General features: G+C 41.1%; 5 protein-coding genes and 1 non-coding gene across 8 annotated transcripts in view; 3 read left to right on the forward strand and 3 right to left on the reverse strand.

The window, feature by feature from the left end:
• Positions 1 to 20,759: 20,759 nt before the first annotated feature.
• ccdc88c (coiled-coil and HOOK domain protein 88C) lies at positions 20,760 to 72,250 on the reverse strand. The gene is made up of 33 exons (XM_078289355.1): positions 71,641 to 72,250; positions 69,899 to 70,011; positions 65,833 to 65,941; positions 56,570 to 56,639; positions 54,413 to 54,471; positions 53,282 to 53,365; positions 52,341 to 52,484; positions 51,976 to 52,208; positions 50,440 to 50,521; positions 48,908 to 49,066; positions 47,939 to 48,085; positions 47,076 to 47,220; positions 46,783 to 46,964; positions 46,240 to 46,377; positions 45,654 to 45,938; positions 43,853 to 44,650; positions 43,582 to 43,709; positions 43,178 to 43,319; positions 42,325 to 42,468; positions 40,931 to 41,092; positions 39,784 to 40,061; positions 36,911 to 37,054; positions 36,545 to 36,731; positions 34,597 to 34,742; positions 34,204 to 34,293; positions 33,606 to 33,913; positions 29,904 to 30,103; positions 28,105 to 28,108; positions 27,930 to 28,019; positions 26,454 to 26,564; positions 26,211 to 26,348; positions 25,679 to 25,917; positions 20,760 to 22,044 (listed from the first exon to the last, which is right to left on the reverse strand). Exons 1-33 carry the CDS (start codon positions 71,698 to 71,700, stop codon positions 21,238 to 21,240), a joined length of 6,126 nt encoding a protein of 2,041 aa, XP_078145481.1. The 5' UTR covers positions 71,701 to 72,250; the 3' UTR covers positions 20,760 to 21,237.
• Positions 72,251 to 76,087: 3,837 nt separating this feature from the next.
• On the forward strand, positions 76,088 to 76,169 carry trnas-gcu (transfer RNA serine (anticodon GCU)). The gene has a single exon. It is a non-coding gene; the product is annotated as a tRNA-Ser (tRNA).
• Positions 76,170 to 77,012: 843 nt separating this feature from the next.
• Positions 77,013 to 95,896, reverse strand: pals1a (protein associated with LIN7 1, MAGUK p55 family member a). Of its 2 annotated transcripts, XM_071914284.2 has the most exons (17): positions 95,758 to 95,896; positions 86,848 to 87,135; positions 86,061 to 86,238; positions 85,408 to 85,508; positions 84,613 to 84,720; positions 83,438 to 83,515; positions 83,164 to 83,304; positions 82,667 to 82,828; positions 82,377 to 82,454; positions 81,279 to 81,462; positions 81,004 to 81,075; positions 80,800 to 80,871; positions 80,161 to 80,328; positions 79,964 to 80,053; positions 79,689 to 79,801; positions 79,230 to 79,340; positions 77,013 to 79,116 (listed from the first exon to the last, which is right to left on the reverse strand). In XM_071914284.2, exons 2-17 carry the CDS (start codon positions 87,028 to 87,030, stop codon positions 78,940 to 78,942), a joined length of 2,016 nt encoding a protein of 671 aa, XP_071770385.1. In that variant the 5' UTR covers positions 87,031 to 87,135; positions 95,758 to 95,896; the 3' UTR covers positions 77,013 to 78,939. The 2 variants fall into 2 exon arrangements, with proteins under 2 accessions (XP_071770385.1, XP_078145716.1); XM_078289590.1 differs by lacking the exon at positions 83,438 to 83,515.
• Positions 95,897 to 102,179: 6,283 nt separating this feature from the next.
• gphna (gephyrin a) lies at positions 102,180 to 129,221 on the reverse strand. Of its 2 annotated transcripts, none has more exons than XM_071914277.2 (24): positions 129,148 to 129,221; positions 125,407 to 125,485; positions 125,252 to 125,309; positions 121,712 to 121,804; positions 120,702 to 120,796; positions 120,424 to 120,490; positions 119,453 to 119,749; positions 117,884 to 117,985; positions 117,226 to 117,363; positions 115,684 to 115,726; positions 115,325 to 115,462; positions 115,006 to 115,098; positions 114,654 to 114,709; positions 113,608 to 113,727; positions 113,399 to 113,457; positions 112,296 to 112,449; positions 112,025 to 112,146; positions 111,454 to 111,541; positions 110,931 to 111,004; positions 110,406 to 110,470; positions 104,454 to 104,557; positions 104,184 to 104,280; positions 103,973 to 104,111; positions 102,180 to 103,017 (listed from the first exon to the last, which is right to left on the reverse strand). In XM_071914277.2, exons 1-23 carry the CDS (start codon positions 129,209 to 129,211, stop codon positions 103,978 to 103,980), a joined length of 2,340 nt encoding a protein of 779 aa, XP_071770378.1. In that variant the 5' UTR covers positions 129,212 to 129,221; the 3' UTR covers positions 102,180 to 103,017; positions 103,973 to 103,977. The 2 variants fall into 2 exon arrangements, with proteins under 2 accessions (XP_071770378.1, XP_078145499.1); XM_078289373.1 differs by having other exon boundaries at positions 115,006 to 115,131.
• A 5,069-nt stretch (positions 129,222 to 134,290) lies between these two features.
• Positions 134,291 to 137,820, forward strand: dnal1 (dynein, axonemal, light chain 1). The gene is made up of 7 exons (XM_071914268.2): positions 134,291 to 134,324; positions 134,810 to 134,919; positions 135,551 to 135,606; positions 135,716 to 135,771; positions 136,131 to 136,257; positions 137,012 to 137,152; positions 137,280 to 137,820. Exons 2-7 carry the CDS (start codon positions 134,885 to 134,887, stop codon positions 137,327 to 137,329), a joined length of 465 nt encoding a protein of 154 aa, XP_071770369.1. The 5' UTR covers positions 134,291 to 134,324; positions 134,810 to 134,884; the 3' UTR covers positions 137,330 to 137,820.
• A 1,558-nt stretch (positions 137,821 to 139,378) lies between these two features.
• The window catches only part of tedc1 (tubulin epsilon and delta complex 1), a 12,318-nt gene continuing 7,517 nt past the window's right edge, over positions 139,379 to 144,179 (forward strand). The window contains exon 1 of the mRNA XM_071914290.2: positions 139,379 to 139,679. Within this exon, the coding sequence (XP_071770391.1) occupies positions 139,536 to 139,679 (144 nt within the window). The 5' untranslated portion in view covers positions 139,379 to 139,535. The remainder of the gene's footprint in view (positions 139,680 to 144,179) is intronic.

The following is a 144,179-nucleotide window of genomic DNA, read 5'->3' on the forward strand; positions in this document are numbered from 1 at the left end:
GCCCCCACCCCTCCTCCTAACTGCTATAGCATGGTTGCATAGTGCATGGTTGCATGGTGGCCAATAATAGAAGACTGTGATGATAGCGGGGAGGCGTGACTGTGACTTGTTGAATGTGAAGCAGGGCATTTCTAGAAATCAGCCTACATGTTCTGGGAAAATAAATGTAAATATTCACTGCAGTGCACAGCATCATTATAGGTAGTCTATAATATAGCCTGCAGCTTCCACAAATGATATGACATTCTGTATGCAGCTATGGTAGGCATTGTAACAGAAAAACAGATGAGAAATCAGCTCTGTTTTGGCCAGCCTGAAAATAAAGGGTGTTCATAAACATGCACTGCATCTTAAACATCTGTGTTTTGACTGAGTAAGCTTTGTGCGGCATGATATGAACAGTGATTGAGGTCAGAACCCAGACACCAGACACCCCTCTATATGATCCATATCTTTAGCTATGGTTAGATGATACAGCAGCAGCAGGAGGCTGATGTTCAACCTCAAGAGATCCAGAGCTGATGGTTGCATTGCTGGCTAAAAATGGCAATTTTCCTACATTAGTATTACAGTGGTAGCCATGGTAACAGCCCCCCATCCTGCATCTATCCTACATTAGTACTACAGCCATGGTAACAGCCCCCCATCCTGCATCACTACTACAGTGGTAGCCATAGTAACAGCCCCCCATCATGCGTCACTACTACAGTGGTAGCCATGGTAAAAATCCCCCATCCTGCATCAGTACTACAGTGGTAGCCATGGTAACAGCCCCCCATCATGCGTCACTACTACAGTGGTAGCCATGGTAAAAATCCCCCATCCTGCATCAGTACTACAGTGGTAGCCATGGTAACAGCCCCCCATCATGCGTCAGCACTACAGTGGTAGCCATGGTAACAGCCCCCCATCCTGCGTCAGTACTACAGTGGTAGCCATGGTAATAGACCCCCATCATGCGTCAGTAATGCAGTGGTAGCCATGGTAACAGCCCCCCATCCTGCATATCAGTACTACAGTGGTAGCCATGGTAACAGCCCCCCATCATGCATCAGCATTACAGTGATAGCCATGGTAACAGCCCCTCATCATGCATCAGCACTACAGTGATAGCCATGGTAACAGCCCCCCATCATGCATCAGCACTACAGTGATAGCCATGGTAACAGCCCCCCATCCTGCTTCTATTATCTTTTTCCATGTGGATCACAACATCATGGTTTTATTCTATGAGGCTTTTTTGAGAGTATAGTGCACTGGTATGGCAATGCCAAGGTAACACCTAAAAACAGACTCGGAAAGACAGTCAAAATCATAGGTAAACAAGAGGAGGCTCACTTATACTTGACTAAACTGACCAAAAAGGCAGACAAGATGGCCACTGACTCCTCCCATCCTCTAAACCAGGAGTCTGACGTGATGTTGTCGGAGGTTCAGGTTCAGATGCACTCAGACTAAAACAGAGAGGGCTGAGAACTCATTTATTTCTTCACTAAACAGGCTGTGGCCACAGGAGGGACCATGTGCACAATCTCTGTCCTTTTTAAAACACCTTATGAGAGTTATCACATATGCAATGCAGTTTATTGATATTACACAATAGCATTTTATTGTACTAAGTATACTTTGTTTTGTGTGGTCATTTTGGAGTGATTGACTGTGAATCTTTACTGTTGATTGTAAATGTGTGTGTTGTTTATGCTGCCCAATAAATTGCCTCATCAAGGACATTAAAGTTTCCTACCATAATCTTAGTACTACAGTGGTAGCCATGGTAACAGTCCTCTAGCCATCTAATCTGCATTAGTACTACAAAACTTCTGCATTAGTACTGCAAAAAATAACAAAGAAGAGAAACAATAAATGTGTATTGGGAGAGAAACTAAATTCAATTTCTTTCCAAGTATTCATATCTTGGCTGAGAATTACTTATATAACCATAAGATGTCTCTCTTACATATGGATCATAAATGCAACAGCACAATAACGTCATATCATATCACCACAGGGTCAAATGTGGCCAACACAAGCTATACTAACTCTCTGTATTCTGTTCTATTCTATCCTATTATACTACTTTTTAGTGTTGGTGTTTGTCATTGTTTTTGTGTGAAACTACTTTACTTGGCTCTTAATTCCACATGGTCATGTGCTGATTTAAGTTGAGGTACAAAATTAACTACAACAAACTACCTACAGACATGAAACTATATCTAGACTACAGCCAGTCAGCAACTATCCTTCCATACTATTAGAGGCTACAGACACCATCTACATTATTGCCAGCCAATAGTAATAATGTAGTAATTAGTAATAATAATGAAGCACATAGTGCACAGACAAATAGCTTTTTGTCTGTGCACTATGTGCTCCATTATTACTAAATGGCTGGCCCATGATGTATATGTGCATGCAAACGTGTGCACGTTTATTTTTAGGCATTTCCTGAAGTGCATTCAAGTTCAAATGGTAGAATAAGTCAACACCCATATATCACCATCATCCATTATAGCCTAATAACTCGGACTATGCCCTGTTTGTGTTCTTACATTTATTTTAGCTGGAATGTAGTTCAGAGCACACAGACTATAGCTTATATCTATAGCCTATCTATAGCCTGTATCTATTTCTGGTCACCCAGTCCTTTGTGTCCTCTCTCTGTTTTATACAAGCAACAGAAAACTACAGTTTTTCAGTCAGTGGCAAAACTGTTGCAGCATTTGTGTGAAATTAGTTCTTTTTGAATTCCTGAAATTGACATTTTTGGTCAAAAGATAAATACGTGGCAAAAGTCTGACTTTTGCCACCGTCTGAATGTAAGACTCTTACGCCATATGAATGTATAAATCTTTGTTTTGAATTACTTCCACTGATGCTGATAATGGTCAGTGTGTGAATGCTAGCAGATCAGATGAAAAGGTTCACTAGAGCTAGGAGCTTCTGAGTAGCACCTGAACGCAGCATCGGTTCCCCTAAGTGAACTTCAGCTCTAATGCAAGACAGAGTCCACAGACAGCAAAGCCTCTGTGTATAGCCTATATTTCTTTCCTTTGGCATCCCAGTATCTTTAGAATGGCTCCATAATAACATGCTGTAAGAACCATTTAGAGCCACTGTAACACAACACACATAAACCACTGGCACTACACTGACACCTCTCTCTCTCTCTGTCTCTCTCTCTCTGTCTCTCTCTCTCTCTCTCTCTTTCTCTCTCTCTACTTTCTAAGTATTCTGTCAGTTTGGCCATTTCCATTTCTGTCTTCTCTCTGCTTCTGAATGCCTGTCTGTCTCTCTCTCTGTCTGTTTCCCTCTCTGTATGTCTCTCTCGCTCTCTCTTTTTAAATCATCCCAAATAAACAGTCAGATCGAGGCACAGCTGGATATACATTCCCTCTGAGTCGGGCTGGCTCAGAATAACCCGCGCTGTTTAACCCTTAATCAGCTAGGTGACTTGAAAAGATTTGGATTTTTTTTTTTAAAGGAATACAGACCCAGATTAAAAGAAATCCAGCCCTAGCAGAGACATATCAGGCATTTTCAGGCCAAACATACAGCGATGTGGTCTCATAAAACCACAACTTTAGAATCAGATCTCAAAGATCAAATTTGTCTTTCCCTCACCAAAATGCAGATTGTCGTGCACCTCACTTCCTCCTGTAATATTTACGTCCTTTAAAATTGGCAGTAAACACCTCGTCTCACTTTTTTCCCCATCAACCAGTATCCTGACAATCCATTTTTGATCTGAGCTGCCCGTCACCTGTTTGATTTATGTACGCTTTCTTGCTGGACGTGCTTGCGCTGACATTTATTTCCATGTACATAGTTGAAATATGTGGATTGGAGATGCATTTCATTTGATTTTAATTAAACTGGTAATGTGGCAAAATGTGTCGCTTGCCACCTTCAGATCTTCAGTGTTTCTTAGCTACCTCCATGTACAGACTATACAATCGTTGGGCCTACAGTGGTCCATCACAGGGTTCGGACTATGGTTTGGCTTTCAGGGCGGGTCTCTAAAAATAGAAGTTGGAGAGGTAGGGGTCTCGACATTCACAGGCACGCTGAGAATAAAATATGTGCAATGCAATACACACAAAAATTAAATACAGACTACAAATGCATGAAACAAGTAGGCCTTGTACTACAGAACTGCTGCCTGTCTAAATTAAGGCCTAGGTTGCCTTGCATGTTACTGTATATCATCATTGTCATTGTATGTCCCCACCAGCTGAGTCAATAGTCAACACATGCACACACTGACACATCTCTCTCTCTCTCTCTATCACACACACACACACGCACGCACAGTGTGCATCTGATCAGAAAGCAATTAAGTCAATGTCAACAATAATCAGTATAAAACTATGCAGCAATATGGCAGTAACACCTCAACCAAATCACACACGCAACCCTGTATTGGACTGGTTGACCTCATCTCGCCATCAACTGGATGCCAATAATACATTTAATCTAGTTTCAGTGATCACAGAATACAAATTATATTAGCAAATATTTAAGATGATGGAAATGTATACTTTTATTGCTTTCAGGGTTTTTGAACCATGTCAGTGTTGGCCCGACATTGTCGCTAACGTTAACCCGACGGACAAAATGATGTTGGCCCAAAGAAACTGCTTATGTTGAACCAACATTTAGCAACCAACGGCTTTCTACCTGGGATGTTTCCAATGATACCAAACTACAGGAGACAGAAACTCTCAAACAGCAATTCTCTGACACTGGAAATACACTCAGACGCCTAAACAGTAATTTGTGTATTACCATATCCAACCTGATTCCAGACAGTGGAAAGTTTACAAGACTACGGAATCTTAACTCCTGGCTCTATTTCTGGTGCGCTGCAGCATGGGTTTAAATTTGTGGATAACAAATACAATTGTGCTTTTTGGAGAAAGCCTTGGTTGTTATAAAGCTAGGGATGGCATTCATCGTAACTTTAATGGTGCCCAGTTGATATCTTAGATAATAAAACATTTATACTGCTCATGCTGCTCCCAGCAAAGTGATTCTTTGAGTGGTTTGGACGCTGAATGGCCTGTTGTTGTAAACCCCCAGCATATCCATACAGACTGTAACAGAGGCAAGGGTTTTCACTCTGGTTTTGGGAGATACGGATTTAATAGAGCATTTAATTCACTTTTGGGACAATTGGAGACAAGCAAAATTCTGTGTGTGTGTGTGTGTGTGTGTGTGTGTGTGTGTGTGTGTGTGTGTGTGTGTGTGTGTGTGTGTGTGTTCAGGCACAAACAAAAGAAAAAAGCTATGCATCCATATCATGGCTTTAAAAATCCCTGAAAGTTTGTACATGCAAATTTGGCAAAGAAAATTCAAAATACGGATGGAAGATGAATTGAATTCCCTAGAAGAGACTGATTACATGTCGAAATATGTGGAGTAATCATAAATATTGTACATTATAAGCAAACGGATGCCTGTTGACAACAGAATAACATTGCTGGTGTTTTGGATATTATTCACACTCACACTGCTCATGTCTGCACACTACACCTCTTGTCAGCCTGAGGAACCATACTCCATAATGCTTATAACCAGTGATGTAGTGGTAAACAAAAATGTGGGTGAAATATGACCTCGTCATAAGGAAAACAACCACCAATATGACAAAAAAAAAATGATAAAAGCATTCATTTTTGTATTTTTTCCCCTTCCCCAAAAAATATCCTTTCTTCTTATAACATGCGTCAGTTTGATGCTATTTATCATGATTCTTATGAATTGATGTCATTAAGATTCATATATCCTAATAGTGGTTAACTCTATTGTGCAAGTAAAAAGCCTCTACTACATCCTTGTTTTCAACATATTTTTTATGCATTTCATACTGTGTGAATGCACATAGTGATTGCATGTCTATAGTGTGTGTTGCACAGTCCCCTCGCTCCCTGTCCGGAGGTGTTGTTAGCCCAGCAGACAAATCAACAGCCTCCGAGATTAATAACCCGCAACTTAATCAATCCTCCAAGCACCCGGATCAATAACTTAACTAATAACCCTGCGATCGATACCTTAACTCCTGTACCTAAGGCTGTTGGAATGCCATTGCTGGCCAATGATCAGTGGACTGGCAGCGGTAACCGTAGCAACAGCAGCAAGTTAAAAATCAGGCACCAAAGAGGGTCCTGTCACCGCTGTGAAAATGGCTACAGGCAACATGCTGCTTCCTCACCCTTTACTCTAACTCTGTTATGCTAGTGGAATAATCTTCATCATCATCATCCTCCTCATCATTATCATAATCACCACCATCACCCTAATCATTACCATCATCATAGTTATGACCATCAATATCATCATCACCATCACCCTAATTATTGTTATCCTCATCCCCATTATAATCGCCATCATTAAAACTGATGTTTCTGATCCTCATTTCTGGTTGGCTGAGACATGTTTGAAGACGCTGTAAAATATCTGATAAACACATGTGACCACATAACAGTTCATTTAAACATTAATGATATAATATAAAATATAAACACACCCCTGTGACCGTATAACAATTAACTTTAATGGTAATGCTATAGAATTATAATCTAAAAACACACCTGTGACCACATAGCAGTTCATTTAAATATTAATGCTAAAATATTAATACAAAAGTCACCACTCATACCACTAAGTATGTCATACAGCAGCCATGTTGTACAATTACTGTTCAAGAACTATATTACTTGGCCAAAGATAACCATTTTATTATTATGTAATTACTATCGATATTAATAAAAAAAAAACAAGCCTGTTTTCTCTTGTATGGAGAACATTAAGCCAAACTCCATTCAAAAATCTGCCAATTTAAAGTTGTTTTGCTTATAGACAAACATACACACCTCATAGAAGATGACTTAAGACATTTTACATATTCTTAGTATCCACTCTTCAATTCGGCATACATTTAATACACCAAGCAGCCCTTATTTCAATAAAGTCTCAACTTTTAGAATTAGTTCACCTCTTATTCTCGCAATCCTCTTCCACCCAAAATACACCTAAAAAGTTGAGATGTTATTAAAATAGCATGCTGCTTGGTGGATCGTTTGTACGCCGAACTTACCAGAAGACCATAAACATTCGTATGAGTTCTTAAATCACGAAAATGACCCCTTGTTGTTGCACCACTGCTGAGGAAAAGAGGTGCAAGCAATTGCTCTCTAACAAGGATGACTCATTGTCCACGCATGCAGGAGTGCAGCTTTAGGACGTCTTGTATTACTTTTCATCAGCTTGCGTCAAAGATTTGTCAGGAGCAAGGCATGTAGTACAGCAATGTAACACGTGTCGTGTGATGTCTGTGTCTGCTATGCTGGTCAGTCTGATTACACTCACAGATATGTGTGAAAATGTTCCTTGTTAAAAGTTTACCTAGTGGAATCATCATCATCACCACTGAAAATGACACTCTCACCATCATTACTGCCAACATCTTCATCATGGACTTAAGCCACTTGTCTTGAAATGTATTCTAGAAAACACTCTGCTTTACCATTAACACCATTATCCGTCTGAAATCATCATCGTCATCATCATCATCATCATCATCATCATCATCATCATCATCATCATCATCATCACCCTAGTCAGCTTTGGACAACTGATTACCTTATAATGTTCCTTTAATAACAGGAACACCTTCTTACCAGGAATAATTTTCATCTTCTTTTCTGTAATTTATCAAAAGGTTAAACTCATTTCTGCCATTATCCGAGTGTAATAATGAATACCAGACAATAATAGATGATAATGATAGATATAGTCAGGAACAGGATAAAGTTTTATAAATCAGGTCCCAGGTGTGTCCATGCCAGCTGAACTTGGAGAAACTACCAGATTTTCTTGTGTCTGTGTGATCTCGTGACATGAAGGTCAGGCAACAATCAATACAGTAATCCAGATTCCTTCTTTCCTATATGACATGAAGATAAATCAACTGAAGTCATTGTGTTTCCTCCTGTCAGCTCCGCAACATTAAAGCCAGCACAGATATCAGAACTACAAAATTACATAGAGACAAAATGTCACATTGAATAACGTCATCATTTCGCTCAACTGCCCTCTACAATACAGACGAGGCTCTAAATCAATGTTAAGAGTTCATGGTGTTTTATGAAGTAACACCAGATTTAGTGCAACGATCAAACTGGGATGGAATCCAGGATGAAAATAGGGATGGCTGCTCTTATTATTATTTTTAGCTTTATTACAGTTATTATTATTATACGTTTCTAGTCATTTGTGTTCAACTGATATGGGTTGTTGAAGGCTGACACATTTTTATTTTTTTTTGACTGAAGCTGCTAAAAGACGATATTTTGAGCCAATATTCTTTAAATTTGGTCATTTTCATGCCAAATAAATATTCAGTGTTTACCCCAGAATTGTGTTCTTGTCAGGGTGGAAAAGCCTCTGAAACAGCATTTAGACCATGGGACACTATTTTCAAGATGTGTGGTCACATTTGAAGATATTGAAGATATTGATACAAAATATTGTCTATTTGTTCCATCCAAAAGTATCAGTCAAACCCGAATATGAACCATGATGATATCAAGACCTATGACACACACAGCTGTCACCACAGCCTAAACTTGAATTGACTCACTCTTCAATGAAATACCTCCTCTTTGTTATTTGGATTGGCCCAAAAACATCAATACATAGTCAACTTTTGCAGTGCTGGAGAGTAGTTAGCTGTGGATAAGGCGTGTGTGCAAATTGCCTGCCAGTAACCAGTGAGTGGTATTGTGGGAAATCCAATTTTTTGTTGTTTTTAAAATTTTGTCTCCATCTTTGGTGCTAAGCGCTCATTGCTGTGGTGTTTTTTTTTATTTTGATTATCTTTGTTTTGATTATCTTTGTTTGGGAAGTTTGAGTTTTCTTTCTATCACTGCTCATGCTAACTCTTCTTCTTCCGTTTATTCCAAACAAATGTAAAAAAAAAAAAAAAGCATGATTTTTTCCTGGCAAAGACCTACCAGACACCGAGTGTTTAGAACAGCAAACAGAAAAACTTGTATCATGAACTGGATATAGGTTGAATCGCTATTGTGTTATAGCAATCGGTCATAGAAAGTAGCAAAACTGACATATATGGATTATTTGTAATAATATACATGCATATACATTAATACACCGAACATTCTGGATAATACTATGGATAATGAGCTCATATAGACTGCGAAAACCAACAGTAAATGAGATAGAGTGTACACATGCCTCAGTATCCCCGCTCATATCTCTACATCCCAGGTATCTTATCTCTGGCGTTCTCATGATCAGGATGAAGGCTTATCCAGCTTATTGTAAATAAGATATGAGGTTTACATGAACCTGCTAAAAACCAGAATACTTTAGTCGCCTGAGTGATAGAAAAATGAAAGAATAATTGAAATATTACCAAGATACGTCACAGTCGGCTCTACTCCTAGTCCTGCTGGACCCAAAACACCTTCTACCTCTACACACACACACATGCACGGAATATCAATGAAGGCATTCTCAAACCTTTTTAGCCAGAGACCCAAATTAATTAAATTCAGTTTCTCACTCCGGGACCATAAACAATAACTTTACCAGACAGAGAGTCAGAGACGGAAAGGGAGAAAAAGGAGATAAAGAAATTATCCAGAGTAGCTCAAGGTCCAATTTGAACGCTCTCATGACCCAGCATTTAGTCCAGGCCCATTGTGGAAGTGGAAGGCCTGGTCTATATAGTAACGCTTCCCACATGTTTTCATGTCACGGACCCCCATTACATTCTGGTGAAATGAAAGTATTCCTTGTGTTTCTGCATGACAATCCCCTCTGGGACCCCTTCAAGGACCGCTGGGAGTCCCCGGACCCCACTTTAAGAACCGCCGCCTTAGTCGTATAGCGTATCTACTAGGGCTGCCTCCGACCAAAGATTTTCCTAGTCGACTAGTAGTCGTTAGTTCAAGCCATTAGTCAACTAGTCGTCGCACGTTTATGATATTAATTTAATTATTTACATTTTTTATTTTTTTTAAAAACACACCCAAGTCGCGGCTACTCGCAGTCAGAAACACTGGTGAAATACACTGTGGTTCACCCAAAAAAAACACACAATAGGCGTAGGCTATTAGTCGCTTGCTTTGAGCCCCGCTGCTGCACAGAGCGCTGTTCGCTTGTTTATTCAAAGTATATTAATATTGAACGTGTCGTGTGTCCAAATTGCACCGACACTGCACGTCCTTGGGTCCCCAGCAATACACCCACCAAGTGCAACCCTGGTCTAATAGCTTTTTAACAACAAGGCGCAGCTCCCGAATGGAGTTTGAGGGGTTGTTTTTTTTGGGGGGGTTTTTCCCTGCGACTAACTGACCAATGAAAACTTGGTCGACCAAGACTCTTCTCATCGACTAACGTTTGGTCGACTATTAGGAGGCAGCCCTAGTATCTACAGAGCCAGTGACATTATGGACAGCGGTCCGCCTTTCTACTAACGTCTGCGGAGCGCTGAGAGAGCCTTTTCATGGATGAATGGGGTCAGCGTACACAAAGAGTCCAACTGGTCCACAGTGTCTGGGCCTGGACCCAACGATAGGCTGTAAGAACATAAACTTAACCGTTAGCTATCCTTTTCACATGATTCGTACTATACTGTCACATAATTCTTTCATGGTGGAGGAGCGGAATCTTCACATAATTTGTCACAATGTGTAATCTGCTTTTCAGAGTTTGCGCTCATTTGACAAAATTTTGCCCTATCTTCATAGAACTTACATTAGTTTGATGCCATACTTACTATGAAGTATATTGAATTTATGCCACAGAGAGTCTAATAAGGTGAGTTAACTGGTTTTAGGTGGGTTTATTGTCCGTTACATCCTTAGTTAGTATGTAGGGTAATAAACCATTGTAGACTAGTAGGTTAGTAGTCAATATATGATGATGATGAACTGCTATTAACTAGTAGATCAACAGTTTAAAGTAATAAACCACTAGGACAGTAGGTTAGTAGCCGTGTGTCATGTTAGTGGTCTGTGTATGATGCCGGAAAGTTTCTCAGCATGCATCAAACTCAGAAATATTAGTTGATTTATTTAATTTATGTCTGATTTAAACGTTTTTATTGTCTAATTCTGTTGTCTACGTACAGTCTGATTTCTTCAGTTTGTACCACATCAAGTCTTGCACTCACTGCGTTTTCTTTTATTATACTTGCTGTGATTTATGATGTACCTCTATGATAAATGTTGAGTACTAATTGCTTTGCGGTGTGCTGAAATGCTTTGGCATTATTGACGCTCTTCCATTCATGCCAATAAAGCTTACTTCAATTGAATCGAATGCAAGGCAATGGTAGGTATTCTGATGAGAATCTTGTATACTGATGGATGAGCGGCCTAAGAACAGGGTCAATTAAAAGAGCTGCTGTGCTGATCCACTGTTTTTGTGGGCAGGGAGTCAAAGTTGGGTTATGGGAAAATTAGAATGAATCCCAAACATTCAGGAAGAGGAGAAATTAAAGCCTTATTGACTATAGGCCAATGTTGCGTTGTTCTAACCTTAAGTCCCTGCAATCAAGGTGTATGTAATGAGACAAACCTCCCTGATCTATCATTTCACCAAATCATATTCCACTCAAATCTTTTGCTTTATGAGAAGTTGGTTGATAAATAATTTGTTATCCATCCAGTCATTCATTCATTCATCCATTCAGTCACTGTGCTTAACAGTGCTCTAGTCTACTGGGAGTCCAACAAACATCTATCTATCTTTCGGTCCAGCCACAACTCCTGTCAGTCAGTCAGTCAGTCAGTCAGTCAGTCAGTAAATCAGACAGTACTGTAGGCTGAGGTTAACCAGCAGTCATCTCTAGCCTGTGGTCAGGACACATGTGGCCGCAGCTCAGTGATGCTCATTAAAAGCAGCACACCAGCAAACCTAAAAATCACCATAATATTTCTATAGTGACTTAGTGTGTCCTTGGTACTCAATAGTGAGTTTATAGTGACCTTATAGTACTTTATGGTATCCTTTTATCTCCTATTGTATCACTATAATAATCCTATAATATTCGCATAAGGTGGCTGTGGTCAATGGTGAGTTTATAGTGTAGTAATATTTCTATAATATTCCCATAGTGACTTATAGTATGTCTTTGGTGCTCAATAAGTTTATAGTGACCTTATCATACTTTATGGTATTTGTTTTTATCTCCTGTAGTATCATTATAAGATTCCTATGATATTTCTATCATATTACCATAAGAACTTATGTGGCTGTGGTCAATGGTGAGTTTATAGTGTAGTAATGTTCCTATAATATTCCTATAGTGAATTATAGTGTGTCTTTGATGCTCAGTAGTAAGTTAGTGACATTATCATACCTTATAGTATTTGTTTTCATCTGCTATAGTATCATTATAAGATTACAATGATATTCCTATAATATTACCATAGGAATTTATAGTGTTATATTCCTATAGGGTGGTATATATAGTTGATAGTTTAGTTTTGCTGTGTATTTTGTATAGTTTCCCTTATTACATGATTACTATAGAGAGAGTAAGACCAGATGAAAATGAGCTTCTTAAGAAACATACAGTAGGCTGTCTTAGAGAAGTCTGGATTCGACACACTAATATCAGTCAATGCGTCTACACACAGCACAGGCGTATGGTAACACAACATGAATAATACATGCAGTCCAGTATTTACAAGGGAACATAATACTTGTCATTTGAATTCACTGAAGTCCTGTTGCAGCTTCTCCTCTGCATCTCTCAGCCACAGCAAACACAAAACTGAAACCCAACGCGTCTGGTGGAAAATGAGTCTGTTTCAGTGTCACTGACTGCCACACGCTGCCTCGTGTCCCCTTCATCATAACCTGACAGGGCTTTATAGTTATAGTAAATAATTAATAACTCTAGACTTACGACCCTATACTGGCACATCTCAGCTTTTCCGTTCGCTTTAAAACCCCAACAACACCAAATCTGTCTTCCCGCACCAACGCTGTAAAATAAAAATCTCTCATATCTTCATTTAACACAACTTTCATTCCGCGAGGAATCCGCTGATATCTGTCACTTCAACTAAGGGAATTAGAAAAAAATCACCAACGGTCGAGACTAAATTGATATAACTAATAACTGTAAGTGGTCTTATTAATTAAAAGTGATACTAACACAGGGAAAACTACACACAGAAGCCCTAGTGTAGGACACGGAAGTTCAATTAATAGGTGATTAGATATTTTAATGAGAAAAGTCGGTTAATTCTTACCGAGTCTCTCCTGTCTGAAGCTTTGCGCGAATCTGGACGGCAGGTCTCTCTCTATCTGTCTATCTCCGCGGTAGACACACACGCACGCGCGCGCGCGCGCGCGCACGCACGCACGCACGCACGCACGCTCTCTCCCTACAAACACACCATGCTGCATGTCATATACTGTATATCATATACTGATACATTTTGAAACTACACATGTAGCTTTTGCAGTATGGGACAGACACTTTCTGAGGGGAAGAGCTTTGTATTAACTTTGGCAGATGATAGGTAGGATGGATGGAAAGAGATGTGTGTGTGTGTGTGGGGGGGGAATCTCATTGATCACATTGATTCAAACAGATTCATTTCCTGTTTGCATCAGCTTTTCCCCACAGCAGTGTGAGTGGTGCGAATCTAAACTTTCTTCATCCACCTGATCTGACACCCTGCCTTCATTGTTTATCTCTCCCACTCTGTTGTGTGTATTCATGCGTTTAATGTCACACTCTCCGCTGGTTGAATATTCCACCAAGCCTGTGTAATGTGTGTGTGTGTGTGTGTGTGTCTATATGTTAACATTTACATCTGAGCAAAGTACACTAAGAGCAAATCAGTGCAAGTCAACATTCCTGGATCACCATCTTTACCAGCCTGGTCATCAGGATAGTAAAATGTGAGCTACTAGTCAGTGCTGATGCTGCCTTCAGGTGCTCTGGGAAAACTCTGAATTACAAGTTCAGCAACAGCAACACCGAATTACTGAGATGTGATGTTTAGGGTGCAGAGGGTATGGAAAGTTATGTGAATAAATGATGAAAATTAATGATGTTCCATAACAGACTTTGACCTTTTTCACATTTGTGTAACTTGTTGCTGATTGGCCTAAACGGTTATTGCATCATTTGCGGGGGACGACAAGTTTACAGTTGCCTTCTTATTACATGCTATTGTTTGGCATTCTATGGTTACATGCAGGCGTAGTATTGATGGATATTTCTAATTTCACTCTTTGTTTGACTTTTAGTTTTTGCAAACATACACAACTTTTGGGTAACAATGAAAACATCAATAATATGCCTGATGCACACTTTCTCTTTTTCATTCTGTCACTGCAGCACAAAGTATCTTTGTGTCGCTTAGGGCTGCCCCCGACCAAAGATTTTCCTAGTCGACTAGTAGTCGTTAGTTCAAGCCATTAGTCGACTAGTCGTCGCACGTTTATGATATTAATTGAATTATTTAAATTTTTTAAATAACCCTTTTTTTTTTAAAAACACACCCAAGTCGCGGCTACTCGCGGTCAGAAACACCGGTGAAATACACTCTGGTTCACGGGAAAAAACACACCTAAGTCGCGGCTTCTAGCGGTCAGAAACACCGGTGAAATACACTGTGGTTCACCCAAAAAAAACACACAATAGGCGTAGGCTATTAGTCGCTTGCTTTGAGCCCCGCTGCTGCACAGAGCGCTGTTCGCTTGTTTATTCAAAGTTTATTACAGCTTTTCTCAGTCGCTTTGGTACATTTCTCGAATCATCCTTAACATTTGCAAAACAGTAAGTGCATTTATCGAAACAATTCGTACAAACAGCACCACACAATGGATTACCTGCAAAAGCCTGTAACTTGCTCAAAATCCTTAGTCTATCTCTCAAAAGTAAATATTTATGTCAATGAACATGTCAGTGCCATCAGAATGACAAGTCCTTGTGTCATTGTTTACAAACAAGATAGTCAAAATGCTTAGCCATGTTGTCAATATAACAGTGTACTCTGTAAGTATTTTCTGATGTAAACTATGGCTAAGGTTTTGATGACAATGATTGAAAATGCACAAGGCTGCACTTTTTCTGTATGGCATATTTCAATTTCAACAGTACAAAGTTACACATTACTGTATGTGGGAGATTGATTGCAAGAGATTGGACAGGATTCACATTTACGCTTTTACTGTTTGTACTGTAATTTGTTGACAGACCATGTCATTGCAATACAGAAAAGAAAAAGACAAGACTGTTTTACAGCACTGCATAGCACAAAGGAAAAAAATACAAAATTAGAAATGTAAACATAGGAAACACCCCTTAGGCAGAACTGTACATGCAGCGCTGTATGGGGAGTTACAGTACAGTCTTTCTACACCTCCTGACGTTCCTGTCTTGTAAAACTGTGTTGTGTTGTGCTCTGTCTATATATGCTTGCCAATTGAAGGTTCATGAGATGCACCTCTGAGCTATTTTAGAGAACTGGTTGATCATTGGTTGATCTAACGCTTCACACATTCCCCTTCATTAGTGAAAGTCAAGATTCACCTGAGAGCAATTCATCAATTCAGGACACATTTACAAAAAAAGTCTAATAGAAATATGCTTGACAGATTATGACAACTGGTTCAACCATTTTGCATGTAATGACTTATGCAATGAACTAATGCCTAGATGTTTTGGGGGGTAAGACTATTCAACAGAGAACCAGTATAATACATTTTGATCAACATGACATAAGCAATTGATAATGTAGGAAACAGCAGACAATTGTACATAATCATTTGCATGAATGTGCCAAAGCATTTGCAATTTGTTCAAAATTGCTTTTATGATGTGCACAAGTGACTAGATGATGTGGAGGTTGAACAAGTAGTTTTGAGAATTTCAATTCTGATCTGAGAAATGTACCAAAGCGACTGAGAAAAACTGTAATATTGAACGTGTGGTGTGTCCAAATTGCACCAAATCCGACACCGCACGTCCTTGGGTCCCCAGCAATACACCCGCCAAGTGCAACCCTGGTCTAATAACTTTTTAACGACAAGGCGCAGCTCCCGAATGGAGTTTGAGGGGTTGTTTTTTTGGGGGGGTTTTTTCCCTGCGACTAACTGACCAATGAAAACTTGGTCGACCAAGACTCTTCTCATCGACTAACGTTTGGTCGACTATTAGGAGGCAGCCCTAGTGTCGCTTGATGTCTAAAATAACACAACCGCCACCATAATAATATTTTTGTTACAGGGTCCATTTTGTTAGAATTGTATTAGAATTACAACTTTGGAACGTGGAAGCAGGAGCTTACGAGGAGCACCTGAAGGCAACATAAGTGAAGAAAAGTAAAGAGAAATACTACTTTCTGTGTGTGTGTGTGTGTGTATGTGATTCTCAGTTAAAACAGCAGCTGACAGTGAACGGGCATCAGTTCAAATTTATAAAACTTTATTAACAAAAAAGGTTTTGGTCGTAACAACATCAGTCGTTTCTACTGAGTCAGACTAGGAACCATTTTAACCATAAGCAGTAGTCAGATCACAGCATACCAGTCAGCAATAGTAATAAAGTGTACTAGCGGTTATTCCAGTAATAAATCCCAATGATCCCAGAACCAGTCCACCTTCTGCTTTCACTCTCTCTCATCTGTGGCTGCATTTGGCTGCAGCCATTTTGCATCCCTTCTAGTTAACTTTTTTTTTTTTTCAATGAAGACAGTAAGGCAGGTGGACAGACAGACAGTAAACAGGTAGACAGGCAGGTAAGCAGGTAGTCAGCAAGGCAGGTAGACAGACATGCAACTAGTCAGACAGACAGACAGAACCAGCCTAATAGAGTTGATCAACTTGAGGGCGCTTTAAGACACACACACACACACACACACACACACGCTTGTTGGAATGCCAATAACGTAATAATATTGCAACACACACACACTGTGAAAGTGTGTGTGATGTCAATAAAAAAAACAGATATTACTTCTAGAGATCCAATACATTTTCTTTCCATTTAACATAAGCAAACTGAAGGTTGCACAGCAAAAACCTCAGCATCTCTTTCTCCCTCTCTCTCTCTCTCACACACACACACACACACACAGAGTGATGTCTTCTCCCTCTCTCTTGCTTCTAATAAAGCAGAGATGCCTCAAAAGTAATATTAAAAAACAAAAAAAAAAGTTTTCTCAACGACAGCAAGTCCTGAGCTAAGTGCAGAGTAAAAAAAAAAACAGGACAACACAAACAAACCCAAAGGTAAACACATAGCTAAACACACAGACAGGTAGAAGAGATCTTGGTTAGTTGATCCAAAATGTAGAGATGCTAACAGCATTATTGACAATATTAACCTTCTGTGTTTCACATCATGTCAGCTCATTAGTTGACACAACCTCACTACTAGGATTTTTAAAGTTTAAAAAATCTACAAACATTGGAATTTTACAACGGAATCACAGGTTTGTTCCAGTTTATGGGAAAGTTTATCTTCATTTTTTTTTGGTATCAACATACATTTTGAAGGTAACGTCTCAAAAAGCTTTATAATGTTAAGATTTTACAAAAAGTATCCCAAGTTTTCTACAATTTTACCAGCACTTTTACTGAAATACCGTTTATAAAATCTACTGGCATGTACAAATGTTACACGTAAAATAATTTAGCTCGTTGCATATTGAAATGTGCTTTTGTTCCACGTGGACAGGCAATGGAGAAGATTTCACGACAGCCAAATCTTCATCATCAGCACAGCTAACTCCAGTGTTAACCATCCTCTTCCTCGTCATCATTCTAGTGCTTTTAGGAACGAGTGTTTTTGCAGTCAGTCAGTTCTAAACAAGGTAATGCGGGAAGGACAGATTTCTATTTACAGACAGCAGTACAGACAAAAGGTCAGTCAATCATCGTCATTATCATCGCAAGATTCATCTTCATCGTTAACATGATCATCAGTCCCCGAGGATTACTTTAACTCCCCTCGCTCGAAATTATGAGTATCCAGTCATTTCTCCCTCTTCATCCTCCTCTTCCTCCTCTCTCTCAATTCAAATGGGCTTAAAGGAATGCACAACGTTTTTGGGAGATTGTCCCATTGGTCAATTTAACTGTTAGGTGATGAGAACATGGACACCAAAATCATTCATGTGTCCCTGGTAGATCATTGGCTCCAGTGCTCCATGCTAACACTTTAGCATACACTATGTTGAGTGATAGTAGGTTCCAATGCTAACACTTTAGCATACATGATGTTGAGTGATAGTAGGCAACTAGAATCTCAAAAGTGAGAAAATGAGAACTTGTTGCAGCTCTAAGGCTAAATGTTAAGTAATCTTAAATGATACACAGGTAAGACTGGCAATTGTGTGTAAATTGGTGAACTTTACTTGAAATATGACATAAAAGTAACATACTGTTTTGAACTAGCAGGTACTGCTTCCCATGTTTCCACAAGAAGTGAATGTAGTGGGTGATGGTGGACTGTGTACATCTAAATATCACTGCACAGTGGATGAATATGTAGCTGCTCACTTAAAATAGTTCCAAAAATATACCACAGTTACACCGGCTATATTAAGTTTGTGATGTTTCATTATTAAACACTAACAACTTTTTATTACTAAAAGGTCAGTCTTCTTACTTTGAATAATGCTAGTTGCCTACTATCACTTAACATACTGTATACTAAAGTGTTAGCATGGAGCCTACTATCACCCAACATAGTGTATGCTAAAGTGTTAGCATGGCGCCTACTATCACCCAACATAGTGTATGCTAAAGTGTTAGCATGGAGCCTAGTATCACCCAACATAGTGTATGCTAAAGTGTTAGCATGGAGCCTACTATCACCCAACATAGTGTATGCTAAAGTGTTAGCATGGAGCCTATCACCCAACATAGTGTATGCTAAAGTGTTAGCATGGAGCCTATCACCCAACATAGTGTATGCTAAAGTGTTAGCATGGAGCCTACTATCACTCAACATAGTGTATGCTAAAGTGTTAGCATGGAGCACTGGAGCCAAAGATCTACCAGGGACACATGGATGATTTTGGTGTCTATGTTCTCATCACTTAACAGCTGAGATGACCAACGGGACAATCTCCCAAAAACGTGGTGTATTCCTTTATCGATAAATACAAATACCAAGGTAACTATTGCCAAAACAAATTCATTGCATGTAGACTATAACTATTCTAATCACAATGGATTTAGCCTGAATCTCTCCCTCTCTCTCTCTCTCGCTCTCTCTCCGTTGTGCACAGTGCCTATAACTGTCCAGTGCTGTCTGGCTAACTTAGCGTGCAGCGATACACCCTAACAAAACACAGTGGTTTACCCAGCAGTGTGTGAGTATGTGTGTGTGAGAATTTAGTCCAGCTCAATGGTTAGCCCAGCCACATCCAACCCCCCAGGACAATGCTTGTGTGTGTGTACATATATATGATTATGTGTGTGTGTGTTTGTGAGACTAGTGTTGGCTAGGGCCAGGCAACATTTCCAGTAAAGTGTCAGAGTGTTGCATGCTGGGATAGGATCTAAAGATGGAGGGAGAAAGACTGTAATTAAACTGGGAGGAGTCCCTCCATCTCTCTGTCCTGTTTATCTATCCATCCTTCCATCTCTATATCTGTCCCTCTATCTGTCGCTCCTTTTCCTTCATTCTCTCCATCCCAGCATCCCTCTATCCATCCTCTTGCTCCCTCTCTCATCCCTACATCCATTGCTCCCTCGATCTCTCTATCCACGAATACCACTGTTTCTCCCTCTCCTCCTCTCATCTCGTCATTTCCAGTGTTTGTTCTAGATAGAGGAGCAGAGGAGGGGAGGAGGAAAGAAAAAAAAAAGGAGAGAGGAGGTTTGTGAAGAAATCTGATACATTCAGTCGCTCTGGTGCTTCTGGTCTCCTTCACTTCAGTACAAACCCCTTAACAGCCCCACCCTCCTGCCTCGTTCCGACGCTCAAAACCCAGCAACCTCAGTGCTGATGGGGCTGGGTGAGGTCTAATTCCTGGGTTACAGTCTTTGTGGATTGGTAGCGTCCAGTTGAGCATTTGCAAGGCCACAGAGTGTGTTGGTCAGCAATCAAAGCCATTAAGTTCCAGTTGTTAAACCAAACCATCTTTAGTGTTATGGTCCACATCCACAACTATGCATTTTTTTTTCAATGCAAGTGTTTTTGTTTCACTTGTCCTCTATGGAAGATATATGAGCTGAGGGCTTCAAGTGTTGTGGATTCTTCACTTTCAGATGTCTCAGCTCCCATCTGCGGCAATTTTGTACATGAGAAAACGTTTACCATTATAACCAATAGCTTTAAAATCAACACGGGAGTCAAATGGGTGCAATTGGTTCAAACATCCCATAGTTAAGGGGTCAGAAATAGCCAGTGTGTCAGTTTCCTTTAGTCTCATAGCAACACTCAGTTAACCAAACCAAAAAAAACCTTTGGTGGCTCCATTGCCCCATAGCAATCCCATCCAGTGGGATCAGACAGTTTGCTGGATCACAGGAAAACATCAGAAGACAGTAGGTTCCAGCACTTAGACAGAGTCCATCGATAGTGTTGTGGTGTTCAAGTCTAAACCCCATAAAGGCCATCTAGTTTTTAGGTCAATCCTCAGCTTCTTACATTGCCGCTGGCCTACCAATCAAAAATTTACTCTGCAGCCATTTTGCATCCCCCCTAGAAAAGATTCAGCTTGGGATGCAAAATAATGAGTGGAATCAATCCATAGGATCCAGAGCCCTGTGCGACTGAAATCGCTGGCAGCACCTAAGCTTCAAAATGCTTCCTGACAGAAGGTTTAATCAGCTGTATTGGCAGGCGGCAGATATAACTCAAGTTTGGTTGTTTTTCAGCTACAAAATTTAGTTCCAGGAAACAGAAACTGAATTAACGGCTCCTTTACGCCGAGATGTTTTTAGATGTGGCTTTGCTTTCCAGGATTTAGACAGAGACCAGACCATAGAGTTCCAGTGGTTGATCCTGTATTTAGACAAAGCTTAACCATAGAGTTCCAGCAGTTATAATATTTATCCACAATACAAAGAGCTTAGGCCACAGACTTTGATTACTTTTTTTGAGGGTTTGGACTTTTCCCAGCCCATATGCTTCCAGTACTCAGTGGCCTGTAGACTTAAGGATTTGGTTCCCGTCTTTAGACATAGCCACACCCACAGACTTCCATGAGTTTGTTGCAGTATTTAGACACAGCCGTACTCATACCAGACGGTCTGAGGGTCGTTGTTGGGGTCGGGGGAAGCCGGAGTGCTTTTAGGGCGTTCGACAGAGCCACACCGTGCTCTCTCGCTTCCTCTCTCGCCTTCCTTCTTTAAGTGGGAGGAGTCAGTCGAGCGGCCGTCTCTTAGCCCCTCCCCCTGCTCCGAAGAGTCATCCAACCGCAGCGCCGGCACCGCCCTGACGGGGGTTACCATGGCAACCTCGGCGCGGTGATGATAGGAGGAGGAAGAGGAAGGGCCGTTCCGAGAGACGGGAGTCCTCGCTCTTTCTCTCTCCCTTTCTCTCTCTCTCTCCCCGTATCTCTCCGTTTGCAGATTGAGGGAGGAGGAATGGTGGATGGGCGGGTTTAAGAAGCTTGCATCTCCGTGCTGATTGGTTGGACCGGCCAGCCGTGCAGAAAGTGGCCGTTCTCTGCCATTAGCTCCTCCCCCCTGCCTCCGAACCACCACATCCGATTGGCCGGGAGACCCTTCATTTCCACGGTAACTGTCTGGTCCATTGGAGCGCAGCAAATCAGCTGAAGCCAGGCTGAACGCCCTGCTCAGCGATTGGCCGGTTCTCTGGGCGAGGGGCTGGCCCGAGGCCGGCGACTGGCCGACAGGCTGGCGGGGAGAGGGCTTGACGCTCTGCCCTGGCCTCTGGTTGGCTGGCTGGACGGTGGGCGTGACGTAGCTGGTGGGAGTGGCTTGGTCTCGGCCAGTGGGAGTGGAGGGGGCGGGGCTTCTGGTGAAATAGTCGGTCATTAAATCCTCCCTGCTTCCTGTGGAGACCTAGACACAAAAATAAAAAATGATGGATAAATAGAAAGCATATAACGGAGAAATACTAATTGATTTAAATCTTGCCCAGTTTGTGTTGTTTCTTAGGTCTTTTATCTAATTTCGTTTAATGTATTTATTTTTCTTTTAACGTGTTGTTTCCTATTTTATCTGCCCCTTTTATATTTTACTATTCTTAAATTTTAGGCCTTCCTGTAAAGCACTTTGTAAACTCTTCTTTTAAATATGTACTATATAAATTAAGTTGATTAATAATGGTAATGGTGTACCTCTCTGCTGTTTAGCATTTTAAATCGAAGCTCAGGTATCACATTCAAATGGTTTTAATTCAACAGAGAACGTAGCATAAGGGTGGGAAACTGTATTTATTACATTCATTAATTTAATTGATTTAAACTTATCTTTATCAATGTCTAGTCTAAGTAAGAAGGGTGCGTCAAGACCAAGACTTTCCAAGAATTTCATATCTTCATGGGTATTTTTATTGGTGTGTGTGCGTTCTTAAGAGGTAACTATGAAAGCCTCTCCCTCTCCGTGGGATTGTGAGTATGAAGAATTGTGGGTGTAATATTTCAGTAAGACAGGATAATTGTTTGGATTGAACAGACAGGCGATGAGCAAAATGTTAACTGCCTTCATGTAATATTCTCATGCTGATTTCTCGCGCCTGGCCCAGTCAATAAGTGTATGGACAACAGCCTGAAGTAGAGCAACAGATTTATGTGCAGGACTTGGCCACACAACAGCTTGGATCAAAGAAATAAGATTAGAGGTGATAACGAATACATTCATAAAATCACATTCCAAGCACTCTTCCCAGCAAACGATACACCAGTCCCATTAACTTTCTGTTAGAAAGATCAGGCTGTAATTTTTCAAGGGCCCATGGGCTATGACTACTAAACAGGTGGTTACAGCAAATACAGTATTCAGACCGATGATGCATGTGTGAGTGTGAATGAGAATGTGAATGAGAATCAGCATGACGCTGCATGATATCGGCGCCTACAGTCTACTTAAATGAGGCATACAGATGCATAGGTGTTGTACATTTATTCTTTGAACCCTATATGTGTTGCCAGAGTTCAACATTTTGAAACATTTAAGAGTGAGAATCACTGAGAAGAAATTAAATTGACTGAACTGACTGAAATTAAAGCATTCAAGAATTCTTCCATTGTGTAGTCAATATGTTTTCCCACTAGATCTTATACACTACCAGTCAAAAGTTTGGACCCACCTGATTGAATGTACTGTTGTACTGAAAATGTTTTTCATTCTCTTAAAGCCATTTTGATCTAAAGGCTTATGCTTAAATGCTTGAAATTTGTTTCTTAGACAAATATAAATAGTGAAGTTGATGCCTATGTATGAATTTCTTTCCAAAGCCTTTGCCTTTCCATCAAGGCACAGGCGGCTACTTTAAAGAATCTAAAATATAAGATAGTTTAACACTTTTTTGGTCACTGCATAATTCCATTTCTGTTATTTCATAGTTTTAATGTCTTTACTATTATAGTAAAATGTGAAAAATAATAAAAATAAAGAAAAATGTGTCCAAACTCTTGACTGGTAGTGTAGTTGTCCCCCATATAGTCTCAAGCTGTCATCTTGTATAAAAATGTAAACTCTGTTTTCTCTGTTATTATCCATATTGTGGTAAAATTGTCTAAAAAAAGGTCTCCGCTGCCAATATGGACCCTTTAGGCAGAAATATAATATCTAGATAGAGAAAGGTTTTATTATTTCTTATTATTTCTTTGGGTTTTTAATACTACTCCAGATTCTGCTGAAACAGAAACAACCAGAGCTCCAGGCAGAAAAATGAAACACTTTATTGCTTCTTTTCTTTAGTCTGACATTGGTCAAATAAAGAACATATGGATAGAGAAAAATGGACAGATCGTATTTCTCTCTCTTTCTCTCTATCCATCCATCTGCTCGTCGTAAAATGAAGGATAGTCAATCATCACTTCCTCTTTGCTGTCTGACTTGAGATTAATTGTATCATTATATTATCATTTAAATGGTATATTCTATTATTACTAGGGATGGAACGATTCGATACACCCACGATACGATGTAATAAATAAAAGTTAAATGAAAACAAAGTGTGACTGTGCAGAATTATGTTTATTTCTGAGCCACAAATCTTTCTAGCGATGGCATTGGCTTGCTATAATGTAAACAACAAATAATTTAATTTCAATGGTGATTACTATCTAGCAATCACTCATTTGTGATTACTACAGCAGAATAAAACGGAGCTAATATCGTGATTCATTTTTATGTTCCACGATACGTATTGTCAAATTTTTGTATCGCGATATATTGAATTACGATATATCGTCCCATCCCTAATTATTACTACTTTTGTATAATTACCATTAACTCACAACAGTCTTTGTGCTACCTGTATGGACATACAGAAAGCTGATTTCTTTATTTCTTCCTGTTCTCACTCTCTCTCTTCTCTGTATCAGTCTTCTTCATTTGTTTTTAGTGAACGCCCTGCTGCTGCTCAGAGCCAAACTTCAGCAGAGTTCTCCGGTGCTTGAAGCTCCGACGATTAGCAACGATGAATGTAAATTAGCAAGCTTGAATGCACAACAATCTCTACGGCTGCTACTTTCAGGGAACAGGCCAAACGATCACTCAAGAAGGTCCCAAACCTTCTAATTGTTACTCGACCGGTGAGAGATGCACTGCAGTCAGCAAAATGATAAACACCAGCTGGCAAGCAAGAGAAACACCGTTGCCAGTATACTCTCTCCTCAGTTGCCAAAGCACTGCGGCCATTTTAAGATGGACCTGAATGCATTAGTCATAAATTGGGTCTTACTAACTGGTGATCATACATAATTTTTTAGTAAGTGCTCCATAATCGCTCCCTTAGCTTCAGGGAGGAAGTTCAAATCTGACAAATACTGATGTATGGAGTGTGACAGCAGTGGTTTCAAATCTAGTTAACTCATATCTAGCTGCCCACTAAGCTTTTATCTGCGAGAAAATCAATGTATTTTCAAATTTTTCTTCACATCATTTATTTAATGAGTCCTAATCGCAGAGTTCCCACAATGGCCGGGATGCAAAATTCCATGACTTTTCTACGACTTTCCAAAACTAAGAGGGAACGCTTCCATGACCTAAAAATGCTTTTCCTTCCTGGTTTGTTAATGTTGTTTTTCAGTCGGTTTCCACTCCAGTTGGGCTGAAAACCAGTGAACGTGCGATCCAAGTTGGAAAATACATTCTACTATATTCCCGGAAAGTGACCCATTTGTTAAATTCCCTGATATTCCCTGACTTGCCCAGAGAATTTATCAAATCCCTTAAGTTTCCCTGTCTGGAATACACCTCCCTAAATTCCATGATATCCCAGATAATCCCTTGATAGTATCTTTTCCTTTGTTAGGGCCAAATATAAATGTTTTTTGCTTAAGGTGATAGTGCAAGTCTTGTGTGTGTGTGTGTGTGTGTGTGTGTATATCATAGGTGGTACCTGCATGTTGTTTTATTGCGTATATGTGCACTCAGTATTCACTTTATTAGTTACACCTTCAGTATATTACCAGAGGAGGTGACTAGTTTTTATTATCTATATGTTTATGTATATATTTATTACCATAGGAGGTGACTTTATGTTGCTCTCTTGCAGAAACTGTTCCAGTGTCACCATCTCACTTCCTGGGGACGATGGGCGGGTCTTGGTCCTGACCCCGCCCCCGCGCTGCGGTTGGGCCCTCTGCGGCGCGTGGTCGTACGGGAGGGTGGAGCTACGCGGCAGAGAGTGCTGTGATTGGCCGAGACCCGTGACATCATCGCTGGAGAGGCTGGCCGAGCGAGCCTGCCGATCAGATGAGTCTAGAGAGAGGGACATGTGTTAGTATTGTTTGAGTTTCTTTTTTCTTCATCTGTTCAGCCATGGTGGCTATCGCTGCTCATGCTAACTAGCCAGTTCTTCTTCTCTTATTCCAAACAAACCAGAAACGTAAAATGCATCACTTCCTGTGCGCCAGAGGATTTCTCCTGGGAAAGCGTTACCATAGAACACTAAATCACTATTGTGTTATAACAATCAGTGATAGAGAGTAGCAAAATGGACATTTATTTGCATGAATGTGTCACTTAATCAAGAAAAGTGTGTGTGTGTGTACCTCTACAGTTGACAGGTGAATTGGAGCTGGAGGTGTTGTGGCTGAGGTCAGCTGACCCTGGGCGACCTCCTGTGTTACCATGGTGACCAAACACGAAGTCAGAGGTGTTGAGGCGAGAGTCTTCATCAAACACCAGACCTGAAAAATTCATAAGTAAATTCATACATATGCATTATTAATGAACATTCATTGACTCTGAATAAGGGCTGAGGAGAATCCCGGTGTGAGAGTGTGCCGTGTTACCTCTGGGCCTGCGGCCGGGGCCTTGTCCCAGTCTGGGGCCGGAGCTGTTGGCCGGGCCCAGCGACGACGCCTGCTGACTCGGAGTGGAGCTGAGAGCCTTAGGGGTCTGACCTGGGAGCAGAAAACAAACTGGTAGGAAGAGAAAACTTGCAACAGCAGCACCATTAAATCACCATCGTAAATCGATTCACTGTTAGCTACCGTGACGTTTGATAGCACCAGAAATCTTCTTTGTCTCTCCTTTCATTCTGAACTTTAAAGGGTTAGTTAAAAGTGTTAGGTCTAGCAGTTTGTGTTTCTCAAAACCCACATACCCTGTTGCTTCCTGCTGCAAACAGGATGTTGCTACTTGTCCCTGGTGTCACTCTGTGTTTTGAAGACAGATACCACCTGATAACAGCCTCGATCAGTAATCTCACTAAAACCGCCTTTTATCACCTTAGAAATATTGCTAAAGTGCAACCATTTCTCTCCCAAGCAGATACTGAGAGACTTATGCATGCTTTTATCACTAGCAGGCTTGATTACTGTAATGCTCTCCTTTCCGGTCTACCTAAGAAAGCTATAAATAAGCTACAGATCATTCAGAATGCAGCAGCATGTGTACTGACCAAGACCAGGACAGCACACATCTCACCTGTCCTAAAGTCCCTTCATTGGTTGCCTGTCAGTTCTAGAATAGATTTTAAGATCCTTTTATTGGTGTTCAAATCACTCAATGGACTAGCGCCTGAATATTTGTCAGACATGCTTTTAATGTATGCTCCCTCTAGATCACTCAGGTCCTCTGGCACTGGCCTTTTAGTTGTTCCCAGGGTGAGGACAAAGAACTACGGGGAGGCAGCATTTAGTGTCTATGGTCCTCGCCTCTGGAACAGCCTGCCAGAGGAGCTGAGGGCATCACAATCTGTAAACGCCTTTAAAACAAATCTTAAGACATACCTTTTTAGCTTAGCATTCTCTTAATCCATTTTATTTTAATCTACCCTTTTACTCTGCTACACTGGTCTCTCTGTTCTACCATGTCTCTTATTTCCTATACTATCATTTCCTTATATTACCGTTTATTTCCGCTGTATTGTTGTATTTTCATTGTATTGTTGTATTTTCATTGTATAGTTAAGCACCTTGTATTGCAATTTTGCACGAAAGGCGCTATATAAATAAAGTCTGATTTGATTTGATAACAGCTAATATGTATTCAGACCAGATGAGCTGACATCAAGTTGAAACTATGCAGTTAGAACAGTGGAACCAGAATAAAGGCATGTATTATTGCAATACAGCTCCTGTTCCAGCTCCAGCAGATTTCCCACCAAATCTGACCCAATGGCACACAATATAAAGTGCAGTAGAGGCCAGTAGAGGCTGACTCGGCCTCTACTGGCTGAGTCAGTAACTGTATAATTACTGGTGTTTCCAGTAATTATACAGTACCAATGACTCAGCTTAATTAACCTTTAAAGTGTTAATTACCTTGTCCATGTCCCTCCTCTCCGTTTACACTCTCATTGCTGCCTCCTGGAGTACTGCTGCGATACAGGCCGCGCCCCCTGTCTGTCAAACCTGCGGACCAGAATGTGGTTAGGAGCTGTTTTGGACCACTGCCATAGCGTGACCATCAAACACACAAACCACAGGAAGCACTGACAGCGCTGCGAGAGTGCTAGAGGGTTAAAACACAGGGACGGGGGCGTGTTTGTTTGTGTGTGGTTAGTCAGTAACTGTAAGAAAGCCAAGCAGAACATTAAGAATTTATTTATTTATTCAGACAGACAGACAAGCAGGCAGGGAGCTAAACACCATTTTCTGATCTTATTCTGTATCATATTAATTTTAACTGGTACAAATCTACCCCAACTAATTGATATGATGGATATGATGCAGTTTGTTTGATTACATATTTGTTGTGGAATTGATCGATACTACTGCTTAACCTGAATTGATTCCAATTTCGACATTTTGATCAGACTCCACACAAGTATGCAGGAATATGAATATGTTTTTAGATGTCTGCCCAGAGAAACCATTCCAGTGTGCTGTGGAGGATTTTACTCAACAGTCTGTAAAACCTGCAGTGAAACCTGCCTCACCCTGCCTTTCGGAGCTGCTAACCCAACAAAAAGAATTTCACTCGTCTGGGTTTCCATGGAGACACTTAGTGTCAAGTGATGGTCTAAGTGCTTTTCCAGCGGCCAAGAATAAAATTCCAGGGAAAAACACTGAATCCTTGTAATTTTTGCATGAATTTTGAGGACTTCGTTACCCAGAAATCTTGTCAACTCAGTAAAATAAAGGTCTTCTTCTTAGTGTGTGGTGGGGTTTGAGGTGGTGAAGAGGTTCAGCCATCGTTGGCGAGTCCAGCTTTCTCTGGACGGAGCGCTCGCTCACTGCTGTTTAGCAGATACTTGTATTTTGTTCTTAAGTTTCGATCCGTCACTTCCTGTATGGAGATGATTTCCCCATTAGTGACCAAACCCAGCACCCAAATAATAATTTGGGTAAATCGGTTGAAAGTTTTGATTAGACTCTTCTCTGTTGCAGCCACACTTTGTGATTTAGGCTGATAAGACGGGTGGAATTTTACATAAACATATTGCCTATTGCAGGTTTAAAGATACTAAATATCGGCTAGTGGCGAATCCACAATGATCGGTATCGGCCTTCAGAAACCCATATCAGTCAAACCCTAATTCCTGGTACTAGTAAATGCAGTTGTGCCAAATTAGGTGATGCTGATGCTGACAACACAACAGATGGATGGATGGATACATATGGCAGACAGGCACATAAGCAGACAGGTCGACAGAGAGGAAGGTAGATGACAATTTTACAGCAGTGTGGTTGCTGTGGTGACCCGCCACTGCTGGATGAATAAAGAGAAAACTCTGCAGCAGCGCCTTAGAAAGCAAACCAGTGCATCTGCAACAAGCTCTGTCCCATCCGTCTATAGGCTGTTAATATAGCCATCACTGACACACACTTACCAGATTACAACATATTAAAAAGGCACACACACACACTCGGATATTATTTACACCCATATCAAATCACGCACACAGACACTTCACAGACACACTGTGTGCATCCATCCTCGCACACACACACACACACACACACACACACACACACAACTTACTGTAAGGATCTCTAATGATGGCTGGCTCACAACTGCAACATGCACATTGTGCGTGTCTGTGTGTGTGTTTTGTATATTTGTGTCTGTATGCTTGTTTGCCTGCATCAGCATGCTTGTGAAGTGCATGTGTGTGTAAATATGTTAATATGTGCGTGTGGAATATACGTGTGTGTGCGTCACGTACGTCACAGCAACAAGTGTTATTGAAAAGACGGGGGTGAGGTGTGACAATGACGAAGATGGTGATTAAGATGTGTATGGTTGATGCGATGATGGCGATGATGAGGAAGAGGAGGATGATATTAGAACACTCCGTTGGTTGCGAGTGGCTGGCTAGCGATGGTGTCAGCTGTGATGTCAGTGGACGACCAGAATCGCAGTCGTCTGCGGAGAGAGAGGGAGGGCCGGACGGAGGGATGGGAGGAGGAGGAGGAGGAAGAGGAGGAGGAGGGGAGGAGCTTGTCTTGACTTTTACTGCGGAGAAAACAAAAGCGTTTCGGAGCGGGAGGAGCTGAGAGAGAGAGAGAGAGAGAGGGGTGGGAGGGCAACATGAGGAGAAATATAAAGAGATGGAGAAATGTAGAGAGAAGGATGGAGACTATGAGTAAATGAAAGAACACGAGTGGTTATGAAGTTACTAAGTTATCAAGCATGTGATTACCAGAATATAAAAGTAATAGATACCATGCAATAGAACCAAGTAGTTAGAATAGAACTAGAAATAGAATGACACTAGTAAAATCATCAAGTAAAATCATGCATTAGAATCAGGACTGGACTCAATTCACTCTGAATTCAATCATTGCATAGTTTAAAGCTGCACTCGGAAAGATTTTTAGGTAAAAAACCAGCCTAAATCTCTTCACCACCTCCACCACAGAAGAAGACATTTAGTTTACTGATGTAACCTTACAGGATTCAGTCAATTTCAATCTTCAACTCAATCTCTTGAATAGGCCGAATGTGACAACCGTCTCCTGCCGAATGATATGAATATGTATATGAATTTTGAAAAGAAATGCCTCTTCCTTAGTTGATAGTGAATTGAACCCAGCCCTTTGTAAGAGTAGAACCATGTAATAGAAACCCAACAGAAAACAGTAAAACCATGCATTAGAACCAATTTCTATCATTAGGATAGATAGAACTTTGAAAGTCATGCATTAGACAGCCATAGTACAGCTGATATAGATGCACAGAGGTGGAAGCTCAGCGGGGAAAAAACAAAACAAATCAGACCCCTTTAGATGTTGTTTTGACCCCTGCAGATTTCAGTTATTATGCTGGCTCTGCAGTCCCGCATTATGGCTGTTGCAAAGTAACTGGTGTTAGAAGCGTTAACACGTTGGCTGTGTCACCATGATGAAGCTACACAGGACGGAGTTCCACATTTAGTTACGATGCTTTTTGCCACCAAAATTTCCAAAACCCACTTATATAAATAGATTATATTTGTATAGACTATATGCTATATTGTAAGTGGAGCAATGACTGATGACTGACAAGATATTATTTAGTCAATGTGATAGAAATTATTAGACGTAGCTCACCAAACTATCGGCTTAGAGGAAACATTGATCCTGAATGTGATCCCTGATGTGATTTTTTTTTAAAGATATGGCTTCCAAATACATGTTGGGGTATTTTTGCTTCATCTTTACTTCAAGCAAAACTACCAGCTCAAAGTTGGACTCACTTCGGCAAACATATGTCAAGGGCCTTATGTTACCACACCCAATGGACAGAACATTGCCCATCGCATATGAATTCGAGAGGCACTCTCATGCTCTTTGCAGCTTTACAGACTACAAAAGAAAAGAGTGGTTTTAGATGACCGGTGCATCTAAACAAAACATTTTGTAATGTTTTCGTCGTCAGTGCGTCTGACGTGTTGACGCGAGCATATTTGGCCGTTGCCGCTGAGCACCGACTGCAATTTGGCAGGAATGCCTCTTGTCATTTCAGATCGCTCACAGCCCGTTATAAAAGCCTGGTAGCATTCCTCGCCCCACTAGCTGTCCCGGATGACTGATTGTCCCGTATGCGGCGATGACCACTAAGAGGGCTTGTGATGATTTCCCAAACATACTGACAGGCCAACAAAAGCCCCACATTGATTTTTTGCTACGGTTCGCCAACAGTCTAAATGTTGACATCGTTTTAAGGGTTTCTATGAGTGTGAAAGTGTACCCCTTTGTTTTGTTTTTTTCATTTTTCCTGCTTAGCCCCTCCGTGTGTCACATCATGAGTTTGAGGATGTGACAGGATCTCATACAGCTGATAGGCCATAAGGAGCAAAAGCCATTTCTGGTTAAATAGCAGCGAGCCATACTGGCGCTACTCAGCTCCATCATAAGACTCATAGGACTCAAGAAATACCTGACATCACTCTCCACCCACTGAATGATTTTCCCTCTCTGCTCTCTCTCTTAAAAAACAATCTTCCATCTCTCGTCTTAGCTCTTGTTCGGCTTCTTTTCCTAGCACTTCACTCTTACATGGTCACTCAATGGTCACAGGAGTATTGGTTGCCTATTACGATGGTGACGCAGGAATTGAACTAAAACGATTTGTCTACTTGCAAAACTAACTAAAATAAAATGAAAATATTGGTGAAAATGAATTTTGTTCTGAGAATTCTTGGCTATTTTTACTGAACATTAATTGAATACGTAATTTAAAAAAAAAAGAATTTATGATTTCATGTTTGCATTACACAATGCCTGTGGCAAATAGATACAAAATACCTGTTCTGAATTTCTATCATTATACCTATAAAAAATACCAACCCTACCATAAACACTAAAACAATAAATAAATAAAAACTAAACTAAAAGATTTCTAAAAAATAAAATCTACACTAAAACTACCAAACCCACACTGAAAACGTGAAACTAAACTGAAATAAATATTGAATACTATATAAAAATTAAACCTTATAAAAAAAATCTCAAACTAATATTTCTAAAGATCCTGAAAATTCTGTAATTAGATCAGGATGGATGGTGGATGTAATGTTGACTGTGGCTCCCTATGGTTCCAACATGCATTAGAAACCATTTCTACTGTAAAAGGAGCAGACCCTGGCTACTGTACAGCAGAAACACAGTAGAGGACAGGACAGATGCAGTGGATGATTAGGGATGTGAGAAACAAGGGTGGAAATCTGCTGCCAGTCAGTCAGTCAGTCAGTCAGACAGTCAGTCAGTAAGTCAGTTAGTCAGTCATTCAGTGGTCTACAGCGCCCTCCAGTGGAGCAGACGGGAGGTGCAGCTGATCCAAAGTCAGCCCATCCTTCAACTTTTTATGATTTTTGATGTTTTTGGAACCAAAACATGCAATATAAATGTATCTGCTACACGCTGTATGCATTTGTAATACAATTTAGGTAACACTTTACTAACAAGGGCCTTATTCCAGTGTATTAACCTGTGTATTAGCCTATGGAAAAGTCTTGTAAGGACACAATATTACTGTAGGTACTTGATGAAAATCTCCCTAATACATACTGACAACGGTGTGGTGACAACCACACCATTCGAATGGCTTCATTAAAACAGTGTTGTTACACTGCTGTAAGTACATTATGCTCCAGTAATGAACACATTACCCCACCTTCCCCTGTAAAACTAATCCAATCTGAATAGGGATAAAGTTAACTCAGAATACAGCAGGTAATTCTAGCTGGAATTGTTACTGGGGTAGATGGAGAAAATCACTGAAACTCCTGTCTAATACTAATGCTGTCTGGAAATGGTTCTTGTCATTTTTTTTAATTGACTGGCATGAAAATGGTCAAATGTGAAAAATATTGGCACGGCATATCAGCTATCAACGGCCTCAAAATATCAGCTTTCAAACACCCATATCGGTTGAACCCTGGTTCAAAATGAATAGCTCCTTTGATCCAGTGTTTCAAACATGTACCATTGGGCTGGTAAGCCCTGCTGTAAAAATGCAGATTGTGTGTTTGCATGTGTGTGTGTGTGTGTGTGCATCACTTGTGTGTTTACCTCGGCTGATGGGCGTAAGCGCTGGAGACTGGGGTCCGAGGCTGGGGCTGGCAGCGGTGGCACTGGTGTGGTTGCTACGGGCGTGGCCGCTGTCCGACGTGTCACTGCCTGTCCGCGGGGGGAGCGGGGGCGGGGCATCGGGGGGGAGGAGGGGGGGCGGGGCAGGGAGCGGGAGGTCGGGGGCGCTCTTGGCTCTCTCTCGCTCTTTGCCCCCCTCCTTGTCCCGGTCGCCCCCTCTCTCCCTGCTGCTCTCCTTCCGCGGTTTGATCAGCTTGACCAGAGCCTTGGCTCCGGACCACTGACTCCTCCTGTTGTTACAGAAAAACATTCATATCCGTCATATCTATCATATATCAAATAATCATGTATATCGGTTATGTAATAAACTACGGTTACATCGATATATTGGGCCGATATTGGCCGCTTATTAAAAGTCAGATCTGGTACAGTCAGTGTCGTCCACCTCTGATATGATGGATATGATTTGATTGATTACATATTTAAACAATGTAACAACATTTTTCAGATCACTGGTTCCTGCTGTATTATACAGCTATTTTATGCAAATACATAGATGAGTCGATGGTAAGATAGTTACTTTTTAGGTGCAGGGTCATAGAACTTGTACTGGTCCATGATCTTCTCTTCTAGTTTCTCTTTCTGCCGTCGCAGAGCATTCAGCTTATCACTGGAGAGAGAGAGAGAGAGAGAGAGAGAGAGAGAGAGAGAGAGAGAGAGAGAGAGAGAGAGAGAGAGAGAGAGAGAGAGAGAGAGAGAGAATTTTGATCTCTTTCTGAACTTTATACAACATTAACTGTCTCAACATGTATGTATCTATCTAACCATCCTTCTCACAGTTGTTAGAAGTTTCTGTACAGTTGTACAGTTTCTGTTCTTGGTGATATATACTGTATAGTAACATGTATAGTTTATTTTCCTGGTGGTATATACTATGTAGTTACACGTATAGTGGTATATACTATGTAGTTACATGTATAGTTTCTGTTCCTGGTGGTAGAGCTCTTTGCTCTCCATGCTCCTCTCCAGCAGAGTGTGGTTCTGCTGACTCAGCAGGTTGATCTGACTCAGGAGGTGGTGGTTTTCCTCTTCCAGGTTCCCCTTAAGTCGACTCAGCAGCTACACACACACACACACACACACACAGGGAGTCCAAAAAGTATTGGGACAGTAGGTTAGTCTTCCTTGTGCTGTTGACATACTGTTGATTATAATTTACATAAAGATGAATAGAAGGAAAATGTACAGACTTTTTGTTTATGAGTCTGTTTTGACTTCCATATTAAACACTGTTGAGACAGTTATACCAGCAAAACACAAACCACTTTTAAATGTAACAAAGGTATTTCAGCTGATTGGGATGCAAGGAATATCTGAATATCTTCAGCATCCAAATGCTGATAGGGATGGGATGAGTTGAGTTTGATTGGCATTCAAACACTCCGAGCAGAGTTTCCGTTATATACATTTTGCCACTGCAAATTATTGCCGCTGCTGCTTCAGAATTTTATGAAATGTCATGAAGTCGCAATTACACGACTCTGCAGAGGGCTTTTAATTTGAAACGACGGATACAGGAAGTGGCGACACCCGGCCGAGGCGAGAGGGAGAGAGAAAGAAGAGAAAAAGAAAGAGAAGAGAGAGAAAGGTAGATTAAGGCTGCATTCACACATAGCGATTTTTGATGTGGAAAAAGCGCTGCCTGGAGTGCTTTTTGTGAGGAGAAATAAAAAGCGGATCACGGCAACGTCACCTGACGTTAGCTGAGCAGCTGCTAGCTCACTAACCAGCTGGTTAGCACTTACAGCAGACAAAACTGTGTTGTGCAACAAGCAAAGGCTTACCAAATATTTCCAATACATGTCCAGTATAATCCATACTGCCTTTAAGATCGCTGTTGCGGTAACGGAAATTCACTTATTACAACGTCCGATTTCTCCACCGGCACTTTCACTTTCTCAATATTTGTTGTTGCTATGGGAAACGGCCAGCGTCTCTGTCATCGCGATTGGTCGGCTGGGAAAAAGCGGTTCATGTCACCCGGTGCTTTTCTGAAAAGTTGAACATTTCTCAACTTTTGAAAGCACTCCGCTCTGACGAAAAAAATGCCGGCTGCAGCGCTTTTCGGGAGCGGCCGCCTTTTGTGCGCCTTGCGGCCGCTTCCCGTTGCTTTTAATGAGAAAAGGGCGCTGGCAGTTGGGGAAAAAACACTATGTGTGAACGCAGCCTTACTTCAATAAACGTCGGTAAAATAATTGCCAACGATGTTTATATAAGCTATGTATTAAAATATTCCTGATTGCATTTTCAGATTAATTTGTTAAAATATTTCTCCAAGAAGAGAAAGATGTCTGATGTCGATGAGGAAGATAGTCAGGTAACGTTACTTTAGCTAGGGAGGGACTCAAGGTTCTTAGCTATGCCCCGAAGTTTTGAAGGGAAATAAATACCTTCTGGTTCTAAAATATGTAACGTTAGTGGTGGCTACTACAATATTTTAATGTTCCACTAGTTGCATGATCAAATATTTGTGATGTCAGAGAATTATCTAATGTTACTCATTCTCAAATGTAACCTTATTAGACAAGTAGACAGGCAGGAGTAGTGGAGGCGAGTGGAGCAGGAGAGCAGAGTGAAGCAGGAAAGAGGGCAGAAAGTGAGGAGAGTGGAGTATGTTCTAAAGTTTGTTTTGCAGTCAAGTGTCACTTTATTTCATATTTTTTAATTACCTATTGATATTCACTTCGACCGCCGGCGTACTACGCGCGCGCACCACCCAGGTACAACAAAACCCTTTCCCCCGCTGCTACAAAAAATCCTAGAGGAAACACTGACTCCTATGCTAAAAGCAATCTTAAAACAATGACGGTTGATGTAGTTGCTCCCCTCTGTCCCGCAGGAAACTACAAAGCACCATTTACCTCACAGTGGTTGTCCAGTTTGGTCATAGATAGATCCAAGCCCTGGTGTTGCTCCAGTAGCGTGTCATATTGCGCCATCCAGCGACTCACTTCCAGCTGGGAGGAGCTTAATGAGCTCTTCATTTCATTGGTCCGCTGCTGGAGCCCCTCCCACTGCTCCGACAGTTGCGATTGGCTCTCTGTCAGCCTGGGGGAGGAAATGGGAGAAGTCAGGAGGACAACCTTGATAATAACGATACTGAATACTGATACTGACCTAATATTCCTTTTCCATACTGGTCTAACAAGGGCTAATAAGGGCAATTTCAACTAACTGTATTTTTTATGTCGATGTCTGACAGTGTGTGAGTGTGTGTGTGTGCGTACCGGTCCACTTCTGTCTTCAGCTGCAGATTCTCCTGCTGCAGGAGCCGATTCTTCTGGGCTTCCTGGTTTAGCTCCTCCCTCTCCTTCTGACCACGCCCCTCCTGCTCCTCCCATTTCTCCTTCTGCTGCAGCAAGGTGCAATACCTGTAGAGAGAGCGAGAGAGAAAGAGAGAGACATGATAAGAGAGAGTGATAATACACCGGAAAGAAATGACAATCCCAGTGCTGTCCGCCATGTTTTCTTGTTGACATCAAAATATGATGTCACACTGTGTAAGTCTGACTTTCCATTTTCTCGTGTATTTGTTTTCTAATGTTGGTACTTTCACACTCAGTAAGCTTATTTATTCACTTCTCCCTACCTGAGTGAAAGCAACTAAGCAACTGATTCACATTTGATTTTTTGCACGCTAGTTTTTGCATGCAGTGTGAGCGTGCTAGTTAAACATCAGTGATTGGGGAAGAGTCAATATAGACTAAGCCAGCCAGAGCAGGCTCACAGTGAGCAACACAGTGTCCATTTCTTCAGCTAGTTAAACATTAGTAGTCACATTTCCGCTGCAGGGCCAAGTGGGACTAACCAGGGTCAGGGTCAACATGTAAACAGATAGTGTTGGGTAATAGGTAATAAGTAATAGTATTACATATTACTTACTGACTTATTAGTGGGAGTAGTAATTTATTACATTTATTACTTGTTATATTATATTACTTTTCTGTTACACCTTTTACTGGAGAAAATCAAAGCAGTGGGAATAATTCCACCCAGATAAAGCGAACTTTTCTAACATTTCTCATCTAAAACTAGCTGACTGTATGAGAGGACGATGACCAATTATGAAGAAAACTAATCTAGCACGTAAGATAGCACCCAACACTGTTCACAAAACAGGATCTAAAACACTATAGGGAGGTACAGCAGAAAGCCATATCTGGTAAAATGGCATTAACCATGCTAGCAATGACCCTGATAGACAGCGGACATCACAAATAATCAAGATTCAAAACCACCCAGCTCGTACCTTGTAAGTCCCTTTCAAAACCTTCGGAAAAACATTAGCGGCATGGTAACTTCTCTCTATAAACTCTGACTTCAGCTCCATATTGTCTACTTTGGCACTGCTGCCCTTCTGAAAAATAAACTCCACAATATGCCAGAAATAATCACAGGAATGTTTTGGGAGTTAAATTGAGTTACACAGATAATGGTTGGCCCCTGGTAGTATGGTGGTGTTGTATTGATTGATGTTGCTGTCAGTCAGTCACTCATCAATATTATTGTGACCTACAGCCACTGGTGCTGATATCAATACGGTACAGGCATGGGACGTCAATAATCACCATCAAACTAATACTGGGAAAACAGTGTGTGTGTGTGTGTGTGTGTGTGTGTGTGTGTGTGCACCTCATGTGACTGTGTACATCCAGAGAGCCTGAGGGGAGCTATGTTCTGTAGTGCAGAGCTATAATAAACTACATCAGTTTACGATGTAGATCTACAGCTATTAGATTGGTCCCACATAGCCATAACCTGAATATAGATCTACAGCTACTAGTCATAAGCCACCCCCTAGTCTGGTCCTAATAGAGCATGGGTGTCAACTGGGAATGGGTCAAGCAAAGATCAAGCAAATTCTCCAGATACTTATTTGGAAGTAATATCTATTTTTTTTTTTAAATTAAAACAAAATCACATCAAGGGAGCATTTAGGACCAATGTTCCCCTCTAAGCTGATAGTTTGGTGAGGTACATCTGATATTTTTTCACACTGACCAAATAATATCATCAGTCATCAATACTGCCTCACATTCTTCAGCAATCTTAATGATCTCCATCCCTACACACACTAGCACATAAAACAGCAGCTTGGTTGCCTGTAGTACAGCACCTTCTGCAACAGAGGGCTCAACTTCTTTGGGTTTCTCCTCCTAAAAGCTCTTGAAACACACAACATGTGATTCATCACTGTTCATTTGCCATTTGACTCAACACGCTCAATCACCACCATAATCACACATGAGTGAAATTATTCACACGCTATAAATAACAACTATTAGAACAGGCTATATGTCTATGCTATGCGCCTCCAGGGCTTTTCTTGGAGTTTTCTTACTTCTTTTCCCACATAGAAATATAACAGAAATCCAACCTAAATCAGAATTCCCAAGGTATTTGTAAGAGTGGAGTCTTAAGGGAATAGTTTATCCCCAAATTAAAATTCAGAGCAATTTAGCCCCCGTAGTTCCATCTCAGCCTTCTCCCAAACTACTTAAATTAACAGGGCCATCTTTATACAGCTTAAAAAAAACCACACATAAAATGTCCACACACCTCATGCAGTATAATCCAGGTGTTGTGTAACCAAATAATTGCACTGTGGGTCCAAAAGTCCACTATTTACCTCACTATCTCCTATATTTTCCCCACTGACAATACTCTGGTCATGCACACAATACGGTGCACTGGCAGAAGACTGCTTGCTACTGTAGGGTTTGCGTGTGACCAGAGCATTGCATTATATGCTATGTAGAAGCTAGATAATGAACACACTAGTCAACTTGATAACAAAACTTTACCGTTGTTGTCACAATCGACCAGCAGACTGTACACTTAATCAAAATAATGGCATTTATAGTCCATTTCCGGGCTAAGGTTGTTAAATACTCAGAATTCTTCTTACATTTATGTTAGCCATTCCTCTTGCCTTGTATTTTCTAGGACCGACTGAATGAGTGAACCACACAGAATCCACATTAAATATGTATGCTGCAAATGAACAAACAAAATAATCCCTGAACCTTGGTGACATTAGGATCATCACAGGACCTTTAGCTTTATAGTTAGGGTTTATGCGCGTGTGTTATGGACTTACTTGCTGTGCAGCGTCCTGTGCTCGCTCTCTAGCGCCCTCTGCTTGCCTTTCAGCGTGGCGTGTTGACTGATCAGCTGCTCGTACTCATGCGCCTGCCTCTCATGCACGCTGAGCAGGCGCTCATGGTCGTTGAGCACGCTTTCTCGGCCTCGCTTCGCCTCCTCGCGCTGCCGCTGCCACGACTCCGCCTCCGTCTCCAAGGCAGCCACCTGGCCCTGCAGCACGGCATTCTGGGCCATGAGAGAGGCACTCTGGGAAGAGAGCGTGGAGTGCTCCACCTAAAAGACAGGACTCAATAGTTAAAATATATCAGCAGAAAGGGGAATATATTACAAATGTTGTTTTATTCCTACTGATTAGTCCAGTTTTTCAGTATTTATTGCAGCCAAAAACACTTTACTTTACCCAATTTTGTCTGTATGGCACAGAGTTTCCGTTATATACATTTTGCAGTGGCGGCCCGCCGCTGCAAAATTATTGCTGCCGCTGCTTCAGAATTTTATGAAATGTCATGAAGTCGCAATTACACAACTCTGCAGAGGGCTTTTAATTTGAAACAACGGATACAGGAGTGGCGACACCCGGCCAAGGCGAGAGGGAGAGAGAGAAAAAGAAAGAGAAGAGAGAGAAAGGTAGATTTAACTAGCTAACGTTAAGTTAGATAGATTTTACATTCGCAATGTATTCTCTATTGATGTTCATGGCCAACTAATTATTATGAATATTAATAATATATCGTGAAATAATGTTCCAGCTAACGTTAGCTAGGTAACGTTAACGTTAATGTTAGCGGACTCAGTGAATCATAATACCGGTAACGTTACTTCAAAAGAAAAATTAAAGAAAAATTAAGTGCTCTCAGCCAGGCTGCAAACTTTGCCACTGAGGCTAATATACAGTGCCCTCTGTAAGTAGTGGGTCAAAGAGGCATTATGTATGAATAAATATGTTGTTGTAAATATGTCAATAAATATGTTCTAAAGTTTGTTTTGCAGTCAAGTGTCACTTTATTTCACATTTTTTAATTACCTATTGATATTCACTCCGACAGCCGGCGTACTACGCGCGCGCACCACCCAGGTACAACAAAACCATTTCCCCCCGCTGCTAAAAAAAATCCTAGAGGAAACACTGCTGTATGGTATACCTGTAGTTTTGCCGTTTGTGTGTGTAAGGCTGTATTCTGTTCCTGCAGGGTGGTAGTGTGTCGTTGCAGCGCCACCATCTGGTTGTTAAGGGAACCGTTCTGGTTCTCCAGTTGTTTTAGCTGCTCCTTCAATAAACTGCTCTCTGTCTGCAGGGAGGCATTCTGGGTAAAAAAACATGAAAACAAAGATTAAAAAAAACAAAGATTAAAAAAAACAAAGATCAATCACTCAACATTGAGAGGGAATACCAACCTATCAATCCTATAATAGAGGTGCTCCAATGACAGTGGATAAGATGAAACATTAATTATTAACATGAATTATCACTGACTGCGTTTACATGGACTTGAGTATCCCGGTTATGAGGCTTATCCCGGTTTTGATCATATTCGGGATATGGCGTTTACATGGAACACAGAGAAATCTGGTTATTCATATCCCCGTATACATGATAAATACTAGTATCCCGGTTACTGACTACTGCATGCTATTTGCGCAGGCGCCTGTGACGTTTACAACACAAACCGGCAATTTTGAAATCTTTAAACTGATACCCCTCTGTAACGGTTAACCTTAAATTAATTTGACTGTTTTGTTTTGATGTTTGGCCACGTAGTAATGTTTCTTTAGTATTTTCCACCGTGAGCTGACTTGCTCCACTGTACGTGTTGGGAAACCGGCGTACTGTAGTCTGTATACTACAGACTTGAATAGGTCAGCATTTCGATGCTTTCTCCCATCTAAACTGCCAAGTATATTTAATTCTTTCATCACCGAAAGACAAAGCTCCATCTCCTCATCGCTCCAGAAGTGAGACGCTCTCATTGCCGCCATTGTTTGTGTTTTCTGTCACTTGGCTGAAGCCGCGCCTGCGCAGGTAGTCGGCAGCGGTCAGAAACCGGGATAAGATGTATACATGCAACAGTATCCCGGTTTCTTTCGGAGTACTCCAGCTAGCATAATCGGGTTTCTCAAAACCGGGATAAGGGCTTATCCAGGTTTCTGATGATGTTTACATGCGCAAACACAAAAACGGGATACTTCAAAAACCCTTTCAATAACCATTCAATAACCGGGATACTCAAGTCCATGTAAACGCAGTCAATATGATACAGTAAAGTAAAATAGAATATAAATGAGAATAGAGCAAATAGGGGGTATTTAACATTAACCCATCAATTTAAACACTAGAACAAATTAAGTATATAAGTATAGTAAGTATGAAAATATATGAATTACATGTAGGCAGGGTGTGCAAAAATAGCAGCAGTAGAACATACTGAGAGAATGGTTGAATATACTGTATGTACTACTTAAATCTAAAGATATATCCAATATATAATAAATCAGAAATTTTGAGAAATATGAGAAATGCACTGTCGGAAAATCTTACATTCTTCTCCACATCAATGAGATGATCTTTGAGTTGTAGTAACTCAGTGGTGGCTGACCCTTGACCCCGGTCTCGCCTTGAGGGCTGCTGGGAGTTCTCTTCCACCTCCTGTTGCTGACGCAGGGCAGACACCTTCTGACGAGCCTGTAGCAGAAGAACAAACTCATTACAACACACTTAGCAATACAACAACACAATATTAATATGATGTGATGGCACGTTTAAATAATCAACAATATGTAAAAACAATTTAATCACACAAATTTTTAGCTTCTGTACAATGTTTTTTAACCTGTAGATACAGATTAAAAAACATTGTACAGAAGCTAAAGATTTGTGTGTGCCTGTCTGTGTTAAAGGTCACCGTAAAAATCTAAATTACAAAACACTAGGATTGGAGCTGTTTCGAGAAATTCAGTCTTTTTCTGCCCTTTTTGGAACTCTAACAACCAGACCCCATTCACTTCTACTGTTTGTAAGAAGGCCAAGATGCAACAGTGGCCGCTAACTCGCTGTGTGTTTGGTGCTCGTACAAACTTCAATGGAGTTTCCACTGCCATGGGCTGAGTAGAAAATTAATCTTCATTTTTAGGGCGAACTGTTCCTCACATTCCATCACATTAGCCAGTTTGTGTGATAACATTGTGTTTTAGTTTTTTTCCCCCAGATTGATGTTGATTGATTTGATGAGTCCAAATCTCCACGATAACAGAAAATCCAGTAAAGTGGGGAAAATTCGTTTTCAGGACATTCGTTTTCAGGACAGGAAAAGCGTTCATTTCAGGGTGAGGGGTGTGGATTGTGTGTGTGTGTGTGTGTGTGTGTGTGTCTATGTGTATGTGTGTCTCCTTACAGTGGTTAACTCTGTGCGTAGTGTAGCGTTGAGTGTGCTGCTCTCCTCTAGTTTCTGCTCCAGACTGGAGATTTTCTCCTCTTTAATCTTCATAGTCTGTTGGACCGTTTCCTCCAGCCGAGACTCCAACAGCCTGTACCTACTGACACACACACAAAATAAATCAACAATAAATAAATTAATAATACTCAATCAGTAAGTCAATAAATTATCCATTCATCCACTGTTTGATTAACAACCTCAAAATGATTTTAATTTGATCAACAGCCTTAAAATGTGTCTAATATATCAATATGTGGTGTCAGTGTTAGGCCCAATATCATAATATGAATATAATTGACAAATACATGCTAATATATTTTCTGTAGGCTCTGTGTGTGTGTGTGTGTGTGTGTGTGTGTTACCTGTCCTCCAGTGTGTGTTCTTGCTGCAGCAGTCTCTCTCTGTTCAGTCCGACCTTCTCCAGTTCTTCATTCAGTCTCTCCAACTCAACACTGTGCTGCTGGACACTGAGCTTCTCTGACACCAACTCCTGCACACACAAAGCTCCGTGTTACACAACTGGGAATGGGTCTTATAGTCATTCATTATCATTATGGTAACTCTGACCAAATTCTGAATCCCTGGGTCATCTGCATTTCCACACAGCTGAACAGTCCAACCGTTTCTCCTTACCTCTCTCAGAGTAGCCAATGCCCTCTTGTCAATAGTCGCCTGCTTCTGAAGCTCCTTGTTCTCCCTCTCCAACTCCTTGCCTTTGACGGCCACTTCCTTCAGCCTATCCACTTCCTTACTCAGAGCCCCGCCCTCCTTCTCCAGCGTGGCCAGTCGCATGGCTTTCTCCTCCAAATCCGCCTCTTTAGCCTCCAGCTGCGTTCTGATGCGCCAGCTCTCCTTCTCCAGGTGTTTCCTGTCCTTCTCTGACTGGTCCAGGTCGAGTTGGAGCTTCCTCCTCTCCTCCTCGCCCTCCTCCCTCCTCCTCCTCTCCTCCTTCAGTTCGTCCACCTCCCGCCGCAGCTCCTCCTCTCTGCCCCGCGTCTCCCGCCTCTCCCTCTCCGCCTCCTCCCGTTCCTCTCTGCTCCGCTCTCTTTCCTCCTCCAGGCGGTGTTTCTCCTGATTCAGAGCGGCCGCGTTCAACTCCAGCCTCTCCGCCCGCTTCCTCTCCCCTCGCGCCTCCTCTCTGGCATCCTCCAGCCTTCTCTGCAGCTCCTCTCTCTCCCTCTGCGCCTCCCTGTGCTCCTCCTGCAGGGCGGCCAGGCGGGAGGCCGAGGAGCGCAGGTTTTCCAGGGAGCAGCGCAGGTCTAGGTTCTCCTTTGTCAGCAGGTTGTTCTCCTCCTCGCGCCTCCCGAGCCGCTGGAGCTCCCGCCGGGCCTCCTCCGCCTCCCGCTTCAGCCTGCGCACCTCCTGCTCCAGGGAGGACGCCTCCTTCTCCAGAGCCTCCGACCGCTCACTGGACGCACGCAGAGACGCAACCTAGAGGTGAAACAGACGAGAGTTATATTTATAATTTAGTCCTCCCCAAGATTTACACATAAGCCCAAAAAGGTAACACTTTACATTAAGTTCAGCTAATTCATTAACTAATGTTAACTAATGCATTTACTAACATGAACTAAACATGAATTACAACATTAACAAAGATTAGTTATTAGTTAATATGTTATGTAATGTTAAATGTACATGAACAATCGCATCAATTAATGTTGATATACATGTTTGTTAATGTTACCTAACGTGTTTGCTAACATGAATTAAGCATGAACAGTGACATTAACAAAGATGAGTTCATATTACATGCACAATAAACATTGCATTTAGTAATGTTGTTCTACATGTTTGTTAATGCCAATGTATTAAATTGAAACCCTAACTCTTCATGTATTATTTAAACATATCCTGACATTAACTACAGTGATTAAGTCACAATAAGCATTACCTAACATGAATAGAGTGTTATTCATGTAATTCGGTAACACTGTTGTAAAGTGTAAACTCTTCATGTATTACCTAAACATATCCTGGCATTAACTAAGTAATAAGTAATGTTTGCTAATGCCACTGTTCATTAATTCATGTTAGTAAACGCATTAGTTAACATTATTAACAAACATGTATATGCAGTTGTTCATGTGCATTTAACATTAACTAATCTTTGTTAATGGTATTCATGTTTAATTCATGTTAGTAAATGCATTAGTCAATGAACACACCAAAAAAAAGCAAAAAAGAGTTTTTCTGATTTCCTGTTACTCCACCACATTTAAAAAACAAGGTAAAATAAAAATTTTAAAGGAATGAAGACAGAGCAGAACAGTAGAGAACAGTAGAGTAGTCAAGTAGAGTACAGCACAGCAGAGTAGAGTATATAATGGTAGAATACAACACAGTACAGTATAGCAAGCCTACTTTTTTCCTAGCATTTTGAGATTTGTTTGTGATGCATTACAAATAAAATGCATTATATTATTATTATTACCTCTCTCTTCAGAGCATCTCTGCTCCTCTCCAGCCTCCCCGTCTCTCTTTCCGCCTCCTCGCATCGTCCCGCCTTCTCCCTCAGCCTCTCTGCCTCCTCACTGGCTAGTTTCAGCTGGGTTTCCAGGCTGGCCAATCGCGAGCCGCCGTCGGTGATGTTCTGGTGCAGCTGGCGGTTCTCTGCCTCCACCTCCCGGACTCTCGCTTCGCTGTTGGACTGAGCGCGCTCGCGCAGAGACCCCACCGCATCCGACAGGTGCTGCCGCTCGCTCTCCAACTCTGAAATCTGATTGGACGAGACAAAGCAGAATTGAGAGTTAAAAAACGACTTTGGATGTCTGGGCTTCAGAGTACAGTAGGGGAGAATAGAGTAAAGTACAGTAGAGTAAAGTACAATAGAGTACAGTGGAGTAGAGTACAGTATAGTGCAGTAGAGTACAACCGAGTAGAGACATAGTAGTAGATACAATTTGGTCTCTTATTTCATTTTAACTTGCAAATGTCTAAAAGAGTTTTAACTTAACTTGACACACCCTCAAAACAGAAAGTGTGTGTATTGTTTATGCGTGTGTGTGTGTGTTAGCTACCTGTCTGTCTTTCTCGGCCTTCAGAGTGTGTATTTCTCTCTCCAGACACTGTTTCTCCTTCAGAAGCTCCTCCCCCAGAGACTCCATGTCCTGATTGGTCAGTCTCTCCTGGTCCAATAAACCCTGAAGTCGCTCCAGCTAACAAACAAACAACAAAAAAATGGATGAACGAAGGAATAAACAAACAAATGAATGGACAGAGATCAACTGTTGCGAAAGATACAGTGTATAATGTATTTTCACATCCTTTTCATAAGTGTAGCCATCTTCAAAGCCCAAACGGAACAGATATTTGTAGTCCTCAGTTCTGATTGGCTGAGCCACCTCTTAGCTGTTCTAAAATAACTGTAAAGCATGGCACTTTGTGGCTTATTGCTGAAATATAATGGTCCGGTCACACGATGGATGATGTGACACTGCCACATTTTGAGATTCCTCCATGTTGGATTTTGTTTCACAGCTGGAAATTATGTTTTTTTTTTGCCCTCTCAATAGAAGTGAATGAGAGGTGAAGCAAATTTTGGCGATGTGACCGCCTCCTACCTTCGTGCTGAGGCCTTGGTTCTCCCTGTCCAGCTCCTGGGTGTGGAGCTGCTGCTCCTGCAGGAGGTGCTTCTCCTCTCTCAGTCTCTCTATGGAGGACTGCAGCTCCCGGTTCTCCTTCTCCAGCTTCAACACCCGGCTGGAAACACACTCGTTCAGCTCGTGCACCAACGACTTGCGAGCTGCAACGCCGAAAAATACTTCAGTTAGGACGGACGAGAGGATGGTACCCCCGGACACGCACTCACATCCATAGATAGAACAGAATAGAAGAGAACAGAGTGATGTCGTACTCTCTGTGTTGTCGTGGTTCTTGGACAGCTGCTCCAGCTCCCAGCCCAGATGAGCCGATTCATTCATACTCTGCTTCTGTCCGATCTCCAGCAGCATGTTCTCCTCCACCAGCTCCTCCAGCCTCCGACGCTCACTGTCCCTCTCCTGGACACCACACACACACACACACACACACACACACACACACACACACACACACACACACACACCACACAGACCGATATGAGCAGCTAGACAGACACATCTACCATTTTCATGCCAGAAAATTCCAAAACTCTTCATCTAAAGAATGAATTTCATGTGTCACAGACTACATCACATATGTTAATAGACTTAGTGAATTTAACCCAACCCTGAGTTCTATGAGTTTAAGCTGTGATGACAGCGGTGCGTACCAGTCTTGATATCATCATGGTCCATATCAGGTTTTGACTGATATCAGTTTTTGAAGGCCGATGCCAATATTGATACATTTGAATTGAAGCTGCCAATAGCCATTTGTTTGTGGCGCCATTCAAAATCTTTCAATTTGACCATTTTCATGCCAAAAGAAATAAAAAAAATGACAAGTAATCAGTGTTTCTCCCAGAATTCTATTCTTGTCAGGGTGGAAAAACCTCTGAAACAGCATTTAGACCATCATGGGACAATAAAGCTCACCATTGAAACCCACAATAATAATAACAACATACTTTTGCATACTCAATTCTGCAATAAACATATAATCAATCAAACTGCATCATATCCATCAAATCAGAGGTGGACCACACTGGCTGGACCAGATCAGATTTTAATAATAGGACAATATTGGCCTGATATATTGGTTTAACCCTAATAGATAAATAGCTAGATAGATTATTACCATTTCCAGGTCGTGTATTTTCGCCCGCAGTAACAGGTTGTCTTTCTCCAGTGTGTGCAGTTTGTCACAGCGCCCCCTGGAGGCCGACAGCTGCTCCTCCAACAGCACCTTCGTCTCCATCAGAGTCAGGTTGTCGTCGCGAAGCTCCTGGACGGACACACACACACACACATTGAGTGGCCTGCCACTGCCAGCTGCCAAGTCAGTCTGGCTTCATATTGTGTTTGTGTCTCCACTGTCAGCTGAAAGCTTTATGCATTTCACCTCAGCACTGGGTTTTACTCTAGAAAGTGCTCGTTTTCTGTCTGTTTTAGTAGATTGACGTTCGTATTAGAGGTTCATAAGGATACCAAAATCATGCTTGTGATCATGTAAGTGTTAATATAGACTATACAGTGGTTATTAAATATGTATAGTAAGAGGATGATTAGATTAGATGTAATCGGGTCGTAGGATGCAGCAAAGACAAATAGCATATAATTAAGAAGAATAGAGAAAAGTATTAAACACAACACAAGAACATATTAAATAGAAATATGTGAATGAAAAGTATTTAAGTATATGAATTACAGCATGCATGCAGGGTGTGCAAAATGTAGAACATACTGACACAAAAATGAATGAAAAACATGAACGATATGAAAATATACCAAAACTATAAAAATCTATGCAGTATGGAAATAACCTAAAATTTTTAGAAGTGTCAAGTTATATGCAATGTACAATAAATGAAAAAAATATGAGAATGCGTATACATAAAATACATAAAATGTGAATTACAGCATATATACAGGATGAGCAAAAGTGTGTTGTATTTGCATTAGCAGCTCAACAGAAGGCTACACGTGTATACAGAAAGTGTATAGATGTGCACTGTAAAAAATATGAAACTTTAGTTATAGTTATAGTTGTGTTCAGTGGAATAAAACTGTAACTGTAGTTATGTGTGGTGCCAAGTTCTGGTTGCACCTCTACTCTGGTCTTGTAGAAGTGAACGTCGTTGAGTTTCTCTTTGCATCTGGTCAGTTCCGTCTCCAGTCGGTCGACCCGGGTGGCTCGTTCCCTCAGCGAGTCCACCTCGTCTCTGTAGACCCGCACCGAGCGAGCCTCGCAAGACAGAGACTGGTTCTGCACCACACACACACACACACACACACACACACACAATACATGCACACATTTGTATTACTATACTTGTACTATCACTTGCCATCCACTACATTCATTCCCCAACCTCTAACCCTAACTTAAACCAAATACTAACTTGAATCTACATGGAGGAAGAGAAAATACACACACTTTCTATTTTCACAATGTCTGAAGTTAGTTAAATTTAAGACCTTTTTCATGCCAGTTATAATGAAACATGAGACCAATTTTGTGACTAAAATAAACGTGCAAATGAAAACAACTGTAGACTCAGAATTTAGGTCTGTGTGACTGAGCTGATTTCCCACCAGAAAAACAGCAGCCCAAGAAATCACAACATTTTTAAGATCTCTGAAACTGAATTTTAAACTTATAATACCGTAGTTGACTGTATTCAAACACAATTTCAGGTCTTGGTGTTAGATAATATAATTTAAGACATTTCAGACCCGCACTATGTGTATTGTTTTGTTCATCAATTAAGACAGCCAGGTCGCCATTGTAAATAAGAATTTGTTCTTAATGACTTGCCTGGTTAAATAAAGGTTAAATAAAAATAAAATAAATAAAAAGACAAGTTAAAAAGGTAGACCAGTCATTAATCTAAAGGTAAATAAAAGAGCAAAAACCCCAAAATGTGGGGCTGGAGATATTTTTCTCAGTCTGTTTTCCTTCATTTTCTCTCCATATTATCTGAGAAGGACTGTGGTTGAGGGGATGTGAACAGTGTTGGTTGGTAACACGTTGGTAATATAATTCATTTTCCCAGCAGTAAGTAGTGTAATGAATTAATGTTTCAATTTCAGTAACAACAATACAGTTGCCAGTCAAAAAGTAAGGCATTACCCCCTCATCATCCCCTCTAAATATGAGACTGAAGTTGAAAACTATGATTAGCCTCATCCCGGATTCTTTTTCCTCATAATTAGCCAGCATCCTTTGACAACGAGCTTAGAGAACTTTCCTGATCGTTCACAGGAAAGGAAACTGACTGATCCAGATTTTTTAAGCTGAGAGAAGATACATTCAACTCAAAATACATATCAAAGCTGCATTTCCATTAGTATTAACAGGTCATTTATCCTCAATAATTCCTCTGTAATGTTACTTTGAGAACCTTTTTACAGCAAAACAAACCCTCGCACAATACAAGATCATCTGTACAATCACCACAGACTAGGAACGACTCGGCCCCGATCTGGAAAATCAGTTGTGATGCCAAATCATGTCGAGAATCAGGCTAAAAGTCGTGTGACGTGTCCCCAGAACATGCAGTCCAGTGTGATATATCCCCATGATATATCATCTAATTAAGCATAACAAACAGTAATGGTAGATAAAGAGGCGCTGACCTCCTGCTTCACTCGCTGCAACTCGTGATCCAGACGCTCCACCTCATGTTTTGAATCCATCAGCTGCTCCGTCTTCTCCTCCCTGCACACACACACACACACAAATAACAGGTTAGCTTCAATTTCAAATTTTACGGTAAGTCGTACCACTGCATCGTCGTCAACCGCACACCCTTGTATGTCTAGATAGGTTGAGTAATTAAAGAGTTTCACTACTAAAACAACTGAGACTGGAGAAACATACAGTAGACTTGCCTTACTATTAACCTCCATTATATCTAGCTAGAAGAAACTAGACAGTGTATCCTGCAGAATGACTTCCAGTTGTGTTTGTTCTGTATAGTGGGAGTTTATAGCTAATCTCCAAATAGATGGATACCCTCTGTGATTACGCAGTAGATTTATCGGAACTAGACAGCGTAATTAGCTATTTTGGCTGTATAATGGTTTCCATTTGCTGCCTGTATTGCCATAGTTTAGCCTTAAAGGACCGCTCCACCAATTTTCAACCTCATCTCTATGTACTTACCGTAAAACTTCAATTAATAGCCCGGGCTTTTATTTGCTTCAAACACTGAACTCAACCGGCCTATATTTGGAACAGGCGTCTATATGGGACAGGCCTTTAATTCCTTTCGCACAAAACTCTTGCTCAGCAAAGATGGGAAATACTATCAAATTGTTTATTTAAACCAGTACCGTATGAATATTACTTGATGTATAAAAATTAGGCTATCGAATAACATATAAATTACGAATCATTCATTTGATCTCGCTCCGAGAGACAGCGCATCTAGGCCAACCTCATGCACTGAGAGAGAGAGAGAGGGAGAGAGAGAGAGCGAGCCCCGGATCAAAAATACCGGTAGCCTACCTACCTACTGTGCCGCCATGGCGATCAGAAATGTGACTGACATTTGAATGCAAGTAAAAAAAAAAATAATCTGCTTCTCAGCGTCAATGGCAACCGGCTTCTAATTGAGACCGGCCTTTATTTGTCCAAACGTGTAGCCACACCCGGCCAGTAAAAGGGACTCAGCGTTTAATTGGGACTCTGCTTTTAATTGAAGTTTTACGGTATATACACCGTTACACTTGTCAGAACAACCTGTATCCATTCTATCTCTATTCATCCTCCAAATCCTACACATGGTGATGCAATCACAGGCCGACCAGTAGCATAGAAGTTTGCCAGGAAACATTTTAATACATTTACCTGTAACTGGAATCTTTGATATGACTTACTATGATGTTACTATGAATTTCAGTCCTAAAGATATATTTAAACCCGAAATAGGTGGGTATTTTTTATTCTGCAAATGAAAAAAAAGGTTGGTAAAATGAGTTTAGGCGGGTTCACCCTCTCCTCCTATGGTTAACTAGACCGGGTAGTATTTCTTTTCCTAGCACTTCACTCTTGCATGATGTTTCTATGGTCACAGGAGTATTGTAAGCATCATCTAAATGAGAGACCATAGCTTCTCAAATACTCAACTTCACCATGGTAAACCCTAGGTATGTATTTCTGATACTCACAGTTCTTGTCTGTATCTGCGGAGTTTGGCCTTGGTGTCGGCCAGCTCCACGGACAGATGCTGTTTCTCCTCTTTGGTCAGGCCGGACACGGTCAGAGCCAGGCCTCCGTTACTCACTCCCACGCCTCCAGAGCCCGGCCCACGCTCCGTGCCGCCCATGCCCAGAGACCTGCACCCTTCCTGGGGCTGCCGACTGGACAGGTAGTCCCTCTCCTGGGTCAGATTCGCGATCGCCTGGAGGAGAGCAGAGTTCATTCTTAAGTTCGCTTTGAATTCTCATTTCTCGGTTAAGCAAGATGCGGGATGCGGAGGACAATATTCTCCCACTAAAAGTGTGTGTGTGTGTGTGTGTGTGTGTCTCAATACCTCATTAGCCTTGTCTCTCTGGTCAATGAGTTGCCGTAGCGACACAGCCATGTTGCGGGACAGAGGGTCCAGCTCTTCCTGCGCTAGCTCTGCTTCTTCCTCCAGCCAGGACAAGTCAAGGACATTCAGCTGGTTATGGGTGACCTGGAACACACACACACACACACACACACACACAGAAAGAAACTCAGTTCAGCCGAGGATCCTCATAGACATTCAGACCCACTGATTCTATGCATCGTAATTCACATAAAACGCTTAGATGGAAACCCAGCTATAGTGGGCCACGAGGATCAAAAGGAGGATGAAAAATACTGTTAGTTACAGCTAAGGCATGGTGATAATTCAATATTACAGTTTATCGTCTTTCAGTGGAATCATATGGTGATGATATGGTGATTTTGGGATATCGTGACACATAATTCTGCTGTCTAAATTGACAAATTCTATTTTAAAAGTCTGACAAAATGAGGTGTGAAACATTTATGGAATAGTTGAAAATGTCAGTTTTCTTTGACATCATGTGATTTTGCATACGTGAGCCATATATATATATATATATATATATATATATATATATATCGATATTGAAAAACACCCTTATGATTATTGTGATACTGATTACAACCATATCACCCACCCACCACCCTAGTTATAGCTGTGTATCAAAATTGTTTCATGACTGCTGAATCACATCAGTGTTAGCAAGCACCAAAAACCAAAGTACTGGATTATTTCTTTGTGTTACCATATTTTCTGTATATTCTTCCAGCTTTGGGAATCTGGAATTAGTCGCTCAACAGATTGTTTTTGAAGGGGGGGGCATTTTTTGTGTTTTTATTTAAAAATCTGGATATCAGTTTGACATTTATTATATATTGTACTGGTTTAATTTTCATTTAGAAGACCCAGGCTGGACTTTAGCCTCAAACTCTACCGACCTCCTGGATGTGAGAGACGATGGCAGCCTGGGTCTCAATGTCCAACAGCTTGATCTTCTCAATCATCTCCTCCTTACGCTCACACTGGAGACAGATACACACACACACACACACACACACACACACACATACACATATGTAGGAAGGAGATAAAAACAGGAAACACATTCAAATTAAAAATGGGTTAAAAATAAAATAAACTCAAATTAAATTAAAAAAAGCATTAACAACACAGGTTAATGGTGGTATTGGCAAAACAGAACGGGAGTGTAGTTTGCTGTAACAGTGGTGTGAGCAGAACAGGACCATGGGAAATGTAGTTTGAGGTCGGGAAATAAAGTTTGTTTGACCGTTACGGAAGAATGGACTATTTTGAACAACATCAATGGCATTTTCCTCTGGCTTTATCCTCTCCCTCCCTCTGTGCTTCCATTGATTCCTCCCTCATATCCCTCTTCTCTGGAACCAGTCAAACCAGCACAGGTAGAGGGAGACAAAAGGAGGGAGGAAAGAAAGAGAGGGAGAGAGAGAGAAATTTGGAGAGAGGCGGGAAGAAACAAAAAGAGCCGCGGGGGAACAAAAAGGGAGAGCTGAGAGGGAAAAGAAAGATAGGAGATAGTGGAAAATTAAGAGCTGAACGAACAAATACATAGGGAGAGAGAGAGAGAGAGAGAGAGCACCTGATCCCCCTCCCAGAAGACTCGCCCCTCCCCTCTGCTCCAGGTAACTCGGTTAACTCTTTGCTGACCACAGCTGACTAGTTGATCTACAGCTTAATTACAGGATTCCCATGACTTTTCCATGACTTTTCCACAACTAAAAATGCCCTAAAAATGCTTTTCCTTCCTGGTTTGTTAATGTTGTTTTTCAGCCTGCTTTCCACTCCAGTCGGGCTGAAAAAGCATCATCTAATGCGATGAATGCGTGATTCAAGTTGGAACATACATTCTGCTATATTCCTGTAAAGTGACCCATTTGTCTTTCTTTTTTTTTTTTTTCCCATGGTGCCCCACCCATATCCAGTCCCACCCTGCCTCTTATCAGCAGGCTTATAGAAAGGCTGTGCTCAGACATGCAAAACTAAACAGACTGAAATGCACTTCCTGGGGTGTGTGTATGTGTGTGTGTTACCTGGACAGCACAGCCTAGTATCAGCAGCAACAGTCTTCTCAGCTCCTCCATGCTCTTAGCTGGGGAGGGGAGGGTGGGGTGGGGGGACAACACACACATGTATATCAGAATATAGCATATAACACACACACACACACACACACACACACACACACACACACACACACTCAACTGACAAACGGATTAAAGCCCATGACATTGTGAGCACATAAGAAGAAGAAGAAGAAGAAGAAGAAGAATCTTTTTGTACAGAACTTTTTGGAACAGAGTTTACAAAGTGCTTTCACAATCAAATAAAAGCAATCATGATACCCTTAAAAATTAAAACTAGGAAAAACAAGAAGGGGCCACAAGATAAAAGGGTAATAATAGAGAGTAAAAAAATAATATAATAGTAAACCAATTAATTATTTATTATCAAAAATTATTACAAATGATTTGTTAAGTGTTATTTGTCAAAACAGCACGGTTTTGAAATCTGCAATGATGCAGTCAATCCGGACACTTTCAAACTGTCCACCAGCAGTTCTGCAACACTGACACAGAAACTAGACATAGATAGATAGAATATAGACTCAGTCTCATTACACAACATACAGTAGTATCACTGGCCTGCACAGACACTGGACACTCTGGAGAGTTTACTCCTTAGTTTGTCCAGGTGAGAACAATGCCATTTGAACTCTGGTGGCACTAAGACAACTGAAAATGTGAGTCTCAGTCCTCTAACAAGAGAACTGCGGTGTGGTTTGTTAGGGGTGAGAACGTAATACCAACCAACTACAAGAAACAACCCCAAAACACAAAGGACTATGGGTACAAGGAGACAGATGTTGACATCTGACAGTCACAGTTCCTCATGCTTGGAAAGTCTAGAATAATAAAATATTCAGCTATTTCTTCATGTGTTCTTAACTGGTGTGGAGAACAGAGAAGATAAATTACAGCAAAGACAGCAGACAAGTCCATCATGTTGAGCTAAAGTTACAGTGACTGGAATCAGATTTGTTTTGACTCCCCCACTGCCAAATCACTAACTGGCAGGATGACAGGTTGCCAAAACCCTGGTTCACATGTAATTGGGCACAAAAATGCAACAAAGTCAACCTTTCCACTAAGGTTCAGACCAAATAAAACAAATTGCAGGTGTGATCGCACCCTTAGATTATACTGTTTCTGTCAGTGTCAGCACCCTATTTTTGCTTAGGCAATGGGCCACACTATGAAAAGTGCATGTATTCCTTTGTTAGAGGCTATATCAAAGTTAATTGTGTAACAGGTACATAACACTAGAGGCAATATCAACAAAAAAAATCATTACTGACAAAACTGTCAGTTACTGAACTGACTTAGTCGGGCAGAAATGTTCAAAGTTTGAGTTTATTGACCATACTGAAATCAGGCTTCTCTCTGATTGGTCAACATGTTATCTAGATAAGAACCACCATTGGCTGACACACTGATCCTAGAAGAAGTGATCCAGGAAGTAGCATGCAAAACTACTAGTCAGACAGACAGACAGCTAGCAGCAGAAAATAAGGAAAGGTCAAGTAGCAATATAAAACTAGGAGTAGAAAACAAGGGGTCAAGCAGCAGTATAAATCAAATAGTAGTAAATCAAATCAAATCAAATCAAATCAAATAGGAGTAGAAAATAATGTTGAGACTGATGTCAAAACAGCTGATGTGTGTTGTGCTTTTACAATCTCACGATCACAGGTCAATGACCCCTAACACACACACACACACACACACGCACACACACTCTATCTCCCCCCCAGGACTCACCATCACAGCCTGCTTCTTAAGGTGAGATTTAAAATAATAACCTGACTTTTCACCCAGTAGTTCTCAGCATTCCCATCAAGACACAAAAATCCAAGTACATCCAATAAGATACACTCTGGAAAATGTCCCATAAGGCCTTGTATGTTCCTAAAAGTAGGGGTAACATCATGAACGGCCCAGAATGTATGATAAATTGACATGATCCATAACCAATTGGATTAAATAGTAATGTGTTTCTTTTTTCTTTGACCTTCTTTTTCTTGCTTTAGGCCTCTCTCTGATGACAGCTCACAGTCATCAATAACATTCAGAAGTTAGTAGTTGCAGCAAGAATGAGTGTGTGTGTGTGTGTGTGTGTGTGTGTGTTACCTGATAGTGGATCCTTGGCGATGCAGAGGATGTTGGGAAGGGACATGACTATTAGCTGCTGCAGGTTCTCCTGTAGGGGGGCAGAGAGACAGAGAGCATATACATTTCAATTTTTGATCAAATGTTGAATAGATATTGATATGGCCTCCTGCATCAATACTGAAAACCAGTGGAGGATTACCACTTTAAGTTGCAGTTCTATAAGTATTGTCAGTCTATCATGGCCTGTAGTGACACACATTGGCAGTTTTTGAGGAAGCAGAGAGCTGATATCTGCAGGCTCTGTTCGTGTTTTTACAAAAGCCGCTCAGCCTTGATCACAACACTTTTGGTTGAAATGTATCAAAGTCCAACCACCAGGTGACCCAGACTAGTGTGTGTGTGTGTGTGTGTGTGTGTGTGTGTGTAGGCTGACAGCCAACAGGAAACACCCTGCTGTCAACAAAGAAAGGGTGTGTGTGTGTGTGTGTGTGTGTGTGTGTGTGTGTGTGTGTGTGTGTCAGGAAAGGAACGGCCCACTAGGAGGGAATGCTTTCCATTCCAGAATGTCCTCTCCTGTCTCCCAAACACACCTGACTGTCTAGAGGGGGTGAGGAAGGGGACAAACAGAGGGCTTAAAGACCTTGTATGGCAGCAAAAAAGGGACATTTTTCACGCTTATGCAAGATCAAGGCAAACAGCAAAACATTTAACAGATTGCAAACCATATCCGTGTTTTCCTCCGAGTATTTTCAAGCCAATTATGATGCATTGTATTCGCCTTACACATTAACTAGAGAAGCTGATGCATTGGTTAGTACTGGGAGAAGCAGCAGTGCAGTTGTAGTCTCTGTATCAAAACATCCTATATCTCCTCCAAAGCAAGTAGACTATATTATGGGATGTGTGAACGTGGAAGGAGGCAAGGAATGAGGAAACATGGGAAGGAAGAAATTAGGTTTGGGAGGAGACAAGTTGATGACCTCCGGCTGAGGAGAAGGGAAACGTACTAGTGAGTTTGAGTGCGTGTGTGCGTGTGCATGTGTGTGTAGGTGTGTGTGTGTTACAGAGTGTATTATTCCAGCCCGGCCCTTCCCTGCTGACAGTCACTTCCCTCCTCCCAAAGCAACCAGATAAAACACACACACACACACACACACACACACACACGCACCTGCAAACAAACTCATACAAACCATCCCACAATAGAGAATGGTATCAGGGCGCTCCATCTCCTCCCGTTTTCTTTGTTTTGATGTGTTTATCACTATTAAAATGAGAGACATTTAAATGAGATTTGAATGCCAACTGCCATTGAAAGGATAATACCTGCTGAAATAAATGATGATGTTCAAGACAGTCCAAAAACAGTAAATTGTAACTTATTTGGAGGTGCTATCTAACTGACCAATGAATTAATATCTTATTGATGTCTTATTGTCTTATTTTATTCCCCTTGCTTTCTGCCTCGACTAAATATCACATCAATATAAAGAATCTGAATAGCTCTATCTAATATCATATTTGCATTAAACTTAAAAGTAAAGCTGTCATTACACGTGAAAAATCAAGACCTCTAATACCTATATTTAAGAAGTTTTAACACTTTTTAAGACCTTAAATTGAAATAATTTCAGACTTTTTCAGACTCTGTAAGGACCTGCAGATGTTCTGATAAAGAAGGCAAGTCTTAAATATGCTGTCATTTGATCAAAGTCACGACTTCATGATGATATGAGGCTCTGGTCTAGAGCGTCATCTGCTAACCAAGCATATACACAGGCACTATCCACTTACACACACACACCTGAGCTGGAAGAACAGCTTTGAGGCAATGTGTGTGTGTGTATGTGTGTGTTTTGCATCAGAGGTGGGGTATTACCTGCAGATATTGTTACACTGCCCTATACACCAGGAGGTAAACTGATAGCCAGTCTCTCTCTCTCTTTCTCTCTCTCTCCCTCTCTCTCTCTCTCACACACACACTGTACTGTGTGAATAAAACATGTGAGCTGGCTACCAGATGTCTTTAAGGGACAGAGAATTCAGCTGAAGCACACTCTTGATCTGGAAGCTTTTCCACCGGGCTTTGGTCTGCTTCACACACACACACACACACACACACACACACACACACACACACACACACACACACACACAACAGCCGAGGTTAAAAATAACCATTCAGTAAACACTAACCATACATTGAGACAGGACATGAGGTGAAATATTGCATGAGTGTGATTGCTGGACTTGAAAAATAAGCAATGAAACCTGTGTAATGACATGTGGTTTAGGTTGATATCTTTCTATAGCCTGTGGTTTAGGTTGTAAATACTAAGGGGGGGGATTTACAGGCACCTGGATAGAGTCCTGCTTGAAGCTGATTGGCTGTCGCTTTACTAAGTTTAGCTCATGTGTATCATATAATGAATCAATGAATGCTGTCTGGGTTGCCGTTTCCACTCGGACTAAGGATTAGGGCTTTAATGCCACTGGTAAGGTTGGTGGCTACTAACTGGCTCTCCATTATAGATGAGACAGATAGATTTACACTCCTCTCTCCCTGGCTAATACCAGCTGTATTCACAACTTGCCTTGTGAATCATACTCGGTGTGGGAAACCCTACCTGGAAGACAGCAAAGCAGATGGAAAGAGAGGAAAAGTCAACCAGTCTTTGGACAACATTTTTTTAAATGTATAAAAATTATCCTTTTATATCCATTTATATTGTCGAGTGAGGAGCAGAGCTGGTTAGCAGCAGGTCCAAAACAAAAGCTACAGCAACTGGATCGAAGGGAACATATGGATGATGGATGATGCTGATCCATATATTTAGCTAATGTTAGCCGTCTTGGCTAATGTTGGCTACTTCATGCTGTTAGTGTTATATTTATTTCCAAACCACTGCGGTCTACTTCTTACTGTCACCAAATCTTTAGTATTGGTAATATGCTAACATTATGCTTTATATTGCTAGTGGCGCTTCTTCGAAAATCAGGCTGTTCATGTTAGCAACATAACGTATGTTAACAGCATGAAGTAGCTGACTGCTAACACTAGCTAAAGTTCTGGATCAACATCATGGATGTTTCCTTCAATCCATTTTGGGTGTGGGGGGGGGGGGGATACCAGCTCCATTCCAGATCTATGAACCAGCAGGATCTAACACTATAGTGACAAGGGATCAATACTGCCTGCTGACCCACTTAGACACACACACACACACACACTAGGCCTAAATCCATGGCCCGCTAACACACTGGGCTCACATTTCTAATCCACAATCAATAAAATGGTAGCAGCTAACAGGAGATCTGAATTGAACTAACCCACAATCTGTTTTCCACCACTTCCTCACCATTTTTACTGCTTTCAAACCACTATAACATCCTGCTACTGAACTCTAGAGGTGGTAAAAAAATAAAAGCAACTTGGCTTATACAAATCACAGAGGTGGGGACTCGAGTCACATGACTTGGACTCAAGTCAGACTCACGTCACAATTTTAATTGCGTGAGACTTGACTTGATGCATGAAGAGAAGACTTGAGACTTGACTTGACTTGGGTTCTGGTGACTTGGGACTTGACTTTGACTTGTACTTTGATGACTTGAAAGGGTTTCTAAAGTCTTGACTTGAGATCTTGTGTTTGTGTAAATGACTTAGATTGAAAGTGATGAGATTTGTTCCAGCAGACGACTGAATTTAAATTCTGTTTTCTGAATTTGTATGGAATGTTTGAATTCATTGAAGTTGAAACTGATTATAGAAATCAAACTCATGATGCTCTTACCAAGTTTTTATCCTATTAAAACCATATTGCATTGAAAAGTCCTAGATATTTAGTTTTCTTTAAGATATTAAATTGATACTGGACTCTTGATTTGTTCTTACTTGACTTGGTGTTCTACATTTAGACTTGAGACTTGACATTAATGACATGGACTTGGCTTGGACTTGACTTGGTAATCTACATTTAGACTTGACTTGTGCCTCAAGACTTAAGGCTGACTAGGGAGTTGACTTGGTCACTCCTCTGACAAATCTCTGACAAAAGATGAGAAAAGATGTTGCTTGAGGCTGCAGGGGTTGTGCGATAGCTTCATGGTGTTCTTATCACTGGTTGTGTAATATGTGCAATATGTGTAATATGTGCAATATGCGTAATGTGCAATATGTGTAATTTGTGGTTGTGATTTGCTACAGTATGTGTTGCTTTGTTATACGTTGTTTGTTTTTTACTATTACTACTATGGAGGCAGTTATATGTGTGCAGCATTTGAGTCCAAGACAAATTTCCCCATGGGGACAATAAAGTATATTGTATTGTATTGTAAATCAAGTCTTTCACTCGTTTCAACCCAGCTGATGGACACAATATTGCAAAAGTTTGTGTAAAACTTGTTTGACAGTTAGATGGAATCATGACTAACATTAGCCATGCCATGTCTTTTCAGGCTGAAAGATGGTGAAACAGTTAGGAAGCTGTGTTGGAAGGTGCTGCATGGGAGTTTTCAAAGACAAAGACAGAGAGAAACAGATAGAAAAGTGAAGGTCCATTCCTTCCTCCATAGTAACTCCCACTCTCCTTTCTTTTCTTCTTCTCTTTGCTTGTCTTTATTGACACACAGCAATGACGCTACATTAGCCCTCTCTGTCTCTCCCTCTCTCTCTTTAAGCCAGCTGTTCTTCTCTCTACCAGTCAAAGGGGTGGGAGGTGACCACATACACACACACACACACACACGGTTGGTAAAGTTACCTAAACCTAAAGCTAATGCTACACTTCTCTCACTCTCTACTAACCTCAAAGTAATGATACCACACACACACACACACAGACACACACACACACACACACACACACACACACACAGACAACATCAGCCTTTCCTGACAGTGGTTGACAGGGCAATAAAACACAGTCAACAAGTTTGATCAGGGTCAGCACATGCACACACACACATACTAATGCACGCACGCAGAGTATTATAATACACTGGAGAAGAGTAAGACACACACACACTGGCAGGGTGTAGAAGTAGGCCAGAGGATGTGGAGTTAAAAACATCCCATCTAGACCCAAGGCTTTGTTCTGCGGTTCCCACGGTAACCAAGGAGGGGTAAAGCGAGAGGGGAAAGGGGCGAGCGAGCGGGAGAGAGAGAGAGAGAGAGAGAGAGAGAGAGACACAGAGTTGTGCTTAACTTGCCACACTACAAAAAAATCTCAACATAGTTTCTACATACTTTTCAATGCCTCTAATATTATACATCAGCTGGACTTCAGATTTCCTCGCCGCTTTGTTTCCCCTACTGATGTGATTTGGTTTCACGAACAATAGTTCCGCCTGGCAAGTGCAAAATGGAGGAGAAGTTGATTCCAGCCATTCAAAGCTTCCCAAGTTCTCTACAGCAAAGGAAAGCCAGCCAGAGTGTAAACAGGCTTCTAGCTTAGCAGCAGTCAGAGCTTGTGATATCAGGTTACCCTGCTTTGTACAATAGAGGAGGAACAGAAGGGAGGTGACCCCCCCCCCTCTCCACACACACACACACACACACAGACCCCCTCCACCACCCGTCATGGTTGGTCCCCGGGGAGACTGGGAGGATCCACTAGACCAGCCTCTATGTCTGCTGGGAGATCGTCTCATTAGGAGAAAGCCAACGCCTAGCCACTCTGGCCCACATGGACGTGTGTGTGTGAGAGAGAGAGTGAAAGAGAGGGAGAGAGGAAGAGAGAGAGAGAGAGAGTGTGAGCGTGGTAGAGCTGTTGTTCCAGTTGATCCTAAACTACGTCTCATCTTAACACTCATAACTCAGTGACTTAAGGTCATACTATAGGGTGTGTGTGTGTGTGTGTGTGTGCGCGCACACACACACACACACACAGTTTGCTCTACTTGCTATCACTTATATCACTTGTTATAATCCATGTATTTTCATAGTTTTCATTCATATAATTATATGAATAAATGTTCTAGTGTTGTAATTGTCAGTTGTGATACCCTCCCCTTTTTCTCTATTCTTATTAATATCCCATTTCCCTTCATCTTATCTTATGACTGAAAAGCTCATATAATTTAAAAACTAATAATAATATAAAAACTACTGGCTTTGTTTACATGGTGATCTATCAGATTGAAGACTATCTTTCACTCGGAAATCTGTTATCTGAGCTTTACATATTGACGGTATGTGACAGTGAGGCATGAGTTTTTTGTTTTCATTTATCGTTTTCTGTTATTGTGTCATAATGTGGGGGCGTTGTGAAGCCCTTGGAGACTAGATCTGTGATTAAGGGCTATACAAATAAACTTGACATGACTTGACTTGCCGCTCATAAGGCATTATAAGCATACAGTGAGTGCAAGATAATGGTTATAATCACAGTTTGATATAATAAACACAATGTGCAAAAATGTAGGGGGCAACTACATAATAACTGACATGATGTTAAATGTAATATAATTTTCTGATGTTTGTCTGTGCTTGTCACAGGCTTAAAATCTGCTTGTACCGTATCACAATGCACATCAAGTAAAGTGTTACTGAGTTTTACATGGATTTAGAGACTGTAGAAGGTCTGTTCACCTTTGTAGTTTGCATGTTTTTTGAGTTATGATGGTGTGCAAAAGCTACAAAATGCTTACATTCCATCCTCAACTAAATATCGCGATATTCGATAATATTGAATATCGATCCAAGCCTAGTTGAGGCCCAAGATCACTGCTGCTCAGGCGCTATGGTACTTCTACTCAGTGTTAATTGAAGGGTATGCACACTAACACAATCAAGATGTTTTCATTTTTAATTTGAATCCATTGTCAGAAATGAGTAGCCTTTTGTTTTATACCTTGATTTTGCTGGTTGCTATGTTCAAATTAAAGTGAAAGCAGTCAGATTTAATAGGTTTTCATTCCGGATCTCAAGGCAATAAAGTCTAGAACATTGGAAATGGCGTGGAGACTTTTGATTTCCACTGTGCATTGTCCAAAACTTTGCCTTGTTTATCACCATTCCTGAAACGAAAATAAGCTTTATAGGCTATCAGCTCCAGTGAAAAGCTAAATCCAGCAAGAACACATTGAATAAGCCGCCTACAACTTTATTTAGCTTAGCATATACAACACATCCACTAACTGCCTTAAAGCTACTTAAATCTACAACACATGTAGTTTACAAGGACATAATATCAAATAATCTGCCAACGAGTTTCTATAAAAACGCTAACTACTCTAGCATGCCAGCAATACACTCCCATCAAGGTGTGTGGGGGGAGAGCTTAGCGGAATTGTGTGTGTCTGTGTGTGTGTATGTGTGTGTGTGTGTGTGTGTGTGTGTATCAGCAGGACCACAGCTCCGCCAAATCAACTAAATCTCCTTATCGCACCCACACTTTCTGCATGATTTACAGAACACAGACACACACGCACACACACAGTATTTATGGTTCAGCCTTGGTTAGCTTTGAGAGGATGGGTCGCATTACATCACTGTGCTTGGCATCAGTACACATGCACACCCTAAAAGACAGTACACACACACACACACACACACACACACACATTTCATTGCCTTGGCTTATCAGTGCTGATCAGGGCAGTGGCAGTTCTTTTTGAATGAAAGTCCAACCCGCTTTCTTCTGTCAGTCCGTTGAAGCAGTTTCCATTCAGTTTCTGTGTAATGTGATTGCATGTAATATTATAATGCAGACATACAGAGTTGCTGTGAAGTCTGTTTCATTCATCAACCTATAATACTGCACACCTAGATGAAACTTTCTATGAAACTTTACAGATCCCCAAGGGGAAATCGGGCAAACTAGCAGTCTATGACAGTAAACTGAAATGACCAGTGCTTATTCTGTATGACAATTTATGCAGTTATGGAAAGTAATAGCACACATTCTTAAGCTGTAGTTTTTCAAATCAACAGATGGAGTGCCAAATGGGTTGGACTGCACATTTCCTGTACTACAAAATGACTTCAAATTCCATTTATTTGGGATTTTTGGTTTTCTCTACCCAATTTCTTCTACAGTAAAATGACAGAAGAGAAAGTGTGATAATAGTGCACCCACTGCACTTTTATATATGGTGGTTTTATATGTATATGGTGACGAAGAGAGTTTTTTTTTCTTTTCTTTGAGACATTAAATGGATTAACTCCATCAGTGACACATGTATTCCTCACTGTGCTCTGGTTTTTTAAAGCAGAAAATACCCTAAAATTCCCATTTAAAGTATTGAAGGGATCTGGAACAAGACTGGCATAAGACTTCCTAGCAAGGGTCAAAGGTCAAATTAGGGCAAGTTTGTGAAGAAAATATGTTCAAAGTGTCTTACTATTCTCTAAAGACGAAGAATGAATAATGTTTAGCCAGAGACAATATAGATGCAACTAATTAAGTAAATGGACTGAATATGTTTAAGAACTAGATTTTTCTCTTATTGGAAGTTTATACTTTAATTTCTTTATATTTCTTGAAACTTCCACTCCACTTACAGATAGAAAAGAGTATTTGGCATTGATTTGACACTTTATATTCAATGTATTTTGAGCTAATTTTGCAGCGCAAGAAAATGTGCAACAAGTCAAATGGGTGAATAGTTTTTCTAGCCTCTGTATTTCAGGTCATCCTGTTGTTTCTTCCGTCCTTCCACTTTCTGTTTGATTAATTCACCAGGAAGTGGATTTTCTGGACAAATCACATGCTCAGGCACCTTTAGGAGGAGGTTACCATTTCCTGTCTAAGAGAAAGAACTGATTCAGTGCAGCCACCACAGTGCCATTTCCTGGTATCATTGATCGCTGCAGCTTATTGGTCCTCAATCACGCATGCTAAAAGATGATTGGTCGGGGCAATCGAGGCTGATCCATGAACATTGATGTGTTCCATCATCAATAACTCTATGAATAACACGCACAGAATGAGTGTTATCCTGACCCTGGTCGTGTGTGTGTGTGTGTGTGTGTGTGCCTGCGGGGCGACTGCTCATGTTTCTGACACCAAAGCTAAAAGAGACACATCAGAAGACACACTCATGACACATATGATAGCCGAAAGACACACTAAACACAAACACTCAGAGACTGCACACACACACACACACACACACACTGCTTCACCCCCAGGCAAAGTAAATCAGCTGAGGATCAAATAACAGTAACTTCTCCAAACAGAAAGACAGACAGACAGACAACGAACCGGAACGTAGGCACTGGTGTGTGTGTGTGTGTGTGTGTGTGTGTGTAGGGGTGTGTGTGTGTGTGTGTGTACCTGATAGTATGTCCTGATGTGTCTGGTGAGGACGGTCAGGTTGTGGAGGCGAAGCGACACGTCGTTGTTCACGTTCTTATTCAGCCGCTGATTGGCCGGGCTGGGGTCGCTATGGAGACACAAACACACACACACCACAGGAGCAGTTAGAATGGGGCTATCAATGGCACATGGCTATTTAAGACAAACATGCAGGCACAAAGATCATTATGCACACACACACACACACACAGTGATGTAACAAACATCCAGGGCAACTATTGTTTTGGGGAAAGGATTTATACTCGCTGCTTTCAGTTGAATAATAGTCTTTATAAGCACACACACACACACACCAGCCTGTGCCAGACTGATTTGCATCCGAGTTGGTGTGTGTGTGTGTGTGTGTGTGTGTGTGTGTCTTGGGGGGGGATGACCTACTAAAAGACTGTCATGACGTCAGTTCGGACATCAATTCACTTCTAATTGAAACTATTCAAAATGTAAATAGAGACGAGGAAAGGTTTGCTAGGAGCACCGGACTGAACCAGTCAGCGAGTCAATCAACCAGTCAGTAAAACTGTCAGTCGACCAGTGAACCGGTCAGTAAAGCCAGTCCGCCTGAAGCATTTTAAGCTTCTTTCAAATGGAGAGAAGGTGCCGAAGACGCTGTTTCGAAAGTTTATATTGGCAGATAAATCAATAATCAATGACTTTCAGTGGTGTGTGTGCGTGGCGTGCGTGTGGTGTGTGTGTGTGTGTGTGTGTGTGTAACAAGATAAATCACAAATGAACTTCAACTGTTCTGCAGGAAAGAATTCCTACTTATTTCCTTTTGGTTCACAGATTGAATGACTGACTGGTTTTCTGACTGAGTAGCTGGTTTATAAACTGATTGATTGGTTTACTGGGTGGCTGGTTAACTGACTGACTGGTTTTCGGACAGCCCAGTTTAGTTATTGAGTGGTTTACTGATTGATTGATTTACTAACAGACTTGCTGACTGGTTTCCTGACTGACAAGTTTAATCACTGACTGACTGGTTCACTGACTGGCTGTATAGCTGGTTCATTAACTGACTGGTTTACTGACTGACTGATTTTCTGACTCAATAGCTGGTTTACAAACTGACTGATTTGACAACTGACTGGTTTTCTGACTGACTGGTTCACTGACTGTCTGTGACTGGCTGACCCTTTAATATTCTTAACCACTCTTCCATTCTCTCCTCCTCCGCTTTAACCCACTTTCCCATAAACCCCCACCAAGTCCTAATCACGCCCCCCCCCAAACCCGCCCCAGCCAACACTCACTCACTCACACACGCACACACACACACTGCCCTCCCAGCCTACATTTCAGTGTGTCGGAGAACAATAGCACGATTATCATTGTTTCTGGAGACAATAACTAACATATGAACATGTGGTGTGTTGGGACAGCAGGACGTCTGGACGGGGCGTCCAGCAAGCACGGCTGGGTGACATTTTTTTTCCCAAACAATAAAAAAACAAATATAAATCAAAATGTAAACACTCCAATACAATTTAATTTTTTTCCAATTCAAAATCCACTCTGTAAATCCTGATATTGATTTTTTCACTTTTTTTCCATCAATAATGCACATGATCATGTTCGATCAGTCAGCGTCATCCAGCTCTGACATGATGGATATGATGCAGTTTTTGCAGATTGATTTATTGTAGAATTGGTTCACTGGTTGTCTATGGGAAGACCTAAACCTGAATTGATTCTAATGAGACATTTTGATCAGATTCCACACAAGTATGCATGAATATGTTTTATCATTATTACCCTGGGTTTCAATGGAGAGTTTTAGTGTCCCATGACGGTCTTAATGCTGTTCCAGAGGCTTTTCCACCCTGACAACAATAAAGCAGTGATGTAAATAGGTTTTCAATGTAGTGAGTCCCCGGGACCCACAGGTGGTAATTTGAGTTTTCCACGCATGAAAAAAAAACAACCGAGCCCGACCTGACCCGAACCCGACATACAGTTGTAACAGTCGCAAATATGCCTACTATGCTTTTGGAACATTGTGTGGTTGCAGTAACAGATTCAGTCACTGGGTGGCGCTCCTTGTTTTTTTACTGAGACTGAGTTACAGCAACAGGTTGAGTAGGTTACTACCAACTACTCCCAGTCTACCCAATACTGACGTCGTCTCGCTCTGTCATGCTATCCAGCATGGATGTATTAGTATATCCAGGAGTAACGTTAGCCTACTTCCCTAAAGCTAACAAGCACAAAGCTAATGTAAGCTATGACCAAGCGCGTTACAGTCTCAGGTCCCGTCGGGTTCGGGTCAGAGACCTCTAATGTGTAGTAAATGAAACGACTAGTTAGTGAAATCAAAGTCCTACGTTGCAAACAGAATGGGCATTTTTATCTTGTGGCCATCCACAATGATATGAATCGATTTGAAGAAACATAGTGGCTGACGCACAGATAGACGCATAATAATGAGCAACTTCGGGTAGAAGAAATATATGTTTCCATCGCATTAGCCTATCTGTGCTTTCCCGAATAATGTATTCGGATTCGGGTACATCCCTACCTGCAATAGTTTGTTGGCCAGCAATATGTTTGATCTTTTTCTTTGGTGGCATTTTAAAACGTTTTCCTTTCACTCATTGAGACTGAACAAAACGGGAGACATGCGCGAGATATATGCGCAGACGGTGAGAAAATCGTGGCTGGTGGATTCTTTTTTTTTCAACACGCCGCGTCCCCTGGACGGTAAAGCATCATCGGGTCATCATCAACATGAGTGAATACAGCATCCACGTGAGTTTATTTACCAATTACCAAGTTTGTAGCCTTGTTGAAATGAAATCTGTGCGGCGAAAGTAGCATTGGATGCAGGCCCAGCAAGGGCATTAAGTCTCTCCCGCGATGATTGAGACTATTTTCTAGGAAAAAAATAGGGTGCGTCCCCTGGACGCGTCGATAGTGAGTTTACTGCGTCCTTTCGGATTTTAATGCGTCAGAGACGCAGGACACGCACCTATTTACATCACTGATAAAGTTCTGCGGGAAACATTAAATACTTGGAATTTTGTGGATTTTTTAGCCATGAAGGTTTATAAATATTGAATATTGGACCAAAATATCGGCAGCTTTCATCCAAAGAGTATCGTCCTTCAAAACCCATATCAGATTGACCCCTACTAGGCTTGGGCCAATAAATATTGTGATATTTCGTGAATATTGCGATATATCAAATATCGTGATATTTTGAATATTGCGGATATCTCGATAATTATTATTAGCCTAGAAATTTGGCTTCGGTGAGAGAGATCACTCTGATTGGCACGAGAAGAGAAGCGGAAGTGACGAAAGCAAAAGCAAACGACGAAGTCACAAGCCACAACCAAAAGACCAAGGGCTGACAACGCTAGTGCCATTTGCAACTTCTTATCACACATATTCTCGATTAGAAGTAGCGAAACCGTCTGTGATGAGCGAGAGTGGTGTGAAAATGGTAAGCAAACGCTGCTTTGTTTACGGTTTATATCTGCAGTCCTAGGTCCGGTTTCCCGGACCGGCTTCCGGTTTCCCTTTTTGAATGACGAATACAGATTTCCCCTCACGCAGGCGCAGAACGTACGTGCTAGTTGGCCGTCGGGTGTAGCGGGGTGTAGTCTTTGCGGTGTGTTCAAGTGCAACTTTTTGGACCAGACGCAGGCGACGTGAGGCGACGCAACAGTCGGCCTTCGTCGCCGCTGGTTCTTTGACGTCGGTTTGGTGTGTCAGGGCCTTTACATGCCTGATTCCTGGGTCTCAAACTGACTGAGGTTCAGCTCTAAATGATAAAAACTTACACTCTCTATATTTATTTCTGCAGACTTCAACAACACATCTGGCTGTGATGTCTAGAACCCGAAACCAGCAAGAAGCCAGGATGTGGTCACACATGCACGCGCACACACACACACATACAGGAAACACTGGATTAACTCAGTTACCGCTCATATACCCACTGCACACACACAGAGACACACAGCAAAGAAAGTTTTGGACTGAGTCATGCAGTTGAGTTCAACGTCTCGGTGCCGCTACTTACATGTGTGTCATGATCTTGTGCAGAAAGACGCCGTCCACCAGCTCCATGAACATGTTGACCCACTCCTCCGAGCCCACCCCGTCGCACGAACCCAACGGACCCAACGTCCGCACCTAGAGAGAGAGACACATGATACAAACAAAGAGACAACTACATCACACTTAGAACAGGTCACATTAGTAATGCGTGTAGCATTTTTGAACATCAGTATACTGTATCACTGTCAAATTGATTGTGATACCTTGGTGTAATTACCGTAAACAAATAAGACCATGGTGGAGACGATTGGTCGCCTCTATCTCACACCAGTTGTATTCTTAGGGCTAGTGTTGAGTCTCCAAATTAAGACTACATTTCCCATAAACCCCATTGCTTCCTGTCCCCACTCCCTTGCATCACTGTATTGAAGAGGATAAACATGTTGGAAGTGATTTTTTCATTGGCCTTTCACCTTCCACCATCTGCTACTGTAAGAAACTCTGAAAGCTCCGTTTACCCTCTTCCTGTTTTGTGCCGTAAAGCAATACAGCGGATTTCTTGTGTGCCACCAATCTCAGCGATGGACGTGTTTGTTTATGGCAATTATACTAATGTCACAAAATCAGTGCAGTAATGACGTTTAAGTGCTACATGCAGCGCCTTTATACTAAGACCTGACATGCCAATTACAAAACAAAGAGAGAAACAGAAAGAGAGAAAGAGAGAGTTATTCAAACTCGTAAGGTGAAAGTTGCCCTGTGTTGCCCTTCTACACGTTGATTGTGTGTGTGTGTGTGTGTGTGTGTGTGTGTGTGTGTGTGTGTGTGTATCCCCAACAAAGGCAGGAAAAGTCGATGGCTGTCCGGTCAGGTCGACAGGATGTGAGGTCACGGAGAAACAGGAAGTACCACAGGTTTAATGACCTGCTCTGGTGGTTCTCATAGTCTGGGTCGAGAGCCCATATGCTTCCCAAGTAATTATGAAAAAACTGGTATCTACAGCTATAACAAATGCATATAAAACACTTATCCAAATGGTGTAAAAGTGGTGAAAACACAAAAGCAATCCAATGTTATCGTTGTGTTCAGGGCAGTGAGTTGCCAAAAAAACAAATGAGTTTTACAACACCTTGACATCAGCTAGACGCTTATGTGATATCACCAACTTACTGCTTTAACTGAGAGATACCCTTGAGCATCATAAGCATCCTAATGAAAAGAGATGCCATGCTGACACATACCATGTCAGCATATCATCAGCAAGATAAGATGAGCAAGAGCTAACGGAAACAGCAGCAGCCCAAGAATTGAGCCTTGAGGTACACCAGCTGTAATCAGTGAAGCAGAAGAAACATAATCTCCAAAAAAAATTCTGTTTGACAGTTTATACGAGAACCAAACCTGGAAAGTCCCAGAGAGACCAACCGAAATCCCTCAATCTAGCAGTTAAGCTAGGGCTTTTATATTGAAAAAGCATGCCTGAGTCACTGCAATTATATGCGTAAACCACTGCCAACTAGGAGTCGGTGTAAGGAGTTTTGGCTACGTGCAACAAGGCCAGAAATAAATCAAGTGTGTTTGTATCTAACCGTTAGTTTGAATTGTACTGGAGAGAGACAGAGAAAGAGAGAGTGAGAGATAAATGTGTAGCCCATGTGTGTGTGTGTGTGTGTGTGTGTGTGTGTGAGTCTTTGCGAGTCTGTGTGAGTGTGTTGAGTTGTTTTAGTGTGTGTGCGTGTGTGTGTGTGTGTCGTCCCCACTCACCCAGACCACCAGCGGCGACTCCATGAAAGTGGCCAGCAACTCAGACAGAGTCACGTCCATGTTGACCGAATGGCTTCTGATTCCGCTTATCAATCACCAATCGATCATCAATCCGCCAATCAGTCAATCGATATCCGCAGTAGGCTCGCGGTAGGGCTCGTCACCGGACAGAACAAAGCCCCCGCGAGGCATTGATCCCCACTGCACGAGCTCTCTCGCTCACACACACACTATTGTCTCGCGCTGTCCCGTTCCCCTGAACACCAGGTTTACAATAGAGAAAAAAACACTAAATAAAAATTAAAAAACGGTTTCGGATACTTCCACAAACTCCCGTTCAAACACCGGATTCTGTTCCTGCTTTTCCTCCTAATTTAGTGGATAAATATCCAGTTTGTTTTCCAGCTGAAAGTAAAGCACTTGATCCAAACTTCGCAGGACAGTTGTGCACGTTGCCAAGGAGACCCGACCCGGACCGTAAAGCGGCGAAACCGCCGTGAAGTGTAAAATTGAACAAACAAAGTAGAGCAAACGCATACATTTAAAACAGAGACAAGGAGAGAGTTAAAGAATAGTTGTTTCCGCTGGTTGAGCACAACCGTTACATCCCCTCCATGTCTCTCTGTCTCTCTGTCTCTCTCTCTCTCTCTCTCTCTCTCCATCAATCTGACTATTACCGGAGGCAGAGCGGTTTGACTGACAGCAGTGAAAGCCAATCCAGTGCTGCTAGAAAATCAGTGCCCGCCCTCTGGAGTGAAATCAACAAATCACAAGCAACTCGGTGGAGTTTTCGTTAAGACTGACGTCATCGCCAGGCCGCAGCGACCAGCCAAAGAGCTCGAAAGTAACAAGATAGTTCTCACCCTATTCCAGCCTATGTCCGCCCGAAAAAAAAAGTAAAAAATAATGAAAAGCATAAAATAAATAATTTAATAACGTGAGATATCTGAAAAAGATAGTTAGGGTGTGGGCTCCATTCAGTAATGTTATAAGTAAACGTGAATGGTCTGATTAGGTAGATTTATTTTAAAATTTTGTTTATTGTGACAGTAAGTTTTTGTCTTTAATAGGCATAGCCTCTACTCCAAAGCACTCTGAGTTGTAGCTTTAGAGGAGTCAGCTCAGTTAACCTGATCTAATAGTTGGTTTTTGGTTTTGTTAGCTAGCTAACTAGAAAGTAACAAGCTACTAGCTAATTTAAACAAATGTTAACATTAACATACAACTGCTAGCCTCTACTGTCGCTAGATGTTTGATGATGATTAGCAAAAAGACAGTGATGGTTAGCTGACCAGATATATGGTGAGTTAGCAAACTAACAAGCTCACATTTCACAGTTAAAAACAACACAGTAAGTAACCATGTACTATATATTCCATACTGTTGAGATGGCTGAATCCCAAGTTTAGAAATGCAATTACCTGCTCTCAGCCGCTACTGCTAAGAGCTGAGGACCTCCAATATGGCCGCCAGTGGCATCATTATGTAACCTGAAAGCTTACCATTTTGCCTCAGAGTAGCCATGCATAACGCTGTTATCATAGTAAGGATGTTCATAAAAAAAATCCTAAATAAATAAATTTTAGCTAGCACATTTATTTGTGCCATTTGTTTTACCTGCTAAATAAAGTTTTTGGTTACCAATTTAAAGATATTATTATTAGCCTAGCTTACTAACACCTTAAACATTACACTATTTGGCTGAATCAAATAAGATAAACAGATATTAGACCGAATTTGAGACGTTCTCATTGATTCCCAGACAAATTAACAAAGTGGTGTAGTCTGCCTGATGAGATTTAAAGGAAAATTGCACTCTCAGATACTTTTTTAGGGTAGATTTCTCCTTTAAGCCAAGACGGAAGTAAGCAGGAGGGAAACCTCTTGCTTTGCCTGGAGACTCTTTGACTGCACTCCACTCCAAACCGTTTGAAAGGGAAACCAGAGCTCAGTCCAGATGAAAAGGATAAGGGGCCCAATGCAAAATAGAGTAACTGATTACATAAAATACAATATGTGAGGAAGTTTCACAAAAAAATAACAAAGAAGCAGTGATGAAACTGTAGCTGAGCAGAGTTTATGACTTGCTCTAACTTACTGAGACCATTGTACCTTTTATAAAGAACATAGCTTTTGTATGTACAGGTTACCTTGTAAAGTGAAAACTTCATTTCTTTGGAAGACATACTTTCCTTTGTCCAAATCTGGAGTATGCTTCTGATTTGGCTTGATCAGACAGGAACTCTGCTTTCCTAATATGTTGTCAGGTGTGATGGTGACGTATTCTGGTAGTAGGTTTAAACTTGCCCAGGACCAACAGATCTGTTTGAATATGTCTTATAGTATAACTAGAGGATGTGTGTTTCCCTTCCAAAATAAGGGAAACATAATAAGACATAAACATAATAAGGGCAGTTACCAAAGCTCCAAAAGTCAATGTCAAGTCTATAGTTTAGTTTTCCAAGCTACCAGTTACTTCACATTGGAAGAAACTGAACTACTGCAAAGCTTCCCTTGAGAAAAATCTGCAAAAGGTGCAAAGTGTATCATATGTAAACATTAACATATCATTGTCATATTAATTGTGATACCTTAGTGTAATCACTGTAAACAAATGAGACCATGGTGGAGACGATTGGTAGCTTCTATCTCACACAAGTAGTGTTGTTAGTGCTAGTGTTTCTCGAAATTCAGACCACATTTCCCATAAACCCCGGCATCTTTGTTCTTTGTCTTTACTGAAGAGGATAGGGATAAACATGTTGGAAGTACTTTTTTCCATCAGCATTTCACTCCTTCCACCATCTGCCATTGCCAGAAACTGAAAGCTTTAGCTCTGTTTGCTCTGGAAGAACAGCGCCCTCTTCCTGTTTTGTGCCGTAAAGCAATCCAGCAGATACAGCAGAGAGGATCCCAGAGTAAACCCTGGTTGTTCAACCGGCACACAGGAGGCAACAAAGCAGAAACGATCTTTGTAAAACTGACTAAAGACTGTGATATGGATCCCATTGGTTTTGAGCAGTTGAGAGTGTTTTATTTGGCAACTCTGCCACTCTCAGATCAGAGTCATTATCCAGCCTGATTACAAGCTGTTTCCCTGATATGTATATGATATATATATATATGATATATAATAACGATGATCAGTTATTTAAGCAGCACAAACCTGTGCTATAGTCTAATTATAGGTGTACACAAATCACATTTCATAACTCAACTCATAAATGAGTTTCCAACCTCTAACTTTTTAGATCATGTATGTATATTATGTATATTTATGTTCATGAATAAAATATCACCTAGCACCGACAGACAATAAAACTAGTAAAAATGTATCATCTTTATGGGGCAGTAAAAATCTTAATCTCACAATAACTTTTAGAAGGTTACTGTACAAATACCACAATGAAACTATCAATTATGAATGAAACTACGAATGATTCCTATAGGAATATTATATCATCAGATATAAATAAAGTGTAAATAATACCCAAATGAAATTCTGCTGTAGCAAAATGCAAAATGTTGTCAATAAACAAAATAATAGAAATTTGTGCATCTATTATTTCTATTTCCCTGGTAGATTGTACCATTATTTCACCCCTAGGTGGTAGAATGAACCAAAGAACTAGTCCTCCTAGCATAAGCGCTGATAGACAAGAGTAAAGCAAGCCACAATAATTACGAGAGCTTCCGGTCAAGACTTTCAAAGTAAAACACGTTTTGATAATTTACCAATTTACCAACATATACTAACATATATTGCACAGGTTTTTTTGTTTGTTTTTTTGTTTGAGTAATACAAAGTAGGATTCAACTGATATGTGCTTTTGAAGATTGATACAGATACTGATGTTTTTGCATTAAAGCTGCCAATAAATGATATTTTGATTGACAAAAAAACATTTAAAAGTTTAATAAATAAATGATTGGGGTAAAAAACAAAAGACAGAACTTTATTCATGGTTTTACAGATTTTTTTTATGGGAGGATCTTACGTAAGCCCTCAAAGGCAACATACTGGATGACATGAGACACTAAAATCCAAGTTTTAATAAAAGACCAATATCAGCCCAATATATCAGTCTAAATCTAATACAAAGCATCAAACTGAAAAAACTATTTGAGAAGGAATCAGTGCTAAAACGAATGATTGAATTGTACTGTTAAACTCCACACCTAAATACCGCCCAATGTTTGTGCTTTTATTCTGAAGTGAGAACCGTTTAATCTCCGGTCTTGTGTGTAACACTAACAGCTTGACGCGCTTCATTCAGAGAACAGTAGTTTGTCGAGATATTTCCTGAATAAACAGACTAGCGCGGTGTTGGTTAGTAGTGCAGATTAATAAAATGTTTTGGACTCCTAACCTACTACCGTCCACAAATTCTCAAATATTCGGAGGTAAACCGATTGAGTGGAAATCATTCCGTAGAAGAAGACACCTGACGAGGTGGCCGAGTGGTTAAGGCGATGGACTGCTAATCCATTGTGCTCTGCACGCGTGGGTTCGAATCCCATCCTCGTCGGTGGAGGAAACATTTTCAACAAACTGAAACATATAAATCAACGTTGTATATGAATATAGTCTCGGCTCTCTTGTCGCCTAGTTGATCAGCAGCCTTAATATCTTCAAAGGGGTACACTGATGCCAATTGGTTTGCTAGTTAATGTTAGCAACTGATTCATAGAAGCTGGAAACATAGATAGGGGCGTTACTTGACTGAAGCCTAGTTAAACTATGGCAAAGTCCCTGCATCTAATATCATCTACCACCAAAACTTCCAAACCCACTTATAAAAACAGACTACATTTCTGACCAGATATTACTTGGTCAATGTGCCTATATGCGACTATTATTAGACATAGGTCACCGAACTATCAACATTGATCCTTAATGCTGCCACTATGTGATTTTTTTTTTTTTTGGCCTCCAAATAGATTTCTATCACTTTTTTCTTAATATTTGCTGTCCATTATAATGATAAAAACTATACCAAATCAAATGAATCCAATTTAAACTCAGGCTATTAGGTAAGGTGAATGCCATAATTTGACATTCTCCATTGATGCCTAGGGACATAGTTTATACATACATAGAAGCACTGCTTATGTGTTTGGTTCTAAAATACCCATCTCTTGTATGGAGAACACCAAACTCCATTTAAAAATGTGAGGATTTTAGTCTTGACTGCATTCAAACTTGACATCTGACATTAGACAGTAGAAAATCTTAACATCTTCAACGTCATCATTATGAAGCAACCCGGAACAAAAACACAGCCAGTCATTTTCTATCAATCATCTATTTATTTATTCATTGTCGTGAATATTCATAGAAAAAAAAAGCAGATTTTCTCAGGAGGAAGTGATGTCGGATAAACAGGAAGTGATTTTAATAAACAACTTTACATTCAAAACAACTAATTCCACTTAGCCCCGCCTCCGCCTGCCTCCTGGACCAATAAGCAGGGAGGCGAGGGGGGCGGAGCCTGCGATCCTATTGGTGCATTCTGGACTTCATAAATCTATTTTCAATATTACAAATATATAAAGACTCTACACAGTGATAACAACAGTGATATGGTGTCAGATCTACTTCAGGTAATAATACTTCACTGTCTTAAGAGACAGGCGCATACACACACACACACACGCAGGCATTTACATTCACTTGCAGAGGCGCACACACACACACAACCACACACACACACTCTAAATATATAATAATAATCAAAGTCAGCATCATCTGCTGATCAGGAACACTCGTCTAAAAACTACAACTCTCAACTTTCACTTATTTTTTATGTGTTCACCCCTCAAGGTTCAGGGTCAGAGGTCATTTCTACTAAAATGTGATCAGACAGGACAGAAACAGTCAGACAGACGTAGTCAGACAGCCAACAAGATAACCAGTCAGTCAGTCAGTCAGAGTATGAGGCAAAAAAGGAAAAAAAAGTCAGCCAGTCAAACAGATATCAAGTGCTGTGTCCTTTATTTTAGTGTGATTTAATAGTGTGCAGTTTAAGCCAGCCAGTCAGCCAGCCAGTCAACCAGTCAGTCACCTAGTCAGTAAGTCACCCAGAAACCAGCCAGTCAACCAGTCAGTAAGCTGGTAAGTCAGTCACCTAGTCAGTCAGTAAGTCACCCAGAAACCAGTTAATTAACCGGTCACTCAACTAGTTAGTGAGCCAGTCAGTCAGTCAGTAAACCAGTCAGTCAGTGTCCAGAAGGCTGTAGTGTCAGGCCATGGATCGCCATAGACTCCCCAGTATAGAGGACAGTCATCAGCTAATGCACTAATGCGGTGTGTGACATTAAGTGTGTATGTTCTTCGTAGCAATGAAGGCTGTGGCTCAGCGTGGATTTGAGTGTGTATCGTATGTGTGTGTGTGTGTGTGTGTGTGTGTGTGTGTGTGTGTGAGAGACGATATGTGAAGGCTGTAGCTCAGTGTATGAGCAAGTATATATATATATACAGTATATTGGTATCTGTATTTGTTCCAGCAACAAGAAAAAAAAAACAATTTCGGCACACGGTGATGAAAGATTTTCACATTTACTCCTTACTAGAGGCCTCGTTTATAAAAGTTCTGTGCTTGGGACCAAAGCCGAGCTGAACCTGTTATTTATTTTAAAAAAAATAAAAAAAAAAGAATCGGAAGTTTACATTGATTTTCTATAACAGTCTGTAACACATCAAAAAGCTAAAATCCATCTTTATGATTGCCAAAGGTAGGAATGCTGTGATTTTGATATAGTTTGTAATCGTGTTCACTGAAACGATCGTAAGATTAGGTCAAAGGCAAAGTCGGAGAACATTTTTTTTTTAGAAATGAGAACCTGCACTTCTGAGAAGAATGTACAACTTTTCAAAATAAACATCTCAGCATCCCAGGCTCAGATTTTGGTCTGGCGAGGGATTGAGATGATGAGAAAGAAATCACTATCAGAATAAAGGCTTTTTCCAGGATAAGTTTAGTGTGTTTTCCTGTCTGTCATGTCAGTCGATCCACAAAAGGATCTTCCCCATGTCAGTACATTCTGGAAAAAACCTGTATGTGCTCTGTATATCTGATAATTTTGTGTGTGTGTGTGTGTGTGTGTGTGTGTGTGTGTGTGTGTGTGTGTGTGTGTGTGTGTGTGTGTGTGTGTGTGTGTGTGTGGGGGGGGGGTACAGTATATACTCTATTCTCCCCACAGCATTGAGTAAGAAAGTGTTTTCAGTGTCCGGTTTGTGGACTACTACTGTGAGCGGTGTGTGTATTGTGTGTGTGTGTGTTGTGTGTGTGTGTGTGTTCAACGCAGCCAGGAGCAGGGCACCCACTGTGGCTCCGTGTCCAGTTTGTTGATGAGTCGCAGCAGCTCGTTGAAGGCCTTGTCCTGGTCCGAGTTGACGATGACGGCATCGAACAGGTGGCCGCAGCTCTGCTCCATCTCCCGCGCTTTCTCGATGATTTCCCGAAGCTCCTCGGGCTGCGGGCGACGCGCTTATTATTATTATTATTGTTGATATTGTCTACAGTGTCCATATATTCAACTTTCACTGCGTATAAACAGACGGTTTGAACAGATGGACGGACAGGTACCTTGGGGTTCTTGTTGTCTTTAGCCAATAGGGCTCTGAGTCTCTCCTGGGAGGGCGGGGCTATGAAGATGATGTAAGGCTTAAGGTCTGAACTCCTCAGCACCTTTAGAGACTGCACACACACACACACGCACACACACACACACACAGAGGAGATCATTAAGATTCAACCTCCAACTTCAGATGCCTTCCCAGAATCCATGTACCTTTAATTACACACATCAACAACATGAAATACAGATAATACACACATTTAGGCCATATATAACGTTATAATATAACCAATCAATTAAAAATAAATAAATAAATAATCCTACTACTGGACACTTCAGCAGCTTGGATTGTTGCAGACATTGGTGTTTGAACCTGGGTCCTCTGGTTATAGGATAGTCTCTCTACTCACTATGCCACCATGCTAAGCGTGTGTGTGTGTGCGTGTGTGTGTATTATGTATCCCAACCTGTGTGTGTAGACAGAGCAGACAGATCTTTCCAGTGTTGATGACCTGTCTCACTGAGTCTGTACTGGTTCCGTAAAGGTTCTTCTCAAACTCGCCAGACTCTATCAGCTTGCCTGGAGAAAACACATAAGACAACACAAGCGTTTGCCGATTTAGTATCCTCCTGATGGAGTAAGCCCCGCCTGTCTGGTGCTCCATGAAAAAACAAGCGCTGTGTGACACTTGAAACCAAATAAAACGTCAAATGTTGAAGTGCTATGAAACATAAATCCTACCAGCTGCCAGTTCAGCCTCGAAAGTCTGACGAGACACAAACTGGTAATCTCTACCGTTCAGCTCGCCTTCACGACGACTCCGTGTAGTGTCTGCAACACATACACACACACAGCATGTACACAAACACTTATTAGGTGGTCTAATTAATGTATGTATACTATATGTGTATGTGTATGTGTGTGTGTTCAAGTCTTACGAGGTACAGCTCCAGCGAAACGTTCTGGTTGGTTGTTGAGCAGCCTCTGCCTGAGCTCCGCCTGCCCACAGCTGCCCGGACCGATCAGCGCAATCGGCCGCTTCCGATTGGCCGGCTGGTGATACAGAGCCATCTCCTCATAGGTCAGGATCTCCTCGTTATCCAAATCTGGGCCAACGGGGAAAGAGAACAGAATCGTCTCGTTATCGTAATCTGGACCAACGGGAGAAGAGAACGGAATCGTCTTGTTATCATAATCTGGGCCGATAGGAAAAGCCGCGGGAAGGCAGAGGAGGAGGAGAAAAGAGGGAAGAACAGAAGACAAGACAGATGAGAAGAAAAAGAAAGAAAGTTTACTTCACAGGTTAACAAGTCTGTCCAAGGTCTTCGATAGATGCTCAGCATGCTCTAGACAATTTTCAAACTAAAATGTAATCTAAAAATAAAAAATAAAATAAAATACAATTCACAAACTTGAAACTTGATTTTCTATGAACACTCCACCACAACTAGCACATTTCCTGTGGAAAATCCTGCAGCGATATTGCATAAAGTACAATGACATATTATAAGAAAGCACACAGCACTTGATTGTTTGGGCATCCACTTTTGGTCAGAAGGCAGACAGACAGGTCATACCATCATTCCTGTGGGCATTGTACAGCAGCTTCTTCCTCTTCCGCTTGTTCTTCTTCGCACACCACAGCTTCCCTGTAGGGAGACAAGACACCATATAGCAAAATCTGACTGTACTCATAAATGACTTTCCTATGGAATTGCTGATGAGGACTTCTTGACTAAGAGGGTCTGGGTTATGAAAGGTTAGAAGAGGTGGGAACTGACCAGACTTTTCAGGCTCCTTGTCTTCTTCTATGGTCTGCTTCATGGCTTCTCTCTGCTGCTGGAAACTCTTCCCTTTAGAAAAAAAACGCAAGAGAAAACAAACAGCGGTCAGATAGAGTACTTAGCATTCACACTTCAGGCATCTAGCTGGTGTCCTTATGCAGAGAGACTTACAATTAGCGCAACACAAGTTTGTTCATACAGTGACTGCAGTGCAAGAGCCAGCCAGCCAAAAGTACCTAAAGACAGATAAACAAACAGACACACAGCAGTACCTGGTACCAGTCCGGCTAGCGGCTGGTTTTCCTCGTCTCCATCCCTGTAAGCCTGCCACCAGTTGGGGTCGGTCTGGCTGATAATGTGGAGAATATCTCCTTTCTGGAAGGACAAGCCCAGCTCTCTGCACGGCACATAGGGGTCATCTGACGGGTCATAGTCAAAATGGGCCTTCACATGGACCTGGAGGAGCAGAAGAAGAGAAATAATAACAGAGATGGAGCAAGATAGATAGATTCGTACGACTAGGTTGGATTAGGTTCAGGCCCAGCTCCCCACAGGAGACATCGAGGTGTTTTCAAACCTCTTTTCTGTTTGCTTTCGTCTGTATCGGGGGACGAGTTGTCACTTTGTTGGAATTTATGCATCGGTTCGGGTACGTTTCACATGGCAACATTTCAAACGACCATAATTTCTCAACCAAAGCCACGCGGGAGCAGTCGTTTCCTTCACTGGTCAGACATTTGGTGCAGGAAAGGATTTTCTTTCAGGGTAAACCACCATGGAGCACCGACATCAGATGAGTTTGTGGATCATTGCAATTTCTGTAAATTCTGTGATGGGGATTGTGCTTGATTTGGTCCTTGTTATCGCACGGTTTACGGAACGACATCCTGAATAAATAACTGATACTTTTTCACTTATTTTCTCAGTTTTACAATTCAGTTTGTAGAAAAAGGGGATTCACGTTAAAACTACTTTCCTATTAAATATATTTCTGTGAGATTACGTGAGTGTGTTTAACCTATAAAGCGCATTGCTTCCTGTAGTTGGCTGGGATCAGGATCTCAGTGAGTTTTGGCTTGGAATAACAAGGTCTTGTTGACCAAAACAAAGCGTGAAACCACTCATTGGAATAACTGCTCTCAAAGAACTGTGTATGACAACGCCTTATCAATCATCTGAGGGTCTTCACATTGTGGATTCAATATGCTAATAATATGAGCGCCTGGTCTCTACAGGGTACATAAACGGGGTCTGCGGGCTTGTAGTCAAATTGGATCAGTGGGCCAGAGACAAACAGTTTAATTTGGTCTCAGTTTATCTGTTTATTTCTTCAGTAATTTGTAGGTCAGTGGACCGGACTCACGACTCACCACAGTCTCTTTGACAGGAGGAGGTTTGCTCTGAGAGCTGGGAATCAGCACGAAGGTGAGGACGCCGTGCATGTCCGCCTGACGCACACACACACACACACACACACACACACACACACACACACACACAGGGAGAGAGAGAGAGAAGCACGAAAGCATGAAATTGAAATACTAACTCATTAAACTAGTAATAATGCTTGTTTGTTTAGCAGTATATCAAAGAATTGGCTAGATGTCGTTCTCCCTGATCTCTATTGCTTTTCATTTCTGATGGGTATGGGTATACTTACAAGAATGTCAAAGACTTGGTTGACGTCTTTTCCTCTGATCTCTATGCCGTTTATTTCCAGTATTTCGTCGCCTTCTGTGAGCAGTCCGCTGCGCTCAGCCGCGCCGCCTCGAACGATACGACTGATCACGACACTGTCCATGTCGTTACGAACAGTCGCTCCCTATAGAAGACAGAGACATAGCGGAATGGCGGCAAATACTGACACACACCCTTTGATGCAGTTTCCAGTCTTGGAACACAAATGTTTTTAAGAATTTCCTGCCAAATGGCAAGTGGTGTCAATTCATACATATTTGATAGGCTATCAACCCTAACCCTAACCCTAAATATACATTATATGTCTGGAACACATTGTCACAACTGTTAATGTGTTAGTGTGTGAGTATAGATGTCAATCTCTGGCCTCTATGTGGATTATCTTGACCGTCTCTTCCCCCACTGCGTGCATGTGTGTGTGTGTGTGTGTGTGTGTGTGTGTGTGTCTGCTTGTCTTACCAGTGGTATGTCTCTAGCCTTTTCTATGCGCACTATCTTGACCGTCTCTCCTCCCCACTGGGTCAGGGTTTCTCCTGGGGGCGGTAGCGGTTCAGGCTGCATCTCCCTCTCCGCCACGCTGTCATGGGCCAGGAGCAATGCCTGCAACACACACACACACACACACACACACACACACGATAACTCAGCCATGGACCTGAGGCAATGACAATCACTGTTTTTGCTAATGCAAGTGTGTGTGTGTGTGTGTGTGTGTGTGTGTGTGTGTGTGTACCTGTACATGTGTGTCTGACAGCAGGTTGCCGAGTTCGAGTCCATCTTTGTTCTGACTGGACTGGACCAGATTCTGGACCTGTTACCATGGCAACAGCATAAAATATAATTTTTCTTTTCTGTATCCTATTCAATTGTTGCTGCAATGACCCAAATTCCCTATATCAATCATTAAAAGGTCCATCTAATCTAATAGTAAGATGAGAGAGAGTTATGAGCTGGACCTGAACTTGGGGCGTCTTGAGCCCGCTCTGACCAACTTTTTATTTTTAACGTTTCATTTTGCCATCTTTTCTACTTCGTTAACAATGGGAAAAGGCACACGTCTTTCGGTGAGCACAGTATGAACCGAAGCTTTCCATTTTTAAAGCCAAGTGCAGGGCAGGGGGCGGAGATGCCGACACAGAGCAGAAATAATGTGCCGCTCTTTAATGAGATTCCATTGAAATGAGACATGAATAGCTCTGACAGCTAGCCAACTCAACATTGTGGTAGAAAATAATCGCAGCGCTGATCGTATTAGCACCCTGATACGGGCTTCACTTTGACCCACTATCATCTTGGATTTTGTGTAAGATTTTCAGTCAAATGGATCTCTAGCAGCCCGTAACGCTTTAGCTCTCACTACTTTGCGTCAACATTCCTAAATCAATCCATCATTCCAACACTTCTGGCATCCTCAGTACAATTAAGTCAAAGGTTTGAGCTATATTTTAGAGCAGTACCATGTATTATACAGGCTCTAGTTCTTCAGTGAGCCCTTCTGCTGTCTGCTAATGAGATGTAACATACTGCTAAAAAAAGTGATCACAGATAAAAGAGTTGGGTTGGCAGGAATGGGTGTGTGGATGTGTGTGTGTATACATGTGTAAGTGTGTGTACACACACATAAGCATTAGTGTCTCAGCTCTAACTGATGTGGAACAGAGCTGCTCTGTCCTCAACCTCGTTATTACACACTCACTGACCTGTGTGTGTCTGTGTGTGTGTGTCTTTTGTCAGATGAACATGGTGCAGCAAGGATTGTAAAAGCATTGAATCATTAAAAGCTCAAATTGAATGAAACTGGGATATCCATGACTATTCCCACTCCAAAGCTCTGTGTGTGTGTGTGTGTGTGTGTGTGTGTGTGTGTGTGTGTGTGTGTGTGTGTGTGCGTGTGTGTGTGTGTGTTACCTCCACTGCCAGCTGATGGGCTTGCTGTGTGTGTGGGTATGGAGGAGAGGGTCTGTGCATACTAGTGGCCACGGCATTATGGATCCTCAGCGCTGACTGGAAATCAGACTAGACAGGAGAGAGGACATCAGGAGAAACTACACGTGTTTCCCACTATATTTAGATTATCTGACAGTACAATGATAAAGTAATAATCTGCGACATTTTCATATAAGTAAATGTTCATCTTGCTAGTCTCTGTCACCGATTGATATAACACAACAGTGATTCAGCCTATAGCCAGTTCATGAAAGCTTTTATATTTGCTGTTCTAAACACCTCAGTCTGGAAGGTCTTTCCTGGGAAAAAGCCTCTGCCGCACAGGAAGTGATGCGCTTTACATTTCCGGTTTGTTTGGGATAAACAGAAGAAGAACCGGGTAGTTAGCATGCACAGCCATAGCCACCATGGCTGAACAGACGAAGAAAAGAGTGCCACCTACAGAACCTCTGACTTCATCAGCGGTGTTACGAGGTAAAACAGAGGTAGACAACAGACAGAGGAATCCACATATCAATCATCTTTTCCCCATTATGTCTCCAGAGGGGTTAGACTAATAACTGATAACCTACCTAAAAGAGTTTCATTAGTCTGGCTTTCAATGCGGAGTGTTAGTGTCCCATGATGCTCTCAATGCTGTTTCAGAGACTTTTCCACCCTGACAAGAATACAAGTCTGGGGGATCACTGAAATTTCTGGCGCTGTAATTACATACTAACCCGAGGCTCTTTCCCCCTCTAAGTCCCTTAATATTACCTTGTGTAGTAGTGCAAGAACCAGCTCTATGTCGCTCTGACTCTGCTGGTCGGACAGACAGCCCTGGACCTGCTTCAGCGACAGCAGCAGCTCCTCCAACTCTGGAATGAACAGACACACGTTCAGGTCAATTACTTACATATTAATAACATATCTTTATTTTCACGGGTGCTTTAGATGTGAAGAGAGGATGATGGCATGAGGCAGACTGCTTGTCTGGCTTTTGACTACTGAAGGGAGGTTATCTCATTTTGTAGGCAAGACTTCAGGTCTACTGTGTGTGTGTGTGTGTGTGTGTGTGTGTGTGTGTCTCATTAAGTTCCCTAACAGAGTTTTAATTAACTCGCCCTCGAGAGCCTCTTGTCTCCCTCTCTCCCTCCCTGAGGAATTCCCTCCCTGATGGCAGAAATGTCTTCCTTACATTCCTCCTCCTTGCAGCTTTCTCTCTTTCTCTCTCTCTCTCTCCATCATCTCCCCTCCTTCTCTCCAGTCTAAGCCATTTTTCAGTTTATTTATATTCCAAGTTTTGACATGCCTCTCTCTTCTGCCTCGTCTCCCTCAGAGAGCTTTACTACAGGAATGACCTGCAGTCCTGCCCACCACTGAGTGTGTGTGTGTGTGTGTGTGTGTGTGTGTGTGTGTGCGCGCGTTACCCAGCAGTGTGTGTGTGTGCTGGCCATCTAGTGGTGGCTGCTGTGGCGTGTATGACTCCACTAGAAACGTGGGGTTGTCAATTCCGACGTGGGGATTCTGGGAAAGCTTCCTGAGGCGCAGAGAGGCATTCAGGTCCAGCTGCCGACCCTCCTCCTCCCGACGACGACGAAGATCCTCCTAACACACACACACACACACACACACATAAATGCATCATCACATAAGTGTATAATTGTGTATAATCTTGAAATTAGTTTCCACGATTATCAATCTTACAAAATGGATGTTTCATTTAATCTATTTGTGTCAAATCAAGCGCTCCTGTTTAGGTTCCTTGGCTAATCACTGCTTGTTTGTCTCTCTACATATTAATTATGTATGTTATATTCAATCATACTGTATCTCTAGTCACATTACTAGACGCCTGCATAGAGATAGTGAGCTGAATGAATAAGAATGGATAGACAAATCACACAACTGTACAAACTTTCGGTCTGATATTGGCATTTGTTAAAAATTTCATAATTTGCTTCATAATGCTTGGATGGAAACTTGGCCTATGTTGCCTAGTTGTGCTGCAACTATTGACTATTTTCATTTTCAAAAAATCTTACATTGAATCTTACATATAATAATTAGATTATGTCAACTAAATACCAGCCCAACAAACCAAAAGCATTAAACTTTTCAAAATGTAAAAAAAAATACATAAAAAATGTAAATGGGGAAATATACCGAATGAATTGAACTTTATTGATTGCACTGTGTGTGTGTGTGTGTACGTACCTGGTGTTGCCGTATCCTTTCCAGCTGTGCAGATCGCCGCACCGGCAGCGTTCGACTCCCCAGCTCTCCCGGACAGTCGACGGCCATTTCCCGGTGCTGCTGTCCTCCCCTCAGCTCTTCTTCTCCTCCTCCTCCTCCCTCCCCAGCTCCCCCAACATGGCCATTCAGGTGGGAGGTCGTCATGTGTGTGGTTTGGAGGGATATGTGCGTGTGCGTGTATATATATACAAGTACCAGGAACAGTCTAGGAGGGTAGCTCAGCAAACAGGGTGGCCATGACACCTTCACCTGAGGAGAAACAGAAGAAAATGACATCATACAGCTGGTTTGACTGGTGCCATTCTGCATCCTCACATCAAACGGAAGTGAATGTGTACTGGGGGGAGGCTAAATAGTGACAAGAGGCAGTCATAGACGCAAAGCATAATACTAAAGGGCTACCTGGTTTACTGACTGCTTGTTTTAACAACTGACCGGTGTACTGGTTTATTGAGTGACTGGTTTACTCACTAGTTTAACAACTGACTGGCTTACTAACTGGTTTAGTGACTGCATGGCTTACAGGCTTACCAAGTTGAGTACTAACTGGTTTAGTGACTGACTAGTTTACTGAGTAACGTGTTCACTGACTGACTGGTTGAAACGCAGTCACTCTCTCTCTACTTCAGTCATCTCTACCTCTCTTTTCCCCTCTCCCCCCCACCCCACCCCACCCACCACGCGTATCCATGACAACGGCTTTGTCAGCAGCTGGGAGGTCCCCGTGCCCCACACACACACACACACACACACATACACACACACTTGAAGGATAGAGGACTATAGAGCGAAAAGGTGGGAGGACGGGGTGGACAGATATGAAAACGGAGGGAGGGGACAGAGAGCAAGCAAGGTAGAGATGAATGGGAGGGAGAGAGAGAGAAGGAAGGGAGGTAAAAATAAACAGGTGGAGAGATGGATGGATGTCTTATCTTACAGTGCCACAATAACAACAACGGCATGTTTGATATGCTATCTCTTACCAGCAGGAGTGTGGACACACAAACACACAAAACACACACACACACACACACACACACAGAACAGAGGTCCCATGATGCAGCAGTGAGGAATGCCAGGCAGCCTGGGAACAAAATTCCATCGATGGGGGAGGGGAGTGTGTGTATATGTGTGCGTGTGTGTCACAGCCATCAAAACACACTAGCCTTGCACTATCTCAGGACATTTGGACTTATTTACTTTGCTCACTTATCACCTTGAAGCGCTGAGAAAAACACAAGCATTATCGCTGAAACAAAGCACTGCAATGTTCATTTAAAATAGTACTTTTAAAGTATTAAAGCATTAGACCTGTAAACACCAATTTGTCTTAAAATGAACAAGGGATTGGACATTTGGCATGTAAAATTGACAGACACTGAAGGATTTATATCCTCATACAGTACCACCAATAACATAAACACAACAAACTGGCCCACATCTTCCTAGTGTCAAAAGCTTCTTTGAACGCCTTGACTAAAGACAAATATGTCCTGGAGATAACAATGTAATTACAAAATAAACCAAGCTGGACTAGTTTTACCTTAAACCTGCAATAAGCGATTTCAGACCCTATAACCAATCCTGATTCTAGCGTGTGCTATGTGGAGATTTCCATGAGATGTAATGATATAAGCAAATAGCCACACACGCGGGCCAGTTGTGTTTTTGTTTTCATCTCTTTTCTAAAGCTTGTTGTCATGTTCGGACAGAGTAGTAGCTTTTCAGTTAGTTTACTTAAATCCAAAAAAATACCAGTACCAGCCTTCAAAAACCCATATTGGTTGTTGAACCCGTGCTTCACCCATAAGAGTTTAAGTCTGGAAACTTCAGATTTATATGATATCTAAGTTATATATTTTTCAGGTTAAGGCTGGGCAGCAGGTGAGTGGAAGCTAAACGAGCCTCTGATAAGCTTTCTGTCTGAGAGAGAGAGTGGAGCCAGAGATAAAACCCCCTACAGTCTGAATATAGTCTGGAGTCTGTAGTCTGTGTCTGGATGCTCAGACATCACTGACTGGAGGAAGACTGGAGGAGGATTTCACCAGCTCTCCTGGAGATCCAGCCTCCCTCAACAAAAGCACAGAGATATAGCGGCTAACATCACTGTGAAGAACACAACACACTGCAGGCTCAAATGGGGGGAGGGGGGGGTTATTCTTCAGAATGCTCTAATGTAATTTCAATTCTGCTGCACTTCCTGATTAAATGCAAACATGATCCAATGTACAAGTGAGTGAGCAGGTTTTAAATTACATCATAGTACCTGATTTTACACACCGAATAGCAGAATGGGTAGGATGACATATTTCTATGAGAAATGTATTTGAATGAATAGGCCGATATACTGAAGGTGAGCCAGAAAGTTAATTTCGGACACTGAACCAGGTTAAGAACGGCATTGTCCATGCATGTAAACACAGCCATTTAGCGGCGGCAGCAGCAGCAGCCCAGCATCCAAGCTAAGTAAATGTAGTTTTTCATCCTCGGGGCTCATTAAAACACACTAGTTCTCCAATCATGTGGAAACCCAGCAGAAACAGGACCATGACCTACTTTGAGTGCTGATCCATACTTTAAGAAAACTGCCTTTTGGCAATCAGCGTTTCAGGTTGAATTTGTTCTAGATGTGGGGCGGGGGGGGGGGGGGGTATGTTTGGTTTTGAGACCCAGTTTGGCTGGAAAAGCCTGTATTATGGCTGATGAAGACCTGCAGCTGTTTCCTACTGGATCCCTGCCCTCAGACTGGTGACTTAGCTAAATAAGCCTTTATCTACAAACCTGTTGGACTACACACTGGTAGAGAAACACACACACAGTGTTGATAAGCTATGACCTAATGTGAGGACCCCCACCCCAACACCATCTGCCGCCACAGTCAAAAGCTCCTCCACTGAAGGGTGAGAACATTTTAAAGCCTCCAGTGATTCAGTTTGTACTTCTTGCAACTACAATTCAACTCTAAGTACTATCAGACGCTGTTTACTGCCTGGTCTGTATTTCCTGCCTGGTGAAGATAAATTCTGCTGTCCTTTTACTTCAGCTTCCATCTGCACCTATTTTGCAGCAGCTGTTTGTGTCCTTCCTAGTAAGCATTTGGTTTTGGGCTATTATTAACAATGTCAAAATATCAGATAGCATTTCTCGTTGTTGATTTGTTGCTGAACTGACCATGATAGGATTGAAAAAATATGTTATCATATAATGGCGCATTCAATGATACTGTGTAAAGAAATACAATAAAATTTCAAATTTTAAGATGACCGAGAACATTGACATTTTACTCACCATGACTAGGTGACATAGGACTAGGTGTAGATACTTGTGGTGCCTTCACACCAATCTGAATAAATTGGCCAATTTGCCAATTTGGCCTGGACTAAGATGCAATTCTTTTACTAGGATATGCTAAGAAAACGTTCCTGGCGGACACTTCCATTACTTCCTGTGGCTGTCAGGTGATTGACAAGAAGCAGAGCATGACATAATGCATGCACTTGTATGAAAACACTAAACTCAGGTCCACACAATGAAATAAAGATAAAACAGAAACTTTGACCAAACCAAATAAAGGCTTCATGTTGCCTGTGTTGAGTTATCTAGCTCTTTGGAAGTTGTTTTTCATACTGTACAAAAAGGTAGGAAAATGAGCATCATATCTCCACCTGTGCCGACTGTGTGCGGACACCAGCAGGAAAAATGGAAAGGTGAAAGCACAACCTAGATCACTGGCACAAACGTGTAGCCTAATTCACGTGAGGACGCAAAATGGCTCGAGTGAAAGTGACCTTCTGAATGTTCAGCAGGTGGATGTGGTGAAACATACACAGACAGCTCCGGTCGACAGACATAGAGAGAGAGTCAAAGAAAGAGAGAGAGTATGTACAAGGTGCACAATTGTAAACAAACTACATCATGTGACACAGAGTGAGAACAGCAATAGGAGGTGGTGTCAAGAATCAAGAATCTAGAAGTGTGTGTGTGTGTATATTGTGAATGTCACTGGGGAGCAGAAGCAGAGCTGGCTCTTATCTCGCGCGCGTGTATGTGTGTGTGTGTGTGTGTGTGTGTGTGTGTGTGTGTGTGTGTGTGTGTGTGTGTGTATATATACACACACACACACACACACACACACACACACACACACTTCTAGATTCTTGAGAAGGGTTGTACCACCCTGTACCAGACAGGGAGAAAAAGAGGGAAAGTGAGGGAGAGAGAGGGGAATACAGGCATAAGCTCAGTTTCCATCATTACTCAACAAAGCGGGAATGTTTTGTTGAGTAAGAAATTATGCGATAAATAGCTGATGTGAATGAAAAGATGTGGTGATGTTTGTCTGTAAAATATTTGTCTACCACAACCTCCAGAAATGTCATACCTGCTGTCTCTCCCATGTCTGATTCTCCAATGTGGTTGTATCTTGTATGGTAAGGGTATAGTATTAGTTAGTACATTAGGATATTGTATATAATATTGTAATAAAGTGTATTTCTTTGTTTGGGTCTTCAGACAGCATGAAATATGACCAAAATTTGCATAACAACTAACCAATTCTTGAAAAAAGTGTGTTGCATCTTATAAAGGAGCAAAGTAGATAGAGAACAAAAGTATTAGGCCTATTCAAAATAAAGTTAAGGTTCAGTTCGTTGTAATGTTAACCTGCAAAAGGGGGAAAACAGAGAATAAAAACAGGAGTTCTGTTAGTAATGGCCAACTTTCCAAACCCCAAGTCTTCAAATACTGCGGAATGGCAGTAATGTGGTTCCTGTATCAGCCCTATTATATCCAGTAGCTGTCAGCTTTTTTTCTACAATAATTTGGGGTAGGATATGACTAATATGGGTCTTTGAGGGACAATATTTTTAGATGGAAGCCGCTGATAGCCGACATTTTGTGTCAATCTTCAGGATCTTTAAATTTGACAATTTTCATGCCCCAAACAATTATACAAGTATTCAGTGTTTTCCCTGCTAGAAACTTAACTGTGGTCAGGGAGGAACCTCCATCATATCAGAGGTGGACCACATTGACTGGCCGATATCTGATTTTTAATAAAAGGCCAATATCGGCCTGAACCCTAATTTGGTGACACATTTTAATTTTGCTGCAGCCCAACTTTGGTTCCCGACCAGGTCAGAGAGAGGGGGAGGGGAGAGAGAGAGAGAGAGAGAGAGAGAGAGAGAGAGAGAGAGAGAGAGAGAGAGAGAGCATTCCAGAGAACAGAGGACTTCTGTATTCTGCTGGCCTGTAGCCCAATGTGCCCGTCCTCACCTCTCTGCTTCACTAGCTCACTCTGTGTGTGTGTGTGTGCGTGTGTGTGTGTGTTTGCGTGTGTGTGTCCATAAAAGTCAGCCTTGACCCTGTCACCATGGTGATGTGACCTCATACCTGGTAGTCCAGCCTAACTAAAGGTCAGTCCAGAGTTTCAGTGCATCAGTTTCACGTACTTATTGTCATAGCTCTTACATCAGATTCACGTGCATTCCCATCCCAGCTATGGAGTTTTAGAGCGGTAAATAAAATGCACCTGTAGCTCAGTGGCCAGGCTGATGGCCTGTCAGAGATGCACAATATAGCCAACTGTAGGGGAGGGAATTTCAACTATTTTCACTGGAGATTAAGATCTAGTAAAACAAACTAAACATTTCCAGCCTTACATTTTTCATAGTCAAGTCTAGGCATGGGCAGGTAACATGTTTTCAATTCATCATGAGCAACAATATCCTGGTAAACTATATTATTTTACTATATATGAAAAAAATCACTGAAAAATTGTATCAGCACTAAACTAGTAATAATCATTTCAGTGTTTTGCACTGCAAACACAGATATTAACCAATGCCCACAGTTTACTGGGGTTTTATTCCAGTGTGATATAAAGAACTGTAGAAAAGTGTCTATTCCAAGCTTGATTATCATGAAATGTAATTTCACACTGTAAGAACTTGAATTAAAAAAAATGAAAATGAAAAAAATATGACACAGGAAAAAGCTAGTCCTGTTTATTGCTGCTGAGAACAATAAAGAATATCTCACAGGAATCCCTGTTTGTACTTCTCTGTTTTTAAAGTCATTTACTAAGTTAGGCAAGTTTATTGCTACAAGCTACCCAACTTCAAGTCCCAGCCTGTAAACATGTCAACCAGTGATAGATATGCCAGTTAACATAAGAAATACCCCACCTTCTTTGTTTAATATCATACAGACACAGCCCACAAGCTATGGCAATACAAAAGCAAAATGCAAATAGCAACTGCAACAAAACCTACTATGTGTCAAATTATAACAATTCTTCAGGAACATATACAGCCCATGCCACTAAGTGGAACTTGAATTAGCATTTATAGGTTGTCAGTGCAAGAATCTAACTTTCCCACAAAACATCCCATTGCAACAGCAGCTGAACAGGTTTGACATGTAGCAATCCCAAGTTTCATGGGGATCTTTTAGGTATTACTCACTTTCCAATGTGTACAGGCTATGTTTCAGAAAGCCAAGTTTAAAAGTTTAAGACCTTTTAATGCTACCTGGAATTGAATTCAAGACCAATTTAACAACCAAAAGAAAATACACAAAGTTGGGAAAACCAACCTATTTCTGAGTGAACACAGCTAATGGAAGTTGTTAAACTATTAACGGGCAGAATAAGAAAAAGGACATGAGGAAATTAGCCTAATTGCTGAGGGACATGAAGTCCAGTTGTCTAAAACAACATGGTGAATGGTTGAGTATCATCATAGAGGGACAGATTTTTACAGCTTTCTCCTGTAAGTGTGCGTTCCCTAAATCCAACTGGTCATCAAGTGTCTGTTCCCTAAATCTAACTGGTCATCAAGTGTCTGTTCCCTAAATCTAACTGGTCATCAAGTGTCTGTTCCCTAAATCTAACTGGTCATCAAGTGTGTTCTCCAAATCCAACTGGTTGGCAAGTGTGCGTTCCCCAAATCCAACTGGTCGGCAAGTGTGCGTTCCCCAAATCCAACTGGTCGGCAAGTGTGTATTCCCCAAATCCAACTGGTTGTCAAGTGTGTCTTCCCTAAATCCAACTGGTTGTCAAGTGTGTGTTCTCTAAATCCAACTGGTGCATCAAGTGTGTGTTTCCTAAATCTGACTGCCCTGTCTCAGTAGGTTCTGCTGCTACTGATACTACTGCTGCTATTGTACATCCTCCGTCCAGACCTTTTTAAATTTTTAGTCATTTATTTCTAGTTAATACGTCTACATGTTAGAATTGTCGGTTGTGTATGTTTCTATGCCCCCCATTATTTTCTTCATTGTTTTTATGTCCTATTTTTCTTTGACATATAGGCCTACTATTACTACTTGCTATAACAGCCCTATCCATGAAGTTTGATCTGATCAACATTTGCTACAACAATAACTAAGCAAAAATACATCCACTCCTGACAAACCATCTTTTTCAAGTCACCAAACAGAAAATTTCTATGGCGACGGCAGCTTCCATTAGACAAATTGTCATGTTTTATTAAGTGATATAGGCCTATCTGTGGTTGATCACGTCTGGGTCAATGAAACTGAGCTACTGCCATAGTTTACCTAGACTTTTTCTGACTTTAAGGAAATATTCTTTTATATTGCTTCCTTATCAGTTCCAATGGTGTATTGTTCTGATACAGGGATTGTATGGGTTCCTACAGTCATATGTTTGCTAATAAAGGTTGTTGGAGGATCTTCAAGAGTTTTCAACCATGAAACCTTCATGGTTTACCTACATCCATGCACTGCGGGGGGGTTCAGTGCCTTGTTCAACGGCACTTCAACGGTTGTCGCTGAGGGAGGAGAGACTATAAGCCTCCCTTTATTACACACACACACACACACACACACATACAAACAAACACACACACCCTGGCCCCATTAGCAGCTAAAACTCTGGGAAAAGCATGACAATGTGACAAACTGCCAGAGCAGCACAGTGTTATCGTCAACGTCACTGCTGACAGCCTCAGGCACAGAGGTGTGACATTGAAAAGGTCAGACTGTTCAGAAACGTTGGCCGATTTCAATTGCAGCACTGTTGAAGATAGTGACTGATAGTGTAGTGATTAGGTGGCATTTCCCCTCCTCCCTCCCCACATCTCTTTATCTGTTTCAGGCAGCCCAGGAATAGCCTGATTTATATCACTAGCTGTGTGATATCAAGACATTTAGCTATAGGACAACGATTCAGAGACGATTTCGAGTCACGTTTTAGGGGGTCTAGGTGTGTGCCGATAAGCAAGACCACCTTAAATTGTCAGATTTGTGAGCATCGGAGCTAATCTTGACAACAACTATATCACACCTGACAGGCACTGGTTGTCATTATTTTGTCAAATTAGCTTTCGAATTCTTCAGACACGTTTTGATGATTAAAAACAGTTGACGTAAACGTGGGGTAAATTATTCGCTAACGTAAGTTAATTACGTTAAGTTAAACACAAACTAAACGGCGTCCTCATTGGAAAAAAAACCACTCATGTCAAAGGTTGTATTATGAAGTGTTAACTGAATAGCTAACTTTATCTTGGTAGCAGTGGACAATGTATTTCAATATTTGGCAGGGTGGAGTGACAGCTAGCTAGAGAAGTGACTGTTTTGGTTAGCTCTACTATCAAAGTAACCAACAAGTAGCTGTGCTGTTAAGTAGCTTCATTTTCAGTGGAAAGAAAGTGCCTAGAGCTGGTAAAACAGTTTAGCAATTAGCCACCTTGACTCATAAACTAACTTTACTTACCAACTTTAACTTGCTTTAGTTGACGTTAGCAGGCTAATGTTAGCGGCTAACTAGCTAGCTAGCTCCTTCATGCAGCTACCTGTTGATAACAAAGCCACTTCAGACCAGACCGAAAACACAGGAATACTCACTCTCTGTTTCTGCGCTGTCCCAGCACTCCTTTTGCTAAATCCAACTGGGAACTGTATTATTTTAATCCACCCACTCGCAGTTTGGGCTTTCTTCTTCAAATGAACAGCTTCACTTAGACAGAGTAGCTAGTTTATCCAGAAACAGCAGACCTCTCCCTCTGTCTGTCTGTCATTTCCAACTCCAGACGGGGGGAGGAGCCATAGTGCCCCGCTCTAGATGAAACAATGATGGTGATTGGATACAGCCACGAAAGGAATTCTCTCTGAGCCAATCAAAGACGTTGCTACAGGTGGTATCAGGCTCAGCTATTTCATTTTATGTTTGTTTTTCATGGACTGGCTTTAATGCAATGTTTTATCGTAGTTTTTTTGTTATGTTTTTTAATATATATATATATATATATATTATTTCTTTTGTCCCCTATTCCCATTTTTTAATATTTTTTTATGCCATATGTTATGCTATGTTGTGTGTGACTACTTTCTAGTCTGTTTTAAGATAAGTACTATATAACTAATGTTATTATTTCTAATAATAATAATATATGTTAACATGACTATTATTCTTATTATTATTGGTGATATAATTCCAAATAAGCTAAAATAATCAATAATTTCCAATTATTAGCAGGAAAAAACAGAAAAAACAGCAGCATCTCATAATGCATAGATCATTCAAGGTTTCAGAAAATCATTTCTGATGAAAGGGATGTTTTACCTGCTTCAACATTACAATATGTACTTCAATACTATGTATGAATGACTTATTTACCCAAAAGGCACATTCATTTCAGAGTATCATGACAGAAAACCATACACTCAGACACTTGAAAATCAACAAAGATATATCTTTCCAGAAAAAATGGGAGAAACAACAGCTGAATTTACCTCAGTATCTTCTGATGTTTACTGTAGGACATGATTATATATACTGTATGTCATTATTTCTTCTTCTTCTTCTTCTTCTTCTTCTTCTTCTTCTTCTTCTTCTTCTTCTTCTTCTTATTATTATTATTATTATTATTATTATTATTGTTATTATTATTATTAATAATAATAATACTAATAATAATACTACTACTACTACTACTAATAATAATAATAATAATTTACTTGGATGAGGAATTTTCCTTGGGGCCTACTCTCAAGGTTGAGAAAGCCTGAAATAAGCTATAAACACTATCCTACTGGGATTTGGTTGTCATTTGTGCAGAAATTAAAATTTTTGTGTCACTACATTTTTGATGGATTTTCAGAAAAAAGGAAAGATATGTTGAACAGATAAAACACTTAAAATACTCAAAGCATATAATAGTAGCAATAAAACAACTATATAGTCATAATAAAGACAATATCAGTCTTTCAAGGGAATAAATGTAGTGAAATAAAAAGGGAAATGAATGTTGTCTTGGGACCAAAAGAGGGTGCTGTTAGAACAGATAGGCGATTTAAACCCTTTTTAAAAATTTCAAAAGCCATGGAAAAACTTGTGTGCTGAATGTACAACAACTAAAAGCCATAGGGAGTTTGCCTTTGTAACACTACATGAAAAAAAAATCTGTCACAACCCCACATTTCTAGCAAGGTGCATGAGTTATATGAGTGAAGTAAACAAAGGCAAATATATTCTGCCATATTTGATGAACAAAAAATAATAAGGAAACACAGAGGCTATAAAAACGTATTCACCCCCCTTGAGTTTTGGCACATTTTCTTGTGCAAAAAAACCCAACAAATTCATAATACATCATTTATTTGGGATGTTTGGCCTAAAATCTATGCAGGACTCTGTTCTAATCAAAGAAATCAAGAAATGTAACAGAAAAATCTAGTTTGCAAAAGTATTCACCCGCTCTACTCACTGGAAAAAAAAAACATGTCATAACATATTATTCATTCTGATAAGTGACATTTTCTATTCAGAATCACTCTAATTTCATATCTTTGGTTCTGGTAGACTTTAGAACAAACGTCCCAAATATATGTATTTTGAACTAATTGTGTCACACAAGAAAATGTGCAAAAAGTCTAGGGTCTTTTTTTTTTATAGCTGCTGTAAATTCTAACATGTTTCATCTTTGTTCTGTGTTGACTAGACTGGCTGAATGTTTCAATTTGTTGAGTTTACAATCTGATAAAAGGGGGAGGCCAGGGTATAAATAGCCTCAGGTCGGCCAGGTAACAGTTTAGACCATCTAATCTCCTCAAATCCATTTGTCAACATCTGTATCTGTCATTAACATAATGTAACTCTTCGCTCGCCTTGTGCCAGGTTGCATTATCCGGCATGGAGGCTTTTCTGCAGATTGTCCTATTTTAGACACAAGGCTTTGACTATCAGTAACTGAGAAGCAGAGGTGGGGACTCAAGTCACATGACCTGGACTCGAGTCACAGTTTTAATTGCGTGAGACTTGATGCATGAAGAGAAGACTTGAGACTTGACTTCCGGTGACTTGGAACTTGACTTTGACAACTTGAAAAGGTTTCTAAAGTCTTGACAAAAGATCTTGAGTATGATGCACTTCAAGTTTTTATCTTATTGAAACAATATTGCATTGAAAAGTCCTAGATATTTTGTATACTGAATTGATACTGGACTCTTGATTTGTTCTGACTTGACTTGGTGTTCTACATTTAGACTTGAGACTTGTGCCTAAACACTTGAGACTGACTTGGGACTCGAGCAAAGTTGACTTGGTCACACCTCTGCTGAGAAGAATTTTTTAGCCCTGGATACTATGTTGAAAACCATAATAAAACAAGACTAGGTTGACCTAGTGCAAGCCGGGCCCTTGATGTCTCGCCTTCTCTTAGCTTTCGCACCCTAGTATAATACGTGTTCTGTACTGCCCTCTGCATTGTAGTGTTATACTATATAAGTGGCACTTTGTACAATTTTGAAGGCCCATTCACATCTAGAACGATAACGATAAAAATAACTATAACAAGATTTAAATCGTAAGTAAATAGAATGTCTGTGTTCACACTACAACTATAACTATAAAAACATCCAAAACGACAACTATAACTATATTGTTGGTTCCATCTCAGAGCGATTTTTTTTTATGTGGAGACAACGATAAAACATTTTCAACCAATCAAAATAAAGTTCTACAAAGGATGGGGTGGGAGAATTCGGTAGCTCACTGCAGTGATGGCGTTGCTTGCTGAGGAACTGATGACAGAAGTCCAGAGGACTTCGGCGCTATTTGACAAAGACCATCGCCTCTAAAAATGTTGAAAAGAAACGTGACATACTGGTCGGGATCGGAAGAGCCATTGGGATAAGCACTAAGGTGTGTTTACTGACTTGGATATATTCGCTAACTAGAGTATTTGCTAGTTATCTTGCTAACTAACAAAATAGCATCATGTCATGGCCAACCTGATCTGTCGAGGGAAAATGCGTTATTATCCTATCTTTTGGCTATGGCTATGACCGGAAGGTAACGAGTAGCCTATTGAAAACCCGTTTAGCCACGGTGAAGTTACAGGTGTTTCTCTCAACATGGAGACTAGCCACTTTGATCCGCAGTAGATGTGGTTTTCAGAGTCACCTACTGGTAAAGAAAAGAACTTGGTGACTTCCATTAGCTCTCATATAAACACAGCACAATAATGTAATGAAAGCGCGTAAAAGAGCATTATTGATTCTGCCAGCTCCTCTCGCTTTTGCTGCAATTCATGAACCCAAATCCTTTGGCTATGTTGTTATTTATGTTCGAGAGCGAGTAAAATAAAAGCACGTCGGTAAAGTAATCATGCTCAATTTTCTCTCTGAATATTCGGCGCAGACGATGTCGTTGTAGTGTAAATGCTTGAGCAACAGTGTGTCATTATAGTTTGCAGTCATCTTTATACCTGTCGCTCTAAGTGTGAATGGGATGTAACAGTGCAAACAACACGATATCACGTATACCACCATAACTGTGTAGGTCTTGACGCCACTTCTCGCGCAACTCTCAACAATGGGTAGTCAGTCAGTCAGTCAGTTAGCTACTTTCACTCTTCTAGGCCGGTCCCATGGGCCCGGCAAAAAAAATGCCATTGAAGCAAAACGGAAGTAACAGCAATCTGAGTACAAAGGGACTTGCTAAACAGAAGGTACAGAATAATCAGGATTATTTTTATTAATTCATCTTCAGTTTCAATATTATCATTACAGAAAAAAACATCCTCTTCATTATATTTATACAGTAGTAGTAGAATGCTGTGTCATTGCTTCATTACAAGTGCTGGTCATAGTTTATAGTCTGTGCAGTGTGACACTGAGTTCAGTCCAGTGTTTAGAATTAAGTCAGTACAAAGGCAGTTTATCAATAACCTGCTTCTTCTTACTCAAATGAATCTATCTGGGTTTGATTGATCCTCCTTGGGCAGGCGCCAGGACGTGCTCTGATGCTGCGTTCACGCCATAATGGATTTATGGGAAATATGAGCTGCCGTTTGGGAAAAAACTTTCACGTCTGCCTCCTACTTAGCATCAAAAATTGCAGAAGTGCGTTAACACAAGCGGTAAACATGGCAGCGTATCCACTGGCGTCAGAAAAATTGTGTTATATTCACACCAATACCATCAATTGTACTTACAAAAAATGAGCAATATCTGCTGCAATTTGTATTGATTTTAAATTCATGGAGAATATTTTGGATGCGGGCGTTCCAGTGAGTCAAACATGTGAATCCTTCCAAATTGCAGCAAAGAAATGTCATCTTGTTCGACATTGTTCGATATGGCGTGAATGCGGCATGAGCCAATGATAGAAAAACGGTGCGTTCGAGGTAACTGGGAAGTTTCTGAAAACAGAGTTAATGAGAAGGTGTTGTCGATACCAGAGCGTGAACTGGGACTTTGAAAACTCCTACTGGGAATATCCTCTACTGACCAGTTCAGCCTCAACTCAGAACTCAGAAACTTCTTCTGTGGTATAAACTTGCTAATGATCGGCTGTCGCATCAAAAACATAAGACATAAATTACATGTTTACCCGGATCAAAAGCCCCGCCCAGGCGCTGCGCTCTGGTCTCTGAATCAAACCTGCCCAAAGAGAAAGACACGCCCCCTTATGGGCATGGAAGTGTAAAAATGAGGAGGAAGGAGGAAGATGAGAAGGAGGGTGAGGAGGCGGGAGGCGGGGTAAGACTGTATCAGCCTATCAGGAGAAGGGTCAAAGTTCGAAACCCCTGACTTGCGCTGCATTCACGTCATATGGGAAAGACGGTAGATATGAGCTTCCGACTTGAAAATTAAGTTCACTTCAGATTTCAGGTGGGAACTTCCACTTCCTGATTTCTGATGTCGCGAACAAGGAAATATCGTAGTCAAGCGTAGGGAACGATATATTCATTTCAAATAAAACAAACAAAATGAACAATTCCCATCACACACACGTCATTTTGTGATCGCAACTCTTAAAATCCCATGGCAGGACAAAACTACTTGCTGGATTTTTGGTTTGTGGTTGATGTTACAATGTTTGGCTTGCTGCAAAACATGAACTCAAATGGATCATCAACAAGCAGATGCACGTCAAATGTGAAAAAGCGGATCAGGAGCAACCGACGTCTATGAAAAACATCAATCGTGGCATCTTTACAGCTTCGAATGCGGTCAAATGCGTGAACACTTCCAAAGTCGTTGCTTTGGACCGTCAAGTCGTTCGCAGTTCTGCCAATATGACCTGAATGCAGCATGAAACCTTTGCCCACGTGGCTTTGTTTGGCACCAACCACATAGACAGGAAGAAACGGGGGAACTACAGGAGCTATGCTGCATCAGTGGAGGTTGGGGACTCATGAATTGCATATGATGCCTCGTAAACTGGTAAACAACTTCAACAAGTTTAACGCTTTAACCGGCAGGACGTTGCAGCCAATCAGCCGCTGATGCTTTAAACTATGTCTTGCAAAACGAACTAAACTAAGATCCGCGCTACCCGGCTTCACCAGGTTTGACGTGTGACTGACCTGTCACCTTTTGTGGTGGGAAAAATAGCAAACATGGCTGTACATGAAACATCAACGGTAGGCCAAATATATCGATCTAAAATCTGATCAAACCACATACATCAAGATAAAACAATTGAATAGTAGTTTGATTTGCAGCCCTGGACCTTATTGGTTCAGGCTTTTTTTGACTTGAACAAGCACCTGAACGCCATCATGGTATAAATGTACCAGTTGTCTAATTTACGAGCACCAGAATGCAACATTAGGTAGGGTTAGACCGATACATATGTTTGCCGATATTGGATATCAGCCAGTCAGCGTCGTTCTGACCACTGAGAGCCAATATGTTTTTTTTTTGTTTTTTTTTATATATCAGATTTCTGACCAGAGAAATCATTCCAGTGTGCTGTGGAAGGATTTTACTCAACAGTCTGCAATGAAACCTGCTTCACACACCTGCCTTAAGGAGCTGCTAACCCTAAAAAAATGTCTTTAGTCTGGCTTTATTGTCCTATGATGTTCTAAATGCTGTTTCAGAGGCTTTTCTCCAACAGGAATAAAATTCTGGGGGAAACACTGAATATTTGTCATTGTTCTGGAATTTTTCAACATGAAAATGGTCATATTTAAAGATAGACATGGTGATGGCGCAAACTATCGGCAGCGTCAATCCAAAAATATCTATAATCGGCCTTCAAATCTCATATTGGTCGAACCCTAATGTTAAGAGTGTTGTAGGAGGTGATATGGTGATACTGCAGGGAGGGGGCTATCAAGGAGTATAACTTCTGTGTCTGGAGGGATGAAGAGACAATAGGAAAGAAGAGGAGGAGAGAGGAGGAAAAAGAAGAAGAAAGGACGGGAGGAGGAGAGTCTCTATGTCTCTATATCTACGAGGGAAAGTGTTAAACACACAAAGCAAATGGAACAGGAGAGAAGAGGGTAGGATTACTACTAAGATGATAATATTCAATCAGAACCATAATAATAATAATAAATAGAATATTAATTAAGAATATTAATAATCATAATAATGATTATCATCAGGATAATAATAATATTACAGAATAAATCTCATATTTTATATAGTTTTTTTTTTTTCACATTTTTCTCCGTTGAAATACAGTGATCTCCTCAGAGCGGACCGATGAGGATTCAGCCTCCGCTGGCTCCGATTGGCTGTTGCATATGACATCACAGCTATTGGCGACCAGGTAGACATGCATCACTTCCTGCCCCCTGCCTGCTTCCTGTCCAGACAGGAAGTCCTGGCACTGCCATGGTAATCGGTAGCAAGTGACATCGTAGTCTAGGAAAAAAAGAAAAAAAAAATCAAGCACAGGTCAAATAGTGAACAAGTTACACTGCTGCAACTGTGTAGAGGGGTAGAAAACGACAGAACAGAAGAGAATAGAATAGAGCAAAAACATGATGAAAATAAAGTAGAATGTAATTTGCTTTATTCACATGGCAGCCATATTTGATTTATGTCATACTGGGCGGGAAACCTTACCCAAAAATGGAAACAGAGGCAAACTCAACCTGACTTTAGACAAAATAATTAAATCTCTAAAAATTATCCTTGGCTATAGCTGGAGAAAGTCCAAATCAAACACTACAGTAACTGGATTAAAGGAATTATCCATGATGTTGATCCATAACGTTAACGCTAATGTTAGAAGTCAGCTACTTCATGTTGTTAACGTAACATTTAACGACAACCCAACTAGGTCTTATTGTGTAAGTTGTAGCCAACAACTAGTTTAACAGTAGCAGTTTTAACCAAGTCACCTACAGTCACCTAACGCTAGCGTTAGCTATCTGACACATGAGCAATTTGACTGTCAAAGAAGCGCCATTAGGGATATAAGCATTATGTTATTTCTATATAGTAAAGATAAAGGCTGTTAATGCTAAATATGAATAAGAATTAGACCAAGTTGTTTTGGAGATGCATCAAACGTTAACAACATGAATTAGCTAACTGCTAGCATTAGCTAACATTATGGATTAACATCATGGAAGTTCCCTTCAATCCAGTTGCTGTACTCTTTGATTTGGACTTTCTCCAGCTCTGCTCAACTCTCCACCATACTGAAGGATCATTTTGGTGTATAAATACAGTTTACATTTGTCTTAACACTGCCTCTTTTTCCAGCCATTTTGCTGTCCTCCATGTAGGGTTTCCCACCCTGACGTACAATAAATATGGCCACTTTGTGAATACAGGTGAATTGAGCAAAACAGAAGACAGAATAACACACCTGCATCATAGTCGTCCGATGACCATGACATCCACAACCTCTCCCTTATGCAACTCCACATACTGCTCTGTTTTAGGAGGCAACATCAGCAGACCGTTGGCGCTACGCATAGACATCAGCCTGCTGGATACCTGGTTACCTGATAGATAGGGAGAGAGAGTGAGAGTTAGCGTGTGTGTGCGTGTGTGTGTGACCGCATGTGTGCGTATACCTGTGCTTTGTGCCCAGGGCAGGGGTTCCTGGTGATGCCAGGTGAGGATACAGCGATGGTACTCTGGTCTGGGATCCAGCTTAACGTCACAGGATAGCTGAAACACACACACACACACACACACTTCAGTAGGGTCAGGACTGAACCCGGGTCCTTTGGTTGAAGTCTCCCTACTTACTACACCACTCTGCTGCCCCTTATTATGCTAAATTAAATAGTGTATCACTAAAACCGAGTAGGTTTGGCATTGTGTATTTGTGTGTGTGTTACCCTAGCTTTAATAATAGTAGGTCTGGGATCCAGAATGCCCTGCATCTTCCTCAGAGCAGGAATCACAAACAGGTTACACGTCACCACTGCCGACACTGGGTTACCTAGAAAACAACACAACAACACTGGGTTACCAAGGCAACCACAAACTGGGTTACTGAGGAAAATCTGAAAACCACTTAGCATACCAGTTAGTATTAATTATCTGGTCCAGGCTGCATAATGCTCAGAATTTCATGGATTTCAACTAGCTCAGTATAATTGTATACTAATTATGTCTCATGGTACACTGATTCAATGCAACCGTACTGCATACCATGCTGCCTGCATATAAATAGTGAATGAATGCTGGATGTTTATTTCTAGAGTGATATGTATTGTCTACTATCTAAGCTATGTCTTGCACTGTCCCCATTTGCACTAAACATGAGGTCCTGTTCTCCCTGAACTATATGTGCCTATGTGCTAGTTAATATCTCCTTGCACTAATTTCACCCAGAAAAATTCTTGTATTTATTGTACTTGGTGAATAAAGTGATTCTGATATTAAAACTACCAACACTGGGGAACCTACTAGATTGCTATAAGAAAGCACATCTATTATCTGGACTAGTTCCCCAAACAACTGGCTTAGCTGGTATTTTCATAGGCCCACTTTGATTACAAATGGAGACAACCAATTCCATGTCCTACGACATCCTGGAGAGATTTATGGAATGATTTTGGTCTAACAGAATATAAATGGGAATTTTCAGAACATTTACTGAATTTGTGCATGTATGAATCATCTGATAGTGATGTCTTCTGGCCTGAGGAAGTGGATTCTGGCTGGTTTAATGGACAGATGTGAATGGCAAATGGAACTGCCACTGGGTTACTTAGGACCTCTTTCCCAATTGACATTAAAATGTGTCCGATGTGATGGGATTGTAATTGAATACAGCAAAAGAACATTAAATCCATGTGTAAATGCACCAAAGATGCATTGAAGATTTGATCACCCAAACCATCTCTGGAGGTGATCAGAGACACATTTGGCCTCATTAACAGCAAAGTGTAAATGCAATGCGTCTCCAATCCACATATACGTACGGATCCAATGAGGAAATGTACTCAAAACTGGCGGATGGGGAACAAGTGAGACAAGGTGTTTAATGTGAATTAGGATATAAATATTACAAAAGGAAGTACGTACACAGCACTCTGTAGATGCGTTTTAAGGTCAGGTGTAAATGTAATCCAGCTACATCAGATCTAGACACAATCTGAATACGAGACTTATGTTTTTGCCAGGTGAAATGGAGGCCATAGAAGGTCTGACTAGTTCTCTCAAAATTCACAGCTGTCATCTCTTCTGGCACTAACTTACCTCTTATTCAACGTGATAAGGCAATAAAATAATATAAACAAAAGGCGGAGAAGAGAGTGGGAGGAAGCGGAGGAAGAACAAGAGGAGGAGAAGGGAGTAGACCTGTAGGCCTTCACCACACCCACACATGCAATACACTACCACAAGAGGAGCCTTCAGTTTAGTGAACACAGTAGTAATGCTGGATTCACACTGTGACGGTATGCAGTAGATGGCAAACTGGATGTTCATTGTTTTCAACTGGAAACTCCTGGTAAAAACCACCAACACTATTAGAAAGTGCCACCTACAGCAACTGCAGACCAAAGCTAGCAATAAAAGTTGAATTTCCCAGATGTTCATCGTTTTCAAAAGGAGAATGATGGTGAACTCCACCGACACTGGTGGAAAGTGCCACCTACTGAGCCAGCAGACCGAACTTGGTGGCAAAAGTTGAAGCTTCCTGACTTTTGCCTTTTACCACAGCGGTAAAGTTTTACACCACATACATTTGTGCACATGGTCTTGTCTCTTCCTCCAATGAGAATAAAAGTAGTGAAGAAGCAAGAACTTTCTTCTTCTGGCTGTCCATTTTGGAGTTCAGAAAAGCTTTCTCCAAGAGAACAAGATGTACCACCAACATTTTGGTGTGGCTGAGATATTAAAATTCATTAGGAATCATTATTTACATTAGGAATCATATGAATCATTTGCCCAAAATATAGCCTATACTTTTAAAAACTAAAAATGAACTGTCACACAATACCACTTAACAGTTCAGTTTCTATTGTATCAATGCACATCTTATGGTCAAACTTCTTGTTTGATCAAAGTCACCTTGGCATTGAGAAGGCAGTTTGCCGTTGTGGTTGACTGACATGCCATAATGCCGACCGGTTTGGCTTTTTTTCGACCACAATATGAACACAGCATTAGATGGGTTCTGAATAAGTAGGTAGCTGTAGAGCTGAATGAGGGCCAGGGGTCAGGTCATTATGAAGGTTGACGAGGGCTAGGACCAGGACCAGGACCAGGACCAGGACCCGGGCTAGGGCAAACAAGAATGCGTCATATTCCAGGTTACATTCAGGATGGGGGTCAAGATGTTGTCATTTGGAATCATCAAGGGATCAACTGAAGGTGATCTGGAGGCTTGATCTAGCTAGGCACAGCGAGGAGAGATTGGGGTTAGAGGACAGTTTAGGGTCATTCAGGGTTTGAGGATATGACCAAGTTCTTATAGGTAGAGTAAGGAGGGATTTGTGGGGCTAGAGGTCAATTAGGGATCATTTGGGGTGTGGGGTAAGAGGTCATTTAGGGGTTGTTTGGGGTTTAAGGTTAGGACCTACTTTGTCTAGGTGGAGTGAGGAGAGATTTTTGGGGTTGGAGGTCATTTGGGGTTCGGGGTTAGGACTTACTTCCTCTAGGCTGAGTTAAGAAAAATGTATGGGGTTAAGGGTAAATTACACTTTTGCGTCGAATTGCCGCTGTAGCTACAACGTAGGTGCCTACGGCGGTGAAAGCATTTATGGTTCTGCATAGTGGAAACGCCGTAGCAGTGTTTACATTCTCTGAAACTCATGTTCTGGATATTTGTCGCCACAAATTCAGTGACATCTGGTATCTTATAATTCACAGATGAGTTGTCCTACAAATGAACATATTTGCAAACTTCCAGTCTGTCTTCGATCTGCTCAATTGTCTTTGCTATGGGTGGACATCAATCAGATACAGGCAGGAGGAAATATGAAGCGGGCCAGTCACAGTTCTTGCAGTCTTGTGTCACTCTACGCGTAGTCACATTTTTGGAGAGGTGCACATAAGCTACGGTGGTAGCCTCTGTGGGCTACACTGTACCTATGGTGTAGCTACGGGGTAGGTTCAACGTAGAACCATAAATTACCCTTTAGAGGTAAGTTAGGGGTCATTTGGGGTTTGAAGTTAGGACCTACTTGCTACAGGTGGAGTGAGGATGTGGATTTATGAGATTAGAGGTCATTTATGGATCATTTGGGTTGTGGGGTAAGAGGTTATTTAGGGGTCATTTGGGGGTTCGAGGTTGGAACCAACTACCTCTAGGCGGAGTGAGGAGATATTAGTGGAGTTAGATGTCTTTGGGGTTGTGGGGTAACAGATGATTTAGGGGCTGTTTGGGGTTTTGGGTTTGAGGCTAACACCTACTTCCTTGAGACTGACTGGAGGGATTTGTGGGGTTAGAGGCTCCTCCTTTAGGAGGAGTCAGGAAGGATTTATAGGATTAGAGGTAATTTAGGGGTCATTTGTGGTGTGGGGTAAGAGGTCATTTAGGGGTCAAGGTTAGGATCTACTTCCACTAAGCAGAATGAGGAGGGATCTGTGCGGTTAGAGGTCATTTAGGGGTAATTTTGGGTTCGGTTTTAGGACCTACTTCCTCTAGGCGGAGGGGGTAGTGGCTGTTTGACCTCGGTGTCACTCAGGGTTACGGCCTCCAGCAGAGAGGGCCCAGTCTCTCTGAAGCTGAAGTTTCCTTTAATAACAATAGGAATACATACACAGCACTGGAGCGAACACCACCAAGGACCAGGACTAAGGCCAAAGGACACACTAGAAGCATCCTTTAAAGAGTAACTAAACCCCAAACCCAAATCTGTGTAAAGCCTGACATCTAATGGTAAGAAATTGCCATCTGCTATATATTTTGGTGCCAGGTGAAGTCACCACCTATTGTGCTCTATAGAAGGTGACATCGCCTGGCACCAAAGATCAGCGAATAGCAGATGGCAATTTTTTTTACCATTAGATGTCAGGCTTTACACAGATTTGGGTTTGGGGTTTAGTTACTCTTTAAAGGGAGACCAAACACAGAGACTACTTTTCAGGTTGGACTGACATGTACTGGTTAAAAAAGCATGCTATTGCAATTGCAATCTGCTATTGGCTGATCTTGGTTGCTATTGGCTGATCCATGACAATCCCATGACAAAACAGGTAACCTACATCACAGGCATGCTTTTAACCAGTAGATGTCTGTCCAATTTGAAAAGTAGTCTCTGTGTTTGGTTCCCCTTTAAATAACCATGACAACATTGCAGACATCTAGTACTTAATACAGGAGTGGAGCTGCAACACAGTCATTTCAACACCACAACAGTCAAGGACTGCTGGACTGCAGTGGTAGTTAGATGAGTCTGCACAGTATAGACTAGGGTTCGACCGATATGGGCTTTTGAAGGCTGATATCGATATGAAGCTGCCAATACCCTATATTTTGTCCATCTTAAAATCTTCTTGCCAATTATTAAGTATTCAGTGTGTCCCCCAGAATTGTATTCTTGTCAGGGTGGAAAAGCCTCCGAAACAGCATTTAGACCATCGTGGAAAACTAAAACCCAACTAAAATTGAAATCCATACACTCTTTTGGGTGGGTTAGTAGCTCCTAAAACAATAATTCTGGGGTGTCCTGGTGGCTCAGTGGTCTAAAGCGCATACCATGTAACTGTGATATCCTGGGTTCGAATGCAGCCTTTGTCACATGTCAACCTCCCCCTTTCTCTGTCCCCAATCTTTCCTGTCTCTCTTCACTATACACTATCCAATAAAGGAAAAAAATGCCAAAAAATACTATTAAAAAAAGTATTATTCCAGCCGTTTTTGACCCTGGACCCTTTTTTCCCATTATTCTTCATCATGCTAATCGATTCTAACCAAAATCTTGTCAATTGCTTCACTACAGAGCTACTTGCATCTCGCATATCTCAGGGTGCGTGGCTCTCCAATAGAGAGTGAGCAACAATATGTTGAAAAGACATGCATTGGGTGCTTTTGAGAGTGGATTTATGTATTGTCCATTGGCCCATTAGAACTGTATTAGAGAGCTGCGCATCCAGGCAAGCAAGGCACATGCAATTGATGAGATTTTGTTCAGAATCGATCAGTATGATGGAAAATGATGGGAAAATAGTGTCCTGGTTGAAAATGACCGGAATGTTCCTTAAAGGCAGAGCGAGGCAGGTTTCACTGCAGGTTTTATGGACTGCCACCACTGAAGCTGGTGTAATAAAAAAAAGAGGAACGTCCATCATATCCGAGGTGGACGCAACTGACTGGGCGATATCAGATTTTTTTAATAAATATTGGTCCAATATATCGGCAAGCGAATATATCGGTCTAACCCTACTATAAGCAGGCCAGATACAGCTAGGACGAGGACAGCTAGGGCATGCACAAACTAGACAGGGGCTAACGCTACATGGGATCCAGGAAAAAAAACAGGAATGGCCTGGGGCAAGCCAATAGATACACTAGGTAAGCTACACTGAATACAATAGTAGGTCACTAGGACAAGGCCACGGGGTCAGAGATGGTCCAGAGGATCGGACAACTGGGAAAGATACAAAGTGTAGACCAGGACAGACCAATATATTAGCTAAACCACAATGGGTAGGAGACTGGGCAGGCTAAATCAGACTGGGACCAGGGCCGGGAAACCTGGGTTAGAGAATCAAGGCTGGCTGAGGAACACACACATACACGCACACACACACACACACACAAACACACAAGCATACATGCATGCATGCATGCACGCACTCACACACACTTATTCCAGACACAAATACAGTACCTGGCAGAGCGAAGATGAGTTTCCGTGCTCCGTCAATGTCTACTGTGGCAAAGGTAGTAGGAAGACTGAGAGACAGAAACAGAGAGTTCATTATTTTCCAGTAGTAGTAGTAGTAGTAGTAGTAGTAGTAGTAGTAGTAGTATCAGTGGTAGTAATCACATTAGTAATAGTAGTATCCTAGTAGTAGTTGTAGTAGTAGTATCAGTTGGATAGTTGTGGCAGTAGTATCAGTAGTAGTAGTATCAGTAGTAGTAGTAGCAGTAGTAGTAGTAGTTGTAATAGTAGCAGTAGTAGTAGTAGTAGTAGTAGTAGCAGTAGTAGTAGTAGCAGTAGTAGTACCAGTAGTAGCAAGATTAGTAGTTGTAGTAACAGTAGTAGTATTAGTGGTAACAGAAGTAATATAAGTAGCAGTAGTAGGCTAGTAGCAGTATAGACAAGGTAGCAGTTCAGCTCATTTTCCCCATTGCTCATTAAGAAAATTAGTTTGGCGATACAAAGTGCCCCCCCCCCATTCCCTCATCTCACCCCGGCTTCATGAAGACTCGTCCAAAGTGGATCTGAGCATGAAGGTCAATATCCAGCACCTGCTTCAGGTAGTCCTGATAGAGACACAAGACACAGAGACAGACAGATAAACAATGATAAATGTAGCTAACGTTAGGTGATTAATGCAGTTACACTTTGACATTTTGGACTCTAGTCTGTCATTTGTCTTCCAGGGATTCATTATGCTGCATTCACATGGATGAGAATAACCGCAGGAATGACGTGGACAAAAACACTGACTTCAAAGTGTGCGCGCATTTGAACTCGTTTGAAGCCGTCAAGACGCCATGATTGAAGTGTTTCATAGACGTTGATTGCTCCTGAAAGCCGCGGTAGGTAAGTTTTTGCATTTGTGCTTAAAATCCCAGTAAATAAACGTTTTCCCTCACATTGTGAGAAGTTCCTGGTTAAGAAAAAAAATAACAGAATACCTACACAAAATGTCATGGAATTCTTTGGTTGGTTAGTGGTGATGGGTCATAGGTCAAAGGTCAGAGGTTACCTTCTCTCCCATGGACACGCCCCCTGAGGTGATGATGACATCGGCACGACTGATTCCCTCATGGAGAGCTGACAGCAGGTCATCAGGGCTGAAAACACAATCACAATAATAATAATACACTTATTATTAATTGCCTAGTCTAATATTCAGATAATATTCCTCTAAAATGTGGAAGTCAATGAAGAAATGTCTGACTCTGTACTTTTATTGAAGGAGTTAATTTTTTCTAAGTAAAATTGACTTTCCACACTGTGCTCCAAACTCCCATTAAATGTACTGATAGGACTAGGTACGAGACTTCAGAGCAAGAAAGGTAAAATTAGAGTAAGTCTGAAGAGAAAATGTTTTAAAATGTCTCACTATTATGGGGGTGAAAAAAATTTCTTGAATTTCCACTTAAAAAAGAAAAAGCACTTTGTGTGGATTTTAGAGCAAAAAATCCCAAATTCATAGTATTCTGTTCCATATTGGAAGGAAATGCATGTGACATCATGGGAATACTATGAATAATTTTGAAGCACCAGTCAAAAAGTCAATGGGGGTTTTTCACTGGGAAGCAACTTGTTCCTACTTGTCTCCGACGATGCCCAGGTTGATGGTGGGGTATCCATGTTCCTGGATGGTGGCCAGCAGAGTGGAGCGGTTGGAGTCTCTGATCTTTCCTGGGTGGAGGTCATCCTCTGGATTCAACAGCTACACACACACACACACACAAAGGAATTCAATTGGCAGCCTAACGCAGCGACAGACCAAAAGCTTTCTGACCTTTTCCGACCGTATAAAAACATGTGTGTGTATAGAAATAAAACAATGTGTATTCGCATATGTGTCTGTGTGTGTACCTCGTTGCCAGTGGACATGACGGCCACCACAGGGAACTTGTGGACGCTGACCTCAGTCACTCCTACTGTAGCCAGCAGGCCAATCTCTGATGGGCCCATATGGGTTCCCTTGGCCAACACACACTCCCCTCGCCTAATGTCATGACCTATTGGCCTGTGCACATAGACAAAGATAAACACACTATTTAGTAGTGGTTTTCCATCCCAACTAGATTGCACTAAGCGGCCAATCAGCTTCCTTAGTCTACGTACAATCCACCATTGAATGAATCTTATTTTTCAGGGCTGCTATGTGCTTTCAAAACTCTTGTTCAAAAATCTCTCTATTATAGTATTGTAATAAAAATAAATAAATAAATTAAAAAAACAATATGTGAAATGACAGTACGTAATTTTAATCACATTAAATGTGTAGTCACGTGTATATTGGGACTTAACAATATTTGTTTGAGACTTTTTGTTTGAGGCAATTTCCAAACTTTTCAAGACATGGAAATAATCAAATTTATTTTCTATATGTTTCCAGAGCTGTGTATGACAGGGTTAGACCGATATATTGGTTTACCAATATACTGGGCCAATATTGGCATTTATAATTAAAAATCAGAGATTGGCCAGTCAGTATGGTCCACCTCTGATATGATGGAGGTTCCTCCCTGACCACAGCTACAGAAAGAAAGTTGATAAAATCTGTGATAACATTTTACTTCCTTCACATATTATGTTTAATAATATAATTACAATAAAAAAACAATAAAATGTAATTTTTTTGCACAGCTTATTTATTCAATTAATTACTCAATTATGTTTTTTTGTAAATTAAATATCATTTAAAGGCAGTACTGTGTCCCAGAATTTCTCTACCATTGAATAGGTGTGGTGGGTCACCCTGCCTTGAAGAGCTGCTAACCCTAAAAGAATCTCATTAGTGTGGGTTTCAATCAAGAGTTTCGCATGATGGTCTAAATGCTGTGTCAGAGGCTTTTCCACTCTGACAAGAATACAATTCTGGGGGCAAGCACGGAATACTTGAATACTGAATCCTAATGTATGAGCCATGTGTTGGAGTGTTATTTCTACACTGTGGTTGTTGTTGGTCTTACCTGATGTCCTGTCCGGGCCGAGCCTGCACCATGATCCTCACCTCCAACTCCTCTGTGCCCTGAAACACTCCAGACGGTCAATACCACACACCGCTACAAGCCTATGGGAAACATGGTGCCCCCCACCCCCAACAATGAAGCAGTGCCACCTTTAGGGCAATCAGTACACTTGATTGTGTCCTAGGTAGCATCCTAGGTAGTGTACTTACATCTTCAGACTCCCTCAGTAGCTCAGTATCTTCTACTTGGACCACAGCGTCGGCTCCGCAGGGGATCGGAGCCCCGGTTGTCACCCTCATCACCTGACCTGGCATCACGGTATGGCTGGGCTGCACGCACACACAGTTTATTTTTTCAGAACTGCCAGAACAACGAATTTCCATAACGGTGCTCCATTGCTTCCATTTTCGGTGCTCATAGTACCAAGCATATATCGTAGTTAGTACTAGTATTAACACTGTTGACACCAATACTAGTACTACTGGTAGTGAAAGATGTAGCTTTAGTAGTAGCACTAGCATTGCTACATTGCTAGTAGCAATAGTAACAGCATTACTAGTAGTGGTAGTAATAGTATTACTTGTTGTGGTAGCAGTAGTATTGCAAGTAGTGGTAGTAGTAGTATTATTACTAGCAGTGGTAGTAATAGTACTACTAGTAGTAGTGTTACTTGTAGTATTACTAGTAGTGGCAGTAGTAGTATTAGTAGTAGTGGTGGTGGTATTAGCATTACTCATAATGCTACAAGTAGTGGTAGGAGTAGTATTACTCGTAGTGACAGTATTACTAGTAGTGGTAGTAGTAGTATTACCATACTAGTATTAGTAGTGTTTCATGTAGTATTATTAGTAGTGGCAGTAGTAGTATTGCAAGTAGTGGTAGTAGTAGTAGTATGACTAGTAGTGGTAGTAATAGTAGTACTAGTAGTAGTATTACTCATAGTATTACTAGTAGTGGCAGTAATAGTATTACTAGTAGTGGTGGTATTAGTATTACTCATAGTGCTACAAATAGTGGTAGTAGTATTACTAGTAATGGCAGTATTGCTAGTAGTGGTGGTATTAGTATTACTCATAGTGCGAAAAAATAGTGGTAGTAGTATTACTAGTAGTGGCAGTATTGCTAGTAGTGCTAGTAATAGTATTATTAGAAATGGTAGTTGCCATATTACTGCAAGTGGTAATAGTGTCAGTTCTAGTAGTATTAGATAGTATAATTCTATATTCTATAGTAGTATTACTGTAATAGAGCTGACCTGTTGTCCAGCCTGTGATTCTCCCATGATGAAGCGATCTCCTGGGCCATCAGCAGCTACAGGTTCACAATGATGTTAATCATGTTCATCAAACAAATTAGACCACTTCTACTGTTTTTAAGAGGTAAGGGACAGCTAAGTGGAAAGTTCAATATACTGTCTGTAGGATTTCCTCTTTAATACATTCAGTGGTAACAAGTAGATAAACAGAAATGAATATATAGATAGATGTTAGCTATGACTGATAACTTTGCACTGTTCATAGACACAAAGGAAGACTAGTAGCAACTCTGTCTCTGATGTAACGTTTACCTGGTGTTGTATACTCTCAGATAATATTAGATATTCTCACCTCGTACAGCATAGCCATCTTTGACGGAGGCGGGGAATGGAGGGAGGTTGTCTTTGGCGTAGATGTCCTGAGCGAGCACTCGACCCATACCGTCTAGACACAGACCAGTCCAACCAGTTCCATTTACTGGTCAACAGATTTCAACAACTAACACTCCAACCGTACCATCACATAGATACAACAGAGACAGTGATAATGCTTGTGTTTGTGTGTGTAGTTACTTCCAATACAGTCATGAAGGTGTGTGTGTGTGTTGCTCACTTCAAAGTCAAATGAGAGATACACACACACGCACACGCCCACACACCTAAATACTCACCTCTGTAGTTGACGACTTCGGTCCCCAGAATAGGCGTCATCTCCAGAACAGTGATGAAGGCTTTGTCCATTGACGTCAACGGGAAAGGAGACATGCGATGGCGACGCGCCACTTTACTGATGTCCACTGCACTGTGGCCTGCGCACACGCACACGCACACACACACATGCATGTGCAGAAACACAGTGAGAGAGAGAGAGAGTGTGTGAGGGAATGGCCGATGTGCTGCTTTCATAATACCATAAAGATTCTAAATTGTCCACAGTGATGCAAGTTGTTATTGCGAGGCTGGCATGTTAATCAGACACACACGTATGCACGCACACACACACACACACACACACACACACCAGACTTACTGGCTCTCAGAATGTTCTCATTACTGCCACATCGTGACTGAACCTGCAGAGAGACAGAGATATTCTATATTTGGTCGTTGTTTGATGCAAATATATGTAAAAGGGGTGATATTAAATACCATGCATCTTTACTACAGGGCATCTTGACAGGCATCACAATGATAGAACAAGAAAAGGGTTTTCATGTTGATGAATCTATAAATAGCCAATGTCCAATAAATGGGACATGGAAACATAAATTACATAAATTCCAGCGGGGAGATTCAAAACAAATACACCAGCAGCCCAGTGTATAATTCCCTGTCATGGGTATATATGGATCTAATTGCACAGAATAACACTGGGTTAAGTCCAAAATAATGAAATATGCAATCATTACATGGGTTAGACTGATATATCAGGCCAATATTGGCCTGTTATTAAATATCAGTATCATTAAATCAAATTATATCATCCAGTCAGTGTCATCCTACATCTGTCAAACCTTCATCTGCATGTCCAACTCTCAAACACTTAGTAGAAACTCTATAACACAGCCAATATGCTCCATATATATATTCCACTTAGTTTTAACATGGGGGTTATTTGGCACTTGACCGCCATGAATGAGATATAAACTACTCACCAAGATCGGATGCAGCTGGGACGAGTTTGTAGCGATTGTAGTGTCTGAATGAGGCCACGAAAGTGAAAACTTACATTTAACACGTTTGTGAACAGATTCAACAACATATCCTGCTTTTAAGACAATCAAGTAGTCATTGGTCAGTCGTCATTTTGCATTTCTATTCTTGGTTTACACTAAAATTAGTATTTAAAAATAAAGGTAGTTCCGGTCTCCCAAACAGGAACTATCTCTCCTAAATGGTATCCCTCCGCTATGTTCTCTTCTATCAATAAAAATGCTATTTGGCAAAATTATGTTCTAAAACATTGGACCCACAGTCCATTGAAAATCACAGTAGCGGGATCTGTTGTTGAATCTGTTCACCAACGTGTTCAGTGTGAGTTTTCAGGCTATTTTTGTGGCCTCATTCAAATGAATGGGAAGTAAAAAGTAAAAAGAAGTAAAAATCTGAATGCTACAAACTCGTCCAGCTGCATCCGATCTTGGTCAGTAGACCAAGATCTGGATTTCATGGCGGTCAAGAGCCGAATAACCCCCATGTTAAAACTAAGTGGAATATTGCTTTAACTATTGCTACTTTCTCCATTTTCAACCCAGAGTAACAACAATTACCAACATTTGTACTGCTACTTTCTCTATTTTCATTCTGATTGTTGTTCATATAGTAACCTAACAACTGTCTACATAGCAACAAGCGGTCACTTTCCATTGACTTTAATGTAAAAAATGCGCTTGCTGTTTGAAAAAAAGAGGAATAGTATGAACATGACCTTAATGTTTTTAACTGGGAGCTGCATTAGAGTATGATGATTCTGCATTAACATGTGGTGAGGAGGCTGAAGGTGTGTGTTTGTGTGTATGTGTGTGTGTGTGTGTGTGTGTGTGTGTGTGTGTGTGTGTGTGTGTGTGTGTACCTTGGGTGTCGGGCAGGAGGCGGTGGAAAGGCGGGAGGTAGCCTGTGTTGCCCGCGGTGACTCGGAGGGGGTGGAGCTTAAAGAGGCCGAATCCCGAGGGAGCACCTGAACACCTCGAGAGATGATCGAGTCTGGGATCTATACACACACACACACACACACACACACACACACTTAACGCTAGCTTAAGAAACATGTAGGACTTTCTCCTGTTGTATTGCAGTCAACTAAAGCTGGGGATGCGCTATATGGCTGAACAGAATGTGAAAAGACACATTGACGGAGGGAGACTGAGAGGGCATGATGCTGAACAATTCATTTTTCTAGATAGTTCAGGGTCACACAATAATGTAAAGACGTGTTTCCTAATTTACTTAATTTAGTAAACAAATACTTCAACCTGATACTTCAGACTGATCAAACTACTCCGATGAAAATATGTAAAAAATACACTGACACCAATACAGTCAGCCATCACAACAACTACCAACTGCTGCTTTCTACCACTATAATACCACAATATTTCCATTAAGCACATGGTCCATTGCTTTACCAATGTTCAACAGTGTGTGACTGACAGATGTGGCTAACAATGACGTGATATGATCAAGACGGAAGTGACCAATGACAGGAGAGGAGGGGTGTGTGTGTGTCTCACCTGGTTGTCATGGCTACTGAAGCAGGTGAAATGAGTGGGGGGGGCGGGTGTGGTGCCGGGCAGGTAGGGACTCCCCTTAGCCATGACCGTAGCATGACTTGTCTGATGGACACACACACATACACATGTCCACATAGACAGGCAGGTGAATGAGATGAAATGGACCGTTACAAAAGTTGATATTTTGAGTGATGTTCCACCAGGTATTAAAATTCAATTCAATTCAAATGTCTTAGATGGAGTTCAGTGTGATGTTCTCTCTATACAAGAATGAACATCACATATTATGGCTAATAGCGTACCCTGCCATGGTATAGGGAACTCACTTCCCCTCAAGATTTCCCAAGAAATTGGTTCAAACCAAACCCCTTAATTTTTATCCCTGAAATGTCCTTAATTTCTCCATTACATAAACATTAATTATCCATTAAAAAAACATAGGTTTAAAAAAGTAAGGTTAGTGCATGGGTTTTACGGGGATCTATTCATGGGTTGATTCATGGGGGCACTAGTAATTATTGTATTATTAAGTAATAACAAATAAAGTAATAAGTAATAATGGTGGTTCATAGCAAAATTTTGTAACTCAGCACCTATCCTCAGCTTGACATCGCCTAGTGATATTTTTATGTAAAGTGAAAAAGACGGTATAGGACAAAATTAACTCCTTTAATGTCCTGCTGTCTCTTGTTAAATTGTAATTACTTTTTAACTACTAATATGTGTTTCTTATTATGAGTATTATAGCAGCCTATTCATAGTATTCCCATGATGTCACATGCATTTCCTACCAATATGGCGCTTTACAATACACACAGCTCATTTGCTGTGTTTGTCATTTGATTGTAATCACCTGTTAATTTATTACAATCACCTGTTATTTTCCTACCAAGATGGCTTTGTGGTGATGTAACAGAATACGATGAATAGCATTTTAGCAGCCTAGTATCATAGTCTATAGAACTTTAGTTGTCTATAGTACAGTAGCCTGCTACTGCAATGACCCAGTTTCTCCACGGGGATCATTAAAGTCTAATCCACAGAACTTGAATGGATTCCCATTCAAATCAACGACGGTTGAAGCGGCAGCCATTTTCATGTGTACCTTTGGGCTAGATTCTGTATGAACCGACTTGCGGCAAGTTGCTGAGCTGAGAGGTTTTACAGCAAGAACCAAATCAGCTTCTCTGTCTCCTTGCTGTCATGGATTGCTAACATGCTAATGTTGACAAGAGCTAGAGAGAGAAGTAGTCTTTGATAAAGCTACGTTAGCCTCATCGCTAACGTTAGCTTTCAGTTTGCTAACAGACTCATCTGCTCAGTTCTCAAGCAAGAGTGACAGACTTTAAGGCCTTAATGCCCAGACTTGTGTTGTCACCATAGCAATTAACCCTTGAAATTCCATAATCGCCATTTTATGCTGTACTAGCCAAATTACCACAGACCGTCCTGTCCATTCAATTTCTGTGGTTCAATCTATCTTGTTTCATATGGGAGGAATTCTCTGACAATGACACCCTGATTTTTAGTCCAGTATCATTCTGATGTCCCTGGCCATAACCCGGTTACCTTGGCGGCGATGGCGGCAGCAGTGATGTGGGAGGAGCCATGCTGGTGATGGTGGTGGTTGTGGGCGTGTCGAGCTCTCCTCCTCTCCTCCTCCTCCTCGTCCTCCTCTTCCTCGCACTGCGTGCCGCGCTCCATGGTATGCGTGTTGGAGAGCGTGTTGCCGTGTGTGTTGGCCAGCAGAGGGGGAGGAGAGGGCAGCTGCTCCAGGGCCGAGTGTGTGGATTTAACCCTGACCGCCGCCTCGCGCAGCAGGTCGATGGCATGGGGCAGAGCGGGCAGGATGAACTGAAAACACTCCTGGGTAAACAAGACAGCACACACACAAATAAAGCAACATTTCAACTTTTCAGCAACTTCCATGAGCTGCTGAAGACGCGTGAAAACAAGGCACCAGTAAACACTCAAACAGTTAAACACAAATGACATAGTCCCCCCAAATCAGTAACAAATACATTACTTTGCTTTGAGTTTCAGCAAAATCCAATCAGTGGTGTTTTTTTTTTTTCTTGATTCATGTTTTTATTTACTGCTTACATTTATATTCACTTTACAAAGCATTTTGTAACTGTTTTGATAAGTGCTCTGTAAATAAAGGTTATTGTATCAATTAGAGCTAGAAACCATCAGTAATGGGATGATATGTCTGCTAATTATTGATATTTACATCACTGATATTTGCCAAAACAGTGAAATCCAAGGGGTGGGACGATATATTGAAAATCAATATATCGCAATACAAAAATGTGACAATACGTATCGTGGGGCAAATTAATCGCAATATGAGCTGCATTTTATTCTGCTGTAGTAATCACAAATGAGACGGCTTGCCCATCACACATTTACAAGCTCTCCATCCAAATTAGATTATTTGCACTTTGTAATGACATTTTTAAATCGTATCGTGACATAAGCATATCATCCCATCCCTTGTACAGAGTACAGTAGAGTACAGTAGAATCCTGGAGTCCTACCTGAGAGCCCTTCTTGCTCCCTGGCAGGTTGATGATCAGAGTTTTACCACGGATACCACACACTGGCCTGGATAGAATTAAACAGATTAGAGCAGAGTAGGACACCACACACTAGTCTGGTTAGAATAAAACAGATTAGAGCAGAGTAGGATACCACACACTAGTCTGGTTAGAATTAAACAGATTAGAGCAGAGTAGGATACCACACACTAGTCTGGTTAGAATAAAACAGACACCTAATAGAGTGACATTAGGAAGAGAACAGAATAAGTCTTTACCTGGACAGCATGCCTAGCGGTGTAACGTTGAGCGATCCCATCAGCATGGCCAGAGCCATTCCTGGAGCCTCTCTCTCTATCACCTCTCTGGTGGCCTGCAACAGAAACACCGGGACTGGTCTGCTTGAGGGTTTGAAACCCTTATTTGCCCCAAAGAAGTTTGGCCAAGCACACTTGTTCTTCACATCGCCATGGCCAACATTTCCACCTGGCAGCTGCCCTGTATCACCGCAGTTCTTCGACAGCAGTTGTTACAAGAGGGAAGTGTATTACCCATTCACTTTCCTCACAAGCCTGCATCTCCAAACTAGGCTCAGATCACAGTTATAACAGTTTTGCGATTTGTGTTTGGTTTTTTTTTGTTTTTATTTTCAAATTGAAGTCCAATTTTTGTGTAGTTTCAGTTAGTTTTCAGACAGGGTTTGCTTGATTGTTTTCTATTTTTCAGAAATAAATAGAAAGTTTGGTTTCAGTTTTTATTTCATTTAATTTCAGTTCAAGTTGTAGCATTTTGACTGTCGTGGATAAGGAAAATGTGTCCTGAATTGCTGTTCTTGTGCCCAATGTTAAAAAAGGAAAGACATGTGGAGAACGTAATTGTGGCCAAAATGACTAGGCGCACTTAAGTTTCACGGAAGCTCGTGCACCACCTGAAATTTGAAATACAAACGGCGCCGCAGCACCTCCATCCAGGATTGGCTGAACATTGAGAAACTGGAACTGGCCAATTCTGGCAGGCTTATTTTTTCTTGTTGGGGGATGTGGAGAGTGAATTTTCCTACAGCGCCACACAAGTACAGGAGCTTTCAGGCATGCGGTCATCATGAGAAGCATGAATGCCAAGGTACGCATCTAGCTACACAGACAGCATGAACCAAGCCTTTTTAAATGGTAGCTGTCTGCTATACGTCACTCTTTATTTGGCCAAAACGACTAGACTGGAAGTTCCGTTTGAATATTTTTATTTGATTTCAGTTCGTTTTGTAGTCAGCGGTTAGATGTGTGCGTACCTCAGGTGTGACGTCTCGTGGCGCAAAGCCAGTTCCTCCAGTGGTGAGGATGAGATTCAGCTCCTGCTCATCACACCAGTCCAACAGAGTTTCCTGTACGTATGTAGGCACACACACACACACACACACACACACACACACACACACACACACACACAAGTTAACAACAAATTAGACCATACATCCTATTTGCCAGGAATACTATGGGACAGTCTGGGAGGTCTGAAACGCTATTGGATAGCATAAGCGGAGGACACACTTTAACTCCATTTCTAGCCACGATTTGGCATCACGGCTGATTTTCCAGATCGGAACAATTTGTTGCTAGCTTGTGTCAGTCATACAGATGATCTTGTAGTGTGTGAGGGTGCAGGATATTAATCTTTTGCCCCCAGATCCAGTCAGGACCATCAACATCATCTGAAAAAACAAGCCTGACAAAGCTAGATGCGAAACGCGTTGCTCACTCTAATGCTTTTGAAAAATGAATTAAAAAAAATGACTGATACTTGTCTGTCTGATACTGCCCCGTTTTTTAATTAGCTCAAACATGCTTGATTTTTACAACTGATCTTGGTCTTGAAATCCTCCTGTAGTGTGAGCTGGTCAACCACTCAAATCTGAATGGAGACGGGCGATAGCCAATGAGTGCTGAACGCCAGAGAAGAAAAAAGTACAAGAATGAGGAAATAAAATGACCCAACTCAGTGTTTCAGTGAGATCAGTTTCAGTTCCCTAAATCCAACTGGTCATCATGTGTTTGTTCCCTAAATCCAACTGGTCGTCAAGTGTGTGTTCCCCAAATCCAACTGGTCCTCAAGCGTGTGTTCCCTAGATTCAACTGGTCATCAAGCGTGTGTTCCCCAAATCCAACTGGTCATCAAGTGTGTGTTCCCCAAATCCAACTGGTCGTCAAATGTGTCGTCAAGTGTGTGTTCCCCAAATCCTACTGGTCATCAAGTGTGTGTTCCCCAAATCCAACTGGTCGTCAAGTGTGTGTTCCCTAAACCCACCTTCATCAAGTGTGTGTTCCCTAAATCCAACTGGTCATCAAGTGTGTATTCCTCTTCGACACAAGATGCCAGTGCTTAAGTGTGTGATGTCCTTTCACATTCTGTTAAGTCTTGTAGTGTGTCCCCAGCTTTACATTAAACCCCCAGACTGTGAGCGATAGGGTGGCCATCCGTCCGGTTTTAGGTCGGACAGTCCGGTTTTGAAATACCGTGTCCGTTTACCGGCGCAGCCTTGAGCCGGACGCTCATCTGTCCTCCTTTTGAGATCATCCCTATTTTATACTTTATCTAATGGTATATAATAAATAAATAAATAAATAATAAAAAAAAAGTAAGTAAGTATACATTCCCTTAAGACTTGTGGTCTAACAAATTATTGGCTGAAAGCGGTGTCAAATAAATATCTGGTATTTCATTGGTTAAATAAACGTAACCAAATTAGCCATGTGGCTTCTTGACGTCACGTCACAGCAGGCACAGACCCAATCTACCTGTAGCAGTAGGTTAAACAACAGAAATGCCGGAACGAAAGACTTCGTTTAATCCCGAATGGTCGAAAGAGCATGGATTCATCACAAAAAGCACAAAGGACGACTTCCATGGTTTTTGCACGTTGTGTCGTTGCGATGTGGACGTAAGCAGCAAAGGGAAAGGCGCCATCGACAGACATGCTAGCACAAACAAGCACAAAAGCAACAATCAAGGCGCAGGTGCCTCTTCACTTTTATCGTTTTTTCGTGAAGCTTCATCGCCTCAAGATGACAAAATCTCCGCTGCAGAACTTTGTAAAGTTTATCATGCAGTCAAGCATCACCAGTCATACAGGAGTGTAGACTGTGGAATAAAAGTTGATCGAGAGATCTACAACGACTCATCAATAGCAAAAGGGGTGACCTGTGGAACAACAAAAGCCAAAGCTTTGTGCGAAAACGTCCTAGCACCCTACTCTGTCCAGACGCATGTGGATTATATAAAAGAAAATTAACTGCATTATTCAGTGGCAACTGATGCATCAAACAAAGGTACGATCAAGTGTTTTCCCATTGTACTGAGATATTTTCACTTTGAGGAGGGCGTGCAACATGCGCTGTTGGATTTTTACAGTGATAGCAACGAAACGTCGGAAGCTATAACAAATCAGCTGCTGGCTAAACTGGAGATGTCTGGTCTAGATGTGAAAAAAATGTCAGTATATGCAGCAGACAACGCCAGCGTTAACTATGGAAAACACAACAGTGTTTATCAGAAGCTGAAACTGGCTCAAAAGGAAGTGCTTGCTGCAAACTGTTTAGCCCATATTCTGCACAATGCAACAAGATATGCAGCAGGCAGCTTGGATGTTGACATTGAAAATGTTGTGCTTAAGGTTTATAGCCATTTTAGCATCTCAGCTAGCAGAACGGCACAGTTGAAGGAATTCTGCGAGTTTGTGGAAGTGGAGGAATGCAATCTGCTCCGGCACGTTGTCACGAGGTGGTTGTCTCTGCTGCCATCCATTGACAGAATCCTGAAGTATTGGAAACGCCTGTCCAGCTACTTTCAGAGTCTAGGTGAGGAGGAATGCTCCAAGTTTTTGTGGAAATGCTTTGGAGAGGATGGCATTGACGTATCTGAGATGTATTTTCTCTTCCTCAGTCACATTCTAAAGGTGTTCTCAGACTGCACTGAAGCACTTGAGGCCAAATTATTTAGCATAACCTCTGTGTTTAAGGTAATGACTGAACTGAAAGGGAAACTTGAGAGAAGGCTAAAGGACAAATTTTTTGGCTTTGCTATGAATAACAAACTCAAGCAGCTAACCCCTGATCTGGCTAAGAAATGTGAGGCTGATTTTATTGTTTTCTATGAAAGAGCCAACAAATACGTGAGTGAAAGGTATGACTTCTCTGAGAACAGCTTTCATAGCAAAGTGTCAAAGCTTGGCCTCACAACTGCTGTGTCTTATGAAGAATACAGTGATGCAGTCCAGGCCTGCAGTCTGAAAGACATTGATATGGATGGACTCTATGAGGAATATGGCATGGTGGAAGCTATTCTCAGCTCTTCAGAAATGGAAGGTTGCTACAGTGAGGAGCGGTATCTGAAACTGTTTTCCAAAGCAGATGTCCCACTTGTGAATCTGAGGAAGGTCAGCGCCTACATCTTCTCCATCCCATGTAGCAATGCACATACAGAACGTGTCTTTTCAATGATGACCTCAGCATGGAGAAATGAGAGAAATCGTCTGGATGTGGACAGTGTCAAGGCAGAGCTGCAAATTTGTGTCAATTTCACATTTGAGTGCACAGACATGTACCGGAAATTCCTTGGAAGCAGCCAGGAAAGGGCAAAAGTATAGCAAATAGAGATTCAACTATGTGGTGAGTACACTAGAGTCTTATTATGTGTTATAGGTTTGGGATTATTTTTCAGTTTTTATCCTGGCTTCACTGAATCCTGCAAAGTGTCCTCCTTTTTGGTGTTATGGAAATGGCCACCCTAGTGAGCGATGTAGTTGCTAACTAGCTCAACGCATTACAACACGTACCTTGATTTCATCAATCTCATCTGGAACGATCTTGTAGGCTGATATAACTCCGCCTAACCTGTGGAAGGAGATAAGACACACAGGTAGAGTGAAGTGTGTGTATGTGTGCCTGTATGTATGTGTGTGTGTGTATGTGCATGCGTGTGTACACTCACAGTGAGGGGTCATGGACCAGGTCCTTTAGGTTGACTCCACTCCTATCCTCAGCCAAGTTCTTGAAACAGCTGTCACTGACTGGAGAGGAGAGGAGTTAAGGTTATAAATTAATAACACTGTGCAGGAACAGTACAACTGCTATAGATATGTCATTTCTACAAGAATATAATGCTGGCAAGTAGGGTTAGACCGTTATATGGGACCAATATTAACCTTTTATTAAAAATCTGATCTTGTCCAGTTAGTGTTGTCCACCTCTGATATGATGCAGTTTGTCTTATGCAACATTTTAACTAACGTAATAAATAACAAATAAAATCATATATACCATCAACAATAAGAAAAATACTCTCTTCCTCACGAGATTCCAGCATAAGTGTAATAAAGTCTCATCAGACCAACAAACTATACTAGACCACAAATCTATTATAAAGTGTTCCTATCATAACTCTCTACTGCATTAACATTCAACAGCAGAGTGTTGTTAATCCCTGGTTCCTTAAATTGAATAATTATGCTGAACTGCAGAAGCTAAAACCTGAGATTTAACCATTTCCCCTGTGTGGACTGATAGCATGCGATGTGACTCCAGGACAAAGCCTGTTCAGGGTGTCTCGCAAGTCTTTTTATGACTATTTTACTGCAGGTACAGTTAAATGTAGCAATTTCGCAAATTGAAATTAATGTAAAAATAAAAATAAAAACTGTAGACATACAACAATAAAGTGCAAGTCTGCGCAGAAGTGCTGATTTCCCACCAGGAAAACAGCACAACAAGACACTACTAACATTTTAAGACTTAGAAAAGTGCATTTAAGACTTAAAATACTATATTTAGCTATATTCAAGATTTTGGATAATATAATTAATGACATTTTCAGGGACTGCAGACACAATGTTGCCTGTCATTAAAGGCCCCTAGCACAAGAGCATAGACACTTAGCAAAATTAGCTAAACTTGAACCCATTGGGTTCAAGGGAACAACTGTTTGCAGATGAAGTAGGCTATTAACTTTGTTATTCTGGTGGAAGATGTGTAACATGTGCATGTGTTGGTTTTCCTCCATTTCTAGGTGGAACCAGACAAATTCTAAAATGGACAGGAGATTCGCCACACCGTTACCACTGGATCACATGCGCCTGCTGGCACAGTAAGTGTAAATGAGTAAAAAAAAATCTAGGTGTGAAGGGGGCCTCATAGCTAAAATGCCAATTCATGTGAATATGCAGCTATCAGACCCTAATGTTTTCAGTTTGGGAATTAACTCAGTCCCAGCGTCCCCAAATACCAAAGCTTGCATGGCCACTTACTGACAATTTTAATAGATTTTTTTTAATCTTCCGTAGCATTATAGCTAACCAACGCTGACTGGCCAAGTGGTCTAAAATACAAAAATCGGCAGTATGTCAGCAGCTTGTAAATAGAAATGTAATTTCTCTGTGGTACAAAAATTGAAATGTCTTTTTCACAACAAACATCTTTCGTTGACATTGTTCAATAGCTCTAGTACATTGGAGGTGCATATGGTAACGATTGGTTTGTGTAAAATGAAATGTTAGGATGACTAACATTGTTTATGCATCACCGATGGCTTGCTGACCGCTAAAACATGATTGTGGAACCCACAACAACACTTCTCAAACTAGTTTTTCCCATTTTAATGTCAAGCGTCTAGTTAGTTTTGCAAGATAGATGTGTCCGCCTGAGTCAAAGCTTGACCGTTTCTGGTGTTTTCCCTGGCATTTTAGCCTTCAATCATTAGGTACTCAAGCTTGAAAATTACACATGGGTTGTACAAACATTATTAAAAAACTCCACTGACTTTATTAATTAGTGGTTTATTTATTTATACTGACACAACTGATGAGCTTATTGGAAAATGAACGAAGAGGATGAAATCCCGCCTAAGCCGTGTGACTGGGCCCAGTGTGCTACTTTGACAGAATGAAGCCAGTATGCCTGCTTCCTCTCCAAAATGAATATTACAAATGTCACCACCTAATATATAATGTCTCAACGATGGATAACAAGGCCAAGCTAAAGTAGCTCGTTGTTGCCAAGCTTTCTGGCTCAATCAAACAAAACAAAAATCGCACTGTAAATCAGTTTCAGCACGTAGACTAGAGATTCAAAAAAGCCCGCATTAATTATTCATGACTAGTAAATAAACACCATTTTCCCAGTTATTTACGGTGTATTTCACATGAATATGACATTTGAATAGTATGAGAACACGCTTTAGATAAGTAAAGGAACCCCGGCTCCCCCATTGGTGAAACCATGCTCTGTGGGTGGTACTCATGTTTGAAGTATTCCCAAAAGTATTTCATCTTGATATGGCACACCTTGTACAATGTGTGGCTCTTTATCACGCGCCTTCTTCCGAGGAATCACCAGGGCTAATGCTTCCATCTTCCATATTTTTTGACAACTTTTGCCGCATCTAACCTCAACAGAGTCTTAATACTAATCTTAATCCTAAATCCCAGATCCAACGCTAAACTAGCCCTTTGTAGAATGAGGACCAGCAAAATGTCTTCACTATGGAGGATTTTTCTTGCCTTACTATCCTTGTGAGGACATTTGGTGCTCGTGAGGATCGAAGTACAATACAAACAAACACACACACACACACACACACACACACACACACACACACACACCAGGTAAAGGGGGTGGGGACGTATGTTAACATGTGATTGGAGGTTGTGGTTGTTTGCTGGCTGGACAGCAGGGTTAGCTGCTGTTAGCCGAGATGCTAGCAGATCAAAGCTATGACAGATTTTACAAGCAGCTGCTGGCTCGCATCCTCTTTAGCATTAGCCTCACGTCTCTCCCTGCCTTAACAAGGCAGCAGGGCTGCTGGTGGCTGTGACAGACTGTATGCCTGTCCCAGTCCTCTGCACGACACGGAGGCAAACATCAGCTAAGCTGCCTAGTGAAGCTAAAACAACTGCAGAATAGAATTCATTTCGCATTGGCGCTTTGCCTTGCTTGCTAACTAGCTTTGGATAGCTAACCAAACGAACGATTTGGGTTTAATAATGTTATCTTATAGCGCTAATTAAACCCACACACAATTGCCCCAACAGCGGTCAAAAAGCGCTTCGAAATATATTTTACTAAAAACAGCCTCGACAGCGGCCAACAGAGCAGGTCTGCAAGGGGACATGAATAATGCAGCTGATGTAGGCTAGCTAACGCTAACCTTGCTAGAAAATGTCAGTTGCATCAAGGTAACCACAAAGAACAGAATAAGCGCGGAAGAAAGGAGATTTTGCCGTCAAAATAAAAGCGCCAGTGTTACACATCGTCGCAACATTCGTCAATTAATGTTTACTTTGAAAGTCCTTACCGGAAGTCCTGTTTTTTTATTCTGTCTGACTTGACACTGGTAAAAATGTCTCACTATAATGCCATTTATCTTCAACACTATAACAGTAAATAACACAACCAATCTCCGCATGCAAATATACAATTGAAAAACACGACAAAATAGCGAATATTGTTCGTTAGCTTATTTCACATCTGTCCGACCGACCTGTCATAAGGCAGGCAGCTAACGTTCGAGCAATGACAGTCAACGGTACCGGTTAGCATGCTGGCTAGCGTTAGCTATCTCTGCAGCGAAGACAGCTCGTATCGTGACACCGACAAGCACAGGCAACCGACGGCAAAACGGTACAGAAGTGCAATATTACGAAGCATTTTGTTGCCATTTATCAAATCCTCTCCTTACCCGTCAGGATCCCCACTCGGGTCTGGTGGTCGTGGTTGGTGAGCACCATCCCGTCCGCCGCCATGTTTACAACCTCTGTCTGCACTCTGACAGCAGATACATAGAAGCGCTGTGGTGGTGTACAGGCTGCTGCTGCACCTCTGGAGGACGACAGGGAGTGTGTCTGTATGTCTGTGTGTCTGTGTGAGATGCTCCTAAGATCTGTGTGACTTGTGTCCTTTGGTGTAAATGTCCTCCATCTGATAGGGGAATACTTGGTGGATCCCTGCATAACGGCACAGGAAACACTAACCTATGTCTTCATCAAACTGAGTTGCAGGGTTACAAACTCAAGAGTTCTCTCTTTTGGCTCCTGGATAACATGGTACCAGTTGGGTATGACAAGGTATGACACTCACCATATCTCAGCCTGAGTCCAAACTTGATCTTGTAGTTTTTATCATTATAGTGGAGAGTAAAGGTCAAGCAAAAATCACCAAATTATATCAGATGCAAAGATTCCACAACTTAGGTTTTAACGAATTAAGAGACATAGGCGACTAACTAAAATATGAATCTCACTTGGTTGGTCATTTTCAAGCCCAAACTAAGGATTCTGAAGCTTTTTATAACTGGCACCCACCCAAGTAGTGCTAACAGATATTAGTATACTGCTTCTCTCACCCACCATAGTGGGCAGTTTGCTGAAATGTAACAAGCAGGTTGATAAATTGCACTTTTCCATTATATTCCAAGCAGGTAAATTGTAGTTTTCCATCATTTATAATCACATCCAAATACCCTCTTGCCAACCTATAGTAACCATGATGCGTTCAATATTTTATATCTCTACACAAGTTTCTGATTGGTCAGGGTGGTATTGTCATATGCCTCGGGAGTGTAGGTGTCATGTGATGTATGTGTGACCGACCATGGTGACTGGCTGTAAAATCAGCCTGCTGTGTTGAACACTAAATGTAGTCAGACCTCGGCGCTGCAGAAAATAATTACCATGGGAGCATGTGAAGGGATTGGACACTTTCTGTACAGTAGAACTGCAGTGTATCCGGGACGTCCTGCTGCTGCAGTGGACTGAGGCACATACCCTGTACTCATAATGGTGGGTTTCAGTCCTGCCTTTGACCTGTGCTGTAAGGTTGGACCCATGAGGGGGTTTTTGAAGGCCGATACCGATATTTTTGGAGTGAAGCTGCCGATAGCCTATATATAATGCCAACATTAAATATTTTTAAATGGGAAATATTTACGATTTTCACAAAATGAGAAACTCAATGATTACTTTGCCAGATGCTGAGATTTCTGACTTTCAGCACTCACTTTCTGACCTGCACTCTGGTTTGGAACAAAAACTCTCCACCCATTGGAGAGTTTCTTTGGTGGAAAAGCCTCTGAAACAGCATTTGGACCATTATGGGACACTCTAATAATAATAATAATAATAATCGTCATCATCATGCATACTTGTGTGGAATCAATTCAGGTATAGGGGCTTCCCATAGGCAACCAGTGTAGTATTGATCAATTCTACAGTAAGTATGTAATCAGTTAATCTGCATCATACCCATGATATCAGAGGTGGGCCACACTGACTTATGTCTGATTTTTAATAAAAGGCCAGTGTCAGCAAACCAATATATTGGTCTGGCCCTTCTTTGTTGCATATCATCCTCTCTCCCCCATCTGTCACATAAATAAAACACAAATAGATAGAAAATATATAATAAAAAAAAAACAATAAACGAGGTAGACATTGAGACAATGAGGCAGAAATGAGGTCTGTGAAAGTCGATGAGTCCCACCATGTCACATGATTCATGAGCCTTACAATGGCATGCAGGCAGAGAAACATACACACACACATTACACACACATATTGCTGCTATAGGATCAGAGGAATGAGTGAAACTGTGGATAATCTGGGTCAGAAACATCTCCTCTCATCTCCCTCACCACACACACACACACACACACACACAGATCATGGGATCATTTTATTGGTGGATGAACAGGAAATACAGATTTTCTATTCATGGAGACAATGACATGTAGTAGGTCAGAATTATTCCTTTAATGGAGGCTAACATGAGAATGTATTATATGGTGGGTTGGATTCATTATTAGAATATAGGCTCTTGTTCAATGTTTTATAATAGTAGTTTAGAAGGTCAGAGTTATTATTAGAATATAAGCTATCATATGGATGTATAGTGATATGTTAGTATAGGAGGCTATTTCATTATGAGAATGCAGTCTACAATTTATTGCTGCTAATTTAACTTGTCAGTTAAATGCAAGATTCTAAAAATTAGTTTTGGGCAGTGGTGGCCTAAAGGTTAGAGAAGCGAGCTTGTGACCGGAAGGTCGTCAGTTCAATCCCCCAGACCGACAGGATAAATCTGGGTGGGGAAAGTGAAAAGCAGCACTTGCCCCTCTCTCATTACCACCACTGAGGTGCCCTTGAGCAAGGCCCTTAACCCCAACGGCTCCAGTGGAGCTGCTCAGTGGCAGCAGATCAGACTGTGGTTGTACTGGTCAGCTTCCAGGTGTGAATGTGATCAGGGCGTTCCTGAAAAAGAGAGCATTGCTCTCAGTGAAACTCCGCTGAATAAATAAAGGTGAAAAAAAAAAAAAAAAGTTTTCAGTTGTGTCTTAAATGCTCTTCATTGAGAGATACTTTCATGGATAATGCTTGAATCTTTAGATTAGATCAAACTTTGATCATTCCCATGCAGAAATTGGGTCATTGCAGCAGCAAATAATAGGCTGCAGCAAAGAAAAATAGAACAGAAATAACACTAGAGCAAATGGGGTGGTGTGAAACATAACACAACCTACAATTTCAACACTAGAACATATTACATAAAAATATATGAATGAAATAATGAAAATATATGAATTTACGTATAAGCAGAGGGTGCAATTGACAGCAAGAGAACATACTAAGACAAAGAAAAAATAATGAAAAATATCTACAACATGAAAATATATGAAAAAATGAGACTATGAAGTATGGAAATAAAAGAACATATAGGGATGTACAGTGAAGAAAAAAAATCTACATCTTCATAGATGAAGAAATAACAACCCCTTTTGTAGCCAGATATGTCTCTCCTTGTCAAAACATAAGGACTAGAAATTAGATTATATACTCTTACAACTTTTTTTTATAACTCATTGTGACTCAATAAGGATATGAATCTGAATTCAATACAGCAATTCAATACAGGAAAGATATCTTTGACCAGGTCACCAATTCATGACAATTGCTTTCATTTTTTATTTCATCTGATATGACACGAAATGATACGACACGATACGATGATATATGTTATGATAACATAACATAACATAAGGTATGGGATGACACAATAGGATACAATATATTATGATATGATACAATACGATATTATATGATAAGATATGGTATTGCTTGATACGATACAATACGTTATGATATATGATGATATCCGATATTATATGATAAGATATGGTATTGCTTGATACAATGCGATACGATACAATAGGATACGTTGATATATGATATGCTACAATACGATACAATACATTATGATATGATATGATATGATACAGTATGGTATGGTATGGCAAGATATGATGCGATACGATAGGATGCGATACGATAGGATACGATACGATAGAACTTTATTGTCAGATTTCTCAGAAATTTGTCATGCATCATAGCAGCTCCATTCAGAATGGGGGGGGGGGGGGCAGCCAAACCAGTGTGACATAGAGGGAGAAAGAAAGATGCAAAAGAAACACTCAGAGAAATCAGTGTACAATAGGATTCAAGTTCAAGTGACAGTGAGAAAAGAAAGGTGCTGACTTCCACAGCTCAAATGAGGAAGACATCACTGATAAGACACATTGTTCAGCTTCGGGCATGTGGAGGTATTCTGGCTTCCTAACATCCAACAAGAAACCGAGAAACATGCATTGTAAACTTCTAAATCTTCCACACACAGGAAGTGACAAATCAAAACTCAAGAGCAAAATACTGTCTCCTTTTTTACACATGAGCAAAAAGTAGTCTTTAAACAACAGAAATAATGATTTTATACATATTTTTTATAATTATTGTTATTGACCGATATGAAACAACATTTTTGGCTGTATCACTCAGCCCTAAGCATAATTATGCAAAGGGTGCTGTGGTTAGAGAATGGAGCCCGATGGCCCATGACCTCTCTTTTTCACCCTACATATCTATATAGAAGGATATTGTTATTATAATAGTTAATTGAACAGAATTGAATTGAATGGAATGTTTATTGAATGTTTATTTGTTGTATGATTGAGAGAGACCGAGCCAGGCCCAGTCGTAGTGCCACTGCGCATGCGCAGCTCGGAAGCTGTCAGTGTCATAGCAACCATCTTCACACATCAACATGGTGAGTGTTTGTGTCCGCTGTGTTAAACTAATTTTCGCTTCTTTCTAATTTAGTCAGTCAATACTTCAACCACCGTACTAAAATGTGTTGACTACGTGTCTGACAGCTAAGTTGACGTTAAATGCGACGGTGGTTTAGCTGTGAGCTAGCCTGAGCTAATTGGCTAACCTTAACGGTCACCTGGTTAGCGTTAATAGCTAACGTCAACTGCAAGTTAAACTAACTCATGTTGCTGTCGTTAACATAGATAACCTTCGTTTTCTCGTTCAGTCAGTCAGCCTTTTGTCCGTCTGCTGGGCTGTCTGCCGTGCGCGTGTGTGTGTCTGTTGTGTTGCCCCCCCCCCCCCCCCCCCCCCAAATAAATTAATTAGGACGTAATCTTTTATTTTATTGGGAGAAATGCATTCATATTACTTTAGATGTAGTGTAAATGGGCGTCAGGGTGACGTAGCGGTGAGCGAGACCTTCCCAGTACCTAAAGGTCACAGGTCCAATCCCCTGACAACAGCCAACATGTCCATTAACAACCATGGCTCCTGCCTGTGTATTTAAGCAGGGCACTGAACTCCCTACCTACCTCTGTAAAGCCACTGTGGATAAGAGTGTCAGCCAAATGCTTAAAATGGAAGCTCTCAAACCCTAGTGACTTCCAATAGTTGCAACAATGGAAAAAAAGAAGTCATAAGTCAGCTTTTCCTGTCTAACAAACTCATGTAATGTGTCCAGGCTAAAGCAACGACCATCAAAGAAGCACTGGTCAAATGGGTAAGTGGCATGCAGACACAGCTGAAAGAATAGATAGAATGCAATACTGTGCAATATAATATAATAATTACATATTTGTCTTAATGTAAAAAGTGTGTTACTGTATGTTTTGGGGGCAGCGGGATTAAGATTAATTTGAAGTGTATCACATCAAATTATCCACGATTTTCAGTTTCTTGAAATATAGTTTTCAGGCCTTTTATTTAGGCTATTTACTGATTGGCCCATGTGGTGACTATTATTTGGACAATCAACCAATACAGGACCACAAATGCCAAAAACAAAGGACTAGCAGGCATTTTGTCACATAACACACTTAAAACTTTGACCTTTTTCCACATTTGTAGAATTTATTACTGATTGGCCCAAAGGGTTCAACAGGGCATGACATGTTTACTCTTGCTTTGTGTCATGTTTGGTATACTCTGTGTGTGTGTGTGTGTGTGTGTGTGTGTGTGTGTGTGTGTGTGTGCATGTGTGTGCAGGAGGAGAAGACAGGGGAGAAGGTAGGTGACGCCACAGCCATAAAGCTGTACGGTCAGGTTCCTCCCATAGAGAAGATGGACGCCTCTCTCTCCACCCTCACCAACTGCGAGTGAGTCCTGTAATAAGCTAGAATTGATTAATGAATACAAATGAAGACATGGACCTGTTTCTGTTTAGTAATATTCACGGTATTATATTATTATTACGTAAGTTTAATATTATATCTTTGTACTTTACCTTTCATCAGAGGTGGGGACTTGAGTCACGTGACTTGGACTTGAGTCAGACTTGAGTCACAGTTTCAATAGCTTGACACTTGACTTGATGCATAAAGAGAAGACTTGACTTCTGGTGACTTGGGACTTGACTTTGACTTGTACTTTCATGACTTGAAAAGGTCTTGACTTGAGATCTTGTGTTTGTGTAAATGACTTAGATTGAAAGTGATGAGTTTTGTTCCAGCAGACTACTGAATTTAAATTCTGTTTTCTGAATTTGTATGGAATGATTGAATTTATTGAAGTTGAAACTGATTATAGAAATCAAACTCAACTGCTCTTACCAAGTTTTTATCCTATTAAAACCATATTGCATTGAAAAGTCCTAGATATTTAGTTTTCTTTAAGATATTAAATTGATACTGGACTCTTGATTTGTTGTGACCTGACTTTGTTTCTTTGGTTTTTTGGGACCAGATCAGTATGTTTTTCTTCTGTGTGATTGTACTGTCTCCTCCACAGGAGACTGTCTCTGTCCACAAACTGCATTGAGAAAATAGCCAATCTCAACGCCCTGAGTGAGTATTTACTGCATACACACAACACACACACACACACACACACACACACACACACACACACAAAACAGTAATTGTGGTTTGGTAATGTAGTGTTTTGTCCTTCCAGAGAACTTGAAGATATTATCAGTGGGGAGAAACAACATCAAAAACCTCAATGGGCTGGTGAGTTAGATACTAAACAGTAATATTACTTCTAGTTTGATTTCAGTGTCAAGCACTACACAAGTCCAGCCTGTATGGGCTTACAAGACATATCCATACATCACATTGAAAAATGTGTGTACCATTATTTTACGCGGTTTACCATATAAAATCCACATTTTCTGAAGCATAGCTGAGGTCTTTCTAGTCTTTCTTTCTTGTTTTCTTGTTGGCTCTTTCTTTCTTTCTTTCTTTCTCAACACTGATTTTTTTTTTAACAGTTTTTCCAACTTACGAAAGTGGTCACACATGCTAAACACATCTGTAATGTTTATTTTTATTTTTGTGCATCAAATGTGTGTGCGTGTGTGTGTGTGTAGGAGGCAGTAGGGGACACATTAGAAGAGTTGTGGATCTCTTATAACCTGATAGAGAAACTGAAGGGAATCCAAGTCATGAAGAAACTGAAAGTCCTCTACATGTCCAACAACCTGGTCAAAGAATGGGGTGAGACTATTTTACTCTATTCTATTGGATATTATTTTGTCATGGTGCGCTCTGTTACATTCTTATTATAGTATACTACTAGTATAGTATGGCTGATGGCTATAGTTTATGGTTCTTTTTAGATTACAGGGTTTGACTCTGTTAATATAGTATAACTTATGAATTGCAGCTGATTCAGTAAAACTAGTGGAGCTCTTCTAGTTAAGGACAGATAAATAGGTCAGGCTATTAAAACTCATTCAGGAGCCCTACGAAAGGAAAAGAATGTACTAGAACTCATTCAGATGGATTATTTGGTCCAAAGAAATAATACAATACAACACTAAGCATGTTAGTGCCAAACTGAATACTACTCTAGTTACTCTACATTACATTATACATTATACTTTGGTATAATTACCATAAACAAATGAGATCATGGTCGCGACAGTTGGTGGCCTCTATCTCACACCAGTGGTATCAAAATGAAGCCCCCTTGATTTCTGTCTCCCCTCCCCCTCTGTGTAGAAGATAAACATGTTGGAAGTGATTTTTCCATCGGCCTTTCACTCCTTACTCTTCCTGTGTTGTGCCATAAAGCAATCCAGCAGATTTCCCTCCAAATCCGGCCCAATGATGCACAGTGTAAAATGCAGCGGTAGAGGCTGCCAATCTTCTCGGCGATGGACTCGTTTGTTTACAGTAATTATGCTGAACGTGGTACTAATGTATCACCGTTTAATATTGTTAATTATGTATTTTCTATATTGTGCAGCTGAATTTGTGAAGCTGTCTGACCTGCCGTGCCTGGTGGACCTGGTGTTTGTCGGAAACCCTCTGGAGGAGAAGTATTCAGCTGAAGGAACCTGGATGGACGAAGCCTCTAAGAGATTGCCTAAACTGAAGAAACTAGACGGTAACAGTGTTTGAGTAATGAGTGAACGACTCGCAGCTCTATCAGCCAGGCAGATATAGTGCACTTAATCATAATAATATGTATGTAGATGTGATTGGTGATCTCTGTGTGTTTCTGTTGTCTCCAGGAACCCCAGTCATCAAACAGGAAGAGGATGAGGGAGAAGGAGAGAGCTGAGAAACAAGCCCGTCTTCCCCAGCTCTCCTCTCTTGTTTTGTTTTTTTAATTCCCTGCATTTTCTCATGGTGTTTTTCTTTTTTTATATATCTAAAATGATTTTTACAGGAGAATCACACTTTGTCGTAGGTTGACAAGCACAAAATAATTAACAGATACATGTAGCATGTATGTTTCACAGTCGGTTAAACCGATAGAAATACTATCCTTCGGCCTCATGGGTTTGAAACCAGAGAGAAATTTATGACTAGAGGAAGCACCTTGTGAGCGTGAATAGAGGAAAAAAGCACAGTTCCTAATGCTATTTACAGCTTTACTTGGATCTTTTTGTGACTGTCAAACTATGAAGGAGAATTAAGGTAACACCAGTCATACCTGTTGAAGTGAAAAAGAAGGTGGAGAGCGCAGCATCCTCACAGCCAGTTTTGGGTGTACTGAAATCTGGGTTGGTTACAGGTTCCTATCAATTACCAGGTAGTGATTATTGGAATCTAAAAGTAATCTGTTTCTAATGACTTTTTAGTCAGACTTGGTGTTTATGACTCCATGTTCTCCCAGCTAGAACTAAAGCACAGTAGGTAAATAGGTAACTGTCCAACATGGTGAAGATTAGCTGGTTCATTCTGCATTCAAGTCATATGGGAATAACCATTGGAATGACTTGGAAGTGTTTGCGTGTTTGAACTCGTTTGAAGCCGTCAAGATGCCACGAGTGAAGTTTTCTTTAGACTTAAGTCACTCCTGATCAGCTTTACACACTTGGTGAGTGATACAGTTGAGGTCATGTTTTACAGCAAACCAAACATTTCAATGTCAGCCACAAATGGAAAAGTATAGTATATATAGTATATGTGTCCTGCCATGGTACTTTAACAGTCACGATAGCAATATTCTACAAGAATGTCCTAGTTGTCAGAATTCAGGAAGTCACATTTACCACCTGAAAGCTGAGGTGACCCGCATTTTAAAGTAGGAACCTTGTATCTCACGTCTTTCCCACGTGATCTGAAGGCAGCATTAGGATCAGCCATGGACAGGACTGAGGAGCCAAGATGGCTGCCATCAAAAACAAGCAATGACCAAACTATCTATCCACATCTCTGTTTGTAACTGAGTTGGTTGAGATGTTTCTCACTATATTGTACTGATGCCATGTTGTACTGTTTTAAACTTATTTATATTCAGATCTAACATTAATATGCATTGTATGGAGGTCTACTACTTTTTCCTATGTCGAAGGGCAGCGACTGTTTTAGTCTGCAGTATGTCTGTTTGAGGTTCATTTTGGAACCCAACTTTCTAGAATAGCTTGTGTTCCCGTTCTTGAAGATTTGATACCAAGATTAATGCGTAATGTAGCATGTCTTAATTGTTCGCCAACGTTTGTGTAAAATGATTCTGATCTTTTAAATTATTTTTAGGCATGTTTGTACATATGAATGTGAGATGTTTATGGTTCTTAAATGTATTTGATATTTGAAATAAATGCTATTGAGGTACCATTGTGTTTTCTCAGTTGTCTAGTATATTGAACCATAATAGTAATATTATTGTTTTATATATATGTGTAAATATATAGTAGTATTAGTTATAGTTATAATAATTTAATAATGACATGAATGGATAGTATTTCATGTGTTTTTATCCTAATTTGGAAAGCTCACTTGAGGTCACTTGTCACTTACTCATTTCTTTCTTTACAACGTTAGCCTCTAGTGACATCTGCTGGTGATATTTTTCAGTAACTCTCGGTTAAAACAGCCTAGAAAATGTTTTACATTACAGAAAGATATGTTCCAAGTTAAACAATTCATTCAATCATCAGAGAACATGTGATTAAAACGCATATCTTGTTAGAATAATCTTTTAGAGCCTGATAGTAGCGAAATGTTATGTTTTCCAAAGAAAAGCAAGTGCCCTTTCAGAATCAGATTTCTAATTGGTCGACATAGCTGTCCATCACAAATTTCCTCCAATAGTAGCAGAGTATAGCACTGCTTTTTTTTATTCGCTTCCTTGGCAACGGCCCCCTACCCGGAAGTTGTTGTCTTCGCCGCGAACTATCAAATGTTCAACCAGGAACTCACAAAGCCGTTAAAGGGCTGTAGTGTCGAGGTATTTAACGTATTTCAAATGATTTACATGAGTAATTATGGTAGCTAACTAGCTCGCTTGAGTACGATATGCGTAGTCTGCAGTAGCTGTGATGCTGCGCAGTAAAGCGGCTGTCTCTGTCGGAGTGAAGCAGGTGATAGCAGCTCTGTGCAGACTGCTAGCGGCTACCGGCCTGAACTCTGTCCCCGCACCAGAGGCCTTCAGACGGGCTAAATTCAATGGTGGACCAAAGGTGGTATGTTCATCATTTACTAAACTCATGTCTGTTTGGGCTGGCGAAGGGAATATCTACTACACCACTATCCCCAATACGTGCTCTTCTCCTTTGTACGGAGGACGTCGTACCAAACTACTTAAAAAATAGGACATTTTAATGTTACCTTTCAGTGTTGACATGTAAAATACCCCATAAACTTTTTTCTGAATAACTAGAAACCACTCTTTAATACGGCATGCATCCAATCCACCAAGCAACACGTATTTCATTAAAACGTTAACTTTCTAATCTTGTCGCCTGTTATTCCCCAAATCTTCTTCCACCAAGTTGAAATTGTATTGAAATAAGTGCATTCTTGGCGGATTGGATGTATGCTGGAGTGAAGAGCGGCTCGGCTCCTAATGATGATTTATTAAAGGTCTCGAGTAATATTTTATTAAGTATATAGCCTACTTTTGCTGATAAACAAGGTAGAATGTCTATGATATAGATGCTGTTTCCATCCTTACAAGAATACAGTTTTGGGTGAAACACTCAATCAAATTTGAATATGATATACAGAATTTCGGTTATTGGCGCCTGCAATACAAAAATACCGGTATCTACCTTCAAAAACCCATGCTGGTCAAATCTATGTGCATGTGTGTATGTGTTTGCGTATATGTAGGTACTTTGCGTGTGTATCACTGTAAGCTGTACTCTGCTGGGAGGTAGGGATGGGACGATATATTGAAATTCAATATATCGTGATACAAAAATGTGACAATAGTATCTTGGGGTAGAACAATGAATCACAATATTAGTTACATTTTAGTTACATTTTCTGCTGTAGTAATCACAAATGAGACGTCCTGCCCATCACAATTTCACAAGCTCTCCATCCAAATTATATTATTGTCACTTTGTAATGACATTTTTAAATTGTTGTTTACATTCTAGCAAGCCAATGGCATTGCCAGAAAGATATGTGTCTCAAAAAAAAAACATAATTCAGACTTTGTTGAACTTTTATTTATTACACCGTATCGTGGTTGTATCGAAAAGCCATATGTTGCATCATGATTTATGAATTCTCAGGTTACATGGAAAACTGAAGAAAATATTTCCTCAGCATTTCAAATACAGGGCATTGATTGTTGTAGTTTTTCATTTAAATGATTTGTTTCCAATCAGAGTTTTGCCTGCAGCCTGCCTGAGAATAATAAATCTTTCATACTGTCAAATCAGTGCTGATAAGAAATCAAGTCAAGATGCAGTTCAGCTACATCAGAGCTAGCCCAAGCTGCAAAAAATACATTTCACATACTGTAGATTTCAGAACAAATTTAGAGAAATGCTTGAAAATATACTGAAATGTGCCAGATATTTATATACATGTACATAGATTGCATTTGAACTGCAATTAGACACTGAAACTAAGTTTTCTTGGGATGTGCTGTTGATAATGTGAGCGGCCTCAGGCTTGGGGAACCTGGGCCAGCAGCAGGATGCTCCACAGTCTGGAATAGGAAACACACTGAAGTGATGAGTGTGAACAGCTCAAGCACAATGTTTATTCTGACGCTTTCTCTACATTCAACTTTCTCTCAAAAATCATCTTTAAAGGTCCCATATTATGAAAAACACGTTTTTCCTTACCCATACACATATACTTTAGTCATCCTTCAACCTACCAACCCACAGAATGTGAGAAGTGAATGCCTCTGCATTGTTGCCCTGGCCTCCTTCCTGGGAAAACATGTGCTTCTACAAGCCGTTTTGATTTGGCTCCCCTTGTGACGTCCCAAGGGGAGCAATTTGCATATGCCGACCTCCGAGCTGGATAACCACTCCCACTCCCCTCTGCTCCTCTGTGCGCTTTCGGCCGCCATTGTTTTACTTCGCTACTTCGCTTAGAAGATATCAAAAGCAAGAGCAAAACATGCTAAATGTTGCGTTGTTGGCTTCAAGGCTGAACACAAAGCTCTACATTGCCTCCCAGCATTGGAAGATAAAAATATTGTTTTTACAATAACGTTCTGACTACAGTAAACTTAGTCCAAATTTGCATGTTTGTGCTAACCGCTTTACCTCGGACTGCTTCGTAAACGAGTGTCAATACAAAGCAGGATTTTCATCAAAGCTGCTCCTGAAAGATGGATTTATCCCAACTGGATGTGGCCCAACAGCAAATGTGCAATCGGTAAGTGTCGCCACTTTGTGATAATATTTACAGTTGGGTACATTCAGCTAGGCTTGACAACATGTCCCGCTTTGCTAACGTGTGTAAAGTTATGTTCCATTTGCTTGTTTGCGACATTGTTTTCATGTTTATTTTTTAATACAGTCTATGGTGCTTTGTTGCTAAATCCGTTGCCTTGTCTGGAGAGATGTGTCCGCTAACGTAGCTTGAGAATGAGAAATGGATAAGGTAGTTCATGGTATTTCAGTCCGATTAGCATCGGGTAGCGATTTAGCTCCAGTCTGATGAGAGAGAGTTTGATGGGGGCCTGTGAATACGAGGAAGCCTGTTAGCCACAACGACAACAGTTAGCAATAGGGGCAAAAACATGTGCAGCTAGAGTCGGTTGTAGGCTACCTCAGCCGGCCAAAACGAGCACCTCATCTCGTTAACCCGGTGCCGTTAGGACACATGTACTATAATCAAGGTTAGGGGCTAGTTGAAGCAAGCTAATCTAGCGTTAGCGCTAGCGTGTTAGCGTTGGCGCTAGCTAAGGTTAGCTCCTCTGGCTCACTTTGCGGACACATCTCTGTACACGAGACAACCGCTTGTCATCATGAATATTTCACTTCTAACACCAAATGAATGGATGGTTGATGAGATGTAATATTTCACGTTCTTCTCTTTGCACCTAGTCTTGTAAGTCTAGTCTTGTAATCAGCTGGGGTTGTGGCAACCTAGAAAACCTAGAAAACCTGAACGATGACAAGAAATATTACCTCTCTGGAGGTTATAATGTCCTATTTTCCTTGACTGTGGAGGAGACATTTAGAATCAACTACATAGTAATTATTGAGGCTGTAGTTTGTGGTAATGTAGTTTTGGATTGCAGAGATTTCAGAGTTGGCTCTTCAGCTGTCCCCTTTGTTCCTCCACAGCCTAGCCTGACCTCCCCACCTATCAAGAGACCATCCAGGAGACCCGTCTTGACCTAACAGAGGAGGAAGAGGAGGATGAGGAGGACCCTGGGTCTGCTTAGCCAACCCCCTGAGCCAACTTTCAGTATGTTTACCAACACATTTTTATTGAACACACAAAACTTTGTAAATATGAAAATTAAATAAATATACAAATGTCATAAAGTATAAACTATAGTATAAAGTAATCTATAAATGAAAATTGCAAATTTGTTTCACACTAGTATGTGATGTACACTCTTGTAATGGAACTGATGATTTCTGTGTTTCTGTTACTCCACAGATTACGTTGATGAGTTGATGGACCTCATCTTTGATCACGTCTTCCAGGACCCTGCACCTTATGTGAACCAGGTTTTCATGATCCCCGTCCCAGAAGACCCGTGCGCCCAGTCTGACAGGCCAGCCAAGGAGGACATCATTGCAGCCACGTGTCTCGGTTCAATCAAGAGGCAGTCTGAACCTGACGTAGCTGGCAGCATCAGGGAGCTCACAGCATATGCACAGCACCACACACACTGGTATTACTACTCTGACCTAGAAAGCCCCAGCACTAGCTGACAAAGGATCTGTAGGCTAGACACTGAGAAGAGGGTACACATACTGTCAATATATTTCATTTGAATACTTAGTCTCTTCTTTTGTTGTTTTGGTTATCTGGCATGAGGTCAGGTTGTAGTTGGGTGTTTTCCACGAATACATAACAGATAACTAAAAACATCAAATTATAAATCATTTTTGTGATTGATACTGCACTACTTTACTACACTGCAGTAACTGCTACAGTGGAACACTCCCCTGTGTAAACTCACAGATGTAGATTTTGTAACGTAACAGCACCCCATTATGGTCCTGCAGCAGTGTTATGTTTTTACATGTGCCTTTTTATGCCTTTTCTATAATAAAATAATTTTATTCTGTATGAACAGTCAAGTGTTGTGGTTACTTTTTGGTTTCACGTTTAATTTACATGGGTGTGTAAAGGGAAAAAAATATATAACCCCACACACACTGTCTACAGTGTGTGTGGGATTATATTACTTTTTCAGTAACTTTTGTCCGATGCCCCTGTCACTAAAAGACTTTTAGGTGTGCTACAGTTGTTTCTCTACATGGATGTGTAATAAAGTAGAACAACACAGATATTTTACTCAAATTTATTGTCATGTACAGTATTATCCAAAGTCACATGTTGGCCATATTATTTGGCAAATCAATTCATGCACAGAATGCATAAAAGAAACTTATTGTTCTATACCTCTGCTTTATAAATGTTCATTGCATTCTGTAGTGAGAACACATTCAAACATACAGGCTCCAGACCAGGATGATCAACATGCATGTAGGTGGATCCTGAAGCCGATTCATTCTTCTGGTAAC

Source organism: Centroberyx gerrardi, chromosome 17 (genome assembly GCF_048128805.1).
Source record: "Centroberyx gerrardi isolate f3 chromosome 17, fCenGer3.hap1.cur.20231027, whole genome shotgun sequence".
In the NCBI taxonomy this organism is placed as follows: domain Eukaryota; kingdom Metazoa; phylum Chordata; class Actinopteri; order Beryciformes; family Berycidae; genus Centroberyx; species Centroberyx gerrardi.

Excerpts from the sequence above, each read along its gene's own strand:
- ccdc88c (XM_078289355.1), bottom strand. The coding sequence starts at position 71,700 with ATGGACGTGACTCTGTCTGAGTTGCTGGCCACTTTCATGGAGTCGCCG. Across the intron at positions 43,320-43,581 it reads GAACACACACTGGAGGACAG|TAGGTACAGGCTGTTGGAGT; the intron begins GTAACACACACA and ends TGTGTGTGTCAG. Across the intron at positions 26,565-27,929 it reads AGAGGAGGGACATGGACAAG|GTCAGACCCCTAAGGCTCTC; the intron begins GTAATTAACACT and ends TTCTGCTCCCAG.
- pals1a (XM_071914284.2), bottom strand. The coding sequence starts at position 87,030 with ATGACGACCTCCCACCTGAATGGCCATGTTGGGGGAGCTGGGGAGGGA. Across the intron at positions 84,721-85,407 it reads TTCTTGCACTACTACACAAG|TCTGATTTCCAGTCAGCGCT; the intron begins GTAATATTAAGG and ends TCTCCTGTCTAG. Across the intron at positions 83,516-84,612 it reads CCCATCAGCTGGCAGTGGAG|GTCCAGAATCTGGTCCAGTC; the intron begins GTAACACACACA and ends CCATGGTAACAG.
- gphna (XM_078289373.1), bottom strand. The coding sequence starts at position 129,211 with ATGGCGGCGGACGGGATGGTGCTCACCAACCACGACCACCAGACCCGA. Across the intron at positions 119,750-120,423 it reads GGAGCAAGAAGGGCTCTCAG|GAGTGTTTTCAGTTCATCCT; the intron begins GTAGGACTCCAG and ends TTGTTTACCCAG. Across the intron at positions 111,542-112,024 it reads CTGGGCATCGTCGGAGACAA|CCCTGATGACCTGCTGTCAG; the intron begins GTAGGAACAAGT and ends TTGTGTTTTCAG.
- dnal1 (XM_071914268.2), top strand. The coding sequence starts at position 134,885 with ATGGACGCCTCTCTCTCCACCCTCACCAACTGCGA. Across the intron at positions 135,772-136,130 it reads TCAAAAACCTCAATGGGCTG|GAGGCAGTAGGGGACACATT; the intron begins GTGAGTTAGATA and ends GTGTGTGTGTAG. Across the intron at positions 136,258-137,011 it reads CAACCTGGTCAAAGAATGGG|CTGAATTTGTGAAGCTGTCT; the intron begins GTGAGACTATTT and ends TATATTGTGCAG.